Source organism: Pelodiscus sinensis, chromosome 2 (assembly GCF_052426305.1).
Source record: "Pelodiscus sinensis isolate ZL-2025 chromosome 2, ASM5242630v1, whole genome shotgun sequence".
In the NCBI taxonomy this organism is placed as follows: domain Eukaryota; kingdom Metazoa; phylum Chordata; order Testudines; family Trionychidae; genus Pelodiscus; species Pelodiscus sinensis.
Genome location: NC_143053.1, coordinates 162,920,088 through 163,064,266, shown reverse-complemented (window position 1 = coordinate 163,064,266; position 144,179 = coordinate 162,920,088). Strand labels below are relative to the sequence as shown.

General features: G+C 41.8%; 1 long non-coding RNA gene across 1 annotated transcript; it reads left to right on the top strand.

Moving 5' to 3' along the window:
- Nucleotides 1-56,320: 56,320 nt before the first annotated feature.
- On the top strand, nt 56,321-125,348 carry LOC142827255 (uncharacterized). Its single transcript, XR_012901855.2, has 4 exons — nt 56,321-56,614; nt 67,373-67,467; nt 114,847-114,960; nt 120,765-125,348. It is a non-coding gene; the product is annotated as an uncharacterized LOC142827255 (long non-coding RNA).
- The last annotated feature ends 18,831 nt before the right edge of the window (nt 125,349-144,179 follow it).

Here is a 144,179-nt window from a genome sequence, read left to right as displayed (position 1 = left end):
ATAGCATTAACAACTACTTCATCATGCCCCCCCCCAACCCTGTTCTCCTTTACAATCAGTCAATGAAGAAATCAATATGGCTGTATGAATAACAGAATTCTACAGTTATTTCTATTATTGTTTTTGTACATGGGATCTCGCAAAACAATGGAAAAGGGAAAGTTTAATGAAGAAATCCAGGCATTTATTTATTATGGGATGGGACTGGAAGTCATTTGAACAAAGAGAAGAGAGTTAAATTTGCAAAGGTAAGTAAGTTTGAGATGAGTCATTAGTTACAATCCCATTGTGTGGCATTTCTATACCTCTGGAAGTTATCTTTTATAAAAGAGAAAAACCCAAGGAGACTTATAACCAATAGGGAGTAATTTGCTTTTTATTAAACTCATGAAACCATGATAAGAGATGAATGAAACTTAATGTTTTGATGCTCATAGGGGTTTGCATGGTCATCTTTGGCTTTCTTAATTCCCCTAAAATACATAATAAAGAGTGATGCCCTTGCCATTGCTTCATTTAAGTTCTCTTTTGAAGGTGCAGCATGCTGTTCAACTCCCATTGACTTCAGTGGGTTTTAGTTGTGTATTGGTTTGGTAAGTTCTCTGCACAGGGATGAATTTCATTGCCAGAGTAATAAGTCTATGGAGGGATCCACAGACTGCACACGGCTTAAAGTCATAATGCAGAGTTTAAGCAGTGCTTTGTATGCATAAGGGGAAAAGGGTTCATTCCATCAAGAGTAATAGTGGTTTAACTAGAGTTAGTGAGTCTTTTACTTCCATTGATTTTATGCTGGGGTAACTACATTGACTTTAGGGGACTTATGCTTGAAACTCCAACATAAATAAACAAACCATGTATGTGTATGTGTGAGAGTATGCTGTATGTCTATGTGGAAGTAAGCCAAAAAGTTATAGTAGTTAGGCTGATTCTTGAGCTGAAGCATTTTCTCAATCCTAACACACATTGTACTATAGTCTTGTAATAGTCTTGTAATGCAGTAAGCATTTACTTTTATGTCTCAAATGCTTTGTGTAGCAATAAACCCTAAAGATTTTGGATTTTGTGCTTTATTTCAACATATTGGCTTTAAAGGTCTTCTGGGACATTCATGCCAGGACTACAAGATCTATCGTAGATGTAAGTTATGTGGAATTATTCTTGATTTCTGTTTCTCTCTGACCTACAGAGTCTTTAGAAATGAAATCCAGTTATTTTATAGGTTCAGCTTCTTAATAATAAAGGAATCACTGCTTTCTTGATTTATACGGAAAATCCTAAATTAAAATTTCTCCCAAATTTTATAATTAGTGCAGGATAAAATGTTTTGATTACAGGCAGTCCCCGAGTTACGCAGATCCGACTTAAGTCGGATCCGCACTTACGAACGGGGCATTCTCGCCCCGGAGCTCGCAGGCAACAGGACCGCCCAGAGCGCAGCGGTCCTGCCACCTCGACCTCTGGGGCGAGAAAAGCTGCTCCGGGTGCCCCTGGTCTGCTGGGGACCGTCTCCAGCAGACCAGGGACACCTGGAGCAAAGCCGGGGAGGTGGAGGGGTCCCGCGCCTCTGAGGCTTTGCTCTGGCAAAGCCGGGGAGGCGCGGGACCCCGCCGCCGCTGCGGCTTTGCTCCCGGTGTCCCTGGTCTGCTGGAGACGGTCCCTGCAGGGACCTACCTGGCAGCCCAGCTGTTCTGTCCCAGGCTCGAGATTCAGCCGCTGTTGAAACTGATCAGTGGCTGATTCCAGGAAGCTGGGGGCAGAGCAATTCTGCCTCCAGCTTCCTGTAGTCAGCCCCTGGTCAGTTTCAGCAGCAGCGGCTGAATCTGGAGCCAGTTCCAACTTACATACCAATTCAACATAAGAACAAACCTATAGTCCCTATCTTGTATGTAACCCGGGGACTGCCTGTATATTTTTAAGAGTAACACTGTTTATCGTCTCTTCAAATTAAATTCAGGAAATACCACTGAGAGAATATTGCCTGGGTGATTAGAGGGATTATGAACCAAGAATCTTAAAAAAACTGTATGACTCTTTATTGTTTGAACTACAAGAGTACTTCATTTACCTGGTTTCTATAGAAGATTCTTCTCTTACATGGACCAGACCTCAGGTATGGACAAACACCCACACTCATTGTTGGGTACACTTACTATTTCTATTTCAACAGCGAAAAGTGGACGTTTTCCATTTTATTTCAGGGTCTGGGATGAAGAGAGGGAAGAAGTGAAGAGTATTATGCTGTGATGATCATCAGACAGGGCAATATTCAACTGAAGAGAGAACAAGGTTTCATTGCTATTACTGGGGTACAAAAGGGACAGATGTTTAAAAAGTAAAACAGTCATGATATTGGCAAAGTCTCTGAAACGACACAAAGTCAGAAACTAAGACATGTAATTGCAACAGCTAACCTGGGCTCCATCCACTCTCACAGGATTTATAACCAGGTAAGAGTACCAAGGAAACAACACTGTCAACTCCACTCTTTCATTCTGTTTTGGAACTGGAAATGGATGGGTTCCCATGCAATTAAAGAATCAAAAACCTCTTTCACTTTAATAGGTTTATTATTAGTTATTTTGTTTAGTCACAGTTCAACTGGATCGCAGAACAAATGAGACACTGGAACAAACTGACCTAAAGAAGAAATTCAAACTGGCCTAGGGCAACCGAGAAGCTTTTATTGATTTCTTTGTATTCACTCTTCCTCCACAGCTACCTCTCTAGTACCTGTAGTGAATGACTTGCCAAAAGAATCCTCAATAAGCTGCTGTGCCTAAATGCTTGAAATACTGGTGATTTCAGAGATGTTGGTTAATTCGTCTATCTTAGCACCTATGGCTCTTCTGTGTCTTTGCTCCTTTCTTTGTAAAATCAGTGGCAGCACTATTGTGTGTAGGTTCCTGAGGGCAATCGGGGGGCTATTCATTATAGGAGGTGAACAACAAGAACCAGCTTCTCCTGGATAAATAAGGAAGAGTGAAACACAAAAATAGAAGTAAGTTGGGGGTTTTTTCGTTGCCAGTGACTGATTTTTAGGGTTTCCAGTTTTGTTAATGAAAAACTGCAATCCGTTGCAGACTAATTTTAACAATATAAAAAACATCTTCATTTTTGCTGGAACCTTTTACAAATCACAATACATTTTTTAACTAGCTTTATTTATAAGTACTATCGAGTCTTTTAATTCAGGGTATGAGCCAACTACTGTCTACGATTAGGAACACACTTTTCTCAGGTGCATACTACTGCATAGATGTTAATTACAGACTATTTACTCTATAGCTGTGTTTCCCAGATATTTGAAAATTGAACTTCCCCTTCAGGAAATTAAAACAATTGTGTGCTCCTCGGTAACTTTGCTGCATGTTTCTAAAGGCCTATTTCTGTTCGGCTACGTCTACATAGGCATCCCTTTCTGGAAAAGGGATGCTAATGTGATGAGTCGGAATTGCAAATCCGCGGGGGATTTAATATCCCCCGCGGCATTTGCATTTACATGGCTGCCACTTTTTTCCGGCTTGGGGATAAGCTGGAGAAAAGCGCCAGTCTAGACGCGATTCTCCGGAAAATAAGCCCTTTTCCTGAGGATTTCTTATTCCTACTTTCAAGTAGAAATAAGAAATCCTCCGGAAAAGGGCTTATTTTCTAGAGAATCGTGTCTAGACTGGCGCTTTTCTCCGGCTTATCCCCAAGCCGGAAAAAAGCGGCAGCCATGTAAAAGCAAATGCCGCGGGGGATATTTAAATCCCCCGTGGATTTGCAATTCCGACTGGTCTAATCTGCATCCCTTTTCCGGAAAAGGGGTGCAGTGTAGACACAGCCTTAATGTCTACATCTTCTTCTATATCCTGCCCCAAATAAGTCCCCTCTCCCATGTACTTCATACTACTACTGCTGTGTAAGTGCTATTGTTGATTTTTATAATATGATACTTCTCTTCCTATCTGATGTGGCTTAATGTCTAGTGAAATAGTTGACAACGTTAGCATTTAAAATATCATCATTAGCACCTGAGTTAGCTCCCATTGGGAAGTTCACACCTCTCAGTGTTACTGTTTCAGGTTCTCTGCAAACTCAGGCATATATCTGTGTGCATGGGTTATACTTATATAACATTTTGAAAGTTTTTTTCAAAAAGAAAAGTCATAAAACTTTTCAGCTGTGGCATTGCACTGAAAAGCTGAAGCTCTGTGTTGCGTTATTTTTCATTGGAGATATTATTATCGACTTTTTTAGTTTCTTGCACTGTGATTTCAACTGCCTGTTGGTAAGCTTCTTTAAATAGCTGGCTGCTACTGTGTTGTTTGGTAAAAAAAAAAAACACTGGAAAACAAACTCCTTTTATCGTTTGTAAGGTTTTTAAAAATTTTCTTGATTCATATTAAATAATTTTTGTCCCTGTTTCACTGTATATTGCCAAAAACCAGCAATTGGTCACTTCTCCAATGTCTGATGAAAGAAACAAGCTCTTTTTGCACTACAAACTGGCTGATGGTATTGGTCCTCTATTATTCAATATTTTCATTATTGACATGGATACTGGAGTGGAGAGTATGATTATACAATTTACAGATAAATGAAACTGGGAGAGATTGCAAGACTTTGGCAGACAGGATGAGAAATTTGATATAGACAAAATGAAATGTAATATAGACAAAAACAGAGTATTTCACCTAGGAAAGAAAAAAAACCCAAATGCGCAGATATGGAATGGGGTCAGTTGGTGGTACTGTTGTAAGGGATCTGGGGGTATAGAGGATCATACATTAAATATGAGCCTACAGTGCAACACAATTGTGAAAAAGGCTAAAATAATTCTGGAGTGTGTTAACTGGAATGTTGTATATAAGACATGGGAAACAATTGTCCTATTCTGTCAGCACTGGGGAGGCCTCAGCTGGATACTGTGTCCAATTCTGGGTGGCCAGCTTTAAGAAAGGTGAGAAAAAACTGCTGAATGCAGAAGAAAGCAACAAAAATGATTAAACATGGCCTATGAGGAAAGGCTAATAAATCTAGCATGCTTAGTCTTGGGGGGGTCTCATAACAGTCTTCAAATAATTTGGAACTATTTTAAAAGAGGACAGGGATCAATTGTTCTCCAGGTCCACTGAAGATAGGACAGGGAGTAATGAGCTGAAGCCAGGATGATTTAGGATAGATATTAGTAGTAACTGTCTAACTATAAGGTCTGGTCTACACTACAGTGGAAGGTCAAATTAAGATATGTAATCCAGCTACTCTAATTACAGAGCTGGAGTCGACATATTTTAAATCACATTTCTTTGCCGTCCACACAGCAGGAGGTTGATGGGAGCATAGTCCCATTGGCTTCCCTTACTCATCATGAGGAGCAGGAGTTCCAGCATCAGTGGAGGTGCCCCTCTGAGTTTGATCTTCCAGGCAGTGCATCCGTGGCCTAAAAGTAGTTAAGCTCCAGAATATGGTTCCTATCAAAGTTGTGAAATTCTCATAACTGGACGTTTTAAAGAGCAGGCTGGACGGACACTTGCAGATATGGTCTGTTTTACTTGGTCCTGTCTCAACACAGGGTGCTGGACTTGGTAACTTCAAGTCTCCTCCTAGTCCTACATTTCTATACTTTTATAGACAGGCTCCTTTATTTATCCATATTTATGCCCTTAATGAAAAGATATTTTCTAACATGTTGAGCCCTTGAAGCGCCCTTTGATTTCCCTGGGAACTGTGGGGGCTCAGAACTTTGAAAAATTAGGCACTTCTGCACTAAATTAGTGTTAGAACCTATCTTTACATACCCAAGTTTGAAAAGCATGGCCACATGTATGTGTGCCTATCTATGACAATATCTCTGTCTATAAAAATGTTTTGATTGGAATCCATTGATCCATTGTAATTTTTGCACTAAATCAAGTACAATATATGGATTTTTTTTCTGGCTTGTTTGCTGTAGCTGCACCAGGACAAAGAGCTTCCATTAAAAGAGCAGCTATCTTGAGCAGTTATTTTGACACTGTATTTATGTTCACTAATTTGCTTACTTTCCCTCCTTCTCCTTAAAGAACCTTGCCAAAAGCAGCCATTGGCTGCTAATAAAAGGCAGTGAATAAGTGAAAAATCTGATTTGTGTTTTCAAGAAAACTGTAGATATTTTTATTAGCTTCAGATAGATCATTTCTGCAGATAATTTACAATACTGGCCTGCAGAGTTTACTGCAGTCTCTGTGCTGTTTTGAACTAGTATAGGTCCATAACATTACTTCATATTTATGTTGGTTTCATTAGAAAAGGAGGTTTGCTTGCTGCTAGAGCCCTCTCAACTCCTATCTTCTCTTTCTCCCTGCCACCCCCTCCCCCACTCCAGCAGCTGGTACATTTCCTTCCCTTGCTTCCTTCATCTTGCTTCCCTACTTTTCATTTCTTTACTGCTAGCTAGAAACAGAGACCTACTTAACTTTACTCTTCCCTACTTGCTGTTTCAAGTTTCAGGGAGAGAAATTTCCCTGGGGGACAGGTTACAGGAAGACAAGCCCTGTAGAATCCTACTGCCTATAAATGTCACAAGGAGATGGGCACAGGGATAATGAGGAGAGAAGGAGAGCAATATTCCCTCAGTTTTTTTTTCTATCCATGTTCAGAATAAATTTTGTTATGTGTACTGAGGCATGTTCACCACCTGTAGAAACACTTGTTGCTGGTTGTGAGCAGCTACAGGTAGTATGTTAATCACCCAATCTTTTGGGTGGCCACTCAAGTGCACAGCTTACATGGAACAATGTCAGGGTTAGTGGTGATCAGTCAAACATGATCACCTCATATTAAAGATCTAATTATGAATATGGGTTGATTTTTACATGTGGTTTAAAATGCATTCCCTGGAATTTTGCCATAAAATCTGCTCTTTTTTTTTTTTTTTTTTTTTGGGTGTGGTCTCATGCATGTTTTCTTTTTGAAAATGTTGGAGCAGCATGAACAGATTATTTACTTCAGAAAAACTGTAAACTAAAAATCTGAAAAAAAAATGCCAGCCTCTGTTTTACCTATTATAGGCCAAATTAGTTTCTAGTAATGATCCATTGACCTGAATAGAGTTAAGCTGAAGAAGAATTAGGCTTAGATATTTAGTTCAGCAGGTGATATTGTAGATTTAGACATGTTCACTGTGACCCAGAAAATAACAGTGGAGCTTATTTTTTCTTATAATCAACCCACTATTGTTTTATGATAGCTACATTTAATTTTACCACACTACATCTTAGCAATGGTGTCTATTTCCCCTAGAGGATGGTCAGCGTGACAATTATTGCAAACAATTGTCATTTTAAAAAATTGCTCATTAAGTGTATTTTTCCCTTTCAAGAAGAAATGACACTTTTTCAGAGTTGAAGGGAAGATGTTTAGTTTAACTGCATTTCTTTGGAGTGCCCAATTTCTTTGCTTTCTCTCCCTCCAATAATAAGAAGGCCAGTGAAAAAGATTTTAAAAAAGCAGACACAAGAAGGAAACTCTTTGGTGTTTTTCTGAGGCACTTATATAGCCCCCATTATTATTACCCTAGTCACACTAGTAGTCTGTGGTGGAGCATAGCATGGTCCTGATCTGCCACATACCAAGTTAATGCCCTAATTGCTAAACAACAAGTAAGCAACTGGGAGACTTTGAGTCAAATCAGGACTGCCAGCTGCTTTTGAATGAACCCCAACATCTTTTTATTTATGTATTTTCTTTATTTTTCACTATTATTTTTGCTGCAGTCCAGAACTTCACCATACCTTGACCAAGATATTTGGACCTCAACAAAAAATATTTGACTACTTATGCACAATGCCCTCTCCTTCCTTCGGGCTTGTCTACACTACAGAGAAGATCAGCCTTCCAGAGTTTTATCTTCTGCATTCAATTTACCAGGATTTAGGTAGACCCCCTAAATCGAATGCTGAGAGCAGCCACCAGCATCTGATATTCCTCCTTCTGTGAGGAGTAAGGGGAGGAGCATGTGCTCCTGTCAGCCTCCCGCAGTGTAGATGCCACAGTGCCTCGGCCTAAGGTACACATTTCGCATAGTTGGATGGAGTACCTTAAGCCAATCTGTCTGGTCTAGTACAGACCAAGCCTAAATGCCAGATTTACTTAGGCCACCTCTGTCCTAAAATCAGGTAGAGTGCCCTAATGATAGAAAATTCTCTGAAGGAAAGACATAGCAGCAAAATGGGCGGCATGGGCTACAGCCTCCACTCTATCACCTAAGGGGTCGATAATGGGGCTTAATGCCCATACTCTGCAAAGAAGGGAAAGAACTCCAGCCAGTCATGTTATCCACCTGAAGAATAAAAAAACCTAATTGCCTCCCAGGCCAAAGGAGGCAGACCTATGCCTCATAAGTAGACTTGGAAAGGTCAGTTGGAGGAGAGACTGTAGAGGAGCCAAGTTTTGGGGGTAGAGAGAAGCCTTTAGATAAGGAATAACTAGACAGTTAACTACGGAGAAAGAACACACAGGCCCAGGTTAAGCTCCTGTAGTGGAAACCCTGAGGTAAACACAATCAGGGTGTCAGGGGCAGATGACCATTTTGCGGGGCCCAGGGCAGCCCAATTTTGTGGGGCCCCCCTTTGCCATGGTGCATACGCGGTGGTGCCATGGCGCATGCGCGGGGCTTCTTGAAGCGCGGGGCCTGGGGTGGCCGCCCCGCTCGCCCTGCCCTATATCTGCCCCAGCTGGGAGTTACATTGAAGCTTGAGAGTGGTGGAAGAACTAGTAGTCTTAAGCTATTATTTAAGCTTGTTTGCCCTACCACAGAAGGGGTTTGGGCTTTTACGTAACCTGGTCGGAGGGCTGTCACAGAACACTCAGAGGGGGAACCCAATAGAAATCTCCAGAGATGAATACCTGTTGTGTGGCAGGGATCACATTGCAGTTTCTTACAAGCTAAGTGTTTGTTGAGACAAGCCCCATGAAATAAATTTTAATTACTATTTTTTTAAAACTGATTTTACAGTTAATGATGTCCCTTTAACAGTGAGGTGGCAAAATTTGCAGAGGATACAAAACCACTGAAGATAGTCCAATCCAAAGCAGATTGTGAAGAGCTTCAAAAGAATCTCACAAAACTAGGGAGGGGGCAACAAGATGGCAAATGAATTTTAATGTTGATAAATGCAAAGTAATTCATGTTGGAAAACATAATTCCAACTATATGTACAAAATGATTGGGATTAAATTAGCCATTACCACTCTAGAGAGATCTTGGAATTATTGAGGATAGTTCTCTGAAAACATCCACTTAATTGGAGCAGCAGTCAAAAAAGCAAATAATGTTAGGAATAATTTTAAAAGGGAACGAGAACTAAGGATGTTAACTATCAGTTAATTGACTAGTTGAGTAGTTGATAGAATTTCCATCGACTACTTGACTAGTCAATAGGCACTTCCGCATTCCTCCTTTGAAATGTACAAGAACCCCTGTGCAAGAACTCCGCGTGCAGCCCGGGGCCAGTGAGAAGTCCCTCTGACTCTGGGCTGCTCATGGGGGCCAACTTTGAAATGCAAAAGAGTCCCCAGTGGGGGCTATTTGTGAATTTCAAAGCTGAAGCACAGCATGGAGCCCATGATCAGTGGGGGACTTAGAGTCCCCCACTGATCATGGGCTCCATGCTGCACTGCCAATATGAAATGCCACGTGGAGCTGGGGTCAGCTGGGGACTCCCCAGCTGATCCCGGGTTCCAGTGCTGCATTTCCACTGAAACTGGGATCAGCTGGAGAGTCCCCAGCTGACCCTGGGCTCCAAGTGTGCAGTGCCACACAGCTTATCTCGGGCTCAGCTGTGTGGCACTGCCACTTTGAAATGCTGAGACGGTGTTTCCAAGGGGCAACACTGCACAGTTGTGCTGGAGATCAGCTGTGAAGTGCCTCTTCTTCCCCCCCTTTGCTGCCTCTATCTGAGGCAGCAAGAGTGAGGAATCGACTAGTCAACTGTCTATCCAATAAGCATTTTGGATAGTCAAATAGTCTTTAACATCCCTAAAGAGAACAAAACAGAGAATATCTTATTGCTTCTATATAAATCCATGGTACGCCCACATCTTGAATACTCCCGTCAGATGTGGTCACTTCATCTAAAAAATGATATATTAACATTGGAAAAAGTTCAGAAAAGGGTAACAAAATGATTAGGAGTATGGAGCAGCTGCCATATGAAGAGCGATTAATATGACTGGGACTTTTCAGCTTGGAAAAGAGATTGAGGAATATGATAGAGGACTAAAAAAACCATGATTCATGGGGAAGAAAGTAACTTATGAAAAGTTATTTACTTGTTCCCATAACGTAAGAGCTAGGGGTCACCAAATGAAATTCATAGGTAGCAGATGTAAAACAAACATAAGGAAGTTTTTCTTCACATAGTGCACAGTCAATTTGTAGAACATTTTGCCAGAGGTTGTTGTGAACACCAGGACTTTAACAGGGTTCAGAATAGAACTAGGTACATTCATGGAGGTTAGGTCCATCAATGACGATTAGCCAGGATGGGTAGGAATGGTATCCCTAGCCTCTGTTTGTCAGAGGCTGGGAATGGACGACAGAGGATGGATCACTTGCTGATTCCTCTTTCAGTTCATTTTCTCTGGGGCACCTGGAACTATCCACTGTTGGAAGAAAGAATACTGGGCTAGATGGGGTTTTAGTCTGACCCAGTATGGTGGTTCTTATGTTCTTAACAGATCTTCTCTTTCATGAGAGTCTAATGAAGCTGACTTATCACAGGAATAATAAGGTCAATTATATTGGATTGGATAAGCAATCAGGCTTCCATATTTTGAATAAACTGCAAATGTTTTCAAGAAGCATAAAGATCAGTGATGAGGGAGGCTCAGTAATCCTGGCAAGTAGAGATGAATGCATGGAGCTCTAGCAGCTGTTATACAAGAGATCCCATGTCAACAGCTTTAAGCTGTTTTAAACATGATAATGAAAGATTTTTAATAATGTGGTTTATATTCAGTTTAAAAGAAAGAGCTGGGCCAAATTTAAATCTGAGATTAACATCCGTTCTATGCAAGGCAAATACAGTTGCTGCCAGGGACAGGAAATGGTGAAGATAGAAATGCAACCCCTCATTGAAGAGGGACCAGTTATAATTGCTCATTTATATTTGCTGACAATCAGCTCCAGGGAATGATAAGTTTGGGATGTCTCTCGCTCACACAGTCATGCGGTGCTATAAGAATAGTTGAGGAGTCTACAAGGATTAAAGAATTAATTTGTGAAGCTCAAATGGGATGAGGACAAGGGGCCGAAATACTGAAAACAGGATCAGAGGGGATAGGTACAAGTGACTGACAGCTGCCACTCCCTGTCTCATGACCATCCTCTATACAATATTTTGAACACCTATAACTGGTTTGCCTTCTATATACTTAAAAGGATGGAAAGATGCTTTTAAAGGCAAATTAGTTTTTGTATGAGAAGGCAAAAAGCCACATATTGACACAATTGTTAAACCCCATCCTCAAAAGAAGGAAGGATAAAATTCCCTGATTTAACATGTCTCAGATGTACATGCCATTTGTGCTACATAGCACAGTGTACAACTCCACTGTTTCAGTGGGCCCGTGACTGAAAAGTCATGTTAATTTGTCATAATTGCATACTCAAATTTTATTCTCCCGTGATGGAATAGGGTAAGCTGTTAATTAACACGACCCTCAAACTGGAGAAGAAGGGGCTCTGCATCCAACTCCATGGTGTTTAAAATGTGGATACTGTGCATAATATGCCAAGTCCTCAGGAATTACTGGTGAAATATTTTGAGGTCCTTGGGAGACAAGTACTATAAAAGTACCTATTTTATTGTTGTGATTTTACTGACACCATCCCTTCGGTGGGAAATTTGTAGCTTATCTGATGTGTGACATACCACATTTTTTTAAATAAAACTTTTAAAAAAGGAGGTTGGTACCATATCTTGGGGATAAGTGGACTATAATGACCTCTTTCTAAATTTTAGATTAAAAAAGAAACAACAGTGCTCCAAATAAGTAACAATTGGGGAAAAATAATTAGCAAATTGAAAGCATATTGTTTTTGGCTCATATTGGCTGCTAAATATAAATAGAACAACAATTAGCAAACAAAAAGACCTATTTTGCACTTCCCTTTCTATTTGACTGGTTCCCACAAAACTGCTGGGAATAAAAGCATTGTAATGTTGATCCACTTCTTTAAATCAAAATGAGGAAGGACCAAAGAAAGGGTGAACTCAGCTGGTTTTAAGCTGATAACACTCCCTAAAGAGAACAGCCTGTTCCTTTAGTTGTGCGTTTCCCCGGGACAAAGTGCACTCCCACATAGGGCAGCATGTTGCATATTTTTGTACAGGGACTAGCTTAGTTAGACAGGCTATGTGAAGCTCCTACATGATACCAGGTGACCAAATACTTAGACTTACCCAAGAAAGAGTTACATGGCTGTTCAGTTCCTAAACACATAATAATAAGTAAGCCCCTGAAACTGGATTATGTCTTATCATAATTGTATAGTACTGTCTTAGAAACTATAAAGCAAAGTGAGAAAAAAGAATCAGAGATGGAATGGAAGACAACAATGAGAATTGTACTTAGGATCTGTACCTAAGTTATTTCTTTTGGGTCACTCTTCCAAACTGCCATAACATCAGAAACACATTAAGAATGGCTGATGGATTCGTAGATATAATGAAGCTGTAGAAACTCATGTTGGAGCGTAGTTTGTTTCCAAAATCATCCAGCTTCTTGTCCCTGACAATCAATATCTTCAAGTCAGCGGCACAGCTATGGGCACCCACATGGTCCCACAATATAAGAACATAAGAACAGCCTTACTGGGTCAGAGCAAAGGTCCATCTAGCCCAGTATCCTGTCTGCCAACAGTGGCCAATGCCAAATGCCCCAGAGGAGTAAACATAATAAGTAATCATCACGTGATCCCTCTCCTGTCATTCATTTCCAGACAAATAGTGGCTAAGGACATCATTCCTACCCATCCTGGCTAATAGCCATTTATGGACCTAACCATCATAAATTTCTCTAGCTCTTTTTTGAACCCTGTTAAAGTCCTAGACTTCACAACATCCTCTGGCAAGGAGTTCCACAGGCTGACTGTGTTCTGCATGAAGAAAACCTTCCTTTTGTTTGTGTTAAACCTGCTATCTATTAATTTCATTTGGTGACCCTTTTGTTCTTATGTTATGAACAAGAAAATAACTTTTCCTTATTCACTTTTTCCACACCAGTCATGATTTTATAGACCTCTATCATATCCCCCCTTAGTCTCCTCTTTTCTAAAATGAAATGTCCAAGTCTTTTTAATCTCTCTTCATATAGGACCCATTCCAAACCCCTAATCATTTTTGTTGCCCTTTTCTGAACTTTTTCCAATGCCAATATATCTTTTTTGAGATGAGGTGATCACATCAATATGTGGGTGTACCATGGTTTTATATATAGAGGCAATACGATATTCTCTGTCTTATTCTCTATTCCTTTTTAAAGGATTCCTAAGATTCTGTTAGCTTTTTTGACTGCCGCTGCACATTGAGTGGATGTTTTCAGAAAACTATCCACAATGACTCCAAGATCTCTCTCTCTCGAGTCGTTGTAGCTAAATTAGTCCCCATCATATTGTAAATATAGTTGGGATTAATTTTTCCAATGCACATTACTTTACATTTTTCATTTGCCATTTTGTTGCCCAATCACTTAGTTTCGTGAGATCCATTTGAAGCTCTTCACAGTCTGCATTGGTCTTAACTCTCTTGATCAATTTAGTATCATCTGCAAATTTTGCCAGCTCACTTTTTACCCCTTTCTCCACATCATATCTAAATAGGTTGAATAGGTTTGGTCCCAGGACAGACCCTAGGAGGACAACCCTAGTTACTGCTCTCCATTCTGAAAACATTCCTACCCTTCATTTCCTGTCTTTTAACCAGTTATCAATGCATGAGAGGACCTTCCCTCTTACCCCATGACAACTTACTTTACTTAAGAGCCTTTGGTGAGGGACCTTGTTAAAGGCTTTTTGGCAATCTAAATACACTATATCTTCTGGAACCCCCTTGTCCACATACTTGTTGACCCTATCAAATAACTCTAGCAGATTAATAAGGCATGATTTCTCTTTACAGAAACCATGTGGACTTTCCCCAACAAATTATGTTCATCTATGTGTCTGACAATTTTATTCTTTACTATAGTTTCAACTAATTTGCCCGATACTGACATTAGACTTACTGGTCTGTAATTGCCAGAATCACCTCAAGAGCCCTTTCTAAATACTGGTGTCACGTTAGCTATCTTCCATTAGGTACAGAACCTGATTTAAGGGATAGGTTACAAACCACAGTAAGTAGTTCCACAATTTCACATTTGAGTTCTTTCAGCACTCTTGAGTGAATACTATCTGGTCCTGATGACTTGTTTCTCTTATGTTTATCAATTTGTTCCAAAACCTCTTCTGACATTTCAATTTGGGACAATTCCTCAGATATGTCACCTAAAAAGAATGGCTCAGGTTTGGGAATCTCCCTAACATCCTCAGTCATAAAGATGAAAGCAAAGAATTCATTTAATTTCCCTGCAGTGACCTTATTGTCTTTGAGTGCTCCTCTAGCAACACGATCGTCCAAAGGCCCCACTGGTTGTTTAGCCAGCTTCCTGCTTCTGACATACTTAAAAACATTTTACTATTACCTTTTGAGTTTTTGACTAGCTGTTCTTAAAACTCCTTTTTCGTTTTTCTTATTATGCTGACAAATACTTAATTTGACAAAGTTTATGATCCTATTTTCCTCACTAGGATTTGACTTCTACTTTTTAAAAAAATATCTTTTTATCTCTCACTGCTTCTTGTATTGGTTGTTAAGCTACAGTGGTACTTTTTTGGTTCTCCTACTGTGTTTTTTAATTTGGGGTATACATTTATATGCCTACATCTTTATGGTTGACCTCGAACAACATTTCCTCAGCTCTCGCCCCCTAGCATTTTACTCTACTTATGTTACATTGATGACATTTTCATCATATGGACCCATGGGAGGAGACCCTTGAAGAATCCCACAGGGTTTTTAACAACTGCCACCCCACCATCAACTTCAGCTTGGACCAGTCCAAACAAGAGAGATACTTCCTAGACATTACAGTAGAATTACACGACAGAGACATTGTCACCACCTTATACCAGAAACCTACGGACTGTTACACTTACCTACGTGCCTCTAGCTTCCATCCAAGACACATTTCCCAATCAATTGTCTACCCCAAGGCCTTATGGTACAACTGGATTGGCTTCAATCCCAGATCCAGACACAAGCTACTTATTAGAGGATTTATACAGTGGATTCAGGGAGAGAAACTCAACCCTACTATCAATAAACTATGAATTTGGTGCTTCAGGCACAGCAGTTCCTCTTTTTCTCAGTTATTGTCTCCCCACCTTCTGAACCTCAGAATGTGGCCTTTGTATAGTAGCTAAGGAAGACAATTCTGCCTTAAATTACGTTGGTTAAGGGTCTCAACTGTGCTTTATGATGTGGCTTCTTTTATGTTGCTTGTTATATAAAAGCTGGAAGCGTGGATGCTGGACAAGGAATCAGAGAATGTATGAAGATCTGACTAAATCCCAGGAGATGCTTTTCTGGAAAATTAGTCCATGTACTCTACCAGTGTCTTATAACTGATGTATTAGCAGGAAACAAACAAACAAAAAAGCCTCGTGCACCTGCCTCCCTATTATGCAGTGCTGCACTGTCTCTGTGGATGAACGTTCCCTTGTGACTCCAGATGGCCAGCAGTTTGTGCTCCCAGTTTAAAGATGTCAGCCATTGCAATGTATATCCAACCAAATGTAGCAACACTGTAGATACACAACTTGCAATGTTTAGAAAACAACATATACACCAGTACTTGCCGGTTTCCCCTATAACTTTTTATTTTTGAGGAAAAACATTTTAAAAGAGAGCTAAAGAATTCATGCTTTGAAAATGGCATCTAGTGAGAGTCATAGAATTTGAACTCAGAAAGATCATCAGATCATCTAGTCTAACCTCCTATATAGTGCAAGCCATTAAACACCTCCACACTAAGCCCAACAACCAAAATTAGGCCAAAATTTCCCAGGAGACTAAACTATTTTGTGCGGCAGGCACAGGAGATCAGGAAGGACCAAAATGCACTGCTGTCTGAGGCCCTGTGGAGAGGCAGTGGATTTTATGATATATACCTACAGTCTGGTCTCAGCAAGCTAGCAGAGTTTACAGTCTCTGTAGGCCCCCTGGGCAAGGTGTAAGAAGGCTCCTGGAAGGGACGGGGCTGAGGACAGAAGGGATGGTACAGAGGGCAGCCAGCCCCCAGCATCACCGGAGTATGTCACAGCCCTGTCCACTACCCTCCCCAAGCCCTTAGCTCTGCATGGAGTGTGCAGTGCTTCAGCAGCAATTTAAAGAGGCCCAGGGCTCCAGCTGCTGCTGCTACTTTGCAAACCTGGGTCCTTGGAATTGCCAGGCCCCAGGGCAATTTCCCACTTTGCCCCCCCATTGACGGGCCTGCAGCAAGTAGATGCAAAAACAAAGAGGGCAACCTCTGAAATTGCACCAATTAATATATTACTTTATTTAAAATATTTTTGAGATAGCATATGCAGATTTTTATCAGCCTGAAAACAATGATTATCCTGTTGTTTTATAAACAGTGCCAAATTATCTGTATTTGCCACTATGCAGGCAGTCCAATCTCATTTCCTTTAGTTTGGCAATATAAACAGAGCTGCCCTTTAATTTTGTCCTGTCTGAAAGGACGTCATCTGTATTGGCACCAATTGTTATTTAATGAAATCCCCTGCAGGACCAGAAGAATTTTATAGGGTCAGGCTGAACAATTTTAAAAAAAAGTTGATATTAAGAAAAGCTTCATCCATATTGTTGAGCTCTATCTTCCCAAAATTCTGAAATGATGTGTGACTTATTCCCATAATTGTCAATTCTCATCTAGTTTTTGCCAACAGGGTCACTTGCATTAACTTATCCTATCAAAAAGTGACAATGTTTGTGACATGGCTATATTGAGGGCCCTCCAAAGCAGATCTCATCAATTAGAAATGATTGGGCTGAACTACAGGATCTCCCAGTTGATAAAGGAGTTGAAGCCCTTTGCCACCAAGTTCCAGGCCAGGTCATCAATAGCTAAACTCATTATCTTCTGAAGGCAATTGATGGTCTGTGTATAAATTGGTAGCATTGTGATTCTCCCTGGATAAATATCCCTGTTCCATATCCCATCATCACACCTTGAACTACATAGCACATACGTTGGTAGTCTCAGCTGAGAAGCCATCAATTTTCAGGGACATAGTAACTGAATTACAGTGTCATGTTTTTGGCAAATTTGGCATGTGCCATGAAAAGAAATGAAATACTTTTGTTTTCCAGGGCTCTGCTATTTGTAAGAGTCATGTCAATGTGTTTAAAAATTCCGCACTACAAAACCATGTAGGTGTGCGATGCCCTTTTCTACATCAGGCTGTAGCTAAATGTTTGATCCATAGTCTGCTGATTGCCTAAGTAGGTGAAAGAAAATGGAAAAATATGATAAACAACAGAAACAGAACAGAAGCCATTAGTGTCCCCACATTGCTATTAGTTCTGAAAGAAATTGTCTGATTGCTTTTGAGTTAAATAAGTCTTTAAATAAATTGCCAGTTTTACTAGATAAGGATAATAAATGAGGAGACTGGGCAACCAAAAAAAATCCACATAAAAGTTAATTAAAATTGGAAGCTCTTTGAAAGTGAAATATAGATAGCACGAATATTTCTGACAAGCTATAGTAAATCAGACGAGGAAAAGGAGATGGAAAGATACGTCAGGAAGAAGAATGGCATAGAAATTATTCAGTGTTTAATAAAGTAGAGAGAATGAACCCAAAGTTTAAAATAACAACAGCAACAAGGCAATGAAAGAGCCACAATCTTCATCTAGCCATAATTGCATTAAATACTTGCAGTATGTTATTTGTGATTCTGGTAAGCATTATATCCAACTTCTCTGAAAGATGCTTAATGTTAAACGACAACAGAATTTAATTGCAAAAGAAAATTTTATCAACAAAATCCATAAACTGATACCTGCAAAAATGTTCTTAATAAATCCTGAAGTGAAAGTTGTCAGGGTCAAGGTTTCATAACAGACTGAAATCTAATTCTGGGTTTGCTGAAAGAGTCAGAGATTTGTAAACCTTTTGAATGGTTTGTTCTTAGTTTTAAGTGACTCCAATTGAAGTACCGAGCAAGCAAGTTTTTTATATGAAATCAGCTAACACTTGGTAGTTGAATTTGGTACAGGAAGAACCTCTGTGGTCCAGGACTCTCTGGTTCAGCAACATCTGTGGTTTGGTAGGACCACGGATGTTGCTGGATGAAAGAGCCCCAACACAGAGGTTGCTGGTGGTTGGGAGCTGAGCTGGCTGATGGGGCAGCGAAACCCATTGGACACTAGAGCCCAGAAGATGGCGAGGCCAGGAAGTGGAGTGACTTCAGAGCCCACAGCTGGCAGGGCTGCGAGCACTGGCAGGGCTTGTGGGGCTGTGAATGCCAGCAGAGCTGCTGCCAATGCTCCTGGGGCCGTCGGGGATGCCATGTCTCTTTAATGACAAATGTTAGGTTGTACAATTCCCTGTCTTTGTTTTAATTTTTGTATTTAATTTCCTGTTCTTTTTCACTCCTCTTCTCTTTCCTCTTCTCCCTCTCTATTTTCTCCCTCTCCTCCAATCTGTTTTCACTCGCCTTCCTAGTTTTTTCCCAACTCTTTTCCTTATCCTTTTATTACTCTTATGCTCCCTCTCAATTCTTTTGAAATGATTTGTTCATAAATTCATAGATTATGAGGCCAGCAGAGACCATTGTGATCTAGTCTGACTTCCTGAATAACATAGGCCATAGGATATCCTTGAGTAATTCCTGTTTGAGCTAGAGCATCTCTTTTAGAGAAGCATCCAATCTTGATTTAAAAATTGCCCCATGATGGAGAATCTATCATAGGGGTGGGCAATGATTTTTTGCCGAGGGCCACTTCAGAAATTTCTGAAGCAGCCCTGGGCTGCTCGGAAAGGGGCAGGGCCTCAACCGGAAGGGGCGGGGCCAGGATACTTCCCTGCTTCCCCATCAACAGACCATAATTGGTCTGGGCATGGAGGATCATGTGAAGTCTTTGCCCCCAGCCCCCCAGACGTTCCCCCTTGGCACCCATACCTCCGCAGTGGGAGGACACTTCGCGTGTTCCCCCTAGACCAATCAGGGCCTGTGGGTGGGGGAGCGTGCAAAGTCTCCTCCTGCCCTGCCAGGAACGTGTAGTGTTTCGAAGCATTGCATACTCCTTGCAGGGTGGGGGCAGGGTGGGGGCAACTTTGTGCACACCCCCTGTACCAGCCCCTAACTGGCCTGGGGGTGGAGGAGCAGCAGGGCCTCTGCGGGCCTGATCAACCCACTTGGCAGGCCGTATCTGGCCTGTGGAGGCCCTTTTACCCACTCCTGATCTACCATTGTGTTCCAATAGATGATTACACTCACTGTTAAAAATGTACTTCTTATTTCTATTTTGAATTCATCTCGCTTTCTTCCAGCCAAATCTTTGTTTACTAGATTGAACAGTTCTCTGTCAAGAAATGTATACTCACTATGTAGGTAGTTACAGATTGTGATCAAGTTACTCTTATCTGCCTCTTTGTTAAACTAAACAAATCCTGGAATATATTACCCTAAATCATGTTTTCCAACTCTCTAATTATTCTTTGACTTTTCTTTGAGATCTCTCCAATTTGTCAACATCCTTCTTAAACTGTGAACACCAGATATGGATCTAGTACTCCAGCAGTGGTCACACCAGTGCCAAATTCAGATGTAAAATAACCTTCTTTCTTCTCTTCATTATTTCCTTGCTTGTGCTTCCAAGAATCTCATTAGCTGTCTTGGCCACAGCATCACTTTGGGACCTCATGTTCAACCAGTTATCCACTATGACCCTAAGTCCTTTTCAACATCACTTTTTCCCAGGATAGAGTCTCCTCTCCTATAAATACAGCTTACATTCCTTAGTCCTAGAACTATTGCTTTAAATCTGACCATATAAAACACATATTATTTGCTCGTGCTAGTTTACCAAATGATCCATATTGCTCTCAATTAATTCTCATTCCTTTGTACTATTTACCATTCCCCCAATCTTTGTGTCATCTGCAGACTTTATTAGTGCAGATTTTATATATTCTTCTAGGTTACTGATAAAAATGTTTAATAGTATAGGGCTAAACACCATGTTTAATAGTATAGGGCTACCTGTTCCATGATGATTCCCCATTTACAGTTACATTTCTGAGATCTATAAGGCAGTTTTTAACGTATTTAGTGTATGTCATGTTAATTTTGCATTGTTTTAGTTTCTTAATCAAAATGTAATGCAAAACCAAGTCCACTGCTCTACAGAAGTCTAAATATATTTTTTCAATATTATTTTTACCAAAGAAAGTTGTAATCTCTTAAAAATCAAATTAGTTTCACAGCTTTTATTTTTTTAAATTCATGTTGATTAGCCTTAATTATATCACTTTTCTGTCTTTAATTCTTTATTAATCGAGTTCCATATCAGCCATTCTATTATTTTGTCCATTATCATGTTTGGTTGATGAGCCAATAATTACATGGTTTGTCCTATTTGTGTCTTTAAAATATTGTCACACCACCACCTTTTTTTCAGTGCTCGGAAATTTCTTCTGTATTCCAAAATGGGTTGAAAGTTAATGCTAACAGTTCAGAGATCATTTTGTTCAGCTTTTTAAAAACCCTTGGCTGTGCTCACGAAAGCTCATGATACCATCTACATGTTTTGTTAGTCTTTAAAGTGCTACCAGACTATTTGTTGTTTTTTAAAGTTTATCTTGAATGTGAATTATCCAGACCTGCTGATTTTTAAAAATATCTAGCTTTAGTAGCTGATGTTTAACATTGTCCATATTTACTGCTGGAAAGTACAGTAAAACTCCAATAGTCCGGCATCCAATTGTTCGGCACTCCTGTTACTCCAGTATCAAAATGTCAAGTGCTCTTGTCCAGCTGATTAAAAAGCCTGCCGCTCAGCACATGTGCTGGCTGTACCGGGACCGCGCATAAGGTTCGGGGGGAGGAGAGTGGGCTTGTGTTACAGTATGGAGAAGAGTGTTTTGCTTCAGCAAAGGGGAAAGGAGAGGGGAGGAGATCGGGTTACAGCAGGAAGGAGAAGTGAAGAGGAAAGGGGAGGGGAGACGGAGGGAGATTGTGTCCCGGCCAGCTGTTAAGCTGTGCAGCTGTACCAGGACCTACCGATACACTGACATATCTGATAATACGGCACCACCTAGGTCCCAAAGGTGCTGGATTATCAGGAGTCTACTGTATTTCAATGTTATCATTTAGACTGTAAGTCCCTTCAGGCAAGGACTTTGTTTGAACAGTGTCTAGCCACTGTTGAACTTCTGAACTTCTTGAAGCCAGTGTTGAACTTCTCGCTTTTCACAAATGCAGAACAGAATTATCTACACTTTTCCTTTCTTTCATTATTATTGAGAATTCTACCATGTCCCCTTCTAGAAATGGATCAATAGCAGTACTACGTTTCTTTTGTTTCTAATACTTAAGAAAATCCTTTTTTTTTGTACTTAACTCTGATGGCCATAGAGTTCTCCTTGTGTTCTTTTGCTTCTCTTCTAAACCTTCTACAGTTGCTAGCTTCTGATTTATATTCATTACCATTATCTTTTTCTTTTTTAAATCTCTCTCTCTCCCTCTCCCCTATCTATCTATTTTCACTTCCCCTCAAAGTCACGTTGTTTTTAACCAGTATGGCTTTCTTTTGTGATTGTGGATTTTGGGGAATCTAGTAAAACTCTTAACCAGTTTTCAACTGTCATTCAGAATTTAAAGATAAAAATATTTCTCCCCAATAATATGGTTTACAGTGGTTTTCAGCTTTGTGAAACTGACCCTTTAAAAGCACCAAATATATATATATTATTGGTTTTCACATAATAAATGTAACAAACTGTTAATTGATGGGAATTGTTAAATTTTACTGAATCAGGACTTAGGTCCATCAAATGCTTCTGACAGTGGATAGCACCAAAAGCAGCGATAGGCAGCCTACTGGGCTGCATGAGTGACCCTCCTTTGTCTCAGTGGGCTGCAAGATTGTCCTAACCAAGACGGTCTCCCAGAATAGGAGAGATTTGCTAACTGTGCTTGCATATCTAGACTTTGTGAAGTGTGCTGATCAAACCATAGCAGTGCTTTCATTGGATGCAGAAGGAGCGCACAGATCTTGTGGTCAATGATGTGTGCAATCAGTATGCACCTCCCTTCATGTGCCCTTGCTTTCCATGCATGTCACTTTAGTAACACTGGTAGGAAAAAAAACTTCACTCAGATAGAAAGCAGCAAAATCTGGCAACCCTACACTTGGGCAATGGTAAACGAAATGTCTCACGGGTCACACATAGAACCCACAGGTTGCCCATCATGGACCTAAAGCTTCAAAGTTAAGCTGACCATCTCCTTTATAATGCACACGTCTTCTGATTCAGTAAGGTGATTGTAGCTCTAAGCATTTGCAGTCCATGGGACTTCTTTGTTTGTGGTGGCTCTGGGATCATTCAAAACTAGCAGCCCTAACAGAAAAAGTTACAGTGTATGAAGTTATGGGACACTCATATTTCAGCAGAGGTGGAAAGTAACTAAGTAGAAATACTTCGTTACACTACTCAAGTACATTTTTTCGGAATTTGGACTTTACTCCAGTAATTTATTTTTGTGACACTTTGACTTTTACGCAAGTAGCTTTTTTTGAAAATGTTGTACTTTTTACTCCACTACAATTTCTGGAAGTGCTTAGTTACTCACCTCTTCCGTCACCCCACTGACACTTGTGCAAGCCAGAATTCTGATTTGCTAAAGCACAGCCACATGCACCTGGGTGGCTAGGTACCATGTTTGAATCCCTGGATTTCATACTTGAGGTCTGCTTAAAGCTGCATGCCCTGGCTTCAAAGCCAGCTCTTAACTGCAATAGAATTTGAGCACTTGAAGCTTTTCTTTCGGGGCAGGGAGTTTGTCAAAAAAAAAAAAAGAGAGGAGGGTGATTAAGAATAACAAAAGACTGGTGATAATTAAGGGATCCTTAGATCATCATGAAAACATTGACAGGTACTTAAAACTAGGTCAGGGTGGGGTGGTGGTGGGGGGGGAGTAGCAATAAGTGTTGTTCTGCTGGGATTTGTATTTCGACCAGTACTGTTAAACTTTTAAATGTTCTTGAAAAGGGGGTAAATAGTGAGATGGCAAAATTTGCAGATACTACAAAATTACTTAAAAGAATTAAGTCCAAAGTTGATAAAAGCTTATATCTTGTTTTATTTTTAAGACAAATTTCCAATGGTAGTTTTGGAATTTTCTTTTGTTTAACAACAGCCTGAAATTACAGTATGGAACGTGTGTAGAGGATTCACTGATTTGACTGAAAATTAGTAATGGGTATACTGGTTTGTGTAAAAATAAATACCAGCTTGTATCTTTACCATAGACTGTATGAAACCTGTTTTTTTTCCCAGGTTCACACTAGGCTTCTTTCTTCCTGACATCCCCTTGTGACTAAAACCTCACTTATTCCTAAAGTTTCAGTGCTGGACTCCTGTATATTTGTCAACCGTGGGCCTGCAGTAAGGTGGCTGATCTCTTAAGGGCTAGATAGAAATTGCAAACATTAAGATGCTTTCACTCCTCCCCCGGCCCAGACCTTTAGATTCCATGTGAGTCGACTCCATGGTGCTCCAAGGCTGAAGAACCAACTGAAAAAATAGGGGGTGCACTCATAGGACTGGATTAATCTTTTCTGGGTCCCAGCACCCAAACTGTGGCCCTGCCCCCCTCCTTCCAGGCTCTGACCTGAGGCCCTGCCCCCATTCATCCTCTTCCCCCTGAGGCCCCACCTACCACTCTCACAGAGGAAAAGGAGCAGAAAGGAGCATCCACCAGCAAAAACAAATGTCAGTGCCTATCTATAGGGGTGCACCATATGCATTCAGTACCCACAGAGCTCACCAAGTGTGGTCCAAGGAAGTTCATCCAGATGAGAGGCGATAAGCATGTAAACATCTGTAGGTACCCCAGTGTATGGATGATCTGCTGTAGGAATTCAGCCAGTATAGGGGCTCATACTCCATGCACTTCCTTTCTGCTGGCTTACTAGATGAATGTGGGGTACAGTCATGATGTTACATCAGTCATTGGCTAGGTGGCTGGTCCCTGGTGACCATAACAGGCTAGCATAAGTTAAAACAGACTGTTGTAATGGTGGAATGAATGCATGCAGCATGATCAGCATTAGGAAAGTGTAACTGAGAGCTACAAGTCATCTTTGAACCCCACACTCTGAATGAATTCTATGCATTTTGGCAACTTTAGAGAAAAGGAATGTGACGACAGCTGGGAGGTTAACAGGTCACTTACATGTAGCCCTCTAGGCCCTGCTTCCCACAATCTACTTTCTCACACTATCTGCTATGGTTTTTATGCAGGTCAGACTCTGGGTGGCCAGGGCTGTCATCTGCTTTCTTAGCTTTTTTCACCCTCATCCCTGGTCTTCTCTATCCATTGTCCATTCAGCAGAACACAAAGAAATGGGGAATAGGAAGACACAACATTTTCTCTTTGTTCCCTTCTGTTTACGTGGCAAGCTGAAATCTGTGGCGATGAATCTCAGACCCTGGAGATGTGGTATAGTGCTACAACATTAAACATAGCTGTATAGACGTTCAAACTCCTCAGAGCCCAAGTGCCAGCCTGAGTCCGAATGCCTATACAGCTATTTTTAGCACTGTAGGGTGAGCCTGAGGTTCCTACTTGCCATGTATTTTCCTAATGAATTACTTGTTTTCAAGAGATGATGTATATATCACTTCTGGGTAGTGCCAAGTGTACTGAGAAATGATTGTGATGAGTGGGAATATTCCTTTCATTTCTCTATGGCTGTGTCTAGACTGCATCCCTTTTCTGTAAAAGGGATGCAAATTAGACACATCGCAATTGCAAATGAAGCGGGGATTTAAATCCCCCCCGCTTCATTTGCATAAACATGGTTGCTGCTTTTTCCCGGCTCGGAGCTTTGCCAGAAAAAAAGCACCAGTCTAGACGGGGATCTTTCGGAAAATAAAGCCTTTTCCGAAAGATCCCTTTTTCCTTTTTTAAAGAGGAATAAGGGATCTTTCAGAAAAGGCTTTATTTTCCGAAAGATCCGCGTCTAGACTGGTGCTTTTTTTCTGGCAAAGCTCCGAGCCGGGAAAAAGCAGCAACCATGTTTATGCAAATGAAGCGGGGGGGATTTAAATCCCCGCTTCATTTGCAATTGCGATGTGTCTAATTTGCATCCCTTTTACAGAAAAGGGATGCAGTCTAGACACAGCCCGTAGGTGTAACTTACATTATATTAATGCCAGAGAAATGGCCACTGCAGCAACTTTGCCCAACTTCATGCATCTTTACTGAAGGGAGATTTGGAGAGGCTGATACTAGACCATTGCAAAAGGAAAGAGTAGGAACATGCTGAGTGTCCTTTTAAAGGCTATGTCTACACTGCCAAGAAAAGTCAGAAAAATATACACAAACTGCGAACCGCAATTAGCATATCTTTTTCCACTTTTTTTCCGAAAGAGGCTTTTCCCAAATTCGGCCTGTCTACACGGGGCCAAATTTTGGGAAAAAAACTCCTTTTTTGGAACATCCCTTATTCTTCTCACTGAGAGGAATACAGGAATGCCGAAAGAACACATCTGCTTTTATGGAAATCTTCTGAAAAAGCGGACGTGTTCCTTGGATGCGGCAGAGCTTTTCTGGGATGCTTCCTGTATCCCAGAAAAGCTCTGTAGTCTAGACATAGCCTTTCTCTGCTCTTTCTGGTTTGGTAACATGTTTAGTAAATACACTGGGTATTCAAAATATATGAGTGATTAATGAATTCAATGCATGAATGAATCCTGATTTTCATTGCACAGATCCATAATCTACATCTATTCATATTGCAGTACACAGCATAATAAATTATTTAGTAAAGTAAAATATGCAGCATTCAACTAAATACTGTATTTCATTTCTGACTATTGGAAATATTTCTCAGGTCTTGGCTAGCTAAAATTTTCTTCTGGAAGATTAATATAATCCTTTAACTTCTATCTTTCATGGCTTCCCATGGTATGAGTGGGGTATTTTTCTTTTATTTTGGGCGGGGGAAGGAGTAACAAAGGTACATAAAACAGAACTTCTCCTGTCAGTCTTCCGTCTGTGGCAGAAAACTGTGAAGGATAACAAGTCCTACCTAACTTTTCACTCTATTATCTCCTCGCTAGAATCTGAGCTTGATCTGGTGGCTACAGCAGCAACTCAAAAATATACATTACCTGGACCTTTGCCACTATTCAGTTTCCAGGATGAATGCTAAACAGATGACATTGCTCATGTGCTGTAATGCACCACACTATGCAGCGTGGAGAAGTTTTTTACAAAAGTTGTGTGAGATTTTCCAGCAGCCCTCCATAGGCTGTCCCAATGCTGGGAAGTGAGATGAGGAAGTAGATATTTATTTTCCCTCCCTCAGAGGTTTTCTCAGAGGGATAGAGTTGCCTTGGGGAGGACACAGGGAAGGAGGGAATGTGAAGGAATTTAACATAGTTCAAATACTGTTGGGCTGCGTCTAGACTGGCAAGTTTTTCCACAAAAGCAGCTGCTTTTGTGGAAAAACTTGCCAGCTGTCTACACTGGCTGCTTGAATTTCTGCAAGAACACTGACTTCCTACTGTCTGAAATCAGTGCTTCTTGCGGAAATGCTATGCTGCTCCCATTCGGGCAAAAGCCCTCTTATGCAAATGCTTTTGCGCAAGAGGGCCAGTGTAAACAACGCGGTATTGTTTTGCGCAAAAAAGCCCCAATCACGAAAATGACAATCGGGGCTTTCTTGTGAAAAACTGCGTCTAGATTGGCACGGACGCTTTTCCGCAAAAAGTGCTTTTGCGGAAAAGTGTCCGTGCCAATCTAGACGTTCTTTTCCACAAATGCTTTTAACGGAAAACTTTTCTGTTAAAAGCATTTGCTGAAAATCATGCCAGTCTAGACGTAGCCTTGGAATTAATGTCTCTTGTGGGGGAGTATAGTCTGCCATGGTGCTAAATGAACACCTGTAAAGTTGTACTAGCTAATGGGAGTGAGACCTTGTAAGAACGCCCACCTTCTCTTGGACTTGCTGCTGGTGGCTCTGTGCCTCTCACTGAGGACATGCTGGAACCCTTGTACTACAAAACACTCCGTTCAACTGCAAGTTGTGCTTTATGCTGGAGAAGGTTATTGGAGGAGATGGCTCGATTCATTTGGAAACCATTTATTATTTATGCGCTGACAAAACTGAAATAGCTGGAAAACTGTCCAGCTGAAAAAACCTGGCCCCTTCACACCATGTTGGGAGTGACATGCTGAATGGAAGCTGCATATGAGGGAGACCAGTTGCTTTCAGAAGGATTAATCCTTTGGGCCATGGCCAAATTTAAAAGTAACTCTGAACATTTAGGCCTAGATTACTGATTTTCAACTTATTTATCTTTGTGGATCACAAAGAGGGTGTAACGTGGACCCGCAGGGGCCAGGTAGGAGGGCAATGGCTGTCCAGACCTGGAAACCCCTGCCCTGGGGAAGGTGGAGGTTTGAAGTACAGGGCTCACCAGCAGCCCTGGACTCGCAACTCCACAGAGTTGGCTGGGAGCCCTTTACTTCAAACCCCACCTGCCTCAGACCCATGCTGTGTGGGGTCAGATGGCAGCCCCAGGTATCCCAGCCAGCAGGGCCTGCTGGGAGTCTCAGACCCCAGCCCCAGCCGTGCAGCTACCCAGAGATTGAGGAATCAGTCAGAAGCCCTGGACGTGGGATCCCTGACCCCACAGGGCCAGGTGGGGCCAGCTGGCTGCCTGCCCTGGGTCCCTACCCCACAGGACCAGCCAGGAATCTAGGCCCTCACCTCATGGCTTCCCAGCTGCCTGGAGCTTGTGGGGCTGGATGCAGGACTTAGGGGGATCATGAGGCAGGCCCAACACTTCCACCCTGTAGGGCTGGCCAGGAGTCTGGGACCCCAACCTCCACTGCACTGCAGCCCCAGAGCTTGTAGGGCTGACCCCAGGGCTGGCAGGCAGCTCTGGACCTTGGACCTTGCAGGGATCCCTGAAGGGCTGCATCTGTGTGCTAATTGGGCTGTGGGTTGATAACTGCAAGGTCAGAGAGTTAGGAAGAGCTCTGTTACTGCAATACAGAGCTGCACTGCCTCAGAGGGAGCACCACCGGCATTCAGCTCAGACTCCCAGTGGTTCCCCATGCATAAGATAGGGCACAGATAGCTGCCACAGCCTGCAAGTGGACAGGCATAATTCTTCTCAATGGGCAACTAGCACCACCCTTGGACGCCTAGCATAAGGCCCCACAGGACAATAACCCAGGTCTGCAGAGCTCCCAGCTAGCTGGCATCTCCAGGCTGCTGCCCAACAGTAGCAGAAAACAGTTTATGCTCCATTTACTGTAACTCGCTGTGGACACTGACCACAGGAGGATCTGCCACAAGAATATGAGACATAGAAGCCTTATTGCTCCTGATTGGTTCCCGGCCCTATATGAACTCAAGAAAGAACCCAGCGGCAGCATGGATCTTCTGTAGCTGCCATGATTCTTCCTGCTCCTTGCTCCTGAATTCTGGCTTAATCTCTGCTTGCACTTTGCCTCCTGACTCAGACTGTGAACCTTGTTATTGACTCTGGACTGAAATCTGACTATGAACTCCTCGGCTACTCCCAGCCTCAGCTTTTTCCCTGCTTTGACTGCCCTAGTTGAGATTTAGACATGTGGTGATGTAGACACAATGGTTCTCTCTACTTCCAACCCCTTTTTGCCCTCTTTGAGGCATTGTTCTCCCTTTAGAGAGTAGCCCATGCACTGCAGTGAGTACTGGGGTTCAATCTCTGGCCAGCTGTTATGAAGAAGCCTTTTAGCTTCCTCCCTCCCACTGCATGCCTTCATCAGTGCTGGTGGAATTTCCTCCATGGAGAAGAGTTTCCTTCTATATCACATCCTTCTACACTACATGAAAGTATTTCTATCAACTTGACTTTAACAGTTTGTCAGGTTTATCCATATTACTGTGGGGATGCATGATGGAGTTTTCAAAGCCCTTGATAGTATGCTATAGTGTCTATGGCAGGGGTGGGCAATAATTTTTGCAGGAAGGCCAGTTCACGAATTTTGGAAGGGGTCGCAGGCTGCCCCCAAAGAGGCAGGACCTTGGTCGGGAGGGGCAGGGCCTCAGGTGGAAGGGGGCTATTCCCTCTAGGTGCCCCTGACAGGGGGAGGAGATTCATGTGCACCACCGCTCCCATGCCTTGATTGGCCTGGGGGGCGGAGGAGCATGCAAAGTGTTTGTTCTCCTGCCCTGCCCTGCCCTGCCAGGGGCACATGGTGCCTAGAGAGAACAACCAGTCATTTTGAACATCTGGCAGTTCCCTCTAGGTGCTGTGCACCCATGATTGGGGGAGGAGACTTATGCACTCTCCCCGTTCCCAGGCTAGCCAGGGTCTGGGGTGGGAAAGTGCACAAAGTCTCTAGCTGCTCCACCCCACCAAAGGCTTGCAGCTGGAGGGAATTATCAGCTGTTTTGCACACTCCACTACCCCCAGACCTCGATTGGCCTAGGAGCGGGGGAATGGCAGGGCAACTGTGGACCAGATCAAACAGCTTGGCAAGCCAGATCTGGCCCATGAACTCTATCTTGCCCACCTCTGGTCTATGGTAACATACTTGACAATGCTGGAATAGCACATTTTTACAAAAGCCTTTTCTGGACTCCTTTGTATGTTCCTGTAAACCAGATATATTGCCATATTGAATCAGACCAATGACCATGTAATCCAGTATCTTGGCTTGAAAAGGAGGTAGGCACCTAGACTTCTATGGAACAAGTCTGATGCACAAAACTTCTTTATGGCTGCCTAGTAGGGATGTGAGAATGTAACTATGTACGTGATTAACCAATGAGCCTGGGCTCATCAGTTAACCTTCATGGTTACACGCAGGCTCATGGTATGTGTGGGGAGCCGCTTGCCTCACCATGCTGCTGCATCTGTATCAGAGGTGGCAGATAGGAGCTAGTGCGCATGGAGAGCTGGCTTAAAAGCTGGCTCCGTGTGTGCACTGGCTCCCAGGGAGCCGCCTGCTCCCTGCCACCCTCATGTGTAACCTTATAATCACTGACATTTTCAGCAGTTACTCATTTACTTGATTCAATGCATTTTAACATCCCTAGTGCCTACATTCACTCAGTGCCCAAGCATTTGCAATAAAAGTTCCTATGGCTTCTGCTTCTGAGCATGTGCACTACTGTCTCCTTATAGGTGCCTGAGTGCTTATCTCCTGTGTAAGCCCCAGAGTGATTCTGAAATAAAGAAAAGTTAGGCATTTAACTGCTTAAGTTACGTCTGGAGACTGATCAGAGAGTGCCTGCCTATGGGATTGGGCCCCTTGGCTGAATTCGCACAGGACAGCTCTGGTTGGGGGAGGAGAAAGAGGCCTTCTGTCAGAACCTTTTAGCCCTGGGGTAAGTGTGGTCACCTGGGATGTAGGAGACCCCCTAGAAGTTCCCACCTCAGCTGAAGGAAGAAGGCTCTTGAACGAGGATCCTTCACCTTGTAACAAAGTGCCCTAACCCCTGAGCGATGGGATACTCTGATGTTGGGGTCCCTAATTCTCTCCTGTTGAAGTTGTTCTATTCAGGATAAATAAAAAAAATCATTAGACTCAAATGAAGGATTGAAGTGGGATTATATGTTTACAAACAACTTGGTGCCTGAAGGTTCTGACCAAATTAATTGGAGGATCAAATTAATCACACAGTGAGATGAGTGGATGGCATGTTTTCTTGAAATAGTGACTGAGGATAGAGAAGCCTATATTGTGCTTGCTGTGTTATTTTTGTGTTTTCAATTTTGAGCCTAGGCGGATGTTTACATGATGTTCTCATTGCCAGGGGATGGTTTTTTAAATCTGTAAGTACAAAATAAAGTACAAACAAGGCATGATTGTACCTGGAATGAAACACTCTGCATGCATACGAGAGCAACGTGCGGGACAGCTGTTCTGGAATGTGTTCTCTGACTATGAATGAATAACCTCCTTTTTTCCAAGCAGCTCTTCCAGAACCAGTGGGGCTTTTAGCATATACACAAGAAGTATAGAAATGACCCTCCTTCCCCTTCTAGCTAATTTATGGGTACTAGGAAACTTACTTCACTTTCCAGATGTTTTCTTCAAGGGAGAGTGGTCAGACATCACGAATGGCTTCAACTATTTGCATATAACTCAAGTGTTTCCAGAGTTCCTTTGCTTTCCCTAATGTGCTGAGCCAGGATATGCACTCCTTGAATGGCTCTGTCCATTTCCCCCATCAGTATATTATAGATCCCTCAGAGACTTGTCTACAGACGCATCCAGGCTAGCCACTGAATCTCTGTAGGGCTTCATCCCAGGGTCAGTACTGCAATGTGCTGGAGGGGGTAGCACACACTTGTAATCAACTGTTCTATAGGAATAACTATATCATAGCTTAGTTTCTTCATGTTCTTGACTGTGGCACAGTCTGTAGCAGGGATGTCCAAGGCTTTGTAACTTTGCTGCCTGACAGGATGACCTGAATCCAGGCTGGTGGAGCTCATTGATGGCTGATTTTGTCTCCTACTTCCTTGTGCTTTAGAGATCCTTTCAGTCCCTGGCTTCAGCTCAGTCTGCTGCTTCTGCATCAGCAAATCTCATCCTCTACAGATTGGATGCAGAGATCACCATCTGTTACATCACATAGGGTGGCTTACCTACAAATCAGGGCAAGTGGGAGGGAGTGAAAGGGGAGACCATTCAAGAATGAGGAACTAGGAGTTGGAAGCGGCTGACAACTTACAGTTGGAGGAGGGTCAGAGGAGACAATCCAGGAATGGGAGAAGGTAAATGGGGAAACAAGGGAGCATAATGCTTATGAATGAAGGGAAGGGAATGGGATGAGGTAGAAGTTATAGTACAGAAAGAGGGGAGAGGGTTGAGCCAGGCTGGGGAAATGTGCAATGTTCCCTCTAATCTTTTCCGGTCACGTGAAGATTTTTTTCCATCCATGTGCAGAGCAAAGTTTTCTACGTGCACTCAGGCATGCACATGAACGCCATGGTTAGAAACAAAAACCTGACTGTGAGTGCTCTGCCAATCAGCTGAGCAGCATTTGAATTTCTTCTGAGCAGCGGCACAAGTGCACAGTTTACAGGGAACACTGGGAGTGTGGGGTGGGGGTAGACCGCTTAGGGAAGTTGGGAGGCTAGATGCAGGGCCATATGAAATATTTGTAAAATATAGCTAAAGGCGTGGACTTCATTTTCAAATGAATCAAGTTTGCTTGTAAGTTTTATTCTTTCCCCATCATTGTGTCCAGCTTCATATCCCCTCTCACTAGGCACAATCCCTATAGGTCCTTAATGCTTTTCATCCTTACAAGTAAGAAAAAGAATTTAATTTTGATTAAATAACGTTATCGATTTTACAGAGGCTGGAGGAACCACTCCATCTAATCTGATGCTGATGGAGTCTGAGCCACTGATTTACTCCAAAAGAAGTGGTAGGGTGCCTGGCTCTGTCATTATCACATTATCACATTGTCTGGTAAAGGGGTCTGACTTTGCACATCACATATTCCTGAAAACTGCAAGTTTGGGAAATTGAAAAACAACATAATAATTTTGTTCAGTATTTACCCAGAATATTTAAAAAACTCTGTTTTAAATACGTACAACATATGGTCCTATCCACATGCAAATCTCTATTGTTACGAATATCTACAGATTACAAAAAAAATGCTGGTCCAAACTCTGCAATTCTTACACGGAATAGCAGCTTTCTCTGCCACTAGCTTGGAGCTACTCATGGAATTATTTTACTACTTATTTTGAGTACATAAGTGGCAGAATTTGGCACATGTTTATTTGCTGGAAGTTACTTGCTTAAGGGGAAGATTCTAATTTACTTACTTTGAATAGTAGGTTACTGCATAAAATCAGTGAAGGTAGCTTAGGGATGTACTAATTACTAAAGTACTAATTAACATGAGTTAACAAGGTAATAGGATCTGGCCTTTAGTCAAATTGGCACTACTTTTTCTGAGCAACAATCATAGATGAACAATGAAAAAAATTGCTTAGTGTTAATATCTATAGGTCTTTCTATGTTATTGCTCAAGAACTGCATCAAATGACGAGGGTTTTTTTAATGGCCTTCCATCATGCCTGCCTTGAATACCATTTCATCTGGATTCACCTTTATTTCTGAGGAACTGTAACCCTTGAAATTAATTAGATAGAAAGGGCTTTGTAGCAGTGCAGTTAGCGGTATGACTATACCGCCTACTTTATGGGTGTGACTGCATTTCTCTGAAAAGTGTAAAAAAACACAGAAGTCTTTGATGACTGATACTAAAGATATCTTATTAATGTTCATGTTCATAAATAGTCTCTTTTGTGATTCCTTAGTTTGTTTTATTTTTGGAGCTTCCCTCAGTTATGTGCTTTGCTTGACCTTTATGGAGCTAAGAAAAGGTTAAAGGCAAAGACATATTCCTTAGCATTTAGCAAGAGAGCTTTTCATTGTTCCAAGTGCCAGGGAGAGGAAATAAAGCACCAGAATTTTTCTGTCCTAGGGAGACCAAAGCCATTCATCCAAAGTAAATGATCTGTTGATATGCAACATAAAAAGTTGCCTCTAGCTTTCAAAGGTTATTTCATTTTGCAGACAAGAAAAAAAAATCAACCTTCAGAAAGACTTGGGCCCTAGAGTTATAGAAACACACAAAAATATTACATTAAAGCATTTTATTATACATTCCTTAGTGATCAATGGAAAATTTTAAGTTGGAATTATGGTCACCAAAAGAACATTTCAGTGAAGAAAAATATTGCATGGCTGATTGAAATCAAGATAAGGTTCTACAAAGAATCTTAATTCAACCTCCCCCCCACCTTGCATAATTCCCCTGACCATGTCTTTAGTATATCCTTGATGTATCATTGTACTTTGAACAATGCCATTCATGTATACCTTCAAATTCTCTCCCATTCTGTGTTCTAATACACAAACCTGCCACATTTACCCAGTTGTGGAATGTTACTGCGGGTAATAAACAAGGAGTGGGCAGATAAACACAATGGGAACTGCAGGAAGTGGCAGTCTGGTAGAGCCTTTGCAGGCAGACGTGTGTTGCCTGAATAAAATCAGTTATTAGCTAAAGAAGCTGCTGTGTATATGGTATACTATAACACAGCAATGAGGTAGAGCTGAACTAACAAGAATGAAAAAAAGAGTAAGAAATAGGTCTGGGAACAAATCTGTAAGGCTTGCAGCCATTACCCTTGTGTTTATAACTTTTGGGACTATTGTCACATTTAATCCACACCAACCGTAAGAAGAATACTGCAAACTAGTATAATTTTTTCACTTCTAGTTATATTACAGATAGCTTTCTTCTTACATTCATTTATCACAGCCACGTAGGAGCCAAGACTTAAGAGTTTAATGAGAACTGCAAGCCCCTGAAAAGCCTACAGACAAAACTTTTGATGAGTAACTCTATTAGACCATTTCAACTCAACAGCCAGTGAAATAGTAGAACAATTTACATTTAACTCTCAGTCAATAAAGTAGGGGAAGATAGCAGCAGAGCATGTGGCAGCAAAGAGAAAGTTCTTTCAAGATAGTAATTGGGTGTAATCCTGACACAAGTTTTAAGAGATGCAATAGTTTGTGGCATGAATGAATACTATCTGTAGCACCAGTTAACATTTGAAATTACCCCAGACTATATAATCTGCAATATCTATTTTACAGAATTTACAAACAAAAGTCACAAAGGCCCAGGGAACTGGAAATAGCATCCAGGAAATACTAAATATGGTGTACAAAATGGTAAGGAAACCTAGAAAATGGAAGCAATCAGATACTAGAGAGTGTTCTCATTGTGGAGGAAAACATATCTGTTTAAAAGTAAAAAATACCACATTTTCAAATTGATGGGACACATTTGAGGAATGTATTGAGATAAAACCAGGAAAGCAGGCACAAAACCATTATACAAAGCAACCATGGTAGTTTTCATGACATGAGGAGAAAGTAGCTTATACTGTCTATCATGTGACTGAAGCAAATGTTCCTAAAATAGGCCCCATTCATACAAAGCTGTCTGTAAATGAAAGAGTATGATTTGAGAATAACAAAGGATGTAGCATAGCTATTGTGAGCCAAGAGGCACACAAGATGGATAGCAACCCACCTCCACTGCAGAGACATAAGATACAATTTAAAACATACACCAAAGAACCAGTAAAGACACAGGGAGTCACTAATATGAAAGTTTTCCAGAGTAAGACGTCTACCATGGCTAATGGTCACAGGCATTGCCCCTATCTTGCTTGGTAGAGTGTGTTTTGCTGATCTTTTACTGGATTGGAAAAGAAAAGTGCCTCAATTGAAACCAGAAGATGATCTAGTTCTGTGAACTGTTCTAAATACACATAAGGAAGTATTTAAAGATGATCTGGGCACTTTATAAGGCACTACTGCCAAATTCTATATACACACAAATGTTGTGCCTCATTATTTCAAATGCAGATCTATATTCTTTGCCATGAAACAACGTTGAAATTAAGTTAAAAGGGCTACAGGCCATTTTACTATTACTGTTACTAGGCCTCTTGCTCCACTCATCTGAAGAAGGGAGTTTTGCCCATGAAAGCTCATGAGACAACATACTTTTTTTCTTAGGGTACGTCTAGACTACAGGGTTTTGTCGACAGAAGTTTTGTCGACAGATACTGTCGACAAAACTTCTGTCGACAAAACCCTGTAGTCTAGATGCAACCCTACGGGCAATAACACCTTCTGTCGACAGAACTCTGTCGACAAAAGGCGTTATGCCTCGTAAAATGAGGTTTACCAGTGTCGACAAAACTGCTGAGTTCTGTCGACGTTATGTCGACAGAACTCAGCGGTAGTGTAGACGCAGGTATAGTTTTGTTGACAAAAGTCCACTTTTGTCGACAAAACTCAGTAGTCTAGACACACCCTTAGGCTATGTCTAGACTGCAGGCTTCTTTCGAAAGAGGCTCTTTCGAAAGCATCTTTCGAAAGAGCCTCTTTCGAAAGATCGCGTCTAGACTGCAGGCAGATCTTTCGAAAGAGAAATCCGCTTTTTCGAAAGAGAGCACCCAGCGAGTCTGGATGCTCTCTCTCGAAGACGGCCTCTTTACATTGAAGACCGCCTTCTTTCGAAAGAGGAACTTTTGAAAGAAGGCGTTCTTCCTCATAAATTGAGGTTTACCGCCATCGAAAGAAAAGCCGCGTTCTTTCGAAATAATTTCGAAAGAACGCGGCTTGAGTCTGGACGCAGGGGAAGTTTTTTCGGGAAAAGGCTACTTTTCCCGAAAAAAACCCTGAGTCTGGACACGGCCTTAGTCTCTAAGGTGCTACAGGACCACTTTAAAAAAAAATTATTTTTAAGTTGCAGACTAACACGGCTACCCCTTTGAGACTTTTGTTACTATTACTGTTACGACAGTTTTCTGTACCAACAGTACCGGCTTTGGAGCCAGATGGCTCTGTCCTCATAAGTACGGACTAAAATTTGATACTAAATAATGTCTCATACTTGGAATAGTATCCAAATTAAAACAATTGAGGCTCAGTTTGCAGTTGTAGCAGGAGGGTAATGTTCACAAAGTTACACACGAACCATGCCTGCCATCAGATTCATTCTGGAAGAAAATTCTAAGCAGTATTTCATTATGACTATAGGTTGTACCTCCAAAGTCTGGCACTGCCTGACTGTGGATGCTCCTGGACCAGAGAGCCCATGAGCCTAAGGGCAGGAGGGCTAGCCAGGGCATCAGTGTTCACAGCCCAGCTGGGGGCAGCGTGGGACTGGGGATGGAGCCCCGCAGCAGCCTCCAACAGCTCTCAAGAGCACGGGGCTGAGGTTGGAGCCCTGCAGTAGTGTGGGGTGGGAGTCCCCCCAGCAACCCCCAGGAATGCGGCTGGAACCCCATTGTTTCGTCCAGCTGCAAAGGGCTGGAGATGGAGCCCAGCATCTTCCAACAGATGCACAGGGCTGGGGCTGCATGAGGCTGGGATTAAAGCTGCAGACCCACAGCTGATCCTGGTTGTGTGGGACTGGAGCCCCACTGCAGGAGCTGGATCCAGCAATAGCTGGCCAAGAAGCCTAGCCATGTAGAACATAAGAACATAAGAATGGCCGTACTGGGTCAGACCAAAGGTCCATCTAGCCCAGTATCCTGTCTACTGACAGTGGCCAGCACCAGGTGCCCCAGAGAGGTTGGACCGAAGACAACGATCAAGCAATTTGTCTCCTGCCATCCCTCTCCAGCTTCTGACAGACAGAGGCCAAGAACACCATTTTATCCCCTGGCTAATAGCCTTTTATGGACCTAACCTCCATGAAATTATCTAGCTTCTCTTTAAACTCTATTATAGTTCTAGCCTTCACAGCCTCCTCTGGCAAGGAGTTCCACAGGTTGACTACACGCTGTGTGAAGAAGAACTTTATTTTATTAGTTTTAAACCTGCTCCCCATTAATTTCATTTGGTGTCCTCTAGTTCTTCTATTTAGGGAACTAATAAATAACTTTTCTTTATCGGCCCTCTCCACACCACTCATGATTTTATAGACCTCTATCATATCCCCCCTCAGTCTCCTCTTTTCTAAACTGAAAAGTCCCAGTCACTTTAACCTCTCCTCATATGGGACCCGTTCCAAACCCTTAATCATTTTAGTTGCCCTTTTCTAAACCCTTTCCAAGGCCAAAATATCTTTTTTGAGGTGAGGAGACCACATCTGTACACAGTGTTCAAGATGTGGGCATACCATAGTTTTATACAGGGGCAGTAAGATTTTCTGGGTCTTATTTTCTATCCCTTTCCTAATAATTCCTAGCATCCTATTTGCCTTTTTGACCGCCGCTGCACACTGTGTGGAAGTTTTCAGAGAACTGTCCACGATAACTCCAAGATCTCTTTCCTGATTTGTCATAGTCAAATTAGCCTCCATCATACTGTACGTATAGTTGGGGTTATTTTTCCCGATGTGCATTACTTTACACTTATCCACATTAAATTTCATTTGCCATTTTGTTGCCCAATCACTCAGTTTGGTGAGATCTTTTTGGAGTCCCTCACAGTCTGCTTCTGTCTTGACTATCCTAAACAGTTTTGTATCATCTGCAAACTTTACTACCTCACTGCTTACCCCTTTCTCCAGATCATTTATGAATAAGTTGAAAAGGATTGGTCCCAGGACTGACCCTTGGGGTACACCACTAGTTACCCCTCTCCAATCTGAAAATTTACCATTTATTCCTACCCTTTGTTTCCTGTCTTTTAACCAGTTCTCAATCCAAGAAAGGACCTTCCCTCTCATCCCATGGCCATGTAATTTACACAAGAGCCTTTGGTGAGGGACCTTGTCAAAGGCTTTCTGAAAATCTAAGTATACTATATCTACTGGATCCCCCTTGTCCGCATGTTTGTTAACCCCTTCAAAGAACTCTAACAGATTAGTAAGACAGGATTTCCCTTTACAGAAACCATGTTGACTTTTGTCCAACAAATTATGTTCTTCTACATGCTTCAAAATTGTATTCTTTATTATTGTTTTGACTAATTTGTCCGGTACTGAAGTTAGACTTACCAGTCTGTAATTGCCAGGATCACCTCTACAGCCCTTTTTAATGCGGCTGGAACACCGTTGTTTCGTTGGGGGGAGGGAGAGGTAGGGTTGCCTGCTGGGGCAGCCTGCCAGCAGTGGGTGATGGGCTTTGGGGCCAGTGGCAGGAGACCTCCCTGGTCTGGCAAATTCTCTAGTTTGGGATAGGTTAGGTCCCAGCTATGCCGGACAGGGGATGTCCAACCTATACTCACAATGGACTGTTTAAGTATAATAGGTTTTCTTTTGGCTTGCCCTCAGCCCCTGACATTTTTCAAAGAATTTTGGAAGGATGGATTCAAAGAATTCCACATGTGGCAGTGTAGCTAGATGATGACACTAATCACGGGAACTACAGACATGGAACATTGGTTCAGGGGATGGAGATGTGCTTTGAGCAAGGCCATCTATTGTCTAGACAGTGGGTACTTTCCTCCAGTGGCACAGATAACTCAGGGGAGCCTTGCTACCCCTACGTCCCAAGGATAAGCAGGCATGGGAAGATTATGGTCAGGCCAAAGAGGGTGATGGGAGTGCTCATCTTCCTTCTGTGTCTGTACATGCCAAGTCTGGCAGTGGCGACATTCCAAAGAGGGAGATTTTCTATCCCTGCCCACTGACGGAGAGGGGGGAGGGTGTTGGCGGAGGTGTGTGTGAGCAGAAGTCTCTTCTTTCGGGGGAGAGTGCTATTGGGGTCTCCTTGGCTTCCTTCCCACATCAGGTTTGCATGCAGGGGATTGGTGTCCACCACATCGTCACGCTTGACTGTGAGTGGATGCTGCCTGAGAGACAGGCATGACCCTGTGGCGTGTACGGCACTGCTGTGTGTTTCCAAGACCCCAGCCTCCTTTGTGGTGGCTTGTCTTGGGAAGGTGTCCCACCATGGAGTCAGGAGTAAGGCAGATCTGTGCAGGAACCTTGTGAGAAGGATCGAGGGGTTCCTGTATGACAGCGTCATAGAGCTATGTGTACCTTGCCGCCCATTATCTGCCCCTGCGTGTGTATAGGGAAAGTGATGGAACTCACTTGAACTACCTTCTCTGGGTTTGTCCGAGCCCTGGGAGGCATCCTAGTGTGAGTTGGGGGGGAGGGGCTCCAGGTTTATGATGACCTCCTGGCTGGCGGGCATGGTGGCCTTCTCATCCATGTCCTCCTCCACAACCCCATCATTGTGGAGGCTGACTACAGGCATGTCCTGGCCGGAATCAACAATGAGGGGAAGTGAGGTGAGCAACCTCCCTCCCAGATGGCATTCACATGCTCATAAAAGCAGCAAGTATGGGGTGACACCCCAGAACGTTCCTACCTGGCCTTTGGGTAGGTCTGCCGGAGTTCTTTTATTTTCGTCTCCAAGGGGACGGCTGTGCCCCTTCTGGGCCAGACTGGTGGCCATCTGGCCAAACACATCAACATTTTGTCTTCTGATGCAGAGATCCTGAAGGGTTGTCTCTTTGCCCCAGATCTCAATGAGAACCAGGATCTTCACACCAGTCCAAGTTGGTGCCTTCTTCGGAGGTGGCTGCAGGTGTACTCGCAACAGTGGGTGGCTCAGAGGGAGCTCTGGTGTCTGCCATTGCTCCAAGGCAGGCTGCTGTGTGGCACTGGACTAGCAGGGCTTGTGTTGTGCCTCAAGCCCTTTCCCTTCTGCCTGCAGCATTAGAGTTGTCAGGCCTGTGGCCAGAGTGTCCACTAGGGCAGCTGTGAGACGCCTCTGGAGGCCAATTATTTTGAAACAACAGCAGTTGAGCATCCACACTACTGCTATTTCGAAATAACAATTTTGAAATAGGTGTTATTCCTCAGCACAAGGAGGAGATATTATTTTGAAATAAGTCCATTATTTTGAAATAATTTCAAAATAACTGGCTTGCTGCAAGGATGCTCACCTTGTAATTTCAAGATAAGGGGAGTTATTTCAAAATAACTCCCCAGTGTAGACATGTCCTAAGGTGCCACAGGACCAGACATTTCTTTTCTAGTGAGTACGTTCATTGTGGGTTTATAAGGGAACATGGCTACTGGCACTGTACTAGCTTTGCTAGGATTCAGGGATATTTACAAGCTTCACTGCATATTTTGCAGATGGTTCCCACAAGCTCAGTATCACTGTATTATCAAATTTTATTGCTAACCTATAATTTTAGGGTAATTACAAGCTCCTATGTCTACAGAGCTTCTTCACCTACCGCTATTTAATTTAACAAACTAAGCCAATCAAGATGTACTGGAGCCCTGACCAGATAAAATAATTGTGGTGCTTGGCTCCCAACATTTTCACCCAAACATATCTAAGGTCATCCTATGTCCTGGATCTTATTCAAGACAAATAAAATGCTTGAGGACTTGAAAGCTATTTCTGAGATCTGATTTTACAACAAGTATTACAACAATTTTCAAAAAGTGGTAGCACCCTTCCCAAGACATGGTGTCTCACAAATGCATTATCTAGTTTATCTCAATCTTTTCCCTAAACATTCTTCTCAGAGTAGACATATAACACACACAAAAAACAGGTGGAAAGGAGCTTTTTAAAGAAATGCAGAGTGGTAACCATGTAAGTCCAAGGATACAGAGAGACAAGGTAGGTAAAGTAATGTTTTAAGTGGCTCCAATAAAAGATATTATCTCATCTACTTTGTGTCTCTATTATGAGAAGGAGAAAGATTTCAATAGAAAAGCAAATGACAGCCTAAACAATGAAGTTATTTTTGTGACTGCCTTATGCATTGTATTGTTTCTTCTTGCTGGTAAATTAATACGGATTTTTCCCAAGGCACAAATTGTCTCAAAACATCTAACTGTAATTGGTTTCTATGTTGTCATCAATCTATTGTCTAAAAATAGTAAAAAAAAATCCACGCTAATCACTTTTTACGGAGTTCTGTCAATTGCATTCAGAAAAGATAATGAGAGAAGGCAGATACAAAATGGTGTGTGTGATTACCATAGTTTGGTTTTCAGTTTTGAGAAATGCTACTTTTGAGCAGCTGTCCCCTTTCCAATTGTAGCAAAAGCCTATATCCCTTCATTGTCATTCAAAATGATGAGACACAGTGGAAGTAGAATAAGATTTCACAGGCTGATTTATTGGCTTGAGGAAGTGGGCTATATCAGATGGGTGAGGGGGAATAGTAGAGAGGGCTGTGACAGAGAAGCAGATTGTAGACAGGATAAAAGAGGGGGAAAAAAAGGAAAGAGCAAGCACTTCTTCCTGGCTCATAAAATCATTCCAAGGGCTATCTAATTCCCTGACCTCTGTAAGAGTTGCACATGCTCTCAGTCCAGCAATGGGAGTTTTTCATGAGGACCTTCCTTGTTCCCTCTGTTGTAAGTGCAGCATATATAGTTTCAAGAGCAGTAGCCATATTTACCTGGAGAGCAGCTCAGTCTGGGATGACCTCTGAGGAGGAAGGAGGCACCTACCAGAACTCCTGCAGGTGAACTGCCAGAGGGATGGGACTGTGCCGCTGCTAATAGGACCCTACGCTGGGATCTGATGAAGTCTTTGTCTTCTAGACATTCCTTCTGGTGTTGAGAATGGGGATGTGGGGTAGAGGTCAAGTGATGATATCCCTGTCTCTCTCATAGTTTTTTCCAGCCTGCTGGAAAGACCTTTGCTGTGATCTTATATTTGTCCCCATTGGTCAGGCAGTCTCCATTGCCTTTAATGGGCCATGCGCACGTGTCTATCTGGTACTTTGTTGTAACTGAAAAGTTGACTGTGGGCATCTCCCAACCACATACCATAATTTCAGTAACAAAAATACTAAAATTTCATAACTCTGTATACGATAGCACAGATAATCCAGTAGGATTTTCATGTTCAACAGATCAAGACTTATGAACTGATACATCACAAGGAATACTATGTATCAAACATCTCATAATCGTATCACAGTAGGGTTTATGGGGTTTCCATGGTGCTACTTTGAGGTCCAGGGTGTCAAAGGGCAACAATAATGATAGTTGAGGATAAAAGCTAAGTCTAATGTCATGCTGATCTGTGGGCTGTATTCTATTGTGTTTCAGAACCTTCCCTTGGTTAACAAGTTCCATTAACTTTGGAAGGAGGACCATCAAAACAAAGTTCTTCATGTTGGCCCTAGAGCTAAGCCTAGCCTCAATTTCCCCAGGAGGCAATTTCCCCATGATATTGATATACTGTTCAAGCAGAAGAAAAGTGGTCTTGTGATTAACAAGCTAGTCTGGCACTTGGGCACTACTCTGATGTTTGGGCTGTGTGGCCTGAAACAAGTCACTTGGTCTCCTGTTGCCTCAGTGTCCCATTTGTAAATTGCGGGGGGGGGGGGGTAACAGTGGTTTCCTCTCTCGATACAGGGTAGTTAAGAATGCTTAGGTACCATAGTAACAGGGACTCAAATGAATACATTAGAGATAATATCTTGCAACCTCAATTATCTAAATGTATTTCAGACTATTGTCACTTGTGTTTAGTTCACTTCATCCTTACCTTTTTCTTTGTCTTGTTTTTTTACTCTTCTACAAATACATTTATCAAAGATTTTATTTTCCCACTGTTTGACAACTTCTTTGGATGTTATTGTGATCAGTTGAGGCAGAAGATGGGTACTAATTGTTAGTCATTAGAGGAATTGTAGATCATCATAAGACAGAAATATGTGTAGTCTTACCAGCAGTAAAGAACATTTATATGCAAAATGTGTGATACTCTGCTTGCAGCATTGCATTTCTTAAAGTAATTGGGGCTGTGGGTCCTTTGCAGCTTTGAAAATCATGCCATTTTAAAATTTAGGCATCTAAATTGTAGAGTTAAGGGCTTAGTTCTAGGCACACAAGTTTGAACGTTTTGGTCTTGGATTGTAGCCCTGCTCCCACTGAAGTCAAAGGCAAAACTTCCTTTATCCTTTAGCATCAAGCCTTTATACTCCTGGTATCTACTTTCTAAACTCCTGTAGAATTTAAAAGCAAAATAACCTTTTCATAGCTGTCCTTTAAAAAACACTTAGTGAAAGTGTTCTAGAGACATATATCCAAATATAGAATTCAATAGAACAGTTCCTTAGGTTTCTCATGTGAGGATCAGAATACAATTTCTCATTTAGTGTCAGATTCGATTAATAAAGAACTGTTACGTGATTGCTTAATTTTATCTGCACTGCTTTGCTCAGCTACTCACATGCAAATGTATCATTTTTATAGCACAATGGGTGCACATGCACATTTTGCAAAAGCAAGTTTGAGGCCACCTTTAAACATTTGGCTCTGTATATCCACAAGATTGAGGAATCTTCTCAGGCTCAATATGGAGCAGCTGTTGGGAATGCTACTTAATGAAGGGTGACCACTAAAGGCTTAGAAATCTATTTCGGTTTTGATAAGCAACCAGAATGGTGGGTGTTTAAACAAAGCATCTGTGAACTGCCTGAACCTCTTAAACTGGCTTAGAAACCTCATGAGATCAGTCTTTGTTGTGAATATTTCCAGTAGTGAATACTTTCTGGCTAGGGGCCCAGAAGAGAAGTGTGTGGGTAGGTAAATAGTAAATAGAAAAATAGTAATTACAAAAATAATAGGGAGTAGTGGAAATCAACATTTTTTTCAAATCTCAAACTCTTCTGGTTTCAATTTTGTCTAGAAAGTTGGAGTACCAATAAGCCCAGCAGAGTAAGAACTAGTAAGACATAAAAATGGCAATTCTGGTAAGATCAATGGTCCACTTAGCCAAATTTTCTGTCTTCTGACCGTGGCTAGTGCCAGATGCTTCAGAGGGAATGAAAAGAACAAGTTATCATGTGATCTGTTCTCTGTCATCTAACTTCTGGCAGTTTAAGGTTCAGGGAGATATGGACCATGAGATTATACACCTGATTATCTTAAGTAATCGACATTGATGGTCTTATCCTCCATGAACTTACCTAATTCTCTTTTGCCCCTAGTTATATTGTAATATGCCCCTACCTGCCATTGGAGCTATGTGATCCATGATTTTAAAAAGAGCCCCTGAAACAGGCCCACATGTTTGGTTAGAAATCCAAAATTATGTGAAACTTGCTTGGTCTTAAGTTTCTTGAAAAGCCTGAAACCCAGACCACATTTGTTGACAAGATCACTATAGTTTACAGATTTAGTAAATTTGGGAACATTTTTCAGTGAAATGCATTATTTTGCATGTTGTAGATGAAAATAAGCCTTGGTGCTATCACTTTTTTCTTTTTTTACAGACAGTGATTCTGGGTCTCCAGGGAATCCTAGGGAATTCTGTGTCCATACAAGAAGAATCAGTCAAAAAATAAAGATGCCTATCTAATATTTGTCTATAGGATTCAGGATCCAGACAGAAATGCTTTAAGTGCCTATTGGGTCAAGACAGCTAAACCTCATCAGTTAATCAAACCCAGATGCCTCATGTACTAAAGAGGAAGTGTGTGCTGAGTGCAGAAAAATGTGGACTGGGTCCTTTAGACACTCACAGTGAGGTTTCTACTTAACTTGGGACTGCTTTATTAAGAAGGGGATAACTTTATTTTCAGGCTGTATCTGTACATGAGAGGTAGAAGTATGCATGCATTGTAGACTGGAAAACCCTGCGACAGCTCAACCTCAGGAGCAATCCTTAATTAATGAGTAATCCCAATGAACTCATATGAGTAAGGATCACTTACATGTAGCAATATTGCCCCTCAACATTATATACTCTAACTTGACACTTGGCAGAGGCCTGCTCTGGCATCAGGGATGTGCCTTTTGCCATCCCCGTGAAAAGTTGCCTATATTTCACCAAATTATAATTCTCCAAAGTGCTCACTTTGCACATGCTCAGTAGAGACTTGTCAGAGTCCGGCAGCTAAATTCTCTGACTATCCTGTCTATCCAGAGAAAGCTCCAGCCCAGGAATACAGGGGCAGAGCAGGACTCTCCCTGCAAATTGTCTTCTAGTAGCAGGGGCTAGTTATAACATTGGGCACTAGAACTGAGAACAGGTATAGTCTCTATTGTACTCTTAGTGCTCCCCTCGCTGTTATCTAAACTGCATGGATCAAATGGAGGAGGCACCCTGATTCAAATGTAGAAAGGCGAGGAATAGTCAGCTGTGGGGAGCAGAGACAAGGGCAGGATTTCAGGGGGATAGGAGCATAGGCAGGCAGACAGGTGGGGATAGGGAAAAGTACGATAGAGGGGCAGGAGCAAATTGGGTATGGAGGGCAAAGAATCAAAGCAGGAGTGGGGATAGGGGTGGGGTGGAGTGGGGCGGTAGGGACAGGAACTATGGAAGAATAGGAGTGTGGGTGGGTTGGGTCAGGGACAGTAAGGAGCTGGGTGGAGACCATGAAGAAAAGAGATAGGACAGGAGCTGAGGAGCGGGGCATAAGAGCAGAACAGGATAGGTAGAGGCTGTGGTGGGATGGGAGGGAGGCAAGACAGACAGAAAGGTCTCTAAATACTCCCCTTCCGAACTTGTAACTGATCCCAGGAAATAGATCTCAACATTCCTTTGCTGTCTGGGTAATAGCTAGTAAGTAAACCAGAGGTAAACCATGTGCCTTCTGTCTTAGGGTACATCTAAACAGCAGGGCTATTTTGGGATGCCGTAAGTATCCCAAAATAGCTACCCCACATTTTTTAAATGAGCCTGTAATTTCAATTTTTCGAAATATGGGTGCACTATTTTGGCATCCCTGTAACCCTCATTCCACGAAGGCTAAGTGATGTTTTGAAATAGTGCGTTATTTCAAAATTTGGCACTGTGTAGACACGCCAAATTTCAAAATAAGGTATTTCAAAATACAATGGAAATAAGAGACACAATTTATGTAGTGGAAATTGCATGTCTCATTTTGAGTTTAGGGTGGTGTGCAGATGTACCCTTTGTGACAGGTTCACATAGACAATAATAGCCTTCTACTGAAAGCACTTACTCTATTGGTGCAAATGATAGGAGGCTGTGTGTGCATGCACATGCGGGTGGCCTATGTCTGCAATCAGTGTCCTATATAAGGAAGTGTGTTTTTTAAAAGTTTAAGAATTTAAAAAATTAGATTTTACTAAGTTAACATTAAAGTTGCAAAGTGAATTCACGGCACTTCTGAGCAAGAAAGTGAGGTCAGGGGATTTAATTCTGCCTACATGATACTTACTAAAGTTTTAATAGCTTTTTGGTATTCTTAACTACTTGTCCTACACTATAGTGTAGGACTGCTGTCATCTGCTGAACGACTGCTGGACTTACCTTAGATAAAACATCACTTCAGTGGTAGTTGAAGTGGTGTGTGGGTGTCAGATATACACACACACGGGACAAGTAGACGTATGCATGCAACAATCTTCTAGTGATGCAGGAGCTGAGATAGATCACTTTAGAGATTTTTCGATCTGTGACTGAGGTATTTAAATACTTCAGAATTTCAGTATATAATTTATGTGAAATGAGGCAGGAAACCAAATCATTGAGAGGAAATCCCTTCACATTTGGACTAGTTATGTTTCTATAACTGGAAACTTAAGAAAATAAACAGTGACAACTTTATTTTATGTGGGAATAATGATTTGAGATAAAATGTAATCTTTTTTTAAAGGCCTGCTTTATCTTCACTAAGTTGGATGGGAGAACAATTGAGTACTGTATTTTACACAGCTGTTGCTGAGGTTTTGAAATCCATTCTGAAGTGTAAGGATGTTGTCAAATGGACCAGTTCTTCAAGAATGGACCATTTTAAAAATGGGTGGAAATGCTTCAGAGATTTTGACATTAATTTCTGTATTCCACTATGTATCAAATTAGTACAGTATGTATTACCACCTGCCCTGGTTAAATGACTTTAAAGAAAATAGTTTTAGAGAGACTAAAAACAGCTTATCACCATGTAAGTGTGAAATTAGGCCTTGTGTATGAAGATAAGTCTGTCAGGGAGGAGAATGAACAGCAAGAGGAAAATCTCAGAGGGGTAGCTGTGTTAGTTGCTAACTTTAAAAACAATGAGTAGTCCTATGGCACCTTAAAGACTAATCAAAATATATAGAATCATGAGCTTTCATGGGTGAAACCTACTTCATCAGCTGAATTTCAGTAGAAAACAGAAACCAAAATATGTATCAGAAGAAGTACCTGTCAATTGTAGGACCTGTGAGGGGAATGAAGTGGGCTGGGTGTGTCCAATATATAGCTTTTGATGTGGAAATGCAGATTTAAGAATGCAAGAGGCACTAACAGCTCATTGATACTGGCAGTAGAATATACCTAATTGGGCAAAGAGTGTGGGTAAAGCTGGATAGAAACAATGAAGATGTCTGTGCTCCCATACAAAGAAACTGGGTAAAAAAATTAAAACTAGAACTACAGGTGTAGATAGTAAAATCAGGTACAGGAATAACAGAAACCTGTGAGAACAGTAGTCATTACTGGAGCACAGGTATTGCATGGTTTGTGTTCTTCAGGAAAGACAGAAATAAAGTTAAAAGTGGCAGTGACATTGATGATGCGGTAGTTTCTAAAGGCATTAGAAGTGATGGAATGACTAACTGGAATCTGTTTTGAGTCAAAATCACTTTGGGGAGAAAAGTAACAGAGGCACCTCTGGGTTAGTGTTTAGCCTTCCTACAGATGTCTGAATTTTCCATTCATTGTCACAAAACATTATCATGGAAACAATGCAGATTTGTTAATGGGGTCACATTCTCACCTTATTCTAAATCTTGCACAAACCTTTTTACATGATGTACCACAGCATGGTCCTGAACATTAATATTAGAATATACATCTCATCATGCTCTATCATATTGGCTTCTCAGGGGAAGGCAGAGTTGGCAAATTCCTGTGAACTTGTGACTTGAGGGCAACACTTTCATAATAGGATGGAGTTAAAGTTCAAAAATAAGCAATCCCCTGATGCTGTTGATTGAATCACAGGTGGGTTGCCTCTGGAGGAGGGGTGAGTGTATTGAATTAAAGTGGGGGATGTCCACCCTGAGCAGAGGCAGGTTGAGGGTATTCCCCAAAAAAGAGCTGATGCAGGTATGAAAGACGTGTATGTCCATGTCCCTAGGTTTGCAAGAAATAAATACAGCTGATAATGTTTGTTACATTAGAAGCCTTTCTCCTCAAACAGTTAATATGAACGAGGCCATAATTCTAGGCCTAAAATCAGAGTCAAACTAATTTTTGAAGTGGTTCCAATGTGCTATTTTTGAAGTGGTTAGCTTACTTTGGGGTCACAATTTCTTTGTGAATCTGAATTGAGCAGGGGCACACTCATGATAGCTGAATGCCATGTGGAAATTATGGTTAACATCTTAGGCACTTGTTCAGTGGCATAGTGCTTCTGTAGTTGAGAGCTGACAACATAGAGCTACTTTGGTCATAAGTGTGGGGGTGGTGGGTAAGAAACATGTAAATTGCTCTCTTGAAAAACTCTCAGCTGAATGGAGCTTTTACTTCATATCAGGATATGCAACATAAACGCATTCTTTGACCTTTATAGAAATCTTTTTATTGACTCTGCTTTTAAAGTATTGATTGGTATTGACATGGAATGACAGGCAATAAAATAAATCATAAATGAAAATTCTCCTCACAGCTCTGAGGGGTTTGAGCAATGGCTGTATCTTTAATACTATTTACCATCTGTGAAAGCTATGAGGTAGTGCCCAAGTAGTCTGATAACACTGAGTAAGAAGGATTTCAGCAGCCTCACTAGTACAGACACCCAACACTTCCATGTACTTCAGTGACTCCAGTTTTAGGAGGCTTGCCAAACCCTGTTCAGAATTCTTAAAAAGTATGTGCTGAGGTATGCACACCCCACAGTGGAGAAGAAGGGAGCAGCTCTGGGCTCAAGTGGCTCTGCCTTGTTGCATCTCCAGAACCTAACCAAGCTGGATGCAGAGCTTAGAAAGAAATCGGAGCATCTCAGAGGGAAGTAGACAAGAGCCGATCTGTGTTTTAGATTCTCCTCTCTGTGGGAAAAGGACACTAGTAGGAAGCAATCCAGGAAGACAGCTACAAGGCATTGTAAAGTTCAGGTCTACCATTGAGCCCTGTCAAGAGGGTGGGTCAAGGCTCTTACCAATCTCTGAAAATATAACAATAACAGAAGTCTATCTTAGGATGAAAGAGTTGGGAAGGAGGGTCTGGACCCTCACACCTTCAGTCTAAGACCCTGGCCGGAAGCCCTTGCTCACTTCTGAAGATTTCCACATTATTGGCTTCCCTATGTGTACCCTGGAAGGAGTTGACTTGAGTGTGTGATCCTGCTGCAGGGCTGAGTCACTAAAAAGACAAACCCCCATATGACAGAATTGTAGCAAGAAAGGTGAAGGGCCACATGGAAGATAACTTTCCACAGCCTGGCCTGACGACTTAGACAGAGAATCATAGAATCATAGAGCTAGAAGAGAGCTCAGGAGGTCATGAAGTCCAGCTCCCTGCCCAAAGTAGGACCAATCCCATCTATGTCAACCCAGCCAGGACTTTGTCAAACTGAGATTTAAACACCTCTAGGGATGGAGCTTCCACCACCTCCCTAGGTAACCCATTCCAGTGCTTCACCACCTTCTCCACTGCCAGTGATTATTCCTCCTCACAAGCATCTTCTGTGGGGTTGCAGTTTTTAAAATATCTTGATGCCAAATGCTATGTAAATTGTTTTAATGTGTTGATACGCTGTGGAATTCCTTTTTGGGAATTCCGTCTAAGCACCTGAAGAGAATCAAAATCACTCAAGCTTTCTTCTCATAGTTTGTGACCACATACATCAGCAGTTAGTCCCATCGTTCACACAGAGTATGTCTACACTACCACCCTAGTTCGAATTAGGGTGGTAATGTAGGCAACCGGAGTTGCAAATGAAGCCCGGGATTTGAATTTCCCGGGCTTCATTTGCATCTCGCCGGGCGCCGCCATTTTTAAATGTCCGCTAGTACGGACTCCGTGCCGCGCAGCTACACGTGGCACGGACTAGGTAGTTTGGACTAGGCTTTCTAGTCCAAACTACCGTTACTCCTCGTGAGGAGTCTGAAGCCTAGTCCGAACTACCTAGTCCATGCCGCGTGTAGCCGCGTGGCACGGAGTCCGCACTAGCGGACATTTAAAAATGGCGGCGCCCGGCGAGATGCAAATGAAGCCCGGGAAATTCAAATCCCGGGCTTCATTTGCAACTCTGGTTGCCTACATTAGCACCCTAGTTCGAACTAGGTTGGTAGTGTAGACATACCCACATTATTTACTTTGTACTTGGCACATGATAAAAGTTTTACAGAGAGTGCAGATGAGAGAAGCTGTTGGTGTCTGTGCTATATGCATCTGGCATACCATGTGCTAGTTAATGAATAAGGCTCCCATCCTGCAAATGCTTAACTTTACTATGGTGAATCCTCCTAGATGGAGTAAAGTTAAACACATGCATAACTGTTTGCAAGATTGGGTCCCTGTAAAGCCTCTAACTAGCATAAAATAAGTGTTTCTAAATAAGATGGAACTTAATAAAATGGCATGTCACCTACAGCACATCAAGCTTAATTATTGTTATGCTTATATTTTCAGCATTGTACATTCAATCTGTTTCTGAGTCATGATGGTGTGCAGTTAACTATAAAGCAAAAAATGGTGGCTTTTCTATACTTTATTGTTGCTCAATTATCTTCATGACAAATTACGTATAAAGGTCAAAAGGTGATGTGCCATCTGCCAGGTGGCTAGAAACTTACTCTGGAATTTGAAAATAAAAACATATTCCTTTGTCACACTGTATATCCAGCCAGAAATGAAGAATCTTCATGAAGAAGTTAATTTATAATCTTATCACTTCACTCTTTCAGCTGTATTGCCTTAGCAGTGCTACCAAAAGTAAAAAGCAGAAATGGGCTAAAGCTGCAAAAAATGCTCCAGGAATGTTCATTTAAATATACATACTTCAGTTTTCCAAGTGTCCTATTTGTGTTCCATGTATGTATGTGAGTGATTACATTTTGCTGACCTATCTATGTTCTCAGAAAGTGAAATCCAAAACACTACCAAATTTTAAATGTTCTTGAGTCTGAGGGTATGGCTACACTACACAATTTTTTTCAGGATACCAGAGGGCTCAAGTGGTTTTTTCCCGACATTTGGCCCAGTCTAGATGGGCCAAATGTCGGAATAGCCTCTTCGGATAAAATAATTGAAAAAGCTGCAGTGTAGCATACCCTGAGTAATTAAAAACACCTATCAGGAATTAACTCCAAGTGTAATATCTGAACAAACTGATGCTAAGCAATTCAGTTCAGATTTTGAATATCTATTATGAAGGCACTGCACCAAATGTGAGAAGTGTGAGTAAATGGAGAATTCCAACTGATAGCCTCCTACACCTGCTTTGGACAGGTGAAAATTACTACTCTCTAGTCTCGCACCCTCAGGGCCTAACCGCTGTTGAACCAGAGAATTTTCCAGAACATGGGAGATCAATATTGTCTAGTAGCATTACCAACACTTCCACTGCTCTTAGAAGACATTAAGAAGTAAATCAGAGCTAAAGAACAGCACAGAACACTGTGTCTCAGGACTGGTGAATGTAAAATATGTTATAGGACCATGGCCATTCTTTACCATTGGCCAAACCCTTGAAGTGGACATTCGGCTAACTAAAATCTTGCCAGACCACAGAGTGCTGGACTAGAGAGCTTCCCCTTCTCATTTTCCATAGTATTTTACATTTCATTTAAGTTTTTGTTTTAATCACATCTATATGTTCCAGTATGTATGGTGCTTTCCACTGAGATGATAAAAGCTCTGAAATAGTCTAGATTACATACCTTCTTACCCCATATAAACCTGCATCATATAAATATATAGTTAGATAGATATAACTGCTAATCTTTCTATGATTAAATATGCCTTTCCTTAGCTTCAGCTTAAACCAGAACTTAAGAGTCTATTTTGCTAAGATCTCCATTTGCCTGGGAACATTTTAACATGCAAATAATAAAACTATGAACTGTCTCACTTTGTTTTTCAAAGATTTCTTCAGTTCCCATTGTCTTTCATGGCCAATAGTCCAAGAATCAATGACAACTTGACCCTTAACAGTGATGCATCTGTATACACACATGGAGTCAGCCTACTTATCATTTTTAGAAATACATAATAGATAGGGCTGTAGTGCTCTACAATTCCATTGCTAGAGAAAACTCCAGTGGATTGAAGGAGAGAATGCTGCATTTTGAGCTGGCTGCAAGATTTTCAATAGGCAGTTTCTACCCTTCTTCAGTCTCTGTGGCAGTGGTTCTGTAGGAGGAGACATGATAATGGTCTGTTTTCCTCTGGCTAGCAAAAGCGACAGCTTCAAAAATATGGAGGTGAATCATAATTTGATTTCCGATTTATCCTGTTTCTGGCAGCAGCAGTAGCTCCTGGAAGCCCATTTCTTGTATGACTACTATAGAATCAATAGTTTTTTGCTAGTTTTGCACTAATTCTGCAGACATGTGTCTGAAAGTATCATGGAGTTCAGAGGGCCCTTAAACAGTCACACTTACACTTTTTTCTTTTCCAATTAAAAGATGCTGTTAGTAGAATAACAAAACTGGGGACTTATTGCCTCCAGCATTTCACTCTGATTTTTAAGTTACTGTGACTCCAAAGCACAACTGCAACCATTTTCCCCCTCTTGCCATATGAAAAAAAACAAATTTAAGTAAATTCAAGAAACACTTTAAAAGCAAGTTGTGTCCTTCTCCACTCCAAGAAAAGTGTTTTTTGCCACACACACACACACACACACACACACACACACACACACACACACACACACACACACACAAAATTCTTTATAATGGAAGGTTCAATTTGCACTATTGAAACTGAGTTCTTTAAGTCAGACTTCTCTTCTGTCCTCACGTATCTCAAAATGTAATATGATTTTCTGGCACTTTCAAGTCTCAAATTGGTTCAAGGGTGAATAACAACTTGGATGCTAATGGGTATTTACAGCTGGAAGTTTCAGGGACCTGACAGAACAATATATGTTAGGTACTTTATATGATTATCAGCATTTTGCAAAAAGCAACAAAAGCTTTGACCTATGAGCAAATCTTAATTATAACTGGAACTAAATGCACTGGAAATTCACGGCAGTAATCTGGAACATGCATTCAATTTTTACAAACTGTGTTTTCCTATAGGCTTGCTCTTCTTCCCACAGAGGATGTCAATAAAAGGTTTTATTGCCATTGAAATCAATGGGACAAGGATCAAGCTCTATAGCTACGTTCTGATTCAATCAACTACATTTGTTTTCATAGACAAAAATAATAAATGCATTGTTGCAAAACAATAGTAGTGGGCTTAGTTAGACTACATCTTTGTAACCTGCTCCTCTTTTTATCTCCCTTATCTGATATTTGCTATATTCTGCATTTTAAGCTGTTCACTAAGCAATGAACAACATCCCTGGTTGTATATTTACCATTTCCAATATATGCATGTAATATTGTCTTGCACGCATAAAACTTATACCTGTTTTCAAAAAGTTTGCCTTCAGTCTCAATCTCTGCATCCCTAAAAACAACTGAATATGGTAATGACATATGTTGATCCTTAAAAAAAAATGTCCATCCATTTGCATTTGGAGAGAAAGATGATATCTGTTTGTACTTGTGCACGTTTCTTCATGAGGTTGATAGATTTCCACTCCATATGGCTAAACGCAGTGCCTTGCATGGTGTCAAGTATCAGAGGGGTAGCCGTGTTAGTCTGAATCTGCAAAAGTGGCGAGGAGTCCTGTGGCACCTTATAGACTAACTGCAGTGTAGGAGCATAAGCTTTCGTGGGCAAAGACCCACTTCGTCAGATGCAGGTAGTGGAAATTTCCAGAGGCCTTTAAAAAAAATGCAACCACTGAGCAACTAAATCTGAGACCAACAAAAGTAGGCTCTGATCCAAAGCCCAGTGAAGTCAATGGAAGGACATTCATTTACATCACTGACTTCAGTGGATTTGGGATTGGGCCAGATTTGTAAAGGCGTTTATGTGCCTAAAGAGAATTAATTTCAATGACATTTGAAAAACCCACCAATAACTTTTTGGAGGGGTGTGCCTAGAAAAACGCTCCTGCCAGTGAATTCCAAAGAGTGCATCTCGGTGCAAGTGTACAAAGAAAAACAAATATGCTGTATCACAAGTTGCAATCCATCCATAACAACTTCCCTGTAGAAACTCTCTAGATAGGGTTGTGGTGGCAACCTGTGGCCCAAGGGACACATGCAGCCCACTGGGGTTCTATATGTGGCCCAGAAGACATTTGACCATTGCCTATGCACAGGATTGCCAGATTCTGCTGGCTTTCATCTGCATATATTTTCCCTACCTGTACTACAAAAGTGATAGCTGCTTAAAAGAAGAGCATGTTAAGAGAGATGTGTGATAGCCATATGTCCCCTCTGGATCCAATCAAAATGCTGCACCCCACAAATTTTTGGTATGCAAGTGCAGTTAGCAAAACTATCCTATCATAGGAGACCTCGGTTATAACAATCCTGTGGCCCACTGAGATGGAGGGCCACTCATGTGGCCCACTCACTAGCCTAGGTTGCCCCTCACTGGTATAAGGATTCTTCACTAGAGATCCTTCTGGTTAGCTGCATCCCTGCCATCCACTCCCATGGTGCAGGCCCTGCTTTGTATATAGAGTGATTTGGAGCCAAGGACAGATAAGGGCAGAGGTAAATCCTGATTTACTTGTTCTGTGACTGCCTCTTGTCTTGAGAATACATGTGTGCAGTTGTGGTCTTACACACCTAGTACACAGTAAAGGTACGTCTACATTGCAATGCTACTTCGGGTTATCGGATGTATCCCGAAATAGCTACCGAGCATCCAAGGAACATGTCTATTTCGAAATAAATGTAAAAAATAATGGGTGTACTATTTTGCCATCCCTGTAATCCTTGTTGCAAGAAGGATAAGGGAAGGCTTGAAATAGCACTTTATTTTGAAATAAAATCAAAATAAGACATGTAATCTTATTTCAATTTTAGAATGCAGTGTAGATGTACCCTACATTGCAGGGCTTCTACAATTAGATCAGGCTTCTGTACAGAAATGGATTGGCTACAGAGCTTCCATCCCTAAAATGGAGATATATTCACCTTAATGCACAACTCTCAGATGAATTATGTCACACATGAGTCCAACTAGTGGCTGAGCATTATGATACAGTTCAATGTTCCATTACAGGTGCAGTAAGAGAAATGATAGTAGCATAACTCCAGTGGAGCCAGATTCCCATGGGGCAGGGAAAAGTTGCAGGCAGTTCAGGAATCTTAGGAATCAGTCTCCACTAGGAAAACCTTAGAGTTTTTATCCCAGTGGGGCATCTGGTTTGGGTTTAACTATGGGACAGCATGTTCTGTTCTTGTCATTAAAAAAGTCTTTACACATTGGCTGGATTTTTTTTTTCAGGAACACGAGACACAATACAGACTACATTTACCAGAAAAGGACTCTGCGTATATTGTTGGTAGACTGTGAGGAAAGAGTCTGGAGAAAGTTTGAAAAGTCCAAGACGTTCAAAGCTCAGAAGTCAACTACAGTTTAAACAAAAGGTCTGGCTCTTTGGGAAAATATTTGGAAGAACAAGCTACCAGGAAGCTGGAAGGCGTTGGTTCAGGCTTTGCTGATGCAAAAAAGGAAGAAAATAACAAGAACACTCTACTGCAAGGAAGTCAGTCCTGAGATACTAGAGCTGAGGCTGCTGAAGGTAAGTTCGGAGTTAAATAGCTATTGTATTAGGTGAGCAGGGAATGTTAAGATTAACTACAGAATTTCACACAGTACTTTGATGATCTGAGCTCTTGAAGAGATTTTTAAGGCCTTTCAAGACACTAGGATAGTCCCTAGAGCATCATTTGAAAAAAGTGCAACCCTGAATCATTTTGGTTAATTGCATTTTGATCTCATAAAGTGAAATATGCCCATTTACTATGGAGAAAGGGGCATTACAACATTAATCAAAAGGGTGTCTTTCTATGTAGTTTACTTTAAAGGATGAAAAGAGGGAAATTTTCTCAGTGAGGTAGATAAAGAGCAGGACTGGATTTTCTTTCCAGTGATTCCTCCTCTTCTGGTAATAGATGTCAAGTAACACTTACATACCATAGCTATACCTCTGGCGAGTCCTCTCTTGGCATTAATCTAGGAAGACACATATGACATCCAAGTGTGCTCTACAAGGAGTCATGGTGAGCTAATAAACCCTATTCTTATTAATAAGCCCTATTCCAGATGGTGGCTCTATTCTACTTGCTTTGAATCTCTGGCAGAATGCCAATTGAACCAGCTGCTGAGGATTCCCCCTGGTGGTGAAGAGTTGGCATAATGGGCACTGCAGCACCCCAGTCCTGATACCCCCATAGGGGGCTGTTGGAGGGGAAGAAAACTTGGCTAGGGCACTGCTACACTGCAATAATCCCCAGCAGCTAGTCTGGCTCTCTGGGTATTATTGCAGTGGGGTGGAATTTGGAGCAGCCCTGTGGCCACTTCAAATTATTCTGAAGGCGGAACCAGCCCTACAATTGAATAGTGTATGTGTATACAGTTGCCGTTGCTTCTCCTTTGAGCCCTTTACTATGCAGCTCATCTTTAGCGGAGGTTTGGGCCTGATTAGAAACGTAGCTCCTACTTGGTTAGCTTGCTTCTAAACCAGTTGGTATGTTCATTATGTGTTTGAGTAGCTCATTCAAGGCATTTTCAGATCATGGGTTGTTTGCATACTGTTCACTTCCATTATTTGTCAAGTATTGTAGTATTGTTACTGTCCCTTGGTAACAGTGCATGGAATACTTTGAAACTGGAGACATTCAAAGTAAATATTGGACATCTGGCTTGTTAGGACAAATAATCCTTTGGGATTCACAGATATTCAGCTGTTATCTGAATAACTGCAAATAATGAGACTTTAGAAATCTTAGTGATCCAAACTGCATGTTCACTTGAAAAAATATACCTCAGACTGCTCTGATAATAAATATACCTCTCATGGGACTGATCTTGCTTCCACTGAAGTCAGTAGAAGGTGCGCTATTGATTTCAGTGGAAGCAGGAAGTGGGCACAGGCCAGGTTATTCAAACTTATTTTCTTGAGAAATATTGGTTAATTAAGAAATCTTGTATATGGACCTATTTCCTGTACACAAACTAATGTAAATCAGAAGTAACATCACTGAAATCACCAGGGTTATGATGAGTGATCCCTCTAAGCTGCCCAGCAGCACAGCTCCATAGGTGATTAATCAGTTCCACATAGTCAGAGGCTCAGAGCTCCATGCTTGGAGCTGACTGACTGGGCGGGGCTGATTAATCACCTGTGAAGTTCTGCTGCCACACAGCTTAGGGTGCCTCTACACTGCACCGTTATTTTGAGAGAACTAGGGTTATTTTGAAATTTCAGTGCGAGCGTCTACACAGCCATTCCGTTATTTTGAAATAATTTCAAAATAACAGCTGGCTTATTCTGAAATCTGTAAACCTCATTCCATGAGGAATAATGCCTATTCTGAAATGGCTATTTCGAAATAAGGCATGTGTACACATTCTACTCCTGCTATTTCAAAATAGCCCCTCACCAGGCAATTCTAAGTTACTAGCCAATTAGCCCGTCATAAGACAGGATTTTCAGGTCTCTCCTCCACGTCAGTCTTCTCTCCTGAGCCTCCGGTCTCTAACTCCGTCTCTCTCTCTCTCCTCCTACTGCCTTCCCCCCCCCCCCCTCAGCTCTCTTCCACCTCTTGCCTCTCTCTTCCTCTTCTCCTCCGCCTCCTGCCTCTCACTTGGGGGACCGCGGAGCCCAAATAACCATTTGGGCTCCACACTCCTTGTGTTGCATGGGGAATGCTGAGCCCAAATGGTCGCTTACGCCACTTGCTCCCATGGGGCAGCATGGCTGAGTGGTGCGGAAGTCAACTGAGCGCCACAGCGGGAGGCGAAGGGGGGCGGGGCGGTGACGTTCACGGCCAGGGGGCAGGGCCTGGAGCCGCTGTCACACCGCACGTCACCGCCCCGCCCCCCCTTCGCCTTCCGCTGTGGCGCTCGGCTGACTTCTGCATCGCTTAGCTGGGCTGCCACAGGGGAGCAAGCATCCATTTGGGCTCCCTCATGGCGACGCGGCTGAGCGGTGCAGAAAACAGCCAAGCGCCATGGCGGGAGGCGAAGGGGGGCGGGGTGGTGATGTTCACGGCCAGGGGGCAGGGCCTGGAGCCGCTTGTCATACTGCACATCACCGCCCTGCCCCCCCTTTGCCTCCTGCCGTGGCGCTCAGATGACTTCTGCACCACTCAGCCGGGCTGCCACAGGGGAGCAAGCATCCGTTTGGGCTCCCCCATGGCGACTCAGCTGAGCCGCCCCTTAACCATGTATGTCGTTGCCCCATCCCTCTTCCCCTCCCGCCGTGGTGCTCGGCTGACTTCTCCACCACTCAGCCGGGCCGCCAAGAGGGAGCAAGTGGTGCAAGCGGCTGTTTGGGCACCGCACTCCTCATGCAGCACAGGCCACCCAGAGGGAACAGACAGCATTTTAGCAACAGCGCTGCCCAGAGGGAACAGCCAGCAGTTCATGCAACAGCGCCCCCCAGAGGGAACAGCCAGCATTTTGGCGTTACAGACACTGGGATACAATATATATGATTCTCCAGTGCCTCCTGGGGCTCTAAATTGAGACATCTTGTCTACATTAGGAAAGCCTGCCTCAGACTCATTTTGAGGCTCCCCTGCAGTAGATGTGTTATTTTGGAATAACTATTCCAGGATAGCTTATTCCGGAATAAGTGTTCAGTGTAGATATACCTTTAGAGGGAACACTGGTTATGATGTAACCTCATTGTTAGTGATACTAGAATCAAACCCCTCAGCTGTGTCTACATTGGCACCCTTTTCCGGAAAAGGGATGCTAATGAGACCAGTCGGAATTGCAAATGCCGCGGGAGATTTAAATATCCCCCGCAGCATTTGCATGAACATGGCTGCCGCTTTTTTCCGGCTCGGGGTTTTGCCAGAGAAAAGCGCCAGTCTAGACGGGATCTTGCGGAAAATAAACCCTTTTCTGGAAGATCCCTTATTCCTACTTTCAAGTAGGATATTTAAATCCCCCGCGGCATTTGCAATTCCGACTGGTCTCATTAGCATCCCTTTTCCAGAAAAGGGTGCCAATGTAGACACAGCCCTCATGTTTTGTGGAATTTGTGTTGATTACTAGGATTCATAACATCAATTTTTAATTGTTTTATTTGGAAAGGTCATTGGATCAGCAGGTGATGTGATGAATTCAGACACAACATGATGACAGATTCTGCTTTTTCAGCTCACAGAAATTTAAGAAACAGTTGGATCTACTAATTCTTAGTAGAATCAAGGTTTACTGACTAGAAACAGCAAAGTTAACTAATGAAATTTCTATGTCTCTGTTTTGAATGTTTCTGGTTTAATAGTATCTGAAATGGCAATGAGCCCATGACAGTCTTCCGGAAAGTGTCAGTCATGACACTTCCCAGTGGCCAAACTACATGGCAGAGACAAACAAAATAGTGTTACTATTCAGGAAGCCTTATTCCTTTGTTTAGTCTGAACTTTGCCTGTGGGAAGCCATTTATATTGTAGTTGACTTGGGTCACAGGGGACTATGCTTTTGACTCATGCAATTCCCACCAGAGATGTGAAGTTTAGCCATCCCATGTGGACTAGGCAGGCAATGCTTAAATTTCACTTCTGTTTGATACTATGAAATGTATTTTAAATTAAGAGTCTGGTTCCAATGCCAGTTGTGTAAGTATAAATTAAGACTAACCTACAGTAACGGTCAGGCTTTCCAAAGGGAATAGTGTTTTTTAGGAGCCTCAATTGAGACCACTTATAGGGGCCTGGTTTTCAGAGGCTAGATACTTAGAAGCTGCTTTTGTAAGCAGCTCTATCTAACTGAAGTTGTACATCAAAGCACAGAGGCACCTAAAATACCTAATCAATTCTGAGTATCTTGATGATAGTATGTTAATGGAATTTAGACATGAAAACAGAATCAAACCTAAGTATATAGAAAATATAAGATTGTATCAAGATGTCTTGTCTTTTAGTTGTTTTTTTCCAATCAAATCTGGAGAGTAAAATAGTAATTTCAACATTCTAGTACATTTATTCAATGTTCTTGTAAAAGAGAAACAATTATCTACGTAAATAGTTTAAGCTGTAACCCCCCTGAGTTGCCATCTTATCTGCAGATTAAAGTCCTTCTTGTTAGGAAGACAATTCTAAGTGATCTGTGGAGAAAATTAATACAACTTAGGCTGAGTTATCTGCTTCTTGATACTGCACCAATATCTTGAGTGGACAAGTGCCTGGCTTTCTCTGCTAAGTTTCAGCCTATGTTGCTGTAGGACTGTTCCCCACTCTGGCACTCTGAGTGCAGAATGTGAGGTTCCACAAGAGAGCTTAAAAGGCACCAGTTACAAAAAATTTCTCCCCCAGAATCCCAGTACGCAGATTTTGGAGAACTGCTGCCACCATCAAGTGATTTTTTTTATCCCTAAAAAAACAGGAGCGAATGCTTAAACCCACTTCCAGGGGTACCCCAAGCTCTATTGCCTTAAAAGAGCTTGGAAAACGAAAAGAGGAAAACAAGCTGCAGTCTCTAATAGCTGATTTCTCAGTCTGAGATATGCAGATACAGACAGACCTTCCAGAACACAAAAATCAAATCATCACCTTAAAGTGATTTTTCAAAATTACAAAACAAAAGGAACTTGATTAACATCTAGCAACCAAGTTTTCTTTCAGAGTAACTAAGGAAAACAAATTAAAACACAGAGAAAAGTCTCTGGGCACAGGGCTAAATGGTAAATGTGGAGGGGAGGCATGGATTCAAAGTTCAAAGCAAACCACAAAATAGAGAAAAATTGCCCTGAACACGACTAGATTCACTTTTCCCTTTACTTCCAATTTTCTTTTTGTTCAGTCAGCTCCCATGCCCCAAATTCCTTGGGGACATGGTAGTCCTGCCAGGGTTTAAATCATTATGAGTCTCAACTCCTGGTTTTTCTTTCCCACACAAAGAAAGCAGGCAAGGAATCTTAGGGTATGTCTACACTACAGCGCTAATTCGAACTAAGCTAATTCGAACTAACGCATCCAGACTAAAAAACTAGTTCGAATTAGCGTTTTGCTAATTCGAACTAGCATGTCCACACAGAGTGGACCCTGAACCGGGGTTAAGGCTGGCCGGAAGCAGTGCCGGCAGGGCATCAGAGGAGGACTTAGAGCGTGGAGCTGCTGTCTCAGGCTAGCTGAGGGCTGTGCTTAAAGGGACCCGACCTCCACCCCGGACAGACAGTTCTCAGGGGTGCCCCGCTTACAAAGCAGTCCTGGCTTGGAGTACCCTGAGTGCCCACACTGGGCACATCACAGCACTCGGCCATCAGCCCGGCTGCACTTGCCGCAGGCTGCCATCTGGGGAGAGGGGGTAATTGGGGGGGCTGCAGGAGAGGTTCCACCCCCAGAAGCCCGCAGCGCCAGCCCAGTCCTCCCCATTGGGGGCTCGTACCCCATTCCTCCCTCACCTCCTTCCACTTACCCCTCCCTAGCCCCCCTTCCTGATGTACAAAATAAAGGACAATTGTGTTCAAAAATATAATCTCTCTTTATTGAACAAAACTCAGGGAGACTGGGAAAAGGAGGTGGGAGAGAGGAAGAGAGAGGGTGGGAGAGGGGAGGGCAACTACAATGATGAGCGGTTTGGAACAGGTCCCATTTGAAGAGAGGCTAAAGAGACTGGGACTTTTCAGCTTAGAAAAGAGGAGATGGAGGGGGGATATGATAGAGGTCTATAAAAGCATGAGTGGGGTGGAGAGGGTGCATACAGAAAAGTTCTTCGTTAGTTCCCATAATAGAAGGACTAGAGGACACCAAAGGAAAGGAATGGGTAGCAGGCTTCAAACTAGTAACAGAAAGTTGTTCTTCACAAAGCAAAGAGTCAACCTATGGAACTCCTTGCTGCAGGAGGCTGTGAAGGCTAGAACTAGAACAGAGTTTAAAGAGAAGTGAGATAAAGTGATGGAGTGGTATTAGCCATTGGGTCCATGGAGTGGTATTAGCCAGGGGGTAGGAGTGGTGTCCCTGCCCAAAGTTTGTGGAAGGCTGGAGAGGGATGGCATGAGACAAATGGCTTGGTCACTGTCTTCGGTCCATCCCCTCCAGGGTCCCTAGGGTTGGCCGCTGTCAGCAGACAGGCTACTGCGCTAGATGGACCTTTGGTCTGACCCAGTACGGCCATTGTAAGCTCAGGGCTCAGGGTCGGGGGTCTCAGTGGAGCACCTTGATTTTCATGCACACCTGCTCCTGGGTGGCCAGGCTGGCAGCTCTCCTGCCCTAGACAGCCACTTTCCTGTGCCTAGTGCGGAGATCGTGGACGAGGTCCACGATGTCCGCACTAGACCAGGCTGGTGCCCGCCTCTTGCGGTCCCGGACAAGCTCCCGGGAGCCGCCAGCCTGGTCCCGGGAAGATGGGGAGGGGTGGGTGGCATCGGGTGGCTGGCTCGATCCGTGCCAGGTGCAGGGTCTGCTAGCTGGGTGCTGGCAGGCTTGCACCTGGCACGGGCATTGTAGCCAGCCCATGCCCCTTTAAGGGGGCCGGAGCCAGGAGGGGGGCAATAGAGTTTCCCTGGTGTTGGCCAGAGTGGCCACCAGGGAAAGCTGGGGAGGGCTAGCCTCCCACTAGTTCGAATTAAGGGGCTACACAGCCCTTAATTCGAACTAATAAGTTTGAACTAGGCTTAGTCCTCGTAGAATGAGGTTTACCTAGTTCGAACTAAGTGCTCCGCTAGTTCAAATTAAGTTCGAACTAGCGGAGCGCTAGTGTAGCGCCTATCAAAGCTATTTCAAACTAACATCCATTAGTTCGAATTAACTTTGTAGTGTAGACATACCTTTATATAATTCAACTTTCAACACTGTATGCCCATTGTTTCTATGGCTCCTTGCCAACCCCTTTGTTAGCTACCTGAGTTTAACCCTTTAGTCACCAGGTACTGGTCAGTACTCCTATCAATTACAGTTTCTCACTGACGAACTGAAAGTGTAATACAGGTTGGACCTCCCGTTGGGTTCTGAGGGAGGGATTTTGCTGGACATGGGGAGCTCATTTCTGGCTCCCTTTCAACTGGCTCTCCAGTCCGGCTCCACTCCTGGCCTGGCTGGCTCCCCACCTTCCACCCCACCCCTTTCACCTTACCCCTCCCAGATATCTCTGGTCCTGGGTTCACCTACCAGTCACAGGAGAATGGTGCTGGGCATTGGTGACAGTAAAAACGGGGAAGGGAAGACTTCAGTGAGCTGGCTAGAAGGCCAAGTCACAGAGAAGATGTTGTAGATCCAGGAGTGAGCAAGGCAGCAGAGCAAAACAAGATGGGAGAAGATAACAGTTGGTAGAGCTAATCCCCAGGACAGCTTGAAGCAGGTATTGCTTGTGGTAAGATGCCCTGTGACTGTTTCAAATAGCCTGATTCTGTGAAGCTTGTAAATGTATTTTCCTGGGCTGCGTCAGAGTCGGTGCTCAGATGAGGACAGGCTGTGAGGTGGGTGGTGGTGGTAAAGTACTGCTCAGTAAGAATCACAGTATCAGGATCTGGCCCTATCTAGTTCTGCTTGTGTGTCATCTAAATGATGGTTATCAGCCTGCAATTTGAGGGTCTGCAGTCTGTATAAGATTTCCAAAGAGATTCACACCTTCATTTAAAACAATTTAGAGTGTCCACAAATTGGAAGGAAAAAAATTCACTGATCTAAAACATCAGAGTTGATGTTTCTAAATGCTAAATGAAATGGCCTTTTTTTAAACCCTCTAAAATAAGTACCTTGGCAAATATTAGCTGCCTTAAATGAGATGTAATGCTAAGTGCCATCTGCTTGATTTATGAATTCACTTAGACAAAAATAATCTGATCCAGTAATAAATGTTGTATGTGGAAATACAAGAGCTAATTTGCAGCTCTATCCAAATGCTGTCACTTTGACCTTGACATGCACTGCAACAATATGATAGCTTTCCCCTGCTTTCCAGGTGACAAATTTAAAAAACCACTAGGGAAGAGAAATCTGAGAAATGGCCATGACACATCTTTTGCCACTTGTTACTATACAGTTGGTCTTTTAATACAGTCAGACTTTTAAAAACAAGTAATACTTTGGTACCTTAGAAATTATGTATTTTGTTAGTATCATGAGCTTTTGAGGGCAAAACCCACTCTAGTTTATTATACTGCCGCATTGATTCTTATTCACTATTAAATTAGGCTTTCCATTTTCTTATCAACTCCTTGCTTGTATGAACCTTCTTCAAAGCTGTCCTTCCAGGGGACTGAATAGTGCACCTTTTAGGTTGACACGGCTCCTTTAATTGGCTAGAGTACAAGATGGAGGTGGATTAGACCATGGTTGGTGATTCAATGTCCCTTGAGCCTCAAAGTGACCAGTCAGTCTAATTGCATTATGTAAAGGCCCTGATATTACAAAGATTTGTGCATGTATTTAAATGTAACCTTTAGGAGATGTCCCACTGAAGTCAAATGGAACTAATTAGAGCACACCAACTTAAGCAAATGGTCAGGGGCAGCACATTTGTAGAAATGTTGGGGGTGAGCAGGGCCTGCATCCTGTCCCCACTCCGACTCTCTGCTCCCTTCCTCCTCCTCTCTCCCCGCCCCCCACTGCTGCCTAAGGCTGTGAGAGGAAATTTGGGTGGGGGAGGTGTTAGCTCTGGGAGAGAGTTTGTCAGGCTCTGGGCTGAAGCAGGAGATGGGAGAGATAAAGGTTCAGTGCAGGAGGGGTGAGTAGTGGGGCTCTGGGAGGCGATGAGGGGTCAGGGTCTGGGAGGGAATGTGGATGCAGGTGAGGATGTTGGAGTGCAGGCTCTGGGATGGAGTCTGGGTACGAGCTCTGGCTGGGGGTGGAGTCCTGGGTGCAGGCTCTGGGAGGAAGTTTGGGGGCAGGACAGGTGGGTAGGGGAGGGAGTTCAGGCTCTGGAGTGAGTGGGGTGCATGACAGAGGTGGGTGGAGAGATGCCACATTTATCTGGGGGCACCCTTTCTGGCAGTGGCTCCTGAGGAGGCTGCCTGCTCATCCCGGGCAAGTTTAAAACACCCAGGCTACGTCTACACTGGCCCCTTTTCCGGAAGGGGCATGTAAATTTCACTAGTCGTCGTAGGGAAATGCGCGGGGGATTTAAATATCCCCCGCGGCATTTAAATAAAAATGTCCGCCGCTTTTTTCCGGCTTTTAAAAAAGCCGGAAAAGAGCGTCTAGACTGGCCCCGATCCTCCGGAAAAAGTGCCCTTTTCCGGAGGCTCTTATTCTTACTTCAAAGTAAGGGCACTTTTTCCGGAGGATCGGGGCCAGTCTAGACGCTCTTTTCCGGCTTTTTTAAAAGCCGGAAAAAAGCGGCGGACATTTTTATTTAAATGCCGCGGGGGATATTTAAATCCCCCGCGCATTTCCCTACGACGACTAGTGAAATTTACATGCCCCTTCCGGAAAAGGGGCCACTGTAGACGTAGCCCCAGGGTATGTCTACACTACCACCCTAGTTTGAACTAGGGTGGTAATGTAGGCAACCGGAGTTGCAAATGAAGCCCGGGATTTGAATTTCCCGGGCTTCATTTGCATCTCGCCGGGCGCCGCCATTTTTAAATGTCCGCTAGTGCGGACTCCGTGCCGCGCGGCTACACGCGGCACGGACTAGGTAGTTCGGACTAGGCTTCCTATTCCGAACTACCGTTATTCCTCGTTTCATGCTAAGGTTACTACTCACTATTATACAGTAATGTGGATAACACACCCAGGTGTTGCTGTTAAAACTATAGACATGGAGGGAAGAGTGATCAATACTCAGACACTTGCACAGATAATATTTCTCTTACATAAATGGAGACTTGTACATTAAAACGAAGTCTTAAAATAGTCTCTTGTTTGTGCACATCTGTGAGGTGAAATCACGTAGTGGGTGTATAGACTGCAAAGTCACTTCATATCTGCCTGGCAAGAATCTGAGAAATGCGGTATTAGAACACTGCACTGCTCAGTAGTTTATTGGAAATATGGATGGAACCTAGGACTGGAGCTGTGCACATAATGAATTTTTCAGTTCTCTGATGATTCAAAACAAATGAAAAAATGTTTCAGATAGAACAAAGTGGTTTTTGTGGTTTTTTTTTGCCATTTTAAAAACATTTTTATTGTTTCTTAATAAAACTAAAGGCAATTTTGAAGCAGAAAATTGTTTTGAAATTGAAAATCAAAACACTTCTTAACATTTTTTTAACAACTTTAAATTAAATGAATCTTTTAAAGTTGCAAAGCACTTCATTGTTATTCAATCTTCTTTTTCTCCACCAAAAAACATAACAAAACACAACAAAAACTTTTGAACAAATTTCGCGCAGCTCTACCTGGGATCTCTGGTTATAAAAGTTTGTCTTTTCTTGTAGGGAGAAGGCCCAGGTTGGTCATCTGAGATTATAGCTGCTCAACTTCTGTATTCAGGACAGTCTCCATGAGAATGGGACAATGCTCCACACTGAAGGTATGTCTACACTGCAGAGTTTTTTTTGGAAAAACAGCTGTTTTTCCAAAAAATTTCACTTACGTCCATACTGCAATCGCATTCTTTCAACAACAACAACAAAAATTGAAAGAACACAGTGGGGTTTCTGACATTGGTAAACCTCTTCCTATGAGGAAGAAGCCTTTTTCCAAAGAGCTCTTTCGGAAAAAGGCATGTGTGGACAGGAAAGAGGGAGTTCTTTCAAAAGAAGAGGAAAAAACACAGCTGCCCTGTGGCCACTCCATCCACAGTAATCACAGCTTAAATGCAAGATAGCATCCACACCGAATGGACACTATCTTTTGAAAAAGCAAATGGTTTTTTCGAAGTGCTTTTTTTGTGTTTAGACGCTCTTTCGGAAGAAATTTTTTCGGAAAATCTCTTACAGAAAAGCTTCTTCCAAAAGAAGTCTGCAGTCTAGGCATAGTCTGAGTGGGTTCTGAAGACAGATTTTACTGCCTGTGGTTGCTGACTTGAGGCAGATTCTGGTAGCAGCAACAATAAAACTTATCTGAATCCTTCTCATTGTCCACCCACCTCTTCCCCAGGGATTCAAGATCCTTTTCTAATAGGAGGAGCCTTTGTTTATTCTCTCTCCTCAGTTCTCTTTCCATTAAAAGAAGGCTTCCTATGGCTGTCATTGCTCTCCAAAGACCGACTGGGAAACAGTAGAAACCTGAATTGTTCCTTCTGCTTAGGGACAAACATACTGCCTGCTTATTTCTTCCAGCCACTTCTGGCTCAGGACCCAAACTGAGATCCTCTGTAGTAACCCTTTGGCCAACTCAAACATGCTATTTCCTTTTTGTGCTCCTCGCCATCTTTAATAGTCCTTGGCAATAATAAGATTAACTGGAGCTGCTGTTTGTATTCTCAGCTACTGCACTGGGCTGACCCACATGTCAGCATTAAGCTGAACTACATATTTAGCAGCCCTGAGTAAAGAGAGATCACAAGTTGTATCTTCATGAGAAACTGTCTCAGAAACCCATTCTCTGAGGCATAGTTGTTCCAATGCTTTCCTCTTGAACTAAATGGGGAGGGAGAGAACAGATTGTGGCAAGTTACAGCATGCAGCATATTTCCCCTTCATATCTAGCTCACAAAACTGGCCAGTGCCTGGGAGAGCAAAACTGGGCTACACCTGGCCATGCCCAATCCTAGTGACATGCCCCCTTATCTCTATTCAAAGTGGTTCACAACTTTTCCTTTCTGCTGCCTTAAAAAACAATCCAGATGGAGCTGGATATGAGGAAAGTTCCTTCTCAAATGGAGCCATGTGAGACCTAGCCACATACTCCACCGGGGTGCACACTTCTGCAACCCCAAGTCAAGAACGCACAATTCCGTACCTACACACATTATGAGAAGTGATTTGTCTGAGTGTTTGATCTTCCTGCTAGAGTAAGTGGGTACACGTCATTGTATCTTCTGCCTGCTAAAGCTGGCTCTTATGCATGCTAATTTCTATGGCATACAAAAGGAAATGCACATTCATATTGAACACTAAGACCAAACTCTGTATCTATAATCCCAGAGTCACATGTGGACAATGTTTTGCTGCACCAGAAAACGTTAGCCATTTAGCCACATTATATTGCTTTGCAGCAAATCATAACATTGTTGTCTATTGCTGTTATAAAAGAATATGGTGAAAAGCAATTTATGAAAGGTAGAATCAGATTCCTGTATTTCCAAACATGAAAACTTTCAGCTTGTGTTTTAAATAATTCTGACTCCCAGTAGTCATAATTTTAGAAATGACTTAAAGTGCAGCTATGAAACTCATGTTTTTTGCTGATTTATTCATAAATGTCACAGTGCTCTTCAAAACAAGACAATTAATTAGGCAATTGCTCATATGAAAATGCACAAAATAAAAGGTATTTAGTCTAATTTAGGACTTCAAATTAATCAAAAGGCAATTGAATTAATGACGACCTGGATTTGGAGCTGGCATATAAGGTCCCCTTCTCTAAGTGGAGCAAGCCAGGTCTTCAAGCCAGAGAAATAGTGTGTGTGTGTTAAGGGTCTAGTACACAGTCCTAGCACTGAAACCAGCTCTGAACATCATGTGCTAACTGAAAATGGGCCCTATTTAGGCTGAATACACCCCCTACCATAGCCAATCACATCCTCCACCCCATAATAAGCATCTGGTTGGTGGGGTCCTGATTGGTATCTCCTCCATGTTAATCCCTCTGCATTTTCCCTCACTTCAGTACAGGCGTGTCTGAAGGGACACAGTAATATCTACAGTCCTCTCACCACAGAAATACAGGACACAGGATCACTGGAGGATCAACGAAGGGCATTTCTAGCCCTGTAAAATTCCCAGCACTGGGTAGTCTTTGCATGTCAGCTTAATCATCCTCAAGATGAGCTCTGTTACCCTGTAATTGCCTTATGTAGAAATGAAAGGCTTCTGTGTCCCTTTAGGGGTTTCCTGTATCAATATCTATGGCCATAGCTATTTCTTCCACAGCAGAGGAAGATGACTGAAAAATATTACCAGTAATATTTTCAGGTTTCTGAGCAGCTGAAGAAGTGGTAGAGGCTCCTAACACCTCAATATCCCACCCAGCAAACTGTGGAGGAACTGTTAATCTGTGAGTCCTTGGCTGAACTGGGAGTCATAGAGGTTTGGAGTCACTTTTCCTCCAGTCCCAATAATTGCCCTGGTTTTAGTTTCTCAAAGTTAGTTACATTTTTTTCCCCCGTGATCGTCAATCTCGACTTTATTTTTTGAGGCATGTAATAGCTGGTATTTGAAATGATTCATTATGTTCAAAAATGTGTATGTCTGCATTTGCACTTAGTATGCAATAGCTGTAACATTTTCAGCTTCATTGACTCAATACATCTGTTGGCTTTCAAAATAAAATGCCACAGTAAGCCCCTTTTCTGCTTAATTCTGTCTTTCAAAGGACTCTGCAAATGGCAAGAAAAACTAGTCAGTGCTCAAACATCGATTAAAATTTGATATCCCATAGAGACAAGAGCTGAATGGGTTTTTTCATTCAAAATACAGCCACAGTTTTTATAGGCACCTTCTGTGGAATTTACTAAACCAAGATCTTAGTGCACTATGCATTGTTCAAAATGCAACAGTGTTCTCCAGTGATGATCCACAGTGTTTCAATAACATGTAACCCTTCTGCCAGGTAGCGCTGGCAGCAGCCAGGGCTGGGTTCAATATCTAGGGCAGGGGTGGCCAACCTGTTACAGATGAAGAGCCAAAACAGCGGTGGATACAGCACAAAGAACTGAGGGAAAAAAGTTGTTGAGCCAAAAAAAAAAAGGGGGGGTGAGGGGGGACTGGCCGCAGCCCTTTTAACAACAGAGCAGGTGTTTCCCTTTTAAGAGTGGCCATTTTGAAGTCTGCAGCAGCATCCTGTGCAGACAAACACGCTGCCCCTTTCAAAGCCCTGAGCTGTAGGTGCAGGAGGCACAATTTTTTCTTTGAAAAGCCATGGGTTGGCCACCCCTGATCTAGGGGTTCCTTTTCATCCATCCCACACAGAACTGACTCAAGTCCCCACCCAGGAGCCTGGGAAATCCACTCACACCCCTGGGCAATGCTTCCCCACTTGCAAGCACAGAGTCTGAGAGTAGAAAAGAAACTTTTAATGAAAGAGGGAGAGAAGTAACATGGCATTAACTTGGGAAAACACCAGAAACGGATTTCATAACCAACCCATGAGTGAACATCCCAGCTCAAGTGGATAGTGTCTCCTTTGCCTCTCAAGTTCACAAGTCCAGCAATGTAAGGCTATGTCTACACTGGCAAGTTCTTGTGCAAGGACGGCTGTTCTTCCACCGAGCGTCCACACTGCCCACCCGCTCTTTCACAAGAGGATTTATAGTACAGCATTGGAAGAGCGGGCTTCTTGCACAAGAGCTACCCTCTTTTCTAACAGGGGTAAGCCCTTTTGCGCAGGAGTTCTTACACAAGAAGTCTGTGTGGACGCGCTAAAATAGTCATCAGAGGTTTCTTGTTAAAGAGAGCATCCACACTGCTATGGATGCTCTTGCACAAAAGCACATGGCCGTGTGGACGTGTTCTTGTGAAAGATGTCTTGCTTAGGAACTCTTGCGCAAGATTTTTCTTGCGCAAGAACCTGCCAGTGTAGACATAGCCTAAGTGTCCTGTTCACATGCCAAACCTTTCTCCGTACCCCTCTCTCAGTTGCTGCCCTTGGTCAGGGCAGACCAGAGCTCAGAGTTGATTTTCAGAGCTCATCTCCCACTCTTGGGGGGGTGGGGTTGGAAGGCGTCTCACACACTCCTTCGGCCCCTCGCCATTGCTCCAACTAGCCGCCCGCTGGCCACTCCCACCCACCACCTTGCTGGCTGCCTGCTACTGCTCCTACCAGCTGCCTGTCAGTCGCTCCTGCCAGTTGGCCACATGCTCCTGCCAGCCGCCCATTGTCTGCCTGCCGCTGCTCCCACCAACCATCCTGCTGCTGCTTCTGAGATGGGTCTGGCTCTAACCCAGTGATTTCAGCTCTTGACCCACCACCTAGGCTGTCTGTAAGATTCCAGCTTCCACTGGAATAATATTTCAAAATAATAAAGAGACTCCTTATGGAGTCTGTTTAAGTCTTTCTTTAGAATAAGGGGGAAGAGACAGGTTGAACCAGTCTTACAGCTCATGCCTGGAGGGCATGTAGCTGGCTGGTTCAAGCTCTCTCCCCCCCCAATTCAGTCCACTTGAGTCTGGAAGGGGGAGGCTTGTCCATCCGAGACTCTTTACAATGATAGTGTCTCTCTTGTAAGCACTGGTGGTCATAGTGTACAATTCCTACATTTAGAGTTAACATGGTTTGTGACCCCACAAAATCCAAATTAGTTATAATACACAACATTCCATTCTAACAATTGACCATCCATCAGGTCTATAGCACTGGCTGAACTGGATTTACATAACCACACCCTATGATCTCTTTCCCATTCCAGCATGAGCTATATTTACATATCAACAGTTGATTATCTTGCAGGGCTAAACAACTGAGTGAGCATAACCACACCCAGGACTCCTTTCCCCTTCCAGCTGGCTGCATTGGAAGCAGTAGTTCAGGCCATGCCTACAAACGTTACTGTAAACCTTAGCATTTTGAACCTTTACTCTTGAATATGTTTTTATATAAAGGATTTTCTAGACTCCACAGAGAAAGAAGGAAAGTGAGATTTTTTTACCCCTGGGCCTACAAAAACTAGAAAATTTCAGGTCTAAACTGCTTCTTGGAGCATGCATCTGCTCTGGAGTGTGAGGGAGGAAGAACCCACCACATGTCCCTTAATGGGCTGTCCAAAGCTTTGTGCTTATCGCACCCACCTTCCCCAAGCAGAGTGTACGGAAGTAAAAATAGAAAATAGGCTCCACCCCTAACTTGCACTGCACCTGTCAGTGAAGCTGAGCTAGTGGGGTATTTAATTTGTTATTAAGAAGCTCCCAAGTAGCAAGGAGAAAGCAGGGATGGAGTTGAATATCAGTGGTTCTGGGGCATAGCAGCTATCTTCTGCTCCATGGTATTGTTTATCATTGTGGACCCTATGAGCACAATGGGGTGCTGTTCACACAAGAAAAATATGGTGCCTGTTCCAAAGAGTTTACAGTGTACAAAAGGAAGCCACAGTTTGGCTATAGTTAGGAAATCAGTGGGGGGCAGGAAGAGGGGAGAGGAGGAAACAAATTATGGCTTGATTAATTTTCAAGAGTGCTTAGCACCTGCAGTTCCTATTGAGAGAGCACATGTGACTGCCACTTTGCCTGGCACTAGACATTACGGTAATTACTCTGCCTCATAGAGAAAACTAAACTGGTGCTTCTCACCTGTAATGGCCAGAATCACGTTTCTAGCCTCTCCTCTAGGTGACAGTCACAAAGAACCCTGATGTGTTTTTCCTGTTGCCTTTAATAATCCTCATGTTGCCTGCAATGTGGTTCAGTGCTTAATAGGGACACAATCTCACCCTTTATAGATTGCAATGTGGTTAATATCTTTTGACTGGTAAAAATAAGGCAAAATGTCAATAATACCACTGCATATTCTAAAGTATATAATCATCTCCTTGTTTAGATGTCAGTGTCCTTGGGGAAAGAGGCAGAGTAGTACACTGGTACAATAGCATTAATCTAATTGCCCATGTTCTACAGGGGAATGAATTATATCTGTATACTCAAAATAACCACTGGACACTCATAATAATTACTCCAATTAACTAACGTATAAATTCAGTCTGAGTTCATCACACTCTTTTTTTTTGTTTGGCAGGAGTGTGTATATAGTCCCATTTTTTTTTTAATCTCTAGTACTGCAATGACCTATTTCAATGTGCTCCTCATTCGTATAGAGGACGTGGGTGTTATTAAAAAAATAAACCATTCTAAATACCGAATCATTATGTGTCATCTGGAGATAATTCTTTTTCAGTTCAATTATGGCTTTTTTAGGTGTGTGCTAGATGAGGTTTCAGCAACCCAATCCAGTATTAGGCTTTTGCTTTAGAATGCATGAAGCAAGTCCTGAAGCTTCTCACAAATCAATACTGTTTTAATTGATATAATCCACTAATGACCAGAGGATGAAGCTATACTGCATGTAAGGCACTTAAAAGTTGGGGAGAAATAGACTTTTAGTTTATGCTGCTTAACAGTTGAGGGAAAGCAGAGCCACCGCATACATTATTAGAGGATACAAGGGGGTAGGGAACTGTATATCTTCCTTGCCCTGAGGAGGTGAAAGTATTTCTGATAGTACTAAGTAGAAGCAATCCTTTCACCCAAGTGAGGTTGTGCCTCTTCTGTCCCAGCAGGCCACATACTGTGGGAGAAACAAGCTGGGAACAGATGTTGTGTGAAGTGGATAAAGCCAGCTCAGCCACTCCAGGCTTGTTCTATGCCAGGTCAGTCTGTAGCTGTCCCATTATGTAGCTTTCTGGCTGATTTGCACTTCTTGAGTAGTGTACAAGAGGTAGGAGTGGGACTGAAAATCTCTGCTAATATTTGTATTGCCTAGGTAGGTATTTACAACACTCTACCCAGGTTGTGACCATTACTCTGTAACAATGCATGAATATGGGCGTATGTCTACACTACAAAGTTAATTCGAACTAACAGACGTTAGTTCGAATTAACTTTGATAGGCGCTACACTGGCAAACCGCTAGTTCGAACTTAATTCAAACTAGCAGAGCGCTTAATTCGAACTAGGTAAACCTCATTCCACGAGGACGAACACCTAGTTCGTATTAACTAGTTCGAATTAAGGGCTGTGTAGCCACTTAATTCGAACTAGTGGGAGGATAGCCCTCCCCAGCTTTCCCTGGTGGCCACTCTGGGCACCACCAGAGAAACTCTTCTGCCCCCCTCCCGGCCCCGGAGCCCTTAAAGGGGCACGGGCTGGCTACAGTGCCCGTGCCAGGTGCAAGCCTGCCAGCACCCAGCCAGCAGACCCTGCACCTGGCACGGATCGAGCCAGCCACCTGCTGCCACCCAGCCCTCTGCCTCTTCCCGGGACCAGGCTGGCGGCTCCCGGGAGTCTGCTTGGGTCCACAAGAGGTGGGCACCCGCCTGGTCTAGTGCGGACATCGTGGACCTTATCCACGACCTCCGCACTAGGCACAGGAAAGTGGCCGTCTTGGGCAGGAGAGCTGCCAGCCTGGCCACCCAGGAGCAGGTGTGCATGAAAATCAGGGTGGTCCAGTGAGACCCCCGACCCTGAGCCGTGAGCTTAGAATGGCCGTACTGGGTCAGACCAAAGGTCCTTCTAGCCCAGTAGCCTGTCTGCCGACAGCAGCCAACACCAGCTACCCTGGAGGGGATGGACCGAAGACAATGACCAAGCCATTTGTCTCATGCCATCCATCTCCAGCCTTCCACAAACAGAGGCCAGGGACACCATTTCTACCCCCTGGCTAATAGCACTCCATGGACCCAACCTCCATGACTTTATCTCACTTCTCTTTAAACTCTGTTCTAGTTCTAGCCTTCATAGCCTACTGCAGCAAGGAGTTCCACAGGTTGACTATTTGCTTTGTGAAGAAGAACTTTCTGTTATTAGTTTGAAGCCTGCTACCCATTCCTTTCCTTTGGTGTCCTCTAGTCCTTCTATTATGGAAACTAATGAAGAACTTTTCTTTATGCACCCTCTCCACCCCACTCATGCTTTTATAGACCTCTATCATATCCCCCCTCCGTTTCCTCTTTTCTAAACTGAAAAGTCCCAGTTTCTTTAGCCTTTCTTCATATGGGACCTATTCCAAACCCCTGATCATGTTAGTTGCCCTCCCCTCTCCCACCCTCTCTCTTCTCCTCTCCCACCTCCTCTCCCACCTCCTTTTCCCAGTCTCCCTGAGTTTTGTTCAATAAAGAGAGTTTCTATTTTTGAACACACGTGTCCTTTATTTTGTACATCAGGAAGGGGGGCTAGGAAGGGGTAAGTGGAAGGAGGTGAGGGAGGAATAGGGTACGAGCCCCCGATGGGAAGGACTGGGCTGGCTCTGTGGGCTTCTCAGGGTGGAAGCTCTCCTGCAGTCCCCCAATTGACACCCCCCCCCGGATAGCAGCCTGCGGCAAGTACAGCCAGGCTGATGGCCGAGTGCTGTGATGTGCCGAGTGTGGGCACTCAGGGCACTCCAAGCCAGAAATGCTTTGCTGTCCCTCATCGAGTTAGACAAGCGAGCGGGGAACCCCTGAGAACAGCCTGTCCGAAGTGGGGGTTGGGTCCCTTTAAGCACAGCCTTCAGCTAGCCTGAGGCAGCAGCTGCACGCTCTAAGTCCTAATCTGATGCCCTGCCAGCACTGCTTCCGGCCATCCTTAACCCCGGTTCAGGGTCCGCTCAATGTGGACATGCTAGTTCGAATTAGGAAAATGCTAATTCGAACTAGTTTTTAGGTCTAGATGCACTAGTTCGAATTAGCTTAGTTGGGATTAACTAATTTGAATTAAGTTAGTTCGAATTAGTGCTGTAGTGTAGACATACCCTGAGAGAGTGAGTGCAAACACCTGGAAAAGTTGGTGCAGCCAAAGAATGTATGTGGATTCACTGTAGATCGGTCTTGTCCATTAATGACTGAACCTGCACACTCCTTGGGGAGCAAATCCAAAACTTGGCTTAGCTCCGCAATTTGTACAGCCTTCCCATGAGGTTGGGCCAGGTTAAGTTTCTGGATGGAAGCCACATGAAACTCAGGGGTTTCAAATGACAGAACATGGAGTATTGGCTGAGCTGTATTTGTGAGCTTTGGAAATGGAACTTGAGAGAGGAAGGCTTGTCTTATAGTTAGGGTGCTGGCCTGGAAGTCAGGTTGTCTACTTGTCCTCTGTTAACAGGTCTGCCACAGACTTTGTCTGTGATATTTAGCAACTCAGCCTCTGAGCTTCAGTGGTTCCATGTAAAATGATCACTTCTTTACCCCAGCAAGATATTCTGAGACTAAATTAATCTAAGTTTGTCAGGTGGTCAGAGTAATAAGAAACAAAATTCCCATAGAAATAAGGAACATGAACCAAAATTGAGAACCTGTGCAAACCTAGAGCAATAAAGCATGGGTCTAACAGTAACTCCATTTTACATAATGGATATTATTGTTTTTCTGTAATTGAAAAGCCTTTAAAAAGCAGTTTGAACACACAATGGTATTATGGAATAATACCCGGAGACAGCATGATGTAGTGTGGAAAAACTCATAAATTAACTGCTGTCATGGTTGCATAATGGATGTTGGCAAAGACGTGCAATAATAAAAATTCATTTAAAAAAACCCTTAAGCTTGAATAAAATACAGAGATGATACAGCACTGGATTCTCTTCTCCCTCAATCTTGCATAACTCTGGCTTCTCATCCAAACTTGGCAGTTACAACCCATATCTGATACATTTACCTGGCTTTTTTCCCCCCATAATGACTGTATTTAATAAAGACAAAGCCACTAGAGGTAAATTCAATTATTTGTCATTTTAATTAATAATCAAAATGTGTGGGTACTCAAAACTGGCCTTTTAATGCTTGGAAACAGGCTAATTAAGTATCCCTAGTAATATATTCAATATGGGACTTTTCCTTCATGGCATATTACAATTGTGTTTTTAGTCTACCAATCTCAAACATACACGCATTAAAAATAAAAGAGCTCCTTTTTGAAATGTGTGGTATGAAAGGAAGGAAGTGGTAAGATTTTACACTGGAATGCTGAAGATCTGGATTGAACTCCTAGCTCAATCACTATGTCAACTCCTAGCTCAATCCTATGACTATGTTTACACTGCAGTTATTTGTTGGCAGAGAGTATGCTAATGAAGCACTCATTAGCATTTATCGTGCTGTCATTTGCATATTCTCTGCCAATGCTTTTTGCACAATAGGTTTTTATGAAAACACAAGCAGTGTAGACAGGTCCATTTTGCACAAAAAAACCTAAACTTTTTTTTGTGCAAAATGGATCGGTTTACGTTGCTTGTTTTTATGCAAAAACCTCTTGCGCAAAAAGCATTGGCAGAGAATATGCAAATGACAGCACGACAAATGCTAATGAGTGCTTCATTAGCATATTCTCTGCCAACAAATACCTGCAGTGTAGACATAGCCTGTCTGTGTAACCTTGGCTAAGTCATTTAAACCCAGATGGTGTAAATCCAGATAGCTCCACTGAAGTCAGTAGAACTGTTGATACACCGCTCCTGGGAATCCTGTTGCTGCTTTCTGTGCTTCAATTCCTGACCTATGAACTAGGAATATTTCTTTTCTTCCATCCTGTGTCTGGTGTAGTTGGACTATAAGCTCATCTGAGAAGGTTATGTCTCTCACTGTGAATTTGGACAGTATTTCCACAATGAGATTCTGGTCTCTGTTCTGTGATCCTGTAATACAAATAGTAAGAACAATATTTTATAGTAATATTAGTGTTCTGAGAAACATTTCTTGCAATGGTCTCTTTTAAGAAATTCTTAATTTACCTTTCAAATCTCTGCAAAGCAGCCTCTCTTTGCTGTTCTGGTGAGCACGCCCTTTTAAAAAAGGTCAGCATGGAAACTGAAAGACTAACGGAATGAATTATTCTTGGTGCAACCCTTGACAGTTTTTTTTTAACTATAACATTTAATGACAAAGCAGAGAACAAATAAGGCACAAATTCATTATGTTTTTGGTCCAGGCTATAAATATACAAAGCAAGGGTATAGCTCCAAGGTCCCTGTGACATTCAGATCACTGTGCAACGGAAGCCTTTTGCTACATGTAGTAAGTTTAAATATTCATACTCAAATGACATTGACAGTCCAAGGTTTCCATCTGGTAGAGCTGTACTCAGAACAAGATTTCTGCTAGAAGGAAAGCTTAGATACCCAGAAACAGAAATGAACTAATTCAGAGTTAATTATCTCTAATGAAGAAAGAATAGTCATGAACTAGAATTATTGTACATTGTTCAAGTCCTTTCATCATCTCAGAAATTTCCAAAGTCCCCTGTAAACATTTGACCAGAATTTAATGAACTACGTTGTGGTTTATATGTAGGAATCATTATGCTCAACACTCCAGTGCAACACTCTTCTTAACAGAACACAGGATTAGTGGAATGTGGTGATGTCTGAAAGCTGCCAGGCAAATAGACATTCTCCATCTGCCTCCATTCCCTGTTACCAGCATAACTATCCCCAGTACCTCAAGGAGCACTTGTGAGATGCTTCCTGAGAAAATAGAGCATAGCACCAGATTACAAAATACTCTAAGCTTAGCAGAGGCCTGAATTCACAAAGGCTACATCTACGCTGTGGAGCTATTTCAGATACCTCTGGAATCCCAAAATAGCTATTCTGCCCATTATACCAAAATGTAACGGACTCCCTATTCTGATGTCCCTGTAAACCTCATTGCACGAGGGTTAAGGGACTTGTTGAAACAGCACTTTATTTTGAAATCACCTAAAAATAAGCAATGTAATTTGTGTAGTGCAAATTGCTTAGCTTATATTGAGCTATAGGAGCATTGTTGATGCACCCAAAGGGACTTAGCCAACTTTAAGGTGCCTAGATGAATCACAGGAATGACGCTATGATCAAAATAGTCTGAGTTTGTTGGGTTCCTATATAATGAGCAAGGAGAGACAGATGCTTTACAGTGTAATCCATAAAGCTAGCATATGATATGGAGAGCCTCCTAAACTACTCAGTGGGGAATGCCAAGAAAGGAGGAGAGATGCTGATTTCTGGCTAGCTATCCACATGCTAAATATGAGTTAGGAGTAGATCTGGTAGGTGTGCTTTAGAGGTCACATACAAAGAAGCAGGAATGGTAAGGATATCCCTACTTCCCTTTAGCCTACTGGATAGGGATGTGGAGGACAACCAGTTCACATTCCCCCCGCTGTGCCTAATGAGGAGAAGAAATTTGAACAGGGACCTGCCACTTCCTCAGTGGTCTACAAAATAATTTTAATGCTGCATCTAGCCCAATTAATATTTATTCATTCAGTTAATTAAAATGGTACAACTTTAATAGAAGAGTGAGACTTATCCCTTAGCTCAGTAGTCAGGGCACTTATCTGAGAGCTGGCAGACAGAGGAGGGATTTGAACCAGAAGGTCACCCACTGTATGGTGTTAGATAGCCTCTGAGAATGCCTATAGGATCAGGCCTCACACACAAGTTAGGCAGAGGAATGTCTATATCCTCTTGGTTCATGAATCCCTCTGGGGCTTAGATGGGAGATAGGTGTCCGGACATCTAGGCTATGTCTACATTCGCGTCTTCTTGCGCGAGTAATATGCAATAGAGGCTAAGCGTTGACTATCGCCGAACCTCATTTGTATAACTAATGAGCTGCCATTTTTTTCAGAAGAGCCTCTTGAGCAAGGAGTATCTACACTGCCCCTTCTTGCGCAAGAAAAACCCTCTTGCGCAATGCTGTTCTTCCTCTCAAGTAATGGGTATAACGGCATTGAGCAAGAGGGTTTTTCTTGCACAAGAAGGGGCAGTGTAGACAGCTCCGTATTGTCTTGCACAAGAACCTCTTCTGCAAAATGGCGGCTCATTAGTTATGCAAATGAGGCTTAGCGATATTCAATGCTTAGCCTCATTTGCATATTACTCATGCAAGGAGACGCGAGTGTAGACATAGCCCTAGAGTCAGGCAGCAGTACACGTGGCCAGAGGACGAAACTTAGGCATGTAGGGAACTTTTAGTTAAAAAACTTAGATGCCAAGTGAGTTTAGGCAGTCATAGGCTTAATCAGCAGCAAAGGAGACATTCTGTGAATCCGAGTGGTGCCTAACAATGGGATATAGGTGCCTAAGTCTAGCCTGATCTCCTGAAAAACACATGGGCCATGGAACAAGGTCACAACTAGCATACACCTTTTAGAAAGATATAAAAGTCTTCATTTAAAGATTTCAAGTGAAATAGATTCTACCATGTTATTAGGTAAATTGTTTCAATGGTTAGTTATCCTCACTGTTAAAAATATACACCTTATTTCTGATTTGAATTTGTCTAGATTTTATCTTAGATAAAGCCTTCATTCTCTTAACAAGCATAATAATATACTTGTGAGTTCAGTTTATCCATTATAAGGCTGCCTTTATATGCATTTTGAGGCAACAGTCTCACACAGAGTGTTGTAATAGTTCAAAGCACAGGAGTACATGGGATATGTTTTCCTGTGGAATACAAATAAATTGCCTAATGGATATCGCAGACAACTGGTAAGATGTAAAAGCAAGATCCAAAACATTCCACTTTTCTTCAGAACACCTAAAAAGTATAGATTTTTTTTATCTTAGCTTTGTTTTCAAAATTAATGCTTCATGACTACATATTGCAGTCTTCAGGTCAAATACTTTTCTATCCACCTCAAGCAATTTACTGTTGATTAGTTCATGGAGAGGAAATCATGAATAAAATTGAGACATGCAAAAATTTGTAACAAAGCTCTTGGAGGCTTGAAGTCATTCAATTTTTGGATGCTGCTTTGAATGAAACCATGTCTTATTCCTTCAAACTTTCCTCCAAGAGTGGTCTCATTAAAATGAATTGAGTGGCACTAATACTATAGAAACACGCGAGTGAATCATCCCAATATGGTAGAACAGGGGTCAGCAACCTTTCAGAAGTGGCATGCCAAGATTTAACTTATTCACTTCTATTTACAATGTGTCCCATTGATACTTTTTAAAGTTAATAATTGTCCTACTTACATTTTAACTGCTTCATTAATCTCTCTCGGTCACCTCATGTGCCTCATCTTCCTTTGCCCCCTCTTACCCCCACATCCCTATGCCCCCAGTGCACACACCAGCAGGGAAGCAGAGCTTGGACTCACAGTCCCCTGGGAGCAGTGCTTGGGGAAGGAGGCTGAGAGGGGAGAGGGTCGAAGTTGGCTGAGCATATCTTCGACCCGGTCTGGCCCAACCCTCTGGCGGACAGGAGGAGAGGGCCGAGGTTGGCCATGCTCAGCTTCCGGATTGGGAGGCAGCCTCGTGCCACTCGGAATCATCTTGCATGCCACTTATGGCATGCATGCCATACATTGCCAAGCCCTGCAGTAGAACCTCAATTTTATGAATGCCAATCTTACAAATAATCAGTTATACAAAACATTTTTCCTGACTCTTTTTTTGGGTGGTGGTGTGTCTGGAGGGAAATTACATAATGATTGTGATGTCAAGAAGAATAAGTTAACATCCCTTCACATTTTACTACCTTAGAATTCATTGGAAATAGCTTTTCAGTGGTTTACAGAAAGACAAGAAAGCAAAACAATGCACCAGACTGCAACGTATGAATATCAACTGTAATTTTGAAATGTTCAATTTTATGAACTCTGTTTTTATGAACTGTGTAATCCCCCACCAGCTTGTAAAATTTGAATTCTACTTTATAAGTTTAGTCATCAATTTTCTATAGAAGATTGTAAATAGTGAAATTATGAACAATTGTATATGTAATCTTGGCAATTTATATAAAAATGAAAGTAGGCTTGATTTCAAATAAAATATGAAGTACAGATTAAGTACAGATTTAGTGTGGGACACATAGCTCCTACTAAATACATGACAACAAACTTTTTCCTACTGAACATATTTCTTGTGACTTTCTTCATACACTGTAGATCAGATGGATTCTGTCTTGCAGTTTTTGCATTTTAGCAATGTATCTTTTGCAATTATTTTACCTAGGATAAATATAGATCAATTTCCATGCAACAGGACACAAACTGATCACCAGTAGAGGAATAGAAGAAATTTTCACTCAAAAGGATGGCTATACTTAGTCAGATCAGGTTCATCTAGCTCAATACTCTGTGCTCTGACAGTGGCCAGTGCCAAATGCTTCAAAGGGAATGAACAGAATAGGGCAATTATTGAATGATCCATCGCCTGTTGTCCTGTCCCAGCTTCTGACAGTCACAGATTTAGGGAAAATCACAGCATCAGATTATACCCCAACCATCTGGGCTAACAGTCATTGATAGACCTACATCTCATTAATTTATCTAATCCTTTTCTAAACTAGTTATATTTTGACCTAGCATCGTGCGATGAAATACTTTCTTTTGTTTTTTTTTAAACCTGTGTGACTTTAGGATCTTGTGTTATGTGAAGGGGTAAATAGCACTTTCTTCACACTATTCATGATTTTAGAAACCTCTGTTATATCCCCATCACTTAGTCATTTCTCTCCTAATATGAATAGAACCAGTTTTTATTAATCTCTTTTCATATGGGAACAGTTCTTTAACCCTAATCACTTTGGTTTCTCTTCTAATTCCAATATACCCTTTATTAGATGAAACTATCAAAACCACACAAACTATTCAAGTGTGGATGTATCATGGCTTATATAATGGCACTATGATATTTACTTTCTCATCTCTCTCCCTTTTCTAATAGTCCCTAACATTCTGTTAGGTTTTTGGTTTTTGTTGTTTTTTTGCCAGCTACTATACATTGGTCAGATATTTTCAAAGAACTATCCCTAATGACTCCAAGGTCTTTCTTGAGTGGTAGCAGCTTGACCTATACTTCATCATTTTGTATGAATAGTTGGGATTAATTTTTCAAAGTGTATAACCTGACATTTATCAAGATTGAATTTCATCTGCCATTTGATGTCCAGTCACACAGCTTAGCAAGATGTCTTTGTAACTTCCCACAATGTGCTTTGGACCTAACTCCCTTGAGGAATTTTGTATCCTCTGCAAATTTTGCCATCTCTCTGTCCATTTCCTTTTCCAGATAATTTATGAATATTTTAAACAGTACGGCTGCATCTAGACTGGCAAGATTTTGTGCAAAAGCAGCTGCTTTTGTGCAAAATCTTGCCACCTGCCTACACTGGCCGCTAGTATTTGTGCAAGAACACTGACTTTGTACTGTACAAAATCAGTGGTTCTTGCGCAAATACTCCGATGCTCCCGCTCAGGGATAAGACCTCTTGCGCAAGTATTCTTGTGCAAGAGGGCCAGTGTAGACAGCCACGTTAATTTCTTGTGCAAGAAAGCCGGATGTCTAAAATGGCCATTGGAGCTTTCTTGCGCAAGAGAGCGTCTACACTGGCACAGATGCTTTTGCGCAAAAGCAAATCTTTTGCGCAAAGGCACATGCCAGTATAGATGCTTTCTTGCGCAAATACTTTTAATGGAAAAACTTTTCCATTAAAAGTATTTGCGCAAAATCATGCCAGTCTAGATGCAGCCTACTGGTTCTTGTACAAATCCTTGGGGTACCTTCACTTTACCTCTCTCAACTGTGACCATTTATTCCTACCCTTTGTTTCCTATCTTTTAAATCCATTATTGATCTATGAGAGGGCCATTTCTCTTCTCCTATGATGGCTTAGTTTGCTTAAAAGCCTTTAGTAGGGGCTTTCCAAAATTCTAAGTACACTGTATCAACTCATGGTATAACAAGGCACAACTGGAAATAGGATACCTCACTAAATAGATTCCTGAGTTCTTACATTGCAGCAGGTGCAACAACTGATGTCTTTCATGATTATCGGACTACACTGGTCACCCCCACCCTTTTTCGCCCTGTTACCATATGTGCACAAGCAGACGTGTGTTTCAAGTATGGTGCAAATGTGCAAGAGAGCTTTCCACTAATTGAAAATAACGCATTACACTTTTACTTCTATTGGGAAAATAATTGTTGCGGCAATACCTAAAGGTCTTTTTAATTATCTTTCTGCAGGGAAGCTTTTAGAAGTGAACAGAACAGAACACCAAGCTAATGACTGTTACTTTAATGCCATTTGGATGCTAGAAGGGTAGCATAAAATAATTAGTTGCTCTTAGTTGTGCATAACTGTATTCGCTTGCTGAGAGCTAATGAGGATTTTAAATAGTTTTGTAATGTTGTTGCTGTAATCCTTTTAATATTGCAATGTCCAGCACAAGTTTAAACAGGCTCATTATTTATCTATAATGTTAACCCATGTATCTATCATAAAATCAAATGCACCACTGCATCCAGTGTAAATTGGCAAAGCACAACATCAGAATTATAATTCATCTGCACAAATGTAACTGCTAACACTTATTTCTCCCACTGCTTTGACTTCAGGATGTTGTTCTACTGTAAGCACTGAATGTACAGTGAGTGGCAGCTGGAGTTATAATCCTTTATCTTCAATAGGAATCAGTGCTGTATGAAAGCCATATAAACAGTGATTGTAAGTAAATGTATAAATGCATTTTTCTTAAGTTTTTGTTTGAAGAAGTGCACATGTGTTATCTGTAAAATAAAACTATTTAAAATAGAGCTATTGGAGGGCTGGGTGCCTAAGAAGATAGGTTCTGTATTTCATTACTAGTCCTCTCCAGGTGGCCAGTTTGACACTAATAGAGGTTACTGAATGTCAGGTTGTTAGTGGCATATAATATGGGAAAGAAGATGGGGATCTTAGGCCAGGGACCAGTGCAGAGGGATCCAAATGACAAAATAAGTTTAAAAAGTTACAGTACATGATGTCACCATTGCTGATATCAAACGAGGAATCAAACATTTAATGCATACAGAGACTAGATTACTTCCCCATTTGAATCCTTCATCTGGTCTGTCATAGGTTTCTGCTGGAAGGCAAGTAGCTATATAAATCATTGGCACCAGGAAAAAATAGACCCAGTTCAGTGTCCAAGAACCTGGCTATCAACCACATGAAGATCTTCAGCTGAAATTTCCATTCAGAAAGAGAGGATTGAGACATTCTGGTCATAGAATATAGGGATGGCTGGCATCTATAGTATGGGTAAATTAAGGCTTTACATTTCCTAGTCTTTCAAACTAGCCCCTTTTTCAAATACTTATTTACTTTGTCAGGAGCTGAGAAATTCCTTGTTGAACTTATTTTAAATGCAATACTGTACTTTATATGGAATTTAAAACATGATGTTGGAGTATGATAAGGTTACTGCCCCAACCCTGTTTGCAGCTTTATCTATCTGTATTTGAGAATCTATACTTACAGTTTTACATCCTATAATTCCTATAGGCCCTCTGACTCATTCTCAGGATCTCATGAATAGGTTGAATGCCATACAGTGCATGAAGTAGCAAATTCTGCAAATACACCCATTACTGAAGTAACCTTATCGCCCACTGAGTTCCCAGCTATGCGTTTGATGGTGAATTATATAGGAGTCATGCTCCCAGGTAGGACAACACTGCAGGACTGACTCTGCCAAACACATTCACCAGCATAGATTCTAGAAAGCTATAGGTTTGGAGGCTTCATTCTCCTTGTCTAATTCTTCTAACTCAGTAGTGGTTTTCAGCTGTGATGGATGGCAGAATGAGGAGCAATGGTCTCAAGTTACAGTGTGGGAGTTCTAGGTTGGAAATTAGGAAAAACTATTTCGCTAGGAGGGTGGTGAAGTACTGGAATGGGTTTTCTAAGGAGGTGGTGGAATCTCCATCCCTAAAGGTTTTTAAGTCCCATCCGACAAAGCCCTGGCTGGGATGATTTAGTTGGGGTTAGTCTTACTTTGGGCAGAGGGTTGAACTTGATGTCCTCCTGAGGTCTTTTCCAGCCCTATGATTTTAACTCCTCTTGCTTTAAGGAGAGTATTTGATGAATATGCAGCAATGTCCATGTCCACCTCATATTGGCTCCTGTTCTACTTAAGCACTTAAGTACACGCTTAACTAGAAGCGTTTGTAAATGTATGTAGTACACACGTGCTTTCAGTTCAGCATATGCTTCAGTGCTTTGCTGGACTGCACCATTGTTTGTGTACTTGTTATTGCCAGAGGAGGAACAATTTAGTTCTTGTTGAGATAAGCCAGTGTCCTAAAGGTCAAAACTAAAACTGTAATAGTTTTCTTGTGACAATAAGAGGTTTATAAGGAGACGCTGATGCAGCCACAATTACAGTGGTGCAAATGTCTCCTAATTTTTTCCTTTACTTTTTAAATTCCCAAATAAACCACATACATAGCTCCGAGCTTTCAAAATATAGTTATTAACTACAATTTTACAAGCACATTTCAGAGGAGACAGGGATTTCATGTAACAAATTTATTCGAGTCAAAACGACTGAGGCAATGAAAGCTTTTGTTGAGCTTGAGTCTTTTTAATGAATTTCTCAGCTAAGCCTGTTTTTTTTATAAATGGTTGCTTTCAGTGAGGGATTGCAGTGTAATAACTATTTCCATTTTAGTCTAATTAGTTGTGATGATAGGATATAACAATTCTTTCTTTTTGGGTGAATTGTATTGCTCTTGGAAAGTGACAAACAACTCTGGAGAATAGCCTTTTCAATCTACAGAATGAAAAACACATGGGCAGTAGAAATCAAACTCCCCAACAGTACAATCTCAATGTGCTTCTGCCTAATCTAAGCAAGGAGCAGAAACAATTGAGTTAATTTGGGTTATAAAGATTTCTCTAATGACACTGCCAACAGGAGTGTCAGTTAATGATATCAAACAAGCAGCACAGTAGCAAAAACTGACCATTGATGATACAGCTGGGTCTGAACCATTATTTTAGATTGGAATATACATTACAAATTACCTGAATCACCCTTCCTTTTGTTTTCTCACACTTCCTATGGAGGGTAACTTAAAAAAGTCTAATCCATCTAGAGCAGGGGTAGGCAATAATTTTTGATAAGGGGCCATGCTAAGGTTGTGTAAAGTGGTTGAGAGCTGCACTCTTTCATGGTATTAATGGAGGTGCGGCGTATGGGATGGAGGTTGGCTGCAAAAGGGAGCTTAGGTAAGGGATTAGGATGCAGGAGGGAGAATGGAGTCTGGGAGGGAGTTTGGATGAAGTAGCGGGGGTGACTTTGGGCAGGAAACTGGAGTGCAGGGGTTTGGGATGTGACCTAGGGTAGAAGGGGATTGTGATCTCGGGCAAGAGATTGCGGTGCCAGTTCTGGGAGAGGGTATGGGTGCATGTGGACTAGCAGAGCAGGAGTGGGGGGAGGAGGGCAGAGGGTTGGAGAAGGGAGGGGCTGGGATGCCAGAGGTAGGTTCTGTCCAAGGAAGGGAGGGGCTGGGTTGCCAGAGGTAGGTTCTTACCAGTTAGCAGACAAACCAGCCTGTTTGCAGAGCTTAAAATGTTTCTGCCTGCTCAGCCACATGCCTGAGTGAGTGAGTGAGCAGGAGGGTGGATGCCTGTTATTCAAACAGGCAGTTCTCATTGTCCAGTTTCTCAAAGAAAAAGTGTTCTGCAGCCGCATTTCTGAGTGGCTTACAGAGCTGTGGGGCAAGCAGAGGAGACTGCCTGGGGCTCCCCACTGCCTCCGCAGGCCGGATCTGGAGGCTTGGCATGCTGGAGGCAGCCCATGGGCTGTATTTTGCCCAGGCCTGATCTAGAGTGCATGGCTATATATCAGCTATGTAAAGTAAAGGATTCAGTTGACTACTTTGCAGGTCACATGTGTATTTGCTGCTTAATGTGATGGAATGTAATTTAAACTGAGCAGGTGAACAAATCTGCTCTATAAAATAATTTATCCATTGTTTTCAGTACCAAACTGCTTAATCAAATCAATGACTTTCCCTGAAATCTATCTGTAAAACAGAGAAAATTCAGATGTCTTATTTCTTGCTGCTGCTCCTGATCTCATATCATAAAGTGAAGTTTTCAGCATGTGATGAGTCCTATCAAGCCTGCCATAGCCCTATTTGGGAGGAAGGTAGGGGAGAGAGATGACGTGCCTGGTTGTACACATCCATCATTTCTGACTGCCATGAGCTTAGTTAAAAAAAATATGAGGAAAAGTTTGAGAGTGCCATCAAACCCATCTCCACCAGTTTTATCACCACAGTACTCCCCATTGAACCAAATCTCTGTGGCTCCAATTAAGCAAAGGACTTGAGGATGTCATTAAAGTCCTTCTATTCAGGACTTAAAATATACTTATGTCCCTGTGATGGACTTCCCCAAGGTGCAGCCTGGAACTGAGGTACTTCTGAGTCCTTTGGAATACCAGTCTTGGCCCCCTCTCACACTGTGAGGCTAGGACAAGTTACGAACTACTCCAAGTCCTGCACTCTCACAAGCATCTACACAGGCAGGGACACACCGAGCTGCAGTTACATGAATGCTTCTCCTCAGCCACTCAGAGTAATGATAGAGAGGCCCAGCACTCTTTCTCCTCCCCAGCCAGCTTCTAAGCCGAGGATCCCAGTGCAGAACTATCTAACCCTGGTCAAAAGCCTGACCAGTATTAGTTTGTTGTCCAATCTGCCTTGCCCTCAATGTGGACAAGACAATGCACCAATTTTTATTCCTGAGCAGATTTCCCAAGTACTTCCAGCAAAACACGCTTTCAGGTAAAATTATAAGTAGTGAATATACAAATCAAAGCAGATGACCTAACAAATAAAACAAAAACACAATCTAAGCTTTATAAAATAGATAGGATTTGAATCAAGCAGTATCTCAACCTGTTAGCTAGCTTAAGCAGATTACCACTGTGACCAGAATTCTTCTGTCTGGCCTGGGACCCCCCTCTCCAGTTCAGTCTTTGTTCAAGTAAGGAGGGTCTGAATCAATGCTTTCATTGTAGCCAGCTGGAATAGGAAAGGAATACTGAGTGTGGTTATGTTCACTCAGTTGCTTAGATCTGTTAAGTATTCAACTGTTGATACGTAAATACAGTTCACTCAGTGGCTTAGGCCTGCTAGATATTCATTTGTTAGAATGGTATTTTGCCTATTATAACCAATTTGGCTGTTGAGAGCTCAAAAACTGTGTTAACCCTAAATGCAGGAATTGTAAGAGATGACCGCTAATGCTTGCAATTATTGGGAATGCAGAAAAGCCGACTGTATTTAACTCAGTTCAATGGAGAGAAACTGTCAGTGTAAAGTATCAAAGGGGTAGCCGTATTAGTCTGAATCTGCAAAAGTGATGAGGAGTCCTGTAAAATCAGATATCAGGAATGGTAATACACAAAAACCTTTAGGAGAACACTTCAGTCTCCCTGGACACACATTAGCAGATTTAAAGGTAGCCACCCTGCAACAAAAAAACTTCAAGAACAGACTTCAAAGAGAAACTGCTGAGCTACAGTTCATCTGCAAATTTGACACCATCATTTTAGGATTAAACAAAGATTGTGAATGGCTAGCCAACTACAAAAGCAGTTTCTCCTCTCTTGGTGTTCACACTTCCACATCCACTGCTAGAAGTGGACCTCTTCCTCTCTGACTGACTTGACCTCATTATCTCTAGCCTTACTCTTGATTGGAACACTTTTCTTATGCCTGTATACGTATACCTGCCTCGGGAATTTCCACTACATGCATCTGACGAATTGGGTCTTTGCCCACGAAAGCTTATGCTCCAATAAATCTGTTAGTCTATAAGGTACCACAGGCCTCCTTGTCGCTTTGGTCAGTGTAAAGAATCTCGGATGGACAAGACTTCCCCTTCCAAAATCTGTGAAGTCAACTTGGGGAGAAGGGCAGAGCTCTGAACCAGCAGGCTACATGCCCTGCAGATGGGAGCTGTAAGGCTGCTTCAACCTGTTCCCCTCCCTCCTTGTTCTAATGATAGAACTAAAACAGACTACATATGGGGTCTCTTTATTATTTTAAAATGTTATTCCACTTTAAAATCTTTTGGAATCTTTTGGCTGGGCTGTGCTGTGGGCCAAGAGCTGAAATCACTGAGAAGCTGAGTGCACAGAGAGCTGAAATCATTAAGTTTGGTCCACAGACAAATCCATCACAAGGCCAGCAGCAGCTGGCAGGGTGGCCAATGGGAGTGGCCTGTGGGAGCAGCACATAGGTGGCATAGCCACATTCTCAACAAGAAGTGACATCCTGATATACCTATGGATTCTGGGTCTGCACTGACTAGACAGAGCCGTGAGTCGGGTGTTTGAAGTGGGTGGGGATACATACTGTATGAGTTGAGGGTTGAACTAAAGATCTTCAAGCAAAAGATTCTGCACTGCAGACTCCGGGGATGGTACCTTGCTTACAGGTTTTCTTTGTTTTTGTGATGGGTTTTCATTGTTTCTGTACAGTGATGCTAGATTATTGTTATTAAAAGTTTCTTCTCTACCCTCAAACTCTGCTTGTGAGTGGGGAAACATTGCCTCCCAGAGGCATCCATGGGTGTTGTGTGAATTTCCAGGTTACTAGGTAGGGGCTCAAGCCAGTTCTGTGTTGGGTGACTGAAAAGGAACTCCTAGATATTGAACCCGGCCTGGCTGCTGCTGGTGCTACCTGGCAGAAGGGTTACATTTGCCAGGTGTTTTCAGGTGTTGTGCTGTTGTAAGGGGAGTGAGAGTTTTGGAGGTGTCACTTCCCTCTTTTATAAGTTCTTCCATGTGACAGGAACTTCATGTTCCCAAAGTCTCCAGTACAGTTTGTGGAAAATTACCAGAACAAGATGGAGTCTAATATTAAATGATCTAGTCATATGCCTTTGCATCCTTCAGTGAATCAGTCATACAACCATTACTCATATTTTGGCTGAAGCCACCACAGGAAGGCTTATCAAATGAGGACATTGTTTTTGTTGATGGGTCATTGCCTTAAATAGTTAATTCACAATGTACTGTCTTGACTCATGTAAAATAAAGAGTGTCACAGTCCCATTAACTTTGGAGGGTTGAGTGCTGTGCTGAATATAGTTTGTTTTAGAGTTCTGGTGCTTGAGGAGAATACATGTATCCCAGTGTGTTGGCAATGGCTCTTGGGGGCTTTTAAGAGTGGGAATTCTGGGAAATGTTCTTCAGGAGCAACTGAGAGTTCAGAAGACACATGATGAAGGGATTTGGTGATCAACCTTTCGACCTATAAATGAAGGTAGGAATGGTTGTGGGGTAGCCTGAATTCACTGTGAGAAGAAGATAGATTCTGAAGCTAAAGTCAAATCCTAAGGAAAGTCCCTCTCTGGGTATCTGACCTAACAAGTATCTAGGGAACGAGTTTCTCTCTTCCTGAGCTTATTGGAAACTGGAAAGGTACCTGCTAGCTGTTGAAGTTGTGTGAGCTTTTGGTGGGCACTGATTTTCAAAATGTTCTTGGAAAATATAGCTCCAGAAATGATAGGGAAGAACTTAGAATTTTCAGTTAAGAAGCTACTATATCAGTGTGATTTGAGGCTGTACTCCCAGATTTGAGGCTGTACTCCCAGATTTGAGGCTGTGCTCTAATACTGTCATGACTTTATCTCCTTATATACATAGTTGAAAGAACTTCTGGAATGATTAAAAAGTGGAGGAGTAATTTTGAAGTCTATTCCTCTTTCTGCAATCATGGAACAGGAGAGTTGCAAAACCAGATATCCCTATCTCTTTACCATTGTGTTTACAAGAAAAACGTGGCTTAGAATTCCCAGATGCTGCATCTGAGGCGCTTCTCCTCTAGGATTGTTCTGATCTGTGAATATCTAAGACTTAAAGTAGACAGTTAAAAAATGTTGACACTCTTACATGGGAAAATGAATTGTTTTTATATAAATTCATTTATCTAAGATAAAATTTCCTTCCTTTTTGTTTAAAGGCTTCAGGAATTATATGGTCTTGGCAAAGGCGATGAGTGAAAGATTTTGCAACTCTCATTTGATCTGACTGCAGAGAAAAATAGTACTCTATGGCTACGTCTAGACTGGCATGATTTTCCGCAAATGCTTTTAACAGAAAAGTTTTTCCGTTAAAAGCATTTGCGGAAAAGAGCATCTAGATTGGCATGGATGCTTTTCCACAAAAGCACTTTTTGCGGAAAAGCATCCATGCCAATCTAGACGCGGTTTTGCGCAAGAAAGCCCTGATTACCATTTTCGCAATTGGGGCTTTTTTGTGCAAAACAATACCGCGTTGTCTACACTGGCCCTCTTGCGCAAAAGCATTTGCACAAGAGGGCTTTTGCCCGAATGGGAGCAACATAGTATTTCCACAAGAACACTGACAATCTTACATGAGATCATCAGTGTTCTTACGGAAATTCAAGCGGCCAGTGTAGACAGCTGGCAAGTTTTTCCGCAAAAGCTTTTGCTTTTGCAGAAAAATTTGCCAGTCTAGACACAGCCTATGTGGATAATAGGGAAGAATTCTGCACAGGCAGAGAGATAACTACATACTGTAGGTATAATCTATTTCTTCCTGTTACGATTCTGTAACTTAAAAAGTAGTTTGGTTTGGTTCAGAGGCCAGCCTCTGAATTGTCCCTATTGATTAAGATCAAATGTTGAAAATTACAAGACCTAGATTGACACTTTTAGGAAATGTGTGTAAATCTGACGGAGTCAGTAAATAACCAGGAAAAAGTCAATATCATCTGAAGGTTAGACGGTGGCTTAAGAGAAATAAGCTGGTTCTTTTACTTCAATTCCTAGGTCAAAGAGGTCCAAAAAAAAAAAAAAAAAAAAAAAGCCCCCAGAGATGGAATTATCACATTTGTTTGGTATTCCACCAGAAAACCCAGGGTTTAAATAAGCTTGAAAAATTTACAACCTCTTGGATAAGGTTACTTTCATTTTCAAGATTGTGGGTCTTAAGGGTAATTTGCAAGGTGATATGAGCAACCTTGCCTGTGCCATACATGTTCTGTTGGTAAAAATAAGATTTTCATCTTGGCAGTTGTTAATCCAGTACCTTTGAGTGTGAAATTCACTTTAAAAATCATACGGTCCAATTTGAAAATTGATAAAATGAGAACCCTCTGAAATTAAGACCAAAATTTCAATGGAAATACCAAAAAGGGGCTTTAGATACAAAAGCTATCCTGATCTCTGCTACTGATCTGGGACTTAATTTAACTGAATGGATGATATTATGCAGACTATATTGGACCAAGGGTGAAATGTATCCTCTTCAAAATCATTCTAATAGATTTCATCTGCATTGCTTAGACTTCTTCCTTCATCGCCTTTAATCCTATCCTGTTTGATGTTACATTCTCTACCAGCTTGTTTATATGGCAGTGTGTCTTAATTCCAGGGTATTGAATATTGAGATTTTGTTCCTAAGTTATGGAAACAATATCTTGAATAATTTTATTTTCAATCTTTGCAATGTTTTTACTTTCAATCAGGAGATCAGAATGGCACACGTACTTTCTGTATGTTTTCTGGACTAGTAAACCTACATTAGTCATCATAATATCCTAAGGGTACTACTCCTGCAGTCAGCAAGAAAAAGAACAATTTACACTTATGGCTTTCCTTTGTCCTCTATAATAATTTAGGGATTTAAGTCCTTTGGGGTTCTTTGGCAATTTTAAATTATGCTAATTTGCTAACTATTTCGGTGTGTGGCAAAGTATTATTTATATTTTGTACTTTAGATTTCTCTAATAAATGCTAAAGCAAATATTTCATTTGGGCACTAAGGATATTAACCTCATCCATCACTAACTATAATTCCGACTCATGCCTTTTTAAATAAACATACTGACTGACTCTGAGATAGGAAGGAGAGAGACAGACTATGCAAATGTTGATGAAGAGAACCAAGATGGGTACTGGACCTAGATGCTTAAGTCAGAGAGATTAATTCATGATGAGAAAGGCAAGATGGCAGAGAAGTTAATGTTTATTTTGGAAACAGTGCCATTGCTTGATCTATAGCATACACCAACTTTCCAAGCTAGTATTTTAAGTCATGCCACCTAAAATCATTTCTTACATTTTTCTTTCTTGAGTGGCTATCTAGTACCCTAATAGAGAACTAGACTGCCAGGTGTTGAGCAACTCTTAGGAGATGCCAAACATCCTCATCTCCCACAGAAGTACTGTTCAACACTCTTTATACCAACCATGCCCTGAAGAGTTGAGGTGCAATAATATATCAATCTGAGGAAGACTGTTCTATGGATAAAGAGAGGAGTTAACTCTTTCAGGCTCATCAGCCAAGGATTTATACCAGCATTATACTTACTCACACTTTAAAAAAAAAATCCCCTGTGAAGTCAAAATGGCATTGAGGCTGCCCTGTAACTTGCAAGGTTGTGCCCATAAGGGGAAAGGCCACAGATACAAGGAGAGGAAATGGATGCTTTGGCCAGTGAAGACGGAAACACCTGGAAGAGTTATGACATAGGAAAACAAAACACTCAGACATAAATTAGATGGAAACAACTCTCATGGAGGGATCGGATAAGCTGCCAAGTATTAAGCAATAAAACGTCCTTAACTCTCCAATAGCTGCCAGTTATTTCACTTTTGTTTTTAAAGTTTATTTTAAGTAAATGTAGTTTTAGTTTTGGAAAAAAACCTTGTTTTCTGAGATTTTATGCACACACCGAATTCACCCATTTTGGTGCTTTTGTAGATGAAATTTATTTATTAAAACAGGGTTTTCAGTCTGCTGACGTTGGCTGCCTACTCAACAAAATATTTCTCATAGTTTAGAATGCAACTCAAATGTATCTTTAAATATCTTTTAAATGTACTCTCATAAAATCAATGGACCAAAATTACTTAGGCATTGAATGCCTGAGTGGCAATACATTTACTGTTGTGAAACATTTTCCCTGTTGCCTTGTTGTTTAGCTGTTAATTTTCTTCCACTTTGCCAATTTTGCATTTTTTAAAAATTTCTTTAGATATTAATTCTTTGGCTTCAGTGCAGGTTCATTAGTAGGTTCAGGCTAGGATTAATAACAAACATCCTGAGTTGTACCGATTTTAATCTTCTATTTGAGGTACATATTTTGCATTTGCAAAGACCCTTTTCCATCATCCACAAACCTCCCTTATCTTTATTAAGTAATGAAGGGACAATGTTTGCTAATGTGGTGAACATGCAGCTATTATTCCTAGTATGAATGTACCATGAGTGATCCTGGTTGCAGCTTTATGGCTGAATCATTATTAACCAAGGAAAATGAACAGTAGCGGTTAGCAGTGCTATCATCAGAAAGAGTTAGGAAAGGAATCACATAGCACAATGCAGACACTGTTTAGTGTACTACTGAACCTCAACGAAAATTTTATCAGTCCCATTTAAAACATCCCCATTCAAGTATAGTAATTTAGGTTCACCGCAATTTCTAACAAACTTTGTTTTTCAGGGATATAAATTCACCTATAGAAATGCATAGGGGGTAGAGACATAAATACTTGGTCAGGAATTACCAACTAATGTGGATTGAACTAAGGCCCTCTTATCTACCCATGCGGAGGACCTCAAGAGTGACTTCACATGAGACTGGTAGTAGTAGCATCCATGATTCGACTGCACAACAAAAATCAAAATGGTCACACTGTGGTGGATTCCAGCAAGGAAGCACCTGCCCCACTAAGGTCATTTTAATGAAGACTACAGAGCCCATAGGGTGGTTTGTGATAGACTGGAAGCCTGGCAAGGCAAGGACATCAGGAAGTAGACAGCAGATTGGTTACGAGGCACAGGTTATGGCAGTAGCTTAAATGTCTGTCAGGAAGGTCATGGGAACATAGGTTGGGGCTGGGCACCTGCTCAAAAGACAAGTATCCCAAGTATCCCAAGCTCATCCCAAGCTCATCCCTCCACCAGTTTCCTATTCCTGCACGACAGCACCTACTATAGTTGTGCCACGCTGGTATATATGTGCCCTGATGTGTGAGAACAGGGGGAGGGAGGCTGAGCTTGAGCTGCGGACCACCTGGGAGGTGGCCATGGACCACAGTTTGAGAACCATTGCTGGAGAGGGACTGTCCAGCTTTTCTTGTCAACATTGTGAGTAATCAGCACACACCTCACGTCTTGTACCCTTTCTTTACATGTATGTCGCGTTGGCAACACCAGTAGGGGGAAATCCTACTCAGACAGAAACCAGCAGAATCTGGCAACTCTGTGTGTGTAGGCAATGGTAAACGAACCCTGAAGGGCCGCACATGGCATTCTTGCCCACCAGTGCTATATGGTTATCATTTCAATTAGCCTTAAATTTTTTCAGCGCGGGAATATATGTTTAAGTAGTAGTAACTTGTAGTTTACAAAAATAAGCTCAAAGTTTCCTGGTTTGATGTGGCAGACACAACTGTATGTAATTCCAATGGTACTGGACTTTCACCAGAATGATTCATCTAGTCCTCGTTTTTTCCTTCATTTTTGTCAATAAATGTCAAATCCAATTATGCATTTTCATTGTCGTTCTTATAGCACATGCAAAGTTGAAACAACTGAAAAATCCCCTTTCCCAGAGGTTTTCTTTTCTGTGGGTTCATTGACTCTTCAGACTAGGGTTACTGGCAAAGTCCAAAACAAATAAAGAATGTTTTCTTCCCAGAGGCGGGCCTTTTCTTCAGTTTGGTTTTGACGTCACAGATACTTCTTCAGAGGGTCTGTAGCGAAGTTCAAAGGAGAACAAATTTTCATTTGCAGGGGTTTCTTCTAGTCCTCCTTCTGAGAAACACAAGTTTTCCTCAGCCCATCTTGTAACAAAGTTCAGAATTCCTCCTCCCTGGCATGCTTTCCTATAGCAAAGCCAAGAATCTGAATCCCAAACACAGAGAGAGTCTTGGACAGAGAGTCAGAACCTCCAGCTCTTCCCCTCCACCCGCCCGCCCACCGCCTTTACTTTCTTAAAGGAAAGGAAGGCACTTATGTATCCTTGCTGGAATAGCCTAAAATTTTGGCAGCCCTCAGACTACAATTCTAGTAGCATTCCATTGATGCTGAAGGGAGTTTATGCCACTCTGGGTATGTCTACATTACCACCCTAGTTCGAACTAGGGTGGTAGTGTAGACATACCCTCTGTGTGTTGGCACACCTCTAACAGCTATGTAGATGTATCCATGTATAATTCAATACCGCTTGGGTAGTAAAACATTAATTGGTTTTGAATTCTCTGCAAAATAATCTAATCATTCCACAACTGAATTAGATTTAGTAGGAGGGGGCAAAAAAGATATTAAAGGCTTCTGAATAATGAGGCTCTAATTTTAGTTTGTGAATTATTTCCATTATTGATGATCTTATGCTGTGGTGACTGTTTCCACTAAAAATCCCTATACAGCCATCACAGTGAAAAAGAAGCCACCGCACTTAATCAGAAAAAAATGTTCATTGAATAATATTAATGAATTTTTCAGTCGATAGCATAGTAAGGGTATTATTAAATTAATTAAATAGGTTCAAATTGCCAAGCATTTCATTTGTATTATAATACATGAGGATAGTAAAGTTTGATTGTTAATAAGATTCCTAATTTAAAGGAATTTGATTTACACATGAATACAGTTAAATGTAGTGTTTTAGTTCAAGGATGGCAACTGTGGAAGAGAGGAATAGTTTGAAGGAACACTCTGAGGATAGTTCAGACTCAGGATGGAGGTTCTAATTTTGGTTTGAACCTGTAAATTGTAAGTGAAAGTGTTTCCTCGCTGTCAGTTCTCCTTGCATTTCAGTTCATTTGCATGTTTTTTGTGATTGTAGTCAAAGGGTGAGTCTAGACTACAGGGTTTTATCGAAAAAAGTAGCCTTTTTTTCGAAAAAACTTTTCCTGCATCTAGTCTACCTCCGTGTTCTGTCGACAGTAAATCAAAAGAATGTGGTGGTTTTGTCGACGGCGGTAAACCTCATTCTGCGAGGAATAATGCCTTTTTTCAAAAGTCATCTTTTGTGTGAAAATAGGGCTTTTTTGAAAGAAAGCGTCAAGACTTTCTTTTGAAAAAGTGAGCCGCTTTTTCAGAAAATCTTCTTATCTAGACACTCTTTTTCAAAAGATACTTTTGAAAAGGCTCTTTCAAAATAGGCTTGCAGTCTAGAGGTAGACAGACTGAGCTGTTGCAAGTGGAGTGGGTCCAGATTCTCTCTCTCTCTCTCTGGGTATGTCTACACTACAGCACTAATTCGAACTAACTTAGTTCGAATTAGCGCATCTAGACTTAAAAACTACTTCGAATTAGCGTTTTGCTAATTCGAACTAGCATGTCCACACTGAGTGGACCCTGAACTGAGGTTAAGGATGACCGGAAGCAGTGCCGGCAGGGCATCAGATTAGGACTTAGAGTGTGGAGCTGCTGGGTCCCTAGTGTTGGCTGCTGTCTGCAGACAGGCTACTGGGCTAGATGGACCTTTGGTCTGACCCAGTATGGCCATTCTAAGCTCAGGGCTCAGGGTCGGGGGTCTCATTGGACCACCTTGATTTTCATGCAAACCTGCTCCTGGGTGGCCAGGCTGGCAGCTATCCTGCCCTAGACGGTCACTTTCCTGTGCCTAGTGCGGAGGTCGTGGATGAGATCCATGATGTCTGCACTAGACCAGGCGGGCACCCGCCTCTTGAGGACCTGGGCAGGCTCCCGGGAGCCGCCAGCCTGGTCCCGGGAAGGGGCGGAGGGCTGGGTGGCAGCAGGTGGCTGACTTGAGCCGTGCCAGGTGCAGAGTCTGCTGGCTGGGTGCTGGCAGGCTTGCACCTGGCATGGGCACCGTAGCCAGCCCTTGCCCCTTTAAGGGCTCCGGGGCTGGGAGGGGGGCAGAAAAGTTTCCCTGGTGGTGCCCAGAGTGGCCACCAGGGCAAGCTGGGGAGGGCTAGCCTCCCACTAGTTCGAATTAAGTGGCTACACAGCCCCTTAATTCGAACTAGTTAATTCGAACTAGGCGTTAGTCCTCGTGGAATGAGGTTTACCTAGTTCGAATAAAGCGCTCCGCTAGTTCGAATTAAGTTTGAACTAGCGGTTTGCATGTATAGCGCCTATCAAAGTTAATTCGAACTAATGGCTGTTAGTTCAAATTAACTTTGTAGTGTAGACATACCCTCTCTCTCCTGGGCTGAGATTAGCTCACCATAGGTGATTCAAAAGTTATGTCTTCTTGAATCTGGGCTCTGGCTCCTGGGCTCAATTTTATGTCATCTGAGTATAATCCTGTCATGTCTCCTTCCCCATTCTGGCACGATAAATGCAGAAGTGTGGGCCAGCAAGCGTACCCCAAAACCTTATCTACCAGACTTTGGTATAAAACTTCCCCCAAAATCTTAAAACCCTGTTTTTTGGGGATAGAATATCCACTGCCACCACCCAAATTAATAAAGAAACCAGGGGAGAGACCATTTGGAAAAATCTCACCCCTAAAGTAAAAAGCAGGACGCCATCATTAACCAATACCAGGTTAATAAAAAGAAAAGAGAAAACTTTTATTAGCACCACAATCTTCCTGTTGCAAGCATAATAGCTAGATGGAAAAGTAACAAATAATATACTCATGGAGAAATTCAGTGGGACTAGAACTTAATTACCAAAAAAAAAAAAAAAAGCCAAATCATCTTTTAAAAAGTGCACAGATAGCAGATCCCATACCCAAACCATAAAACAATGAAACCTAATGGATTTATCTAAACTTTACCCTACTTACAGAAAGTGAAGAAAGAGTCTTTTCTTGGAGGGAGACATAGTGTCTGTCTCCCTCAATAGCTAGAGAGAACTGCCCAGATCAAAGGAGGGAAAAACCAAAAATTCCTTTGTCCCAGTTTGAAATTCCTACCTACATTCCTATTGGCCACTCCACCTGGCTAGGTAAGGGACATAGTTAACCCCTTAGTCCCCAGGCTGCTGGCTAACCCTCATGATCATGACAAATCCCTAAAGAACTATTTACAAGATGACAATTGGGGGCCATAACTGTGCTCTACCATAGTACTGTGTCTAACCCAGAGTAGGGGAGATGGACACAAGAGCTGGCTATTACAACTTCATGTGAGTTGAAAACTCCTTCCTGCCCCCCGCAATGGAATCCTCAGTGGTTGGAAACTGAATGATACAAATGTGTATGAAAGCAGAGATTCGGGGCCAATATAAGTACAAATGATAAATCTTTAGAAATCTAGATGTTTCCTGGATTTTGCAGGTGGGACTGCAGTGGTGGTGTCATAAAGATAGGGGAAGGTCTCTGAAAGCTGGGAAGTGGAGTGTCTGGAGACTGTTCCCTGGAACCTCGCCCTGTCTCTTCTTGGCAATAAATGCTCCTCAGCAGGTAATTATTGAGTTTGGAACTAAAAGGGTGGTGGGATGGTAGGAACCAAGGAGCAATCGTAAAATGCAACAGGGATATCAAGGAAACAAGCAGAGAGGAGAGAGTGAAACTGATTGGTTCCCTTATCTGCATGCAACCTCTGCCATAGAGAATCCTTCAGACCAGTGTCCTGTGAGGACAAAAAGGGGAAGGAGTGAATCACAAGCTAATGAATTATGATTTTAAAAGTGATTTAGTGTGTATACTAGATAACTGAGTAAATTCTTCAGGTAATTTTATAACTAATGGACCATAGGCTCAAAGCAGCAGCTGACTGTGGCATACCAAGGGTGCAATCTAGACTAAACTGTCAATTCTGCCCTCTAATCCAGAGCACCCTTTGTATCATTTTGTTATTGTTGACTCTAATCCTGGGCAGCTCGCAATCAATCTCTAGCATGCAAGTCACTCCCAGCTATGTTTGTGCATTTACAGCACGTCAATCACACCCCAGTTTTTATAAGCCTGAACTATACTGCAGAGTGATGCAACACACCCCAGATAGTCAGACTTTTGCACCCAGATATGTATGTTCTGTACAGCCCTAGCTGTATTGTCAGAACTTTATCTTATGTCTGTATCATTCAAATGCCAGAGTATAATGATTATTTATACAACTGCTTCCATCCATTGATGCCAAAATATTTCTTCCAACCTATTTCTATACTGTGAAGTCAGTACATTTTTCTGGTGTGTGTATGCATCTATAGAATATAATCTCTGCACATAAAATTCTTGTACAATTTCCAGTTTTCTACTATATCATGCAAGTCAACTTGCATATAGGATTTCTGAGTAGCACACGTGAGCATCCTCTGGCCATTTTTGATACTGAAGTTGTGGTCCATCTCTTGTATTGTCTGTTGAATTGGTTTTACGAGCTAACTTCAGAGACAACCATTTGCAAAAGTGATAAAGGGAAAGTCAAACTGAACTATTGCAACAATGTTGATTAAAGCTTCAGGGGAGAAAATTACAGGCAAGCTACATAAAATTCTAAGTCATGAAGGGTAAGAAACATTGAAATCCAAATGTTGTTTTTGCTGATAAAAATAATATTGTGAATTTGAGCAGGCTATGACTATTTCAAACCGTGAACCTATTATTCAATTTAAGTATGCCAGCAATCAAGTCTGGGCCTTAATATTTTGACTTTAACTTTAAAAGTCTTTAAAATATTGTATTCTTTGAATAGGAAAGAAAGACAGAGAAAGAATATCTCTAATGCCAGCGTTATTAAAAATAATAGTATATTTCATGTATACATGTTGGTTTCACTTTCATTTTTAAAGTATGTAATGCTTTTCTGTCCCTTTTAATTTAGGATATTATTCATTGAACTTGTCTTCTATCAGGAACCTTTCATAAGCCATATATTTACTTAGAATGAAAGGATTGAAGTAGAGATTTCATAATTTGGTCTATTTTGCTGGCGCTCTTTATAAAGTTATCATCCATGTTTCAAAGGAAAGCCCACCTTCAGATATATAAAAGATGAAATGTTGCTTTGATTTACATGGATTGTAACAAGACAAAATGCTGGAATGGCTGGCTTTTATGGGAGCTGTTGTCAATTTAATCATCAATAGCTCCATGCAGAGAGTGGTTCCTTTCATAAGAAGCATTGCAAGAGGGTGTGAGGGGAGGATTTGCATCATCTTCCCTCAAAAGGGTTTGCCAAGAGTAACACACAGAAGTCTAAATGTAGGAAAGCATGCCAAATCATTTAAGCATAAGGAATTGTAGTCAAATATTTGAATTGAACCACAGCCAGATCATGCATATTATGTCAATGGTACCAAAATTCAGTAGATTATAGATTATTCATACTTAATTACTTTCAAATAGGATGGTGCATGGAAATTTCTTCAAATCTAGAAGACATTGCACACTTAGATTCATACATGCTGGTTTCACTTCCATTTTTTAAAACATAAAATACTTTCTTATCCTTTATAATTTAGGAAGTGATTGATTGGACTTGAGTTCTCTCAGGCACCTTTCATGGTCAAACGGGACCACCGTGATCATCTTGTCTGACCACATGTACAATGATGGGCACGGAAACTCACCCACTCACTCCTGTAATAGACCCCTCGTGTCTGGCTGAGTTACTGGAGTATGATTCTACACAATGGAAGCTAGTGCAGCCTAACAGAATTTTCTCCTTTATGTTCAGAAGAGAGGAAGATGTGTTTAGCATGGAAATTGATCCACTGGCTCTTCTTCTGTTTTTAAAATGAAATTTGGAACATTCTGACTAGCTCTAATTTGCTTATACCTCCTGGCTATGGAGCAATGCATGGGAATCCTAATTATGAATCACTGCCCTTGTCCTGTTCTCATGGATTTCAAAGAAGCTTTGACTACACACTTCAGGACCTGGGGAAAGTGTTTTCTGCTGTTGTTGCCCTGGTAGAGTGGATGCCACTTTCTTAGCACTGAACTAAAGAAAAAGTGTGAAAAAAAGCTGGTGTTACTCTGTCAAATCAGGAATTAGTCAGATGTGACAAGCACACAGCTACATAATTGGAACTAAAATCTGCTCTGTATGAATTAGCTGTTCCATATTGATGTGTGAATCTCCTCCAACTCTTAATACTGATGGGTAATAATATATTTTTTGTGATCATTAGATGCTAATCCAACACATCTCGACCCAGAGCAGTTCAGTAGATAACCTATCAAGAGCACTTATCATATTGCTTTTGTTGCCTTAGGATAGATTAGAAACTTAACACTTTCTTTTAGCAGACAAACCCATTTACAACAGCAGAAAGGAACAGTGCCCAAAGTAAAGTACCAAACAGCTTTTATAACAGATTATTCCATTCCCTAAGGAGGTGGGCAATCTGCTAAAAGCACCTAATGTATAATGAATTAAATCAATTCATTGCATGCTCTTTTATGTGATTTTTCTACTCTGCTTTCTCAGAGAAAAAACTGTCCTGTCTAAAGTACACCAGAATATTATTGTATATTAGACTCGACCTTTTGTCTTTCAAAAGGGCATTTAAAGACTTTTGTTGGAGGAACTGCAACTCTCTTGATAATACTTAACATAACGCTTATGATCAAAGTGCTTTTCCAACACTTAAAATTCACACAAAATTCATCAATAAAAGCTCATGATCCAATATATATATATATATATATGTTACTCTCTAAGGTGCCACAGGACTACTCATTTTTAAAGTTACAGGCTAACAGTCCCTCTCCCTCTGAGACTTTTTCACAATATCCATGTGAGTGGTCAAATAAGTGTTATCTTATTTGAGAGACTGGGAAACAAAGGCAGAGAAAATTTACTAACTTGCCCAGAAGCATTGAAATGTGGTTGATGCCGGAGCTGGAACTGACTACAATAAAGGTAGGATTTCATCTTAGGAATGTTGCCCTTCAGCCTTTTGCTTCATGTGCTTATCAAGTTGTCTGTATCCATCATTCCCAAACAAACTAGGTAACCTCTCTCTTAGTTTATCATTGTGAGGCTTCTTTTATACACATGATACGTATTTAATGCATTATCATATACAACAAATATTATTATACAGCTAAATATGCACACAAAAGACCATGAATCTTTGATTTGGAGCCACTACTAGTAAAAACTGAGTGTTAATTAACACAATTAACATGTAATGTCATGAATTGGATTATATGTGCATGTATTGTATGTCTCCTGGCTTTAAATAAGATTGCTCCTTGTGAGAGTTTGAAAATAATGAAAATGAGCTTTTCCCTGACCAATACACATTTGTTTTGTGGTTTATTAAATAACTTTATCATCAGCATTGGAAATCTGCAAACCGAAAGATTTAAAACAAATGAACAAAATAAACACCTTTATTAAATAAATCAAGTACTGTAGTTGCATAATATATACTGATAATTACATAAGGTAATTGCTAAATAAACCGTTCCCTATGTTTCAGATGCTTCACACTGATAAATCATATTTGTGTTAATAAATGAGGACGCAGAGAATAAACAGCACAACACAGTATGTAAATGTGTGTAGGTGGGAGTTTAAGTTTTCTGTATATTGCAAAAATAGAAGAAGTTAATCTATATAAACAGACTTCCTGTCAGAAAGCGACAAATAGAAAAAATGTGAAATCCCTTTTTGCTCTTTGTGTGCTTTAAACTGTATCAATCTTCATGCCTCCAGGGTGAAGCAAATGGGTTCAGGAAGAAAAGTTAGAACATGTTATAGTACAACAGTAAAATTGTCTGGATATATTTAATTCTTTCCCCTTACTCTGAAATATCAGATATAGGCCCCTTCCAGAGGGGACGCCAGTCTAGAGTGGCCATTTGTCTCTTCAGATATGGCAATTCTTATGTTCCTGGTTATATGGTTATGCCAAATATGCAGTGCTTTTTTTGTGATGTGACTTCCTGGTACCGGCATTTCCAGATGCAGTACTAGCATCTCCAGTCAGAGCTCAACATCTTTTCCCCTGGAGTACTGGCACCTTATTTAAAAAAAAAAAAAAAAAAAACCCCTGCAAATATGACAATTTCCATCAATATATTTTGAAGAGCTTATTAAATTAGGTTTAAGTATCTTTGGAGCCATTATATCAAATACAAAGGTTTTGTGGGCCTGAATGATTAAAGGACTAAATTGAACAATGTGTCAAACAAGAATTAATTTATAGGGTTAATAAAGTTCAATAGGTTTCCCAGAAATTCTCTAAAAGAGTGTATATGCAAATTGTGCCCCTCTGGGTTAAACAAGAACTCAGCCTCTTTAGCTTTGCCCTGAAGAAGAAAAGTTTGGTTGATGATCAGCTGTTCTCAGAGTCCCCAGATCAAAGATCCAAACTGCATAAAGTTTTGATTAATACATTTGTGGGTGCTTGTTCTGAGCTAATAGTTGCTATGAACTTCTAACCACAGGAAAAAACCCTTGATGGGGTTTGGAGGACAGATCACCTATCGGAGCTCCTGCTGGAGTTGAGGGGATGTCTAGTAAAGTTAGTAGCATGTGTGTAGATTCTTTTACCGTTTTGATATGTTTTCTCTGTAAGGCTTAAGAATACATGTGAATGGCCATCAGAGCTTTCTTCTGCAAGAGCATCCGTGAAGACTGGAGACTCTCTTGAGGTGTGGACGTGCTTTTGTACCGGAACTCTTCTGCAAAAGGTGTCTTGTGCAAAAACCCTGCAGTGTAGACAAAGCCCTGGTGTAGTTAAACTTGCCGGAAAAAGCTTATGGTTAGGGCTCCTAGTGATGACACCTGGAATTGTCTATCTAGTTGCTTGCATGATTCTCCATTGCTAAGCTATCAGAGATATCACAACCATTATTGATGAAATCCATATCCCTGTAATGGGGATGTGCCTTGCCCTTTTTTAGAAATGGGGATCATAGACTAAGGGTATATTAAAGGATATGCCCAGGGTGACATAGGAAATGTTTGTGATTAAGCCAGGAACTGAACCTTCCCCTCCAGAGCTAGAGTGGGCCAAGAACCATGAATCACAGCCAATGGGAGCTGTGGTATATAAAACATCTGGCAGCTCACTAGATGCTAACCCTGTTGAACTACATCCAGCCCGCAGGATGCTTATTGCCCATACTTGCTCCAGAGACTCAATCCAGTACCTTCACCATCATTAGATCAGCATCCTACCTGGGATTATTGCCAGTTATAGAAAACTTGGGACATATAAAGAGTAAAGAATCAGGAGCATGGAAAAAGAAAATAATTACTGCCTTGGCCATACTTAATTGAAGATAACTGCCTTTTGTTCAAAGAGAAGGGTAGAAATAAAATGAAGATATACAAGGAAAGGGAATAAAAAGAGGAAGACAATAAACTGTCATCTGACAAACGATATTGCCTACTAGGAGTGGTAATGATGCCAGTTATCAAGCATAAAGAGAAAAGAGTAGGAGAATAAGAGTCCTAATAAAGAGTCACAGACAGATGAACAGAAGAAATCTTATCAGCCCAGGATACTATGAAATAGAAATCAGATAAGTAGGAGGAAAAACATTTTGAGACAGCCATTGATGCTGAGGCAGTGAAGGAGAAGACATTAATCTGCAGTATCAAAGGCATCTGATAAATCAAAAAAGGCTTTAAGAAAACAAATCAGAGTTGACCTCAAAAAAGTAATCAGTATATCTAGTAAAGATTACTTTTATGCCCAGAACAAAAGCCATGTGGGAAAGATCAGGATAAAATGTTTAGAGATACTGAGGAGAAAAATGTGAGACAAGCTTATTTCAATAGTGATAGAAATGTAGCCGTGTTAGTCTAGTGTAGCTGAAACAAAATACAGGACTATGTAGCACAGGACTATGTAGTCCTGTATTTTGTTTCAGCTACACCAGACTAACATGGCTACATTAAGTGCTACATAGTCCTGTATTTTGTTCAAGATTATTTCAAGATTTTAGAGAGGAATGGGAAGAACAAAAAATGTCAACACTTTAAATGTACGCCCCACCCCATTCTTAAGAGCAACCTTTCTTTCAGGAGGCCAAGAGATGCCCTGAATATTGTGATAGATGGGAGCCTGAAGAAGGGAGGAAGAAATAAGAAGGCGTAGACTTAAGATAGAATTTGCCCAACTACTAAAACAGATCTCATCAGGGATATAAGAATGAAAGAAGAGAAAGAGGAAAAGTGGAGTGGTAAATGAGGCTTTTGTGAACAGTGGTGACACTATCCAAAGAATAGTGTTCAGAGTTGCCAAGAGGTGAGACTCAAGACCAGAGGATTCATGTTCAATTCAACAGAACTGCTCAGTGCAAATAAGAGTGAAAAAGTTGATTCTACATGAGGTTTGGAAACAAGTTGAGTGCTTGCCTAGGTTGATATTTCTTCTCATTTTTAAGGATTGGTACCAGATTTTTTTCTCTGTTTTTCAAAAACAATTGTCTATGGTTCACTATGCAGAGAGAAAACAGCAAGGAAACTCCAAATATAATTTTGGCAAGCACTAAGCATGGTCCTGAGAAAACTCTACAGAGAGTTTTTTTTTTTATCAAAGTGTTGGATGAAATGAGCCTAAAAATTGCAAGCAAAGAAAACTATGTCTGATTGTTTGAATTCCTCATCTGCTCAGGATGTTATATATTTTTAAACAACCGGGATTGCATCGAAGAAACACTGGGCTCCAGCATCAATTTCTGTGAAAACAGTTTGCAAGGCTATGAAATTTAACTGTCTGGTTGGGTCAAAAGATATAATAGCATCCTTCTATTTACATCCTGTGGGCTTGATCCAAAGCCCCTTGAAATCAGTGGATATCTTTTCACTCAATGGACTTTGCACTGGGCCCTAGTCACCTAATTTTCTAATTTAGCAAAGGGGAATTCTAAGATAAATGCAAATTTGAAAGGAAGATGTAACCGATTTATTTGCATGAGGCACAAAAATACTCAGTTGGACTGTTTACATCCTCGCTGTTCTAATGGTAGAGCTAACCTTTGAAAAGACTACAAGCTGCGCACCACAGTTTACCTCAGTAAACTATAACCCATCAGTCTGTTCCCTGATGCTTTTCTGGAATGCTGCCAAGAACAATAATTAAATGACCATTCCATCCTATTAGCTGTGATAGGTCAAAGTAGAATTAGTGCAGTTGGGTCCTTTGGGCTTCTAAACTAAACAGATGTGCCATTTCCATAAATGGCTTTGACAGCTGCCACTGAGACACTGACATGGATAAAGAACACAGATAGAGAACCAAAGATATTTCAGTGGGATCGTGTGAGCTGTTGTTGAGATATAAAAGCTAATAAATGAAACACGGAGGATGATACTGAGACCAACAACAATGATTTTGTACAAGTCAGTCCTACAGCAACATTTGCTCCATTAAGAAATGACTTAGGCAAGATCAGGGACTTATTTATTTTAAGAGCCAGGAATGGTACCTAAAATTTCATCCAAGAGCACATGATTGAATAATGTCTGCTTTCTGTTCTAAAATATATAATAACTAGAGGATTGTCCTGGCATTTCTCGGATTCATTTAAATCATGTGTCTGGGCTGGGCCCGGGGTTGAAGGGTCCAGTACGCAGTATGCTCCGGGGAGAGAGGACAAATTCTTGGGGCCAGGTGAGAAAGGCCTGTCCATGGTGGCTAAAGTGGGCACAACTGGAGGACAGACAGACACACAAACAAACTCTTCAATAACACAAACAAACTCTTCTTTCTCTACTTCTGCCTCCCATTATCCTACTGGGGTTATAGCTGTCCTGGTCCCCATATCTGTCCCCTTGCAGACCTGATTTGGTCACTATGCAACATAACTGTCCCTGCAAACTGACCCCTCCCTTTCCATTTGATGAGAAACAATTGCATTCCAGGCACATCCCATTGCCCTGGCATAACCAAGCTCTGATCTTGCTTTAAACTATAAGAGGAAGCTGCAGACCAAATTTGGGGGTCCTAGCTCTTACCATTTGGGAGGAGTTCTTGAACAAACAGACTCACAGATGGACAGACAGAGAGATACACAAACTCTCTCAAATATAGAGTAGACTAGAGAGTTTTCCCAGTATTGCTTGAGTCCTGGTGGGGGCTTAAGAGGGTGTGTGGGGGGTGCAGGAGTCAGGGTAGGGGGTGGGGGACTCAGACCTGAAGACTCATGGCAGGGCACAGGGAAGTCGGGGGTGGGGGGAGGAGCTCACTGGTGACAGCACTCCCTGGGGTGTCTGAGGCTGTATGGCCCAGGCCCAGCCAGTGGCTCCTGGAGGCAGGGCTGCCTCACCCCAGGCAGCAGCTCTAGGCACATCCCATTTTCCTGGCACAACCAAACTCTTACCTTGCTTTAAATTAGGATAAGAGGAAGGTGCATGTCAAATTTGGTGGTCCTAGCTCTTACCATTTAGGAGGCATTCTTGCAGATACAGACTCCTAGACAGATTGATGCATAAATTCTCTAGATAGATAATAGGCATTCCCAACCAGAAAAAAGGAACTGGTGTAAAAGACACTCGGCAAATGTATAATGTAAGTAATCATTCTTAATAATTAATTAATGAAAGAGTAAGCAACAAGTGCAGGCAAAACTTCATTCTGAAGCATACCATTAAGCAATTACATAGAACCAGACTGTGACCTGTGACCTATGGCACCTTTCCACCAGCCACCCTACTGGCCACTCGCAATGCCTCTCCACAAGCCCCTGCTCCTATCCTCTCTGCCAGCCACCCTGCTGATTGATCAGTGAGATGTCTTCAGGACCCACCGCTGAACATAGCTCTCACACTTTACTGTTAGGCTAAGTCTACACTGCAGACGTCTAGCTCAAGAACTTTTTGAGGAAAAGATCTTCTGCAAAAAGTTCTTGAGCAAGAGTGCGTCCATACTGCCATGTGCTTTTGCACAAGAAAGCTCTGATGGCCATTCAAAGAATGGCCATCAGAGCACCTGTGCTTTTTGTGATAGGCTCTTTTTGCACAAGAAACCCTGTTGAGTGTCCACACACACCTTTTTGTGCAAGAACTCCTACACCACAAAAAGCCCTCTGTTCTGCCATTTTACTGTAAATTTTCTTGTGCAAAAACATGCTTGAGGTGTGGATGCTCCATGGGTTTTTGCGCAAAAATGGCTGCTTTTGTACAAAAACCCTGTAGTATAGTCATAGCCATAGTGTAGTTAAAGGCAGAGGAAACTGACAAGTAGGGGGAAAAACCCAGATCAGCAAGGAACTCCAAGTGGGTGGATATCTGTGCTAACATAGGGTACGTCTAGACTACATGCCTCTGGCGACAGAGGCATGTAGATTAGGCTACCGGACATAGTAAAATGAAGTGATGATTTAAATAATCGCCACTTCATTTTTAATTTACACGGCTGCCGCGCTGAGCCGACAAACAGCTGATTAGCTGTTTGTCGGCACAGCGCGATAGTGTGGACACTCCCATGCCGACATCAAAGGTATTTGTCGACCACCCAGGTAAACCTCGTCCCAGGAGGCATACCTGGGTGGTCGACAAATACCTTTGATGTCGGCAGGGGAGCGTCCAGACTATCGCGCTGAGCCGACAAACAGCTGATCAGCTGTTTGTCGGCTCAGCATGGCAGCCGTGTAAATTTAAATGAAGCGGCGATTATTTAAATCGTCGCTTCATTTTACTATGTCCGGTAGCCTAATCTACATGCCTCTGGCGACAGAGGCATGTAGTCTAGACGTACCCATAGGGACTCACAGAAGTCAGTGGGAGTCAGCATATAGAATCATAGAATCATAGAATACTAGGACTGGAAGGGACCTCGAGAGGTCATCAAGTCCAGTCCCCTGCCCTTATGGCAGGACCAAATACTGTCTAGACTATCCCTGATAGACATTTATTAACCTACTCTTAAATATCTCCAGAGATGGAGATTCCACAACCTCCCTGGGCAATTTATCTAGGGTGTTTGACTACCCTGCCAGTTAGGAACTTTTTCCTAATGTCCAACCTAAACCTCCCTTGCTACAGTTTAAGCCCATGGCTTCTTGTTCTATCCTCAGAGTCCAAGATGAACAAGTTTTCTCCCTCCTCCTTAAGACACCCTTTTAGATACCTGAAAACGGCTATCATGTCCCCCCTCAATCTTCTCTTTTCTAAACTAAACAAACCCAATTCCTTCAGTCTTCCCTTATAGGTCATTTTCTCTAGACCTTTAATCATTCTCATTGCTCTTCTCTGGACCCTCTCAAATTTCTCCACACCTTTCTTGAAATGCAGTGCCCAGAACTGGACACAATACTCCAAATGAGGCCTAAACAGTGCAGAGTAGAGCGGAAGAATGACTTCTCGTATCTTGCTCACAACACACCTGTTAATGCATCCCAGAATCATGTTTGCTTTCTTTGCAACGGCATCATACTTCTGACTCATATGGTCCACTATGACCCCTAAATCCCTTTCTTCCATACTCCTTCCCAGACAGTCACTTCCTATTCTGTATGCGTAAAACTGATTGTTCCTTCCTAAAAGCACTTTGCTTTTGTCTTTATTAAATTTTCTTTATTTACCTCAGACCATTTCTTCAATTTGTCCAGGTCATTTTAAATTATGACCCTATCTTCCAGATTAGTCGCAACCCCTCCCAGTTTGGTATCATCTGCAAACTTAATAAGCGTACTTTCTATACCAGTATCTAAATCGTTGATGAAGATATTGAACAGAGCTGGTCACAAAACAGACCCCTGCGGAACCCCACTTGTTATGCCTTTCCAGAAGGATTGTGAACCATTAATAACTACTCTCGGAGTATGGTTATCCAGCCAGTTATGCACCCACCTTATAGTAGCCCCTTCTAAGTTGTATTTACCTAGTTTATTGATAAGTTTATATAGCAACTTTCCAAAATATGAAAATATGTGCTGTATGCATGTACTCAGATCCCAGATGACTTTACTGGGACCTAAGCACATGCTTTGCTGTTTCACAGCTCTAAATTGTTTGCTGGGGTGGATGGGGGAGACACATATTACATTGAAGTAGGGCTCTGTAAAACCTCCTTTTTACTAAACCTCAGTGTAGTGACATTTTAAACTATGGGTTGAAAAGGGATAAAAGGAAGAAGATATTGGACCAGCATTAGAAAGTGTGCAGAGAAAGCCCACCCATGGTCAGTCCAGTCAAGAATGTAAAGGGCAGGAGGGCAGCATACCAAACTGCTGATTTTTTGGACCATGCAGCTGCTGCACATCTGAAAGAGACTTCCAGCTTTCTTGAAAAAAAATAGTAGTGATAGGAATGTCAAGTTCTGACCTTTCTAGGGACTTTTTTTTTTTTTAGAAATTTCCTCTCTTCTGACGCTTTTCACTATGACTTTCCCAAGATAAAGTCTGGCTCCTTGCTTTTTTGTGGTGGCATGGAATGCACCTACCACTGAGGGTGCCTCTTGCTGGTTGCCTTGGGGATTAGCTTCTCCAGGATGTGGGCAGCCACACTACAAAGGCCAAGCTACTGTATCTTTCCTGGTACTGCATAAGCCTGTGTACATTGCTTGGCATTTTGGTGTCATATCCCATAATTCTTTACACAGCACTAAACTGAGCTGATCTCAGATTTTTCCCCTGTGAACTGTGGGGAAAAATTGTCTGTCATTCCAGGCACCTGGGGAAATTGCAGGACACCATTAGGACTGGTGGTTTAATCTGTGTCCTCGCTGCAAACTGGGGAGGTAACAAGCCGGGGTGAAACTGGAATTTGGGCTCTAACCTAAAACACTTGTCAAGCTTGGCACTTAAACTCAGATGAACTGTTTTATGTTGTGGAGCAGTGGGGCAGGAGGATGGGAGAGACATACACAACATTTAAGTAAGGTCCCAGACAGTGTGGCAGGCTCTCCTTGCTGCACTTATCTATGTATTGCTGGGCAATTCTCAATAGCACCCACAAGTGGAAGAAGCATGGGGAGGAGAATGACAAAAATACAACAGAGAGGGGAGATTCCTCACTCGTAAATAAGCAGACTCTGTGCAGGTAGGAAAGGAAACCTTCCTGCCTCCTAAAACCTATGGAGCACCAGCAGAGCCTATCCTTAGCTGCTACAACCTCCTCCTGATTGCAGGAGCACCTGTTAGCCCTGCGTTCTCCCCACAAAGCAGTGAAAGGGTAGGATTTGGGTCAGTCTGTCTGTACAAGCACCTGTTCATTCCCCAGTCTTTCCAAAATACCTCTCCTTGGTGCTTTCCAAAATCACATGGACCAGATCTTCAGCTGATGTAAACCATCTTCCATTGTCTTCAACAAAGTTATGTTAGTTTCCACTAACTGAGATCAGATGCTAAGTATTCTGCAATTTTGTCACAGGAGAAAGCAGCTGAACCCACTTCTTGTTAGAGGATTGTGTTCCAGGAATGCATCTATGTCTGTATGAAAAAGGAAATGTTCTAACTCTTCACATTGGAAAGATAGCTTTTAAAATAGAAACCTCTACGCTCCCAACTTCCTGAATCTGCAGACAGCCTGAAATAAGAATTCTGGGATGTGAGAACTACCCCATTCTCTCAGTGGGCGGTCAACCTGGAAATCTACAGAGAACATTTAAAAACTAAGTATTTCATTGCTGAAACGGTCAGCTAATCCTACAACCCAAATTGTACCCCACTCTTTTCCAACTGGTAAAATTCCAAACTGAATTCTTTTCAGCTTCTGTCCCCAGCAACCTCGCCCGTGAAGTTGCCAAAGTCTGCAGTAGCTTTGAAACTGAAAATGGGAGTGGGGGACAGCAAACTATAAATGGCATTTAATATGGCTCTAGTCCCTTGCCCTTTGGCGTGTATAGCAGCATTGGTTTTAATCATGCTTAGGGAAGGTCAGGGGCTGCAAAACAGGAAGTGTCCTTGCTTCCTCCCCCTATATCAGAAGAATCTTCCACTCCTTTATCCATCACCTGATAATTTCACTCAGAATTTTCTAATTATTGTGTAGGACTATATGTCCACTTCCCCATCTGTTTAAAAAAAAACCCTTTTATTTTGAAAAGATACAGAGAAGTGAATGCATTAGATCTGAATTTTTACCCACACAACTGATTGTTCTTTCTTCTTCTCCTCTAATTCCACTGAGAGTGATTGTTCATATACAGATGTGGCAGAGGCTGTAATCAGTATCCTATAGTCCATGTCTAAGGGGAGGAGTTTGTGCAGCTGGCTTTAGGAGACTATACCAGCTGTTTGAAAGATACCACACTTCTCAGGAAGACAGGTTAAATTCAATAATTTACACAACTGCTGCACAAGCTATAAAACATATACTTGGTATTCAGGAGGATATCCTATTGTCAAGTGTTGCTTTATGCGGATGGTATTTCCCCCATCCCCCAAGATTAGAAAATTATTTTCTTCCCCACAGAAGTTAACTGTTTAGTGGTTACTTATTGATATATGGAGCCACACATGCAGCTCAAGGGAGGAAGATAAGAATGCTTTCAAAAATTCACAGCTTGAAATTGTTTTCCTCTTTTTCAAACAGCTCTATCCCCAGGGGGACTGTCTGCCAGCTGAGCACAGTTTGAATGCAATGTTTGGTGTGAGCTCCACCTCCTCCTTACCCTGGCTGATCTCCTGCTGCAAACAACTCCTCTGGGTATGTCTTGCAGGAGAATTAGACACCTTCTCTCCTGTTTGTCCTGAGGCCAGTTACAATGTATGGCATTGAACTAACCAGAATTGAGAAAATATAAGGGTGGCTTACAGTCACTTTTGCTTCACTCTCTCTCTCTCTACTCTTGGGCTAATTACAGCTCAACAAGTGTGGATAATCTGTAACTTCATTAGTTATTCCTGACTTCTAGCAATACAATCTTGAGCTGTCCCAAAACATTTTGGTTTATTCCAGAGTATGAATGAAGATAATGAAATCTTTCAATAACTACTGTTCTACCTGGGCTTAATTGACAAAGTTTATTGAAATGTAATTGCATTTTGAGCACACTAAGCCTGCATTTGTGAACACACCATGTTTTTTGTCTGTCTTTTGTCAGGAATCAGCATCTATAGCAGAATTAATTTCTTGGCACAATCATCAGTACAGTTGGCCTGAATCAGGCTGCCTGACTGCTACACTAGTTGATTGGCTGGGGTGGCAGGTCAGTTCCTAAGCCAGTAGTAGCAGCTAGCCAGTTTCTCAATACTCATGCTTACCATTGGGCTTGTTCTTATTTTATCTTGCTTCTATTGCTCCTGGCTTACACTCAGCCTTGCCTCTGTCCTGTCCCTACCTTGAACCCCTCTTTCTTTTTCCGTTACCTGATATGCTCCAATTCCTGATCTCTGGCTTGACCTATCGCTTTGGCTCCTGACTACTGACTCCAATTTGATCCTCTGCTTGGAAGTCTAATGCCTAACCTCCAGCTTGACACTTGGCTCCAGCTTCTGACTGACTCTGGCCCTTGTCCTTGGCTCTTGATACCTGCTCCAACCAGCAGGTCTGCTGTCCACTTTGACTGCCAGGCAAGACCATCCTTGTCCCAGTCAGCTGATCCCTTTCAACCCAGTCAGCTTCTGTGTTGGAAGAAAGATAAAATACCAAGTGACACATGGCATCATTTATCCGTGAAATACCGACAGGCAGGCAATGTGTTAAACTTGGCATCACACTTTCCTGTGAACATACCAGGCCCAACGATAAAGAACATTCTGATGACAAGAGCTGTGATAGGATGGTGCACTCTACTCGCTGGGCCACGTTCACTTTTTCATACCATCATTGTTCTTTGTTAATGTTTGGAAGCCTACTTTTTCTTGTGAATTGTCAGATTTAATAAGCCTTGTGCTCCCGTGCCTGCTTTTTCTATAGCTCACGTCACTTCAGCTACTGATGTTCAATGTCACCTACATCTCACTTCTCCCAGCATTACCAAACATGTTTCTCCCCTGCTTGTCATTCCAGACTCAATTCATTGCGCTGACAAGTCATTCCAGGGAAACATTTGGAGTTGAAATTTGTCAAAACAAACGAGCTTCTATAAATTGACATATTATGCTCCATCACAGCAAAAGATTAAGCAAAGTCTACAGAAAAGATGGTTTTGCTTCTATATTATTGTTCTACATTGCATTCCCATGTAGAGTTGCTTGGGTAATGATCTATTCTTTTGAGGATGTACAAGCACCATAATACATTCTGTTTGCTCCATGTGCAAACAATATTTTAAAATAATGTCTTTTAGTTTTCTGTCGACTTTCCAGGAATTACTTTTTCTTTCCTTTGTAGACTTTTAAGTTTATAGTAGTACACTATATGGATAGAGAAGTAACGGGAGCAAACATTAAAGACTCCCACAGAGTAATTAAGCAATACAATGCAACATAACTCTAGTTTTATTTAACATCTGTCATGCAAACTATGTCCCCAAATGATTTATAGACACAGTAGCAGAAGTGGTGAACAGTCAAAAATATACATTTTTCAGATGCGAACTGATGATTACATGGAAGCAATTAATGGCCGCTTAGGAAAAATAATATAGAACTGGTAAACAGCCTAAAGGGCAAAACAACTGAAAATATTTGTGCATGATTTAGAATGATGTGCAAGCATTCTTTATAAGAGCAGTAAATAGATCAATTCCATAAAGAAGAAGTTATAGAATCATAGGGTTGGAATTGAGTCCAACCCTTTGCCCAAAGCAGGACAAACCCCAATTAAATCATCCAAGCTGAGACTTAAAGAAACGATGGAGAACAACAAAGAAAGATAAAGCGTTGCACTTGCAATCTTGGGGTTCAGCTGACTCCAAGCTATGCTAAAGTTAAAAACAAAACTGAACCATAGCCCTGGGGGAAGACATGAATCTTAGAGTCCATCTTCCAGAGACACCATTAGCTTTATACTAGAGAATTAAGTTAGGCACACGATTATTAAAATACATTGTGATGAATCATAACAAGGCAAACTTAAGTTGTCCAGTAGGTCAAAGTTATATAACCCTCCTTGTGTTCCTGGAAGAGCTGAAGAGTGGTTGGCCTAGAAAGCTCAAGTCTTTCAAGGGCTGTGTGGGGAGGCAAAGGTTAAACAGCAGACCTCAAAACAGCGGGAGCCCATTAACATCCCAGCCAGCCAGCCTGGAACACATAAGAGAAGGTGAAAGTTAATACTATGGAGAAAGGTGGTTCCATGCTGAGGCAATGCTACTAACAGAAATATAAGCCTGTTTTGAAACTGTCTTGTTTACTTTTTGTGTACAGGCTTTATTTCCCCCTCTTTCCTGAAGAAGAAAAGGGGTCCAGGACCGTTGAAAGACTTTGCATTTTACTTGCAAGTGTTTAAAATAGTTGATAGTTTTCAAGTATTTGAAGGGTTAGGATTAGGGTTTGGGTTAGGGTTAGAGTGAGTGGAAGAGAGATGTGGTGACTTGATCTCCTCGCAAAGGGATTAGGAACCAAAAGGTAACCAGAAAATTGGGCAGCAAACCTACACTGTTGTCTTAAATTCAGTGTTGAACTGGCATACTATGGTGAATGGTGGGATGGAGGTCCCTTCAGCTCCGAAGGGTAACTGGCAGACGGCCTTGGGCACCATTTTTCAGGAGCACAGAGGACAGAAATGTAGGTAGCATGTGATTTCATTGTACAAAGCAGATAATTTTGTCAATAGCCACAGAGAGAACATACCTCATGTATGAAAGGACAGGTCATATTATATTAGTTAGCTGTTGCATTCAGTTCCTAGGGTTGGGGAAAAGGAGGGAAGGCAGAAAATATAAAGAATGGGAAGCAAATAGCTGGCAGCACCTCCTTCGAACAGTGGTTTATACTGAACTAGCTGGAGTTACCCAGCGTTGCTCGGAAAAGTGGAGGAACAACATTTAGGAAAACAGTAGTTCATTATCATTTTTTGAATAGTCGAAAAGTTGCACTGAGTTCTATAGGGATTAAAAAAAGATATATAAAAAAGTATAAAACAACCAATTTTACATGTTATCATCAAAAACTTTATTGTAAACTATATTTTTGTTTCATTATTCTTAACAAATATGTACAAATATTTTCAACTTCCAGCTCTTGAACACGCAACATGGAGTTGTCCATGTGAAAAGCAACATGTCTCAAATCAATTCCAGCTACTTTAAGTGACTGTCCTTGCGCTTTGTTTATGTACATTGCAAAGGCAAGTTGTATTGGGAATTGAAGCTGTTTAAATTCGAAGGGCATATCTGTAGGGATGATTGGTTTGCATGGTAGAAATATATCCTCACCCTTCACGCAACCTGTTAAAATTGTTGCTTCTATCACATGGGGCATTAATTCTTTTACACACAATCTCATCCCATTTGTGGAGGGGCGTGGCGCCGGGGCAACCCCCTCCGGGCCGCGCAGGGCCGCGATCCCACCCCTCCATCCTCCCTTACCCGAGGTCTTCGTCCTTGGTGCTCCCTACACCCCGGTGTCCTACCCTGAGTCCGGCAGGATCGGTCCTCAATTAGGGTTGACTCACTGGCGTCTGCGCCGGTGGGGGAGGGTAGGGGGGCTCGGGGCCGCCCTCAGTCCGAGCCCCGACCCAGGGCCCTAAGGTCTGGGGGATGCTACCCCCAGTCCTGGTTGGTGGGGGAGAGGGCCCACTTAACACACCAACCCCCCGGGTTCCAGTACCCTGCTCTGGGTCGCTTCCTACCTCCCTTGTCATGTCGCCGAGGTGGTTGGGTCTCCCGAGTCTCTGTAGCCGGGGCCCGAGATGCCTCCGCCTGTCTGCCCTCCGTCCGGCGGCTCCTCTCTCTCCACTCCGGCGGCGGCGCTCCCTTTGAGCTTCCCGCCCCGATGACGTCTCCCGCCGCGGGGCAGGGCTGCCTCCTCCGCCGGGCGGTGTCGTCCCGCCGGGTGCTTGCACCATCTGGCGCAGCGGGGCCGAACTGGAGTCCCGTCCTTCCGGCCCGGATGGGGCCGCGGTGGTGTGGCTGGACGCCGCTCGTGTGGGCTCGCGCTCGGCCCCGCCCGCGGCAGAACAAGCCGCACAGAGCAGGAGCCGGCGCGGAGCCGCCGCTTCTCCCCAGCATGCCGGGGACGGCGCTCAGTCTTTGCGGGGCTCGGGTGCTGCCCCGTCACACCATTGCATAATCTTAGTGCATCCAGATTCCTGAGAAGAATAATCGGAGAACCAATTTTAAGCACTAAATTGTGAGGCGGCATCCCAGTAGGTTGAAGAGAGTTTAGAAATTCGATGAGATAATACACTGCTTGGTCTCTATTTACAACTGTTTCAACCAACCTGTATGTTTTGGCTTCTCCAGGAAGCTGTTGTTGTATTCATAGGTTAATGGCATTCACGCTGATATTTTTAGGAGCAAGAATTGCACATTCACAAAGCCATTTATGATTGTTGAAATGATGTTGAATGTTTGTAAACACACGGTTTTCTAATGCTTCAGGAGATTCTACTTTATTGCAAAAGTTTTTTGGAATTTTGATGAGTCTAGTTGTCGGATCAATTGGTATTTTTCCATCGCCAAGTGTTAGCAGCTGTTGAGCAAATTGTCCAGCAGACACATCACCGTGCAATTGAACTCTCACGTTGGTTTTTAGTTCTAGTCTTCACACATCTCCATAGGTACGAAAATTTTAATCAAGGTTTAAAATCATTGGCCATTGTTCCTTTTGGAATGACAGGCAGTGTTTGTCAAAACACCTGCTAAGAGTACAACAACTCCACCCATAACTGCCTGGTTATTTCGCAGGTCTCTAAGAGTTCGATTTAGAGTCTTCAATGCGTGTTTGTGAGCCATTGTACACTCATCCCAGATGATAAGGTCACAATTTTGTAGCACCTTAGCTTGATCTGATATTGCATAGAGGATTTTCAGTATGTGAAAGATTAAGAGATAATTTGAGAGTTGAGTGAGCAGTGTGACCCACATGAAGTAAAGTAGTAGCAATACCAGAAGAAGCCATTGAAATTGCAATTTTTGATTGCTTCCTGATTTTGGCTAAAAGTAAATTTATGACAAATGTCTTTCCTGTTCCACCTGGTGCATCAAGAAAAAATATTCCTCTGGTTTTTTATAAACCAAGTTTAAGATAGCATTAGAAGCATGTCTTTGATCACTGACCATAGTGGTTCATTTGTTGATATATATTGATCCAAATTTTCTACATAATAATTAGTTTCTCTTACCATTTTTCTGCTTAATTGATCACCCACATCTCTTTGAGGTGTGGGAAGACCTACTTGCTTCAAATCTTTACCAATCATTTCCAGAAGTTTGTCTTTTAGGAGGATCAGTGATTGATTGAAAATATCAGATTTGCATACCAAATCCACTCCAGGATTTTGTCTGCGAGCTTGCATTAAAATGTCTTCGGCCATGCTTTCTTTATGAGTTTCCCACAACTGATTATGATTACACAATCCGCAAGTGGTGATCAGAATGGTGAAAAGATTTCTTAATTTTGCAGGTGACTGAGAAACAGCAGCTTCGAGAATCGTGTCATTCCAATCGTGTGAATCATCTTCAAACAGGCCTCTAATTTGGCAAGCCTCACGAAATGTTGAACATATTTGTCCATTGACAGTTCTAAGAGCTTCAGAAGAAGTAGGACCTCTGACAGTATGTAGCAAAATCCATAGAAAGAAATATTCAAAATTATTTGGATGCACAGTATAGACATAACCAATAGCGTCTGTACATTTCACACCGTTCCACCCAGGTACAGTGGTTCCTTGAATTCTGCATTTAAAAACTTTTCGTGATGGGTTCCAAGTGTAGTACTATGGAATATCACAATATAGTAGCATCTTGGCAAAGTCATCTTGTTGACAGAGTAAAAAAAATGCAGTCAATGTTGTGTTACTTGGTTCATTGATTCTCTTCTGTAAGTTATGTTCTGTGAAATAAACACGTTGACCATTTTCCAAATGTACAGCCAAATGCATTACCGATGAATGTCATTCATGTATTGGAAAAACAAGAATTCGCCAAACTGCCTCATTGTTGCTGATGTATCTACCCATTATGTATCGTTGAATTTCATCGATTGCTGCTCCATCTCTTTCTAAGCCAAATTTCGCTTGGTCACTGCCTTTGTTTACATATTTGCATATGTACTTAATTGACTTCACTGAGTTGCAATACTCAACATTGATATGGGCCGCAAAAATCCGAGAAAGTAATGGACAGTATGGTACAACCCACTTGTTGATTTCAATCTCTTGATAAGAGTTATTAATTTTATCTTGATTTTAGCTGTAAAACCACCATCTTCTACTTTTGTCCTTCTATAGAGAGGATATCCATCTTCTTCTGTTTTGAGTTTCTCGAAGAAGATTTCGTGGGTATTTTTTGGCACACTTTCCATGTACCATGTAGGGAGAATAGGACTGATACTACCGCATGGACTGTGTATCATGTTTTTCACAATTAGGTCAAACAGAATAGGATCTTGTTCAGGATCAGGTAGTTCTGCACTAATAAAGCTATCTGTTTGATCTGGCCTAATTTTTTCTTTCATACATACTAATATGTGGGCATGTGGTAGGCCTCTCTTTTGCCATTCGATAGACTACATCCAACATCGAGTTTGTCCAAATACATGACCCTTGGTAATGGTATCCATAAGCTTTATAAGTTTTAGCCTAAAGACTCTTGCTGATAAATCATGCTGATCTTAGTAAGTTTGGCCAGTCATTAGCTCTGCTTGAATTTCTTGCCATTTAGGATTGCAAGTGAACATCACAAATAGGTCTACCATATTTTCTGACATATGTCATAATGTCTTGCGTATATTTGTGCATATACCGTGGGCTTCCAGTAAATGTTGATGGTAGAATTACTTACTGACCAAGGTTGTTTGCATTCCCGTCATTAGCCATTGCATCTCTCAGGTGAATTTATGCATCCACTCTAAGGGTTTTTTTTATTTAAACGAATATACAGTAATCATTCACTCTCAATCTTGGCATACATATCAATGACAAACTGATGGAAGAGTTGACAGCACCTCAGAATGTGATTAACATTTTCTGCACTCACCATTATGCCGTTAGCATAAAATTTAATTGCTGATACTTTTTTTCTATTGATAAGGATTTTTGTTATTGGATCAATCTGCATAATTTGAAAATGATAACCATCTTCTCCTTGCCAAAAAATGAGAGCGTATTGTAATGCATCATAAGATCTGTGAGTTTCTGCCACTTTCTGCAGTTGATTGTTTCTTTTTTCCAAGATGATATCGCATCTCTCAAATTCATTTCCCACGATGACAATCGCCCCCTCATTTATCAAAGGTTGATTAAATCGTCACTCATGTTCTCTAGCAGGTCTTTTGTCCGCTCGAATGACCACTTTGTATTCATCAGAAGTCAACCTCTGAATAGCAGTTTTGAAAATATGTACATAGTCATTATGTTGGTGAAGCATTTGTTGTAAGTCCAAAATGATGTCTGGGTTTGTACCAGAAATGTTACTGCAGCGTTGGTTTGTCTCTTGATTTTCATCACCCATAAAATAAATCTGAAGAAATCGATGCTCTTCATTTGGAAGTGGCAACAATGATCCTATATGATGATACACCTGGCCTTGAACTTTAAAAGTAGGCATGAAACCTGGCTCGCATATTTCGTTGCTTGTACTGAAAGATGTCATTTGGAAGCATAAGTTGTACTTTCTGATATTTTGCAAGAAATGTTTCGATCTGGATGTTAATCCTGACATCAATGATTGTAGCGGTTCCGGAGGAGGTTGGAGTATTGGTACGCTAATTTTACCACTCAAACAGCACATGCCTGATGTTCCTCCAATCCACTTTAGAGCACTACAATGTAAACATACTTTGTTCATTCGCCTGATATCAAATTGAGGCCAATTTTCATAATTACCAGTCAGATTATAACAAAATGACTTGCCTTGTAGTATTGACCAGCGTGTAGCTCTTGAAGTTGCTTGTATTATACATTGGTTATCAAGCCAAACCTGCCTCTGTTCCACACTTTTGGCTGCTCTAGATGCTGCAGTTGTAAGTTACAGATTTTTGAGCCATGTCTGTCTCTGGTCTTGATTCTTGGATGCCCTTAATTCTGTTTGTATTACACGTTGCTTGTCTAGACAAATCTGCCGCTCTTCTACATGTTCAGGTGCTCTTGATAAAGCCATTCTTTTTGCACCTGTAGTCTTTCTTCCTAATTGCCTTTTTTTTAGTGGCATAATATTTTTGTAAAATGGTCTAAAAATGCAATTTGTTGTGTATTGATACATTTTTTTAGGAAAAATAATATAATTGGATCAATAATTAAAGTGAGTTACTGAAAAATAGAGTCACTGTTGAAATATAAGTTGAAATATAAGTTGACGGTTGATATACCTGAGGTGAGGAGCCTGAGGGGAGGGAGGAGGAAGGGAGTCGCGCACCTGCCACCGGCTCCTGAGCCCGCCTTCCACTTCCTTGTCCCTCTGCCAGCCTTAGTGAGTGACTATCACCGCCGCTTTCCCCAGTAAGCCATTTCTCCCCGCACTGCCAAGCTCTGTGCAGCCCCAGGGAGAGGCATCAGTTTCTCATCTCTTCCCTCCCATAGTCCCTTAAAACCTTCTTCTGAATGACAGGTTATCCCTCCACCGGCCTTAGTGAGCTTCCCCAGGGAAGCTGCTTCTCCCCGCACTGCCAAGCTCCGTGCTGCCCTGGGGAAAGGCGTCCATCTCTCATCTCTTCCCTCACACAGTACCTTAAAACCTTCTCCTAGATAAAAGGTTATCCTATGAAAAGTTTGGTTGTGGTAGCTTTTATAGTGTCCAAGTTATTAGGCACAAACAAACATTCAGCTTTATATATTAGATTAAAGTTATTCACTGCCTGGTGTGCTACAGCTAGGGAATCCCATAATTTCCTCTCTGGGTTGGCAATGAAGCCTTCCTTTGGAATTAGGGAGCACTAAGCTGTGAAAGTGATAGATATTAGAGGAGACATAAAACTCCCCCTGTCATTAGAAAGGGCTTTACATAACGGATCTGTTCAATACCTTGGCAAAGTGCATTCTCAGCTCACATTGCTAAATAAATTGTTTCAGTTTTATCTCCTGTCATAAGCTTATATAGCAGGGGTGGGCAATAATTTTAGATGGGGGACCACTTCACTAATTTTTTAAGTGGCCCAGGGCTGCCCCAGAAGGGATGGGGCCTCTGGTGAAAGACGTAGGATCAGGACACTTCTGAGCTCCCCCTCCCACAGACCCTGATTGGCCTGGGGTTGGGAGAGCACTGAGGTCTTTGCATCTGCCCTCCCCCCCACCAAGAGAGAACTGCCAACTGTTCTGAACAGCTGATGGATGGCTCCCTCTAGGCACCCACCCACTTGCAGAGCAGGAGGAGACTTTGCAAGCTGTCCCCAATCGCAGGCCCATTAGGGCCTGGGTGCGGTAGGAGCATGTGAAGTCTCTTCTTCCTGCCTTTGCCCTGCAAGGGATGCACGGCGCTTAGAGTAAAAGCAGTGCATGCCCCTTGCCGAGTGGGAGGAGAGATCATGTACTCCCTGCCCCTGCCTTGCAAGGGCTGTGTGGTGCTTGTAGGGTGGGGGCAGGGAGCGAGATACTTTAAGTGCTCCTCTTGCCCCCAGGCTCTGATTGGCCTGTGGGCAGGGGAGTGGCAGAGTGTCCACAGCCCAGAGCCACCTGCTTGGTGGGTCAGATCCAGGCTGCAGAGACCCGTTTGCCTGCCCTTACTGTATAATGCAGCTGTGCACTGTTCAGGAAATACTGTTCCACCCTGGAGCTGTCTGTATATCAGTGCTGGATGAAATGTTGCCTTTGTAATAACCTTATCTACCTATCTGGAAAATATCTTTTTGTGTTAGAGCTGGGTGATTTTTTTTAGTGAATAGTAAATTTGCTTCAAGTGTGGTTTCTTTCTGGGGAATTATGAAACTATTTGTGAATTCGGGTCAAATTTAGCAAATTGTTTTGACTTTTTGTTAAAATAATGGTTTTTATGGACAAAACTGTTTGTTTTGATCATTTCATAATTAAATATTTATTTTTTGTTTCAAAATTTAGCTATGTTTAAAAAAGAAAGTATTTTATTTAGGTTTTAGGTGGGTCTTTTGATCTGAAACAATTTTTTGTTTCAGAAATGTGAAAAGTCAGTTTTGATTTTGAAATAAACTGAAAATGTTTTCTGGTTTTTCAGTTTGGCACCAAGTGTGGAAGGGAATAAAATGTCTGTTAACGTGATTACAAATATGATCACTCAATGTGATGGCTTCTGCATAAAGTGTGAACTTATTCATTTAAAGGTGGAGAAAAAATAACACAATTCATCTCACCTTTCTGTATCTTTCTTATGCTTCAAGCACTTAATGTGTGTTTACCTAAACTCTCCCTACTCAACCAGAAAATATGTTACAGAACCACCACATGTATTGAAGAAAATGTAATCTGATTTTTTTTTCCTTAGGAGAGAAGACTTAATCTATCCCTAATGGATGTTTGCACACATGAGAAACCCATCATATGATTTAACTTGTCTCACACACACACACAAATCTGTTCAGGCTCTTTTTTTTGTTACAGACCATGGTGAGATGTATTGCTACAAGCTACTGCTAAGATTTTAAACTCATTTTGATCAAGTTGAAAGGGTTTCTTCTTTGGCTGTTGATTAAGCTTCACAAATATTCACCTATGATGTTGCAGACAGAAGTCTCACTTATATTTTTTCAGATAATTGCAGCTGCCTACATCCTATTTCCAATTAGTAAATACATTACAATAATTCTTGACTGTTTAGCTGCTCCAAAGTCCTCTTGACTTTAGATCTATCTATTTTTTTCTGAGGCCATGTCTATGCTATGCAGAAGATTGATGCTGCCATATTCAATCATCCAGGGTTTAATTTAACGGGTCTAGTGAAGACATGCTAAATCGAACTCAGAGGATGCACCCCTGGGTGTAGGTACTACTACAACTCATAAGGAGTAAGGGAAGATCATTGACCTCCTGCTGTGTGGACGGTACAGAAATGAGACATAAGATACGTTGACTCCAACTACATAATGAATGTAGCTGGAGTTGCATATCTTAAGTCAGCCTTCCACTGTGATGTAGACCAGGCCTGAAAGATGCAAAGTAAAGGCCTTTATTGGAGAGCTATCAGGCCTTGATTTATTACCCACTGGTTCACACTAATTGAAACGTGCTAGTTTTCTACTAGAGCATTCTGATTTGCATTGATGATCCTCTTTTGGTGGGCAGTAATCCCTGCAAAAAAACGAAGAGGGGGTTAGTCTTAAAGTTACTGATAATTGGTTTTATCTTCATGTATCTTGCTATATGGGAATGCAAACCTAAGGAAGTCTTAAAGGTTCTTCAGCATTTTATTTTTCCTACTGTGACAGCCAAGTCATTTTGGTTGAGGGGTAAATAAAATTCTTGAACTCTTGCACTTGGGTAAACAATGGGTTTTTAGTGGCAAGCAAGCCAAGGTGTAAAAAAGGTAAAACAGTAATGATAAAGGTATCACTGACAAACTATAATATATAGGCCTGTGAGTATCTCTCATAACTAATGATCTTACTTTACGCTCTACTCTTTTAGACATATTTCCTGCTCCAACATTACTGAGTTTGCTTAGTAACTGCTATGGAATGCTCCATGCCTCTTCTTATAGTTCATCTCTTTCAAAAATTGCTTTGCATCCCATAGGTGCACCTTCCCTGGTATGTCCCAATATCCTTGGTAACCTTGGGGAAATCCTGAAACGAGTTATGCTACAGTAGCAAAAGTGCTTTTTTTTTGAGAAAATCCTCTCTTCAAGAAAGAAAAATAGTGGTTTTTCAAAATATTTAATAGTTATTTTCCTTTATTGAAATATATATACATTGAAAATGTTAATAGCAGAAATATAGTGAATGATTCCAAAGTATTTAAAAGTACTCAAACAACTCTCCCTGAAATAAACAGAACTCCAAACAAATAACGTATAGGTACTTGGTCAAGGCAAAACCTTATTTTGGGATACTGCCACTTCTTTCTTTGAGATATACACTTCTACACTGTGTGCTGAAGGGTGCATACTCGGAAACTTGCTAAGTTTAAGCTGGCCCTCAGTTAGTCTCACACCTGTCCAGCTGCTCTGAGGTGTGACAGAAGTGTACATCCCAATTGTATCTCAAAGCTCAGTGGAAGTGAACCTCTATCTAAATATATTTTTTTACACACCTCCAAGAATAGCTCACTATCTAATGTGTATTTTGGGATACACATTAACTATGACACAGTCACAGTGCTTACCCATTTGGTCCCAAATTCAGCCCTTTGCTTAACCCAGGCAACCACATGGAAGTCATGGATGCAGTGGAGGACAGAAGTTGACCTAAAATATGCACTTCAAAGGGTATACTTCAAGTTGCATCTGAGATACAGCTGTATAATATGGAGTTAGTTCAGAAATGTGTTTACAGTGCTTGTTTGGCAAAGCTGACACTTTTAGAGACACATTAGCAAACTTACAGAAAGAAACCATCAGAATTTATTATCTGGAAGTGAAATTAAGCCTGTTTAGATTCCTTTCAGTTGCAGAAATGACTGATTACTAGCTTTCCTGCTTATGAAAGGAATAAAATGACTAATGAAACTTGTAAAAAGAACAGTTTTATGGTTTGAAAGAAAGCTTAGTGTTAAAATAAAATAATAGAATCTGTGGGAAAATATACAATGGTAATAGTGAGGCCAGAGTGTTTCTTTTAATCTGTCATTGAACTTGGTGCTGAGGAAAGATGTCAGCTTCTCAGCTCTGGAGAGTAAAGTGATTAATCTGAATATGAAACAAGCAGCAACAGAGCAGACTTCTCCCCATCCTCTGCTGGTAAACCTCAAATCTTTAATTAGAAAGGATTGTTCTCTATCTCCACCCCTCTGTGAAGTCTCTAAATGGTACTAGTAATGATTTTGTTATTACACATTATGAAGCCCAATGAAGGCATCAGCTTACATATCTGATGGCTGTTTGATGAGCTGAATTTACTTATTCATCAGGTTTGGAGATGAAAGGCTATACTATACTATATTGTATAGTATGCTATGTCTATAAAAAACAATATACCATTCAGGGATTTTTCTATCTTTTAAACTATTAACTAAGTTATGGAATTTCATATCTTATATCTAGACTTGAGGCATCATTGGCAAAAAATGAATCACACTACCAATTAGCAAAATGGTAGTGATGGTTGTGCTGTCAATTACATTGCCTCATCCTCAGTTATTTCAGTGGATTTGGCTGGTATATCTCAGACAGAATTGGCCTAGTTCTTTCTTTAGAATACATTCTAATGCTATCCTGTTTCTTTGCACAAGGCCATAATATTTCATATGTATTATAATAGTGGTTTTCTTCTTCTTAAAGTGTTCTACAAACATTGGTTCTCATCACCTTTTGCATGTTAAGTGAGAATTAACTATATTTTAAGAAAAGGACACCAAAGCAAAGAAGCCAGGAATTTATCCAAAGCTATAAAAGGAATCTGTGTCAGTGACAGGATTAATACATCTGTTTGTAGCGCCTGAATCCAGTGTTCAGGCAATAGGACTTCAACCCTTTCAATTTCTCACCCTGAAACATATGTGAAAACACTCAAATACTCAAAGAAAGTTAATCTTTTATTTTAAACAGAATCTTTTAAGAAACCACATCTAAGTATAGTTTCTCCCTCCATAATGCCGTCTTTAAGGCTAATTCTAAGAATCCCCTAATCCTCCATCCTAAATTCCCCTCCACCTTAACTTCCCTCAACCTAACTCCCATGCTATGCATATACTGCACACTTCTTCTGCAAAAGCTTATAGAAATGAAGTGCAGAGTAGAATGCCTCCATGCTTCATTTACATAATTAATTAGGGGCCATTTTTGTGCAAGAGGCTTTTGCGCAAAATGGAGCTGTGTAGGGCTATGTCTACATTGCAAGGTTTTTGTGAAAAAACGGACGTTTTTGCGCAAAAAACTGCGGAGCGTCCATATCTCAAATGCACTTTTGTGCAAGTAAATCAGCAGTAAAACGGCAGAACAGAGGGCTTTTTACAGTGTAGGTAAATCTCCTTTTACAAAGCATAACTCCTTTTTGCGCAAGAGTTCTTGTGCAACAAGGCAAGTGTGGATACTCTGCAGGGGTTTCTTGAGCAAGAAATCCCTATGGGAAAAAGCACAGGTGCTCTGATGGCCATTCTGTGAATGGCAATTAAAGCTTTCTTGCGCAAGCGCGTCCATGCAGTGTGGACGCTCTCTTGCACAAAAGCACATGGCTTTTGCGATGTGCTTTGAGGTGTGGATGTGCTCTAGCACAAGAAGTTTTTGTGCAAAAACTCTTGCACAAAAGACTTCTTGCACAAGAAGCCTGTAGTGTAGACATAACCTAGATGGCTCCTTTTTGTGCAAAACCCCTCTCTTGTGCAAGAGCCGTTCTTGAAAAAATGAGGAAGAACTGTTCTCGTGCAAGAGGGGGGGTTTGCACAAAAAGGAGCTGTCTACACAAAAAGGAGCTGTCTACAAAAAGGAGCTGTAGCCCCATTGAAACAGTTGCCTCTGAGCACGTCATATTAACAAAAACACAAATAAGAAGTTTTAATGATAAGAGACCAAAACAAAATAGTTGCCATGACTCTACTTCCTGGTGTCCAAGCAATTGGCTCATACCACATGGTCATCAGAATCTATCTAGGGCACATTTGTCTACATATATGTACTTTTATGGTTCTCATCACCAAAATATCACGGAGTGTCTGAATGTATTGACTCTTCCACTTGCAGATTTTACTTCTAGATAGTCTAGAAATATGTATAGAAAACATCCAAATACAGATTTGGAGCTAGATCCACAAAAGGTACTTAGGCTCAGAGTTACAATGACTAACTTTAGGCACCAGCCTGCCCAGTGGAATCCTCGGCAGTGAGTGCACTGATACACCAGAAAAATGGAGACTGCAGAGAGATTGGTTGAAAGCAACTCAGGCACATTGTCAGAGCAGTGTACTTTATTAAAGTTCCACTGTTTCGACCTGCATTCAGCATCAGTCTTTGAGAATGAAACAATAAAGATTATATGCCCCTCGCTCTTTGATATTGCATAACCTATCCCATTTTTATTAAGGTAAGATATAACTTGGATGAAATGAATAGTGCCTGTAATTGATATCTGTAGCATAGAATTTATTCTGCAGGCATAGCTGGCTGGGCTAATGCTCCTGCTGAACTGGGAGATCATCTTAAAATGTGATTACATGTACATTGTGGATTAAACTACTCTGCATTTAGTACAGTGTTCTTATTCCTGTAAGGTACTGATGTAAGTAAAGGGCAAGTGCATCACGTTAGAATGTGAATTTGTTTTTCCTCCGATATCATGTTTAGGGTTTTTGCACTGCAAAAATGTGCTCAAAATGGAGCACAAAAAAGGAAATGGCAAATAGCAATATAAAGATTCCCCCCTTAATTTGTATTGCATAAAGTTTGCAGACATGCTCCCTTAATAAGCATGACTAAAACCATAGCTTCAATGTGAAGTACTGACCCAAACCAAAATCCTGGATCCAAACATTGCATGAAGTGATCTGAACTGATGTCTGGCTCTAAATTGTGTGTTTCTTTCCCCCACCCCATCTCAGTGATTGATCCAAATGAAACTGATGTGCGTTAATGCCTGCGATTAATGCAGGGCAGAATTAATGCATTAACTTTTTTAATGCATTAATCACAGGTGTTAATGTTGCACTGCCCCTTTGAAGCACCGGAGTGGCCCTTCAAAGGGGCAGCGCAACGCAAAGCCGGGGATCAGCTGAGAACTCCAGCTGATGCCAGCCCCTAATGCACTGCCCCTTTGAGCACTGGGGACTCCAGCTGATCCCGGGTTCTCGTGGTTCTGCCCCTTGGAAACACTGGAGGAGCCTTTCAAAAGGGCAGTCCTGCACTGAGCCTGGATCAGTTGGGAACGCCAGCTGATCCCGGGCTCCATGCAACACTGCCTCTTTGAAATGCCACTGCTGCATTTCAGAGGGGCAGCTGCATTGAGTCTGCGGTCAGCAGAGGACTCCATCTGATCCCGGGCTTCCACAGTGCTGCCCCTTTGAAAAGCCGCCACAGCATTTCAAAGGAGCAGTACACGCGATTAAACACAATTAAATTGTGTAATCATGTGATTAATCATGATTACATTTTTTAATCACTTGAGAGCCCTAAATGAAACCCAATGTTTGCATACTCCTGTCCTTTGGGAGGATGGACATCTGGTTCTGAATTTTGTATCTTAGACCCAGCTCTTGTATGGACATAAATAGCCCGTGTTTTAATATGGCACTGTAAAGTATTCAAAAAGCCACTTGGGAGACATGCATTCAACTTGCCTTTACAGACTGATGCTTTTGCATGCCTGAAACACAGACTGCTCTTTCGATATGATTAACTTCTGTTATTGCCAAAACCTGTTTTTGGACAAAGGAAAAAATCAGGTGTTGATAAATTATGTGTTTAACTGAGAAAAATTGATTTCAATGCACAAGGAACAGATCTAGGAATAATAAAATTAATCAGATATCAGTTTCTCAGCAAAGGAGTTATACAGATAGTAACGATAGAAAACCTTTCTGTGATCTGTCAATATTCTGGAATAATGTAAGAGAGGAAATAGAGCTGGGATACTTTAGTTGATAGCACTTAGTTTAGTAAAGGCACCTTATGTTGCTCTCAATTTGCTGGGCATCTCAGCTTGTCTGGTGTCTATTCTCCCAGGTATATTCCTCTCCTTTGTAAAAGGAGAAATGTGGGCAAAAAGATGCCTAGAGTGAAACATTGAGGCTCCATGTAACTATTAAAAGTTACTCAGCAGAAACTCTTGCTCACCATCAGACATTGTGCTATATTTAAAAATGTCCTGTTATTCACCATTAGAAGAACCAGGTGGGTGTGTTGTTTACCGTTGCTTAGCAGTTCTGTAACTTATGTCACTCAAAGATGGCTTGTTTAAATACTACAGTCACCTGATGGTATACATTTATTTTCATTATATAGGACACTCACCTTAAAAGTTCCATAGGCTTGAGGTTTGTCTAATAACTATCATTATGAGAGATGCAAAATCCTGCATAAAAAGGGCTTTTAAAAGTTTCTGCCATTTTTCTATTGGAATGACTGGATATGTATCAGACTTATACCGTTATTGTACTCATTCTATGCAAAACTGTTGTATTACGCAGATGCTTTATCTGTCCCTTGTTAGTAACCTACTGGTCAGCATTTAAAGTAGATTAAAACTAGGGGCACATCATCAGTGAGGATGGGATGTATATTCTCCTGGAACTAACAGAAGACTTCATAGATAAGATTTTGGCTATCTCTAGCAGATTAGAATATAACTCTGGTTATAAATGTAAAGGGACTGAGTTTAGTGGAACTCAGTTTATGAAACTGAGCCTCTGCAGTATGGGAGCGCCCACAGTTCCGCTTCACTAATGGTCAATTCATTGTGAAAAAGAACAGAGTGCCCACAAAGAAAGAAACAATCAGATAATGGGGACTAGTCTGCGGGAGCCTCCTTCTTGTCTAGGTCACTGCAATTTACCAGTGGATTTGCTTTTCTTTGGTTTGTTATTCCGTGTAGAGTTCACATGCTCTATAAAAAAGGCCACGCGAGCTGACTGGATTGCCGGACCCCTGGGTAACGTGGGTGGGGGTGACTGGTCACCATGTGCCTGGAGAGGGAGGAGCCTTGGGCAGAAGGGGTGAGGCCAGGACAGCCAACCCCCAGCATTGCCCAGAGGTGTGGCACCCCCTCCTCAGCCAGTTCTTAGAGCTGGCCAGAGCACTTGGTGTGGGGCTCTGTCAGACCATAGTGGCATGGGGCTCTGCTATGTGCCGCGTTTTGCTCCCACAGCCGTCCTAAAGGGCATGAGACTTTGGCTGCCGTGTGGGTAGCTGGGAGTCCCTGGCCCTCTAGAATTGCTGAGTCCCAGGTCAATTGCCTTCTTTGTCTCCCCACCCCACATTGGTGGTCCTGGAAAAGGCCCTTCACACATTTGGACAATTTACTTTGTGGCTCTGGTAAAGATTGTGATGGAGTAAAACAGAATTCCTAAGTATCTTTCTGTGGTGTTTGCTCACAATTATTATGATAGAGGAGCTACTAAATAAAAAATAAAATAAAAACAAAGGCTGAACAGAGAGAAAAATGGAGGAATGACCTACTTCCTTCATTAACAAAGACATTACTAAAATCCCCAGAGAAACACCACCAACTTAGAGTATTAGTAAGATGTTGAAGATTCCATCTAGGTTTGATGAGCTGCAAGCTGTAGGCACAGTATATGCTTGGTAATGCCCTGTAGTTGCCAGCCTCCTGTCAACACATTCTTTAAATGTTAATGATGCAGGAACACTGTAAATATTTGAGGAAAGTTGAAGATCATGAAAAAGCACAGCTGGCTTTAAAACTATTGCCTGCTTCGTTGTTGCAACAAATCAGGCTATTGCTGAAAATGTGGAAATCCTGACAGCATTACAGATTCTGAAAAATGAGTGGTCTAAATATCCTGGAACAATGCCCAAGAGAACCAGGTCTTTCTTCTTGAAGAGAAGCACCCCGTCAAAAGTGACAGGAATATTAATTCCCAGAAATGAGATAATGACTTCATTGGAAACGTAGCAATATTTCTAAAGGAGAGTCATTGGGAAAAACTGAAGGTTGTAAATGTACAACTATGTCTGTTTGACAGCCACACAGTAGGCCATGTGTGTTAAAAAAAATTGTAGCTATCTGTGAGTTTGTGCAGAAATTAAAGCTAGCTATAGCAGAGGGAGCCATAAATCATTACTCAACTGTCAGAGGAAAATAAGGCTGACATCTGTAATAGTATTTTCTTATATACAGAAATATTCATCATGATTAATATTCATTTAGCTCCATTTTCTGTTCATGAAAATTCATGAAGCAAATCTAATTTCTTTCAGTACACTCATTATGTGTAAGTATTTGCCCAATACATAGGAAGATTAACTTTCACACTATGAGCTATTCTCACAAGCTGATTGGTTCCTTGAGGTGTACTACTTTGTTTTTGCTTCCTGGTTGGGTGACTAGCTCAAACTTTTTAGATATCCTATATTTCAGTGGCTATTACTTCAAACTAGTTGCAACATATCTTTATGCTGGGAAATTAGAACAGAAGAAATATAATGACAAAATACCAAATGGCTACCCTCCTTGTAAGTCAGGGGGAAGAAATCCCAACATTTCAGACAAAACATGGCTAGTAACCATATCAAAGTCATGAATCATATTCCTACAGAGCATGGCAATGAAACACATAGCTAAAACCCAGGAGAACACTGGCTCCTTTTCTTGATATGTCTGAAATGCTACTGACAGTGCTTTTATATAGCAAAAACAACAAGACGTCCTGTGGCACATAGACTAACAGATTTATTGGAGCATAAGCTTTCGTGGGCAAAGACCACTTCGTCAGATGCATGCCCGACATTACTAATTATGAACATAACGGGGGTTTGGACAAACATTGGATAAACCCTTATCCAATTTGCCATTCAAAGAAATTAGAGGAACAAAATGGGAGTTGTGTCAGCAGGAACAAGGTCTTGTTATGGTCCATAAAATTGAATGTGAGATCCAAATCTCTTTTCCCCCCCATGGATGTGTGATGTCCAGATTTAACCATTTATGGGATGCCCCAGTCCAAATGCAATATTAATAGCATGTGATTACTTATAATGATCTCACAGCTGATGCCCAAGATCAATGTCTTATGATTGTAATGTTACTGTAGGATAAAGGAGAGCTGAACTTTGGTTGTGGAGCTAGATTTTTGAAACATGGAAAGTGGAAAAATAACAAGGAGGATCTAGATAGGTTAAACTTTGTTTGGCATTAAAGAAAACTCATGCCAAATCCCCAGTGGAGCTATCAGGACTTACAACAGTTAAGGAGATAGTTTCCTTTTCCTAACATCTTGCACTTTCAAAACACAAATAATGACTGCACCAGAAATACTTTTTTCAAATTAGTACTTCTGCTCATAACTGCTTACAGCATGAGGATATTTTATTGCTCTTTGGGGGCTTCATTTATAGTTATAATGAACAGAATAATTGTATGAATGAATGGGCAGGCACTTAACACAGTAATAAGATGCTTTATATTTCTGTGGAAATGAAAGGATCAGATATTTGACTAAGATAAATGTTCATCACTTGAGTAGCAAAAGGCATCATTTTTTTCTTTTTTTGGTAGCTTATAAATGATTTTGATATACCATCCACGAGTAAATGGCATCAGTGAAGTTATATATGACATCCACTAGCGTAATTGAGCAGACTATAATCTAGATCTCGTAGCGATAGACATGGCAAGAAGTTTGGAAGGCTAAAATATGTCCTGACAGGTAACTGTACAGTTGAGTGGCCTCCACCACAGAGACCACACAGGTTGGCAGTTTGAAATATTTCAGAGCAAGGTCTATTGAAGTTTGATTGAAATGCTACAGTTTCTTCTGAAATTCAGTTATAAACAGTGAGTAAGTAGTAAGAAATATATTAATATCTTTGACCAGAGTTAGCAGCCTCATGAGTTGAGGGGAAGCATTATATATCTTGATTTTAGAAAGGCTTTTGGAACAGTCTCATATGATACTCTCATCAAACAAACTAGTGCAGTGTTTCTTAAACTTTTTAAGACTGAGGAACACCAAACAATATTTTTTTTATGAGGAACACCAAGGATTTTTTGTTGAGCAAAAAAAAAAAAAAGTGGTGGTGGTGGTGGGGAGTTATTGAGCAAAAATAAAGGTTGCCTGCCCTTTTAAGGGCAGCCATTTTGAACTCTGTTCTCTGCGGCACACCAGTATACCCTGGAAACACAGTTTAAGAAACACTGAACTAGTGAAATGTTATCTAGATTAAATTACTATAATGTGTTTGCACAACTGGTTGAAATACCATACTCAGAGTATTTATCAATGGTTTGCAGTCAAACTAGGGGAACATATATATAGTGGGGTTGCACAGGGGTCAGGCATGGATCCTGTACTGGTCAATATTTTTATTAATGATTTCAAGTTACAGTGGGGGAGATCTAGGTTGGATATTAGGAAAAACTATTTCACTAGTAGGGTGATGAAGTAATGGAATGGGTTTCCTAGGGCGATGGTGGAATCTCCATCCCTAGAGATTTTTAAGTCTCAGCTTGACAAAGTCCTGTCTGGGTTGATTTAGTTGGGATTGGTCCTGCCTTGGGTGGGGGGCTGGATTTGATGACCTCCTGAGGTCTCTTCCAGATCGATGATTCTATGATTTGAATAATAGAATGGAGAACATACTTATAAGTTTGTGGATAACACAAAGATGGGTGGTGAGCCAGAGGAGAGCAACAAAAATGATAAAAGATTTAGCAAATCTGACCTTTAAGGAAAAGGTTTTAAAAAACTCATTATATTTATTTTTGAGAAAAGAAGACTGAAGGGGAGCTGAGACAATGAAGTGCTATTATAAATAGGATAGTAATTAATTGTTCTCCATGTCCACTGGAAGAAAGACAGGAAGTGATTAATTTGAAGCAAGGGATATCTAGGTTAGGAACAAGTTTGCTAACTATTTTGGAAAGTAAGCATTGGAATAAGTTTCCAAGAAAGATTGTGGAATCTTCATCTTTGGATCGTCTTAAGAACAGGTTAGACAAAAGCCTGTCGGGAAGGATGCTTATCTAATTTACTTGGTCCTCCTTTAGCACAGTAGGCTGGACATGATGATTTTTTAAAATCCCTTCCAGCTCTACATAGCAACTGAGGGTATGTCTACACTACAAAGTTAGTACGAACTAACGGACCTTAGTTCGAACTAACTTTCATAGGCGCTACACTAGCGCTCCATTAGTTCGAACTTAATTCAAACTAACGGAGCGCTTAGTTCGAACTAGGTAATCCTCATTCCACGAGGATTAAGCCTAGTTTGAACTAGCTAGTTCGAATTAAGAGGTGTGTAGCCCCTTAATTCGAACTAGTGGGAGGCTAGCCCTCCCCAGGTTTCCTGGTGGCCACTCTGGCCAACACCAGGGAAACTCTACTGCCCCCCTCCCGGCCCCGGACCCCTTAAAGGGGCACGGGCTGGCTACGGTGCCCGTGCCAGGTGCAAGCCTGCCAGTACCCAGCCAGCAGACCCTGTACCTGGCACGGATCGAGCCACCCACCCGATGCCCCCCAGCCCTCCCCCTCTTCCGGGGACCAGGCTGGCGGCTCCCAGGAGCTTGCCCGGGACTGCAAGAGGCGGGCACCCGCCTGGGCTAGTGCGGACATCATGGACATCGTCCACTATCTCCGCACTAGGCACAGGAAAGTGCCGGCTTGGGCAGGAGAGCTGCCAGCCTGGCCACCCAGGAGCAGGTGTGCAAGAAAATCAAGGGGGTCCACTGAGACCCCCGACCCTGAGCCCTGAGCTTACAATGGCCGTCCTGGGTCAGACCAAAGGTCCATGTAGCCCAGTAGCCTGTCTGCCGACAGCGGCCAACCCTAGGAACCCTGGAGGGGATGGACCGAAGACAGTGACCAAGCCATTTGTCTCGTGCCATCCCTCTCCAGCCTTCCACAAACCTTGGGCAGGGACACCACTCCTACCCCCTGGCTAATACCACTCCATGGACCCAACCTCTATGACTTGATCTCACTTCCCTTTAAACTCTGTTCTAGTTCTAGCCTTCACAGCCTCCTGCAGCAAGGAGTTCCACAGGTTGACTCTTTGCTTTGAGAAGAACAACTTTCTGTTACTAGTTTGAAGCCTGCTACCCATTCCTTTCCTTTGGTGTCCTCTAGTCCTTCTTTATGGGAACTAATGAAGAACTTTTCTGTATGCACCCTCTCCACCCAACTCCTGCTTTTAGAGACCTCTATCCTGTCCCCCCTCCGTCTCCTCTTTTCTAAGCTGAAAAGTCCCAGTCTCTGTAGCCTCTCTTCATATGGGACCTGTTCCCAACCCCTGATCATTTTAGTTGCCCTCCCCTCTCCCAGCCTCTCTCTTCCCCTGTCCCACCTCCTTTTCCCAGTCTCCCCCAGTTTTGTTCAATAAAGACAGATTCCATTTTGGAAGACACGTTATCTTTATTTTGTACATCAAGAAGAGGGGCTAGGGAAGGGTAAGTGGAAGGAGGTGAGGGAGGAATGGGGTACGATCCCCCGATGGGGAGGACTGGGCTGGCTCTGCGGGCTTCTGGGGGTGGAAGCTCTCCTGCAGCCCCCCAATTGCCCCCTCTTCCCAGATGGCAGCCTGCGGCAAGTGCAGCCGGGCTGATGGCCGAGTGCTGTGATGTGCCCAGTGTGGGCACTCAGGGCACTCCAAGCCAGGACTGCTTTGCAAGCGGGGCACTCCTGAGAACTGTCTGTCCGGGGTGGGGGTCGGGACCCTTTAAGCACAGCCCTTGGCTAGCCTGAGACAGCATCTCCACGCTCTAAGTCCTCCTCTGATGCCCTGCCGGCACTGCTTCCGGCCATCCTTAAGCCTGGTTCAGGGTCCACTTAATGTGGACATGCTAGTTCGAATTAGCAAAACGCTAATTCGAACTAGTTTTTTATTCTGGATCCGTTAGTTCGAATTAGCTTAGTTCGAATTAACGTTGTAGTGTAGACGTGTCCTGAGTTTCTGCAGGGATCAGTTTTGATACCACTTCAGATCAATATCTTCTTCAACAATTTAGTGAATGGGATAGAGAGTACACTTATAATGTAGGAGAAGGACACCACGCTGAGAGGCATTACAAGTGCTTTGGAGGATGGCATTGTAAATCAAAATGATCTGGACAAACTGAAGAAATAGTCTGAGGTAAAATAGGAAGAAATTCAATAAGGACAATTGCAAAGTACTCCACTTAAGAAGGAACAATCAGCTGCATTGATTGATATAAAATAGGAAATGATTGTCTAGGAAGGCGCTCTGAAGAAAGGGATCCAGGGGCCATAGTGGATCACAAGCAAAACAGGAAGTCAATAATGTGACACTGTTACAAAAAAAGCAAACATCATTTTGGAATGTATTAAGAGGAGTGTTATAAGCAAGACATGAGAAATAATTCTTCTACTCTGTGCTGATTAGGCCTCAGCTGGAATATTGTGTCTGGATGTCACATTTCAGGAAAAATATGGACAAATTGAAGAAGATCCAGAGATGATTAAAGATCTAGAAAATATGAATTATGAAGGAAGATTAAAAAGGTTAGCTTAGTCTGGAAAAGAGAAGATTGAAGGGTGACAACAGATTTCAAGTGTTACAAGGAGAAGGGAGAAAAATTATTCTCCTTAACTATGAAAATAGGATAAGAAGCAATAAGCTTAAATTGAGGCAATTGTGGTTTGGGTTGGACATTAGGAAAAACTTCTTCACTGTTAGGTTAAGCCCTGGAATAAATTGCCTAGGAAAGTTGTGGAATTTCTATAATTGGAGATTTTTATAGGGCAGGTTAGACAAACACCTATAAGAGATGGCCTAGATGGTGCTTGGTCCTGCCAAGAGTGTAGGGGACTAGACTTGATTACCTTTCGAGGTTCCTTCCAGTTCTGTGATTCTATGATTCCATGAACCTATGTGCCTGTAAATCAAGCAATTTTAGTAATTTATTTTCATTGCACGTGAACCCCAGCATGTTTAACAATTCTGTGTATACTATTTGTGTAAATTGAAATACTCTAAGCTAACACATGCTTGCAGAGTGAAAAATAGGCCATTGAAATTTAAAAAATATTTTATGCATTATTTATGATAAAGAAGCCAGCCAAGAAACAAACAACCCCTCATCAACCTTGTCTATCACTGCCATTAAAGAGTTTCATGGGGTAGCCGAGTTAGTCTGTCACAGAAAAAAACAATTGGAACCTCCTTACCTTTTTTTGGAAAATATATAATGAATTAAATGTGCAGTCTTTGACAATAAATTAACATTTAATTATATTTAACAATTTAACATTTAACAATAATTTTAATGGAAGTAACAAATGATCTTGTAGCACTTTATAGACTAACAAGACATGTAAATGGCATCATGAGCTTTCGTGGGCACAGCCCACTTCTTCAGATGACCGGAGTTATGAGTAGGGGATATAAAAACTCTAAATAAATAGGAAAGGGGAAGGGAAGGGGGGAGAAAAAGGAAGTGTAGTCCTTTTGACATTTGTGCAGCCAGTATCAGGACAACTTGTGTTCTCCACCCTGTTTATGTTTACAACATAAACAAAGAGTATATATAATCTTCCTGGAAGGTTGCTACATAATTCTACTTTATTTCTTAGACTCTAGCATGATAACACTCAGACAAAAAACAGAAAGGGACAAAGTAGGCTGCTCCCTAAGGCAGAAAGGCACAACTCACCCCATCTTGTTCCAGGCTGGCTTTTCCAAAACTGATGGATCACTGGGTCCCCAATATATACCTAGCCTGCAAACATGACCAGGAATCCCTTTTTTCAAAATTACCCTTAAGGATTTTATTTCGAAATAACCGCATCTAGACAGCATTTCTTTTTTCGAAATAGGGTATTTCGAAATAGCGCCCGGGACGCGGTTATGCAAATGAAGTGCAGGAAATTCAAATCTGCGCTTCATTTGCCATTTCGCTCAGCTGCATTTGCATTCCTCTCTCGAAAGAGGAATGCAGTGTAGACATACCCTTACTTTAGCTCTCTTCCATGCTGCACCATGCTACTACAGAGGGGAAATATGGGGTTCTCAGTGTCCAAATCTGCTTGTTTCAAAACTTGATTTACTGTAATTTTATTCTCTGTGTAGTTTCTGGCAGTAAATTGCATTTTCTTTCCCTTTGAAACTGGATGATGATTGTTGAGATTGGGCCACTGTGCTATTATGTGGTGACAGCATGTCCAAGATTGCCTGGGCTAATTCAGAAATTGTGAGGAGGAAGGGTGCTCATCCAAGGTCAAGGGTAAATATCACTTTCTCAGGTAAATAGGTTTTCAACAGCAAAAGTCTGGAGCTTAATGGATCTTGCTGGGAGTTGATAGACCATATACTTTAGAGTGTAACTCAATGTTCTTTTTGGATGCTTCTATACTCAGAATGTTCTTATTTTATAGTGTCATCATGTACTTAGTGTCACTGTGTAAGGTGATGTCTGTCAGTTCTGTGAGCCTGTGGAAGGGCTCACTGAAAAGTTTACCTAGGAGAATTAAAGCAGGAATCCATGAATGTAAATGCAGTTATCTGTCCGGCCAATGGCTCTCAACCTTTCCAGACTTCTGTACCCCTTTCAGGAGTCTGATTTTTCTTGTATACTCCCAAGTTTCCCCTCACTTAAAAACTATATGCTTACAAAATCAGACCTAAAATACAAAAGTGTCACAGCACTCTAGTACTGAAAATGTACTTATTTTCTCATTCTTACCTTATAATTATAAAATAAATCAATTGGGATGTAAATAATGTACTGACATTTCAGGGTATAGTATATAGAAGAGTAAAAACAAGTCATTGTATGAAATTATAGTTTGCACTGACTTCACTAATGTTTTGTAAAACTAGGCAAATATCTAGATGAGTTGAGGTACGCCCTTGAAGGCCTCTGCATGCCTACAGAGGTACACGATTCCCTGATTTAGAACCACTGTAATAAGCAAGTAGAATAGTGATAGAAATGTAGCTGTGTTAGTCTGGTGTAGCTGAAACAAAATACATAATCCTGTATTTTGTAATAAGCAATGCATTGCTACCTTCCATGAGTAGTTCATACAGGCAGATGAATCCAAATATGCCAGTGCACACTGCAAAGATATTTTATTTGGGAGGGAGGGAGTGCTGAAAATTACAAATTGTTTAAATGAGAGAAGTTTAATACATGATTCTTTTGTGAATAATTGTAAATGGAAAGCAGGCTGACATGGACCAATTTTAATTGCTTTCAAAACAGATTCATTTCTTTCCAGAGAGCAACCAAAGAAATGAACAATCATGTTTTGTCAGGAGCCAGGTAAACATGCAAGGTTATTATTTCAGCTTCATGTAAGATTGGTGACAGCTTGCTTAATTACTGATAACTGTTTTGACAGTACAGATAAACTGTTGCAATAATTTCCTGCTTACCCATACACAAAAATATATTAATGCATACTTTGAGTTGTTTTGCATCCTTCTCACTTCATCCACATGGTCCCTGGAGAGAAAATACCTAGAATCTATAGTAAGTACATGAGGTATAAAGTTTACCATTTCTAGTATGCATATGAAATATACAAATGTAAGCAATTAACCTATGAAAAATACATGAATGCTATAAAACTACAAGTTTATTCACTTACTGAACGTATTAAACAAGAAGTATGAAATGTGTCAACTACATTTGAAATAGGATGCAGAATTCTGCTCTCACTTACATGAGTGGAGTTTACATCAGGGAAGTTGTTTCAGTAAAAGAGAGCAGAATTTTCCCCAGAATTAATCTCTATTCCGTCTCCTGATCCTAAAACCTGGTCTTTCAAAGAGCTTTTATTATCCCAGTGTGACTAGAGATAATTGACATTGCATAGGAACTGAATAATGCTCTAGAGGAGATCCAATCAAACCAGGCGCATCCATTGGCAGCATGGAGAAAATTGCATGATGACTGCCTACCCTGTACCTCTTTTGTGGGTAAAAGACATCAGTATCCAGACATGACGATCCAATACCTGCAAGCACTAAAATTCACTCAATTGTACATAGGAGAAATTAATAAAATGTGTCACAATTAGGATGAAATTCTGCCATTGGGAAACTTCTATTTTCTGCAGCAATCTTTGCTAAATCTAGACCTCAGAGTATGTCTACAGAGCAAAGTTATTTCGAAATAACAGCCCTTATTTCGAAATAACTTTCCTAGCGTCTACACAGCCAAACCGCTTTTTTGAAATAAAATCGAAATAGCGGAGTGCTTATTTTGAATTTGGTAAACCTCATTCTATAAGGAATAACACCAAATTTGAAATAGCTATTTCGAAATAAGTGCTGTGTAGACATTTATTTTGAAATAGGGGAACTCCAGCCTTCCCAGGGTGCCCTAGTGGCCACTCCAGCCTCAATCAAGAACACGTCTCTACCTCCCTCCCTTCCCCAGAGCCCTTAAAGGGGTAGAGTCTGGCCAAAGTGCCTGTGCCAGCTTCAAGCCTGCCAGCCCAGAGCCAGCAGTCACTGCCCCTGACCCAGTGGCCCCAAAACATGAGCCAGCAAGCCACTGGCAGCCAGCCCTCCACCGCTCCCCAGGAGCAGTCTGCCAGCTCCCAGGAGCCTTCCAGGGCCCGGAGAAGGTGAGTGACTTCCTGGTCCAGAGTGGAGATCATGGACCTTATTCAGGTTTGGAAGGGAGGCCCCCAACATCCATGATCTCCGCACTAGGAGGAGGAACGTGGCCATCTATGACAGGATAGCTGCCAGCCTGGCCACCAAAGGCCACATGCGAACCCAGGAGCAGGTTTTCGAAATGCATTTTGTGTGTAGACACGTTATTTCGAAATAACTATTTATTTTGAAATAAGATATTTTGAAATAACACTATAGTGTAAACATACCCTCACCTATTGAGGCATGTATGCTACTGACCTTTCAACACCCTGGCCTGCCTATATGCGTTTAGCATAGAGAGTGTTGGGGGAGGGATTTTTCAGATGCTCACTGCTGATTCACTGCTTTTTATTTTGAAACTTTAGGTATGTAAAAAATGGAAATCCTTCTGCCAGGGTCCTTAATATCTGCTAGCCCATTTTTGAACAACTTATGCCTTTGAATGTGCAAGAAGAATGCTTTGTTCTGAAAGTAAATATTTAAAAAAAAACTATTAGGTTCAACCTACCACTTAAAAATCACAATGCAT